General features: G+C 44.0%; 3 protein-coding genes and 1 long non-coding RNA gene across 6 annotated transcripts in view; 1 reads left to right on the plus strand and 3 right to left on the minus strand.

The window, feature by feature from the left end:
* Positions 1–16559: 16559 nt before the first annotated feature.
* On the minus strand, positions 16560–37063 carry RPIA (ribose 5-phosphate isomerase A). 2 transcript variants are annotated; one of them, XM_054065373.1, is made up of 9 exons: positions 36797–37063; positions 29748–29808; positions 27792–27847; positions 24644–24703; positions 23976–24040; positions 23566–23634; positions 22895–23036; positions 21568–21667; positions 16597–19026 (listed from the first exon to the last, which is right to left on the minus strand). In XM_054065373.1, the coding sequence occupies exons 1-9, from the start codon at positions 36956–36958 to the stop codon at positions 18929–18931; spliced, it is 813 nt and encodes a 270-aa protein (XP_053921348.1). In that variant the 5' UTR covers positions 36959–37063; the 3' UTR covers positions 16597–18928. The 2 variants fall into 2 exon arrangements, with proteins under 2 accessions (XP_053921349.1, XP_053921348.1); XM_054065374.1 differs by lacking the exons at positions 29748–29808; positions 36797–37063 and adding an exon at positions 27954–28101 and having other exon boundaries at positions 16560–19026; positions 21568–21763.
* Positions 37064–48025: 10962 nt separating this feature from the next.
* On the plus strand, positions 48026–96617 carry EIF2AK3 (eukaryotic translation initiation factor 2 alpha kinase 3). The gene is made up of 17 exons (XM_054065525.1): positions 48026–48401; positions 57326–57455; positions 72361–72555; positions 74062–74192; positions 75750–75984; positions 76236–76398; positions 77674–77811; positions 78318–78440; positions 79006–79226; positions 79581–79693; positions 80728–80850; positions 82018–82167; positions 83062–83830; positions 88535–88702; positions 89249–89350; positions 91662–91724; positions 92821–96617. Exons 1-17 carry the CDS (start codon positions 48136–48138, stop codon positions 92995–92997), a joined length of 3267 nt encoding a protein of 1088 aa, XP_053921500.1. The 5' UTR covers positions 48026–48135; the 3' UTR covers positions 92998–96617.
* A 409-nt stretch (positions 96618–97026) lies between these two features.
* Positions 97027–112758, minus strand: LOC104054940 (probable G-protein coupled receptor No9). Its single transcript, XM_054065350.1, has 6 exons — positions 112607–112758; positions 111488–111683; positions 106531–106652; positions 106119–106407; positions 99724–99900; positions 97027–98245 (listed from the first exon to the last, which is right to left on the minus strand). The coding sequence occupies exons 3-6, from the start codon at positions 106550–106552 to the stop codon at positions 97570–97572; spliced, it is 1164 nt and encodes a 387-aa protein (XP_053921325.1). The 5' UTR covers positions 106553–106652; positions 111488–111683; positions 112607–112758; the 3' UTR covers positions 97027–97569.
* Positions 112759–142385: 29627 nt separating this feature from the next.
* Positions 142386–143549, minus strand: part of LOC128852161 (uncharacterized) — a 3286-nt gene continuing 2122 nt past the window's right edge. Inside the window, exons 3-4 of one of the 2 annotated variants that reach the window (XR_008449830.1) lie at positions 143079–143238; positions 142386–142572 (exon numbers count right to left, since the gene is read on the minus strand). This is a non-coding gene — a long non-coding RNA (uncharacterized LOC128852161). Of the gene's footprint in view, positions 142605–143078; positions 143239–143549 lie in introns of both variants that reach the window. The other variant, XR_008449831.1, reaches the window with a different exon arrangement.

The raw sequence follows: 143549 nt of genomic DNA on the forward strand, positions 1-143549 counted from the left end.
CTCATCTCAGTTAACCCACAGGGAAGGGTCCTCAGTGCTATGGACTGCACAGAGCAAAGGTTCAATGCACGTGAAGCACCAAATCCCAAGGTGCTGCTGCCTATAGCAACTCACACACCTTAACTAATGGAAACCCATGTACCATCCAGCGTCGGTATCTAACTCTGATAGAGAAATAGTTTAATCCCTCATTAAGTAGTAGAATAGTTTGGGTTGGAAAGAACCTTGAAGATCATCCAGTTCCCACCCCTCTGCCATGGGCAGGGACACCTCCCACTGGATCGGATTGCTCAAAGCCTCATCCGACCTGGCTTTGATGCCCCAGGGATGGGGCAGCCACAACTTCTCTGGACAACATGTGCGAGGGCCTCACCACCCTCACAGGAAAAAAAATTCTTCTTAATCGCTAATCTAAATCTCTCCTCTTTTAGCTTAAAACTGTTCCTCATCCTATCCCTGCACTCTCTGATAAAAAGCCCCTCCCCAGCTTCCCTGTTGGTTCCCCTTAAGTACTAGAAGGCTGACATAACCTCTCCCCAGAATCTTCTCCAGGCTGAACAACCCCAACTCTCAGGCTGTCCTCACATGGGAGATATTCCAGTCCTCTGATCATCTTCATGGCCTCATCTGGACTCATTCTAACAGATCTATGTCTTTCCTGTGTTGAGGACTCCAGAACTGGACACGACACTGCAGCTGAGTGACGGGTGCGTGCCCGTTAAAAGCCACTATGGTACATCCCTAAGTGGTCAATGAAGGGGAAGAGAAGCATTTCCAAACAAGCCAAAGGGATCTGTGGTCAGGACAGCTTCATGCCAAAAGAGTCACATTTTTCAGTGAAAGGTGGTGTTTTCTAATTGAACAATTGGTATAGAAACCCACATATAAATTAATTGGTTGATCAAATGAAATGCATAAACTATGTCTACAAACCTGACCCCATTTATTACTGATTTGTGTGAAATGCTGTAGAAAGAGAGCAAAACCCTGGTCCTGGTCATAGCAAGCAAGCACTAAGGAAATGTTGCAAGACACGAGGAGGACACAGGTCACTCAGCTGTAATGGTCAGCCTAGCAAGCGGCAGTCCTGAGCAGCCAATCATTTATTGGGTTTAAATGGTTTGAGATTAAAGCATGTTAAAAAATGGAAGAGTATGGACAGTCCTCTTTCTTATTCGCCATGGACAGTTTACTCACCTGGCTGATACTGGGGCAGGACAAAGAGTGTATTTAAATGGATCAAACAACGCAGTTCTTAAGCAATAATTAGTGGTTTCATTCCTCCCAACAGAGATTCTTAACGGCAGCTTTTTTTTCCACTGCATTTCAGGGGGAATTTGTTCCGGAAGAGAAAATGGTTAATGAACCACAAGAACAGCTCAGCTCCTGTTTTTTGACAAGGCAGTTTGTGCAAACATTCACAAGAAGAACACGTGTCAGGCATAGTGATTACAGGAGAGACGGGTCCAGAGTAAACAGGGGATATGTCTGTACCTGGGACTTGAAGAAAATTTAGAAACATGAGGGAAAGCTGTGAAGTCAGCTTTTATTTATTAAAGAACGTGCAATTCTTGCAGCCACAAATAAATTGACCTTAGATTGGTGTCACAAGAGACCACTGTACTCTACATTGAGGCTTTCCACAAAGGGTTTTAAAGCGCTTTAACTTATGCAAGTGAGCTTCAGACAGAGGTGAGTTCATCCCCTGCATCATCTGCTGCCTTCAGAAAAAACAGGACATTTTTTTGTGTACCTTTGGACAGAGATGGAGCTGGGAGAGCCCTGTGGAGTGGGGCAAGAAGAGAAAAAGCTTTCCTTCAGGACAAAAATAAGCATGCAAAGTCATACTCTGATTTCATCCTGATTATTTCATTCCCTTCATGTCCATAAAACCGAGGCCAGAATGAGGCCATAATAAATAAATGAGGCATCCAAATGTTCAGCTTCTTATGAGGTATGCACAGTCCCCTTTGGAGGACACACACACTGATTTTATAAGGAACCCACTCGCTACTGAAAGATTTATACCTGGATCCATTCTCAAATCAATTTTTCCTTGACTTGAGGCTTTCACTACGACTCTTGGGGGGATTATAGAGTTTGAGTTAGATGTATGCAGGAAGATTTTGCTTTTAGCAGTTTCTCAACAAAACTTTATTTTCAGGAGGGGGAGAGAGAGAAGCTGATCTGGTAAATAACGCGCAATAGAAATGAGTGAGACTGGGTAGTGGAAGACCAAAGGAAACAATAAGAACCACCACTGTTTCTAAATGCTGACCCTCCACTTTGTTCATAGGCACAATCACTTCCCTCCTCCTGCTGGCCACATCATTTCTGATACAAGCCAAGATGCTGGTGGCCTTCTTGGCCACCTTGGCACACTGCTGGCTCTTGTTCAGCTGGCTGTCAACCAACACCTCCAGGCTGTTATCACCCTAACAGCACAAAGTTTCAGGGTACAGAGGCCACCTGTATAATGTATAATTGGCCAGACATATGTGGAACTGAGAAAAAATAAACCCATTTTCATTTGTTTTAACTCAGTCGTTTTGTTCCTGTCAGAGAACACTCTAACCCACCGTTATTTTAGCTGATTTAATAATCAGAAAAGAAACCATTAATTCCAGGGAGAAACAGTACAGCAGTTAGCAATGCTCGGGTATCAATGACAGGGGCTGCCTTGCAAACTCCAGGACAGACTCAGTGCTGGTTCAGACTGGGGTAGCCAAAGGATTAAGAAAGATTTTGGGATTTAATGTTAGAACAACACTTTTCAACCACTGCAGAAAGCCCGAAGGTCAAATAAGGAATGGAGTCTCTACCTAATACATTTTTAAGTAAGAAGCTTCATCTTAGGAGCAACACAGATCCTGGAGCTGAAAATCACAAACCCAGGGACAAACTGAAATCTAATTAAAACATTTTTCTTGCTTTCTTACTCACAGCTGAACTTTACTCCTGTTTGAAAGCAGATATTTAAACACGGGACTTTCTGCTTAATATCCCTTTGTAGAAGGCTTGACCTTCTGCTGGTAAAAAGCTCGAAGGAATATCATGTTAATTTTTACCTACCCCAGGAATTCCAGCTCTAGCTGAGAACAAAAACACACTGTCTGCTAACATTTTCCCCCTTGTAGATCTTTAGGTGAAAGGGAGATTTGCTGCATGCACAAAATGCAACTTCTCTTTGTACTTCCTTAAAATTGACTGCAAAACATTTCTTCTTTTCCATACTGGATGGGCAGTTGAGAGACTCCGGTGTGGTGCTTAGCCAGGTGCATGCTTCCTTTGGGTCATCACTGAAATCAATCAATCTCTTCCAGCCTTGGTTTCCTCTCTTTATAAGAGAAGTCATCACAAATGCTTTGTTTACTTGCATCGTCAGCCAAAACTATGCAGTGCAAAGAAATCACCGACTCCTTAGATGTCTGGATTTATTAGCACAAAGAGCAGCAAAACATCTTCAGACATTCAGGTTTTTCAGGGTGTCCTGATACACTCCAGAGTCAAGCTTTGATGTTATACCACAGAATAAACTTACTGTGCCTTAGGCACTGGCACTTAGAATGCCAAAATATAGTTGTCCCCTGCACCATGCCCCCATGCCTCTCTTCTCCACAAAGCCTTGAGGGATACAGCAAGTGCCTGCCAGCCTCAGTCTTCTTCATTCCCATAAGTAACTCACTCCTTAACTTACACAGCATCCTCTTTACCCTATGCACATTCCTATGTATGAATCCATGTGTCTCCACTTTTGGGTTTCGTATTGACCTTGGTCTCGCTGCAGGTAACACAGGAGACGTGTTTGAACGGCAACTCCATTCACATGCTTGTAGACTGGCACCTTGTGCAGCCTGAGCCACCCTGCAGCACCCTGTCCTGCTTCCTTCTGCCTTTCTAGGAAAACTCAGGTTTCCCATAAGTGCTGTACCCCGTTAGCCAGTCTTCCACAGAGGTCTTGGATACTCTAGGGCACCCCATGTGGCACAAGACACCTATATTTAGACACCTAATAGGAGTCTTTGCTGTCTGAACAGAATGCAGCTAAGGCTGAAAATTCAGGTCTGGATTCAAGCACCCGAAGGTGTCTTCATCTACATGTATGCTGTCCCAGTTCTCCTTGTGCCAATGGAATCCTAGTCCATGCGGTCCGCAGAGACAAGAAAGCAGCTCCAGTGCTGTCTAGAGGTGCTACTACAAGGAGAGGGCTGAATTGCTCTCCTGCTGTGGTGGTACTAGATGTTTCCACTGGTTGCAACAAGAGCTTAGAAACCCACCCATATCATAGAATCACCAGGTTGGAAAGGACCCACTGGATCATCGATTCCAACCGTTCCTAACACTCCCTTAAACCATGTCCCTAAGAACATGGAAGAATATGGAAGCAGCACACGGTGTGTACGTCAGCAGGAAGTGTTTGAAGCTGGGACTGACTCCCACTCAGAAGTATTTTGAAGCCAGAGAAACGTGTTGCTAAATAAGAGAAGCAGGGTGGCTGGGGAAGCAAGTCTGTCTCTGTCACGTATCGGGGGCTTATAGGAACTTTTTCATTTCATTCAGTAGATTTTGCCACAAATGCTTCAGCAACTCCAGGTCCTAAAGAAGAGCTTGACATTTGATGGGCTTCTGCAGCGGTCACCTGGGCTGCAGCTGGAGCAGCTGTACATGTCCTATTGCCTTTCTCCTTTCTGGAGACAAAGCAGCCAAGCACAACAATCCAGTTTATTAAAAGCACAGATGTCAGACCTGGGGCTGTGCCACGGTGCTGGGAAATGTTCACATCTTGGAGACCTGCTCTTCCAGATGATTAGGCTGCCCTGCTGGTCATGAGGAATGGAACAGATCTGAAGATGGGAGAAGTTCACAACAGCAATTTCAGGCAAATTCTGCTCTGAATGACCCTGCAGGGGGTTCTCGTGGTGCTGGAGTGGGGTACAGGATTCTGTGGACCCTCCACCATCCAGGAAGAAGCAGGAGTGAAATGGGATGTAGGTTCCTTGGAATGTGTACACCAGAAATGCATCTCATCATGGCTTCTCCACCTGTCGTAAGGAGTTTCATTTGGCTATTAATTCTTTGCCCTGAAAGAGACTTCCACTGAATAGCAGCGAGTCCCTGTGTGATAAATAAAGTCATCTCCCCTTCCCTGGAGGCCACACTGCTTTTTAAGGCTTCAGATTTGTGGGGTGCAGCTCAGCATGAGCAAAGCTAAAAGCTGATGCAACCCTGATGAATAAGGGCCAGACCTGCTCTGGTGGAAATCAGCACTTCCAGTTTGACACCAGCAGCCCTGAAATGGTTTGATTCTTCTGTCTCTGTGGAATTAGGCATGAAGCAATTTTATTTTCTTATCCCTATGGGGTTTAAGAAAGCTATACTTCTGAAAATCAGCATCAGAAAACAAGAGAGTGGTAAGGAAGGGGAACAACCTCCCTCTGTACACCCAAACCCATGTTGTAGAAGGTGCTCTGAACCCAGTTAAATCTAGCACAGCCTGTATCAGGACTGTTCCTGTATCTTCAGAGGTCACAAGACATGGAACAAGTTCCTTCACAGTGCAAAGCAGCAGATCCAGCTACTTCTATCTTGTCTGGTTCTCCCATCATTTTTATCATCTGTTATGTCATGGGGAAATCACTAGGTCAACTTCAGGGTGACCACTTGGTTGGGATGGGCTGTGTGGTCCTACAGCAGGAACTGGTGGCTTTATTAGCCCCAGTTGATGAACTTCTCCCACTAGCAGTCTCATGGGGATATTCCCTTAATTTCAGTGATGTTCACCTACTTCCCCTGGAGGCACACAACTGAAGACACAAAGCAAACCTCAGTTGGAACTCTTATTTAATTTGAATATATGCTGAAGCCTTAAGAAGGGCTGACCTGACAAGTTACACCTTTTTACTACCTTATATTGGATGCCGTCAGATCATTTGCAGTAGTCAGACAGGTCTGGAAACTCCAATCTTGGCTACAGCAGCTTCAGAAATGCATCTGTTTACCTATTTTGTACAAAAATTGCTTTTGTTCCCATGCATTGTGGAACTGATGAAGAGTAGAAGTTCTGTCCACTCTTTCTCTGAAGCCTTAACAAGCCCAGAAAAAAATATGAATATATATTTATGCCATAGCAGGATTTGTTTTGGACCTGAAGAAAAGAGTGTTTTGTTCAAATTGGAGGGTTTTTTTGTGCTGAAGTTCCTTTTTTCCTTGCAGAAATATGACAACATAAAAACTACCCAGCTTTTTTGTAAAGTGAAGATTTTTCTTTAAAGTTTTTTTTTCTCTTGCTGAAATCTTGCTGGCTTAGTGATCTCACTTTGCAAAGCTCTGCAGGACTAAGTTAATGTTCTACTGAACGTTTTTGCTTCAGGATTAGTTCTTAGAATTGAACATCTACAAAACGTAGATCCGTGTTTAATCTAAATACACAGGGTCTAATCCTCATTTCACATACTTGCTGTTAAATTTGGAGCACCAGCAGTGAAATCACTCCGATCACAGCTCCTGAGACCTTGTGGGCTCTGTGAGATCCCTCTGGCTATGTCTCCTTAAAAGCTGCAGACACATCTTCAGCTATTATAGAATCATAGAATCATAGAAAAGTTTGGGTTGGAAGGGACCTTAAAGATCAACCAATTCCACCCGCTTGCCATGGGCAGGGACATCCCACTGGATCAGGCTGCCCAAGGCCCCATCCAACCTGGCCTTGAACACCTCCAGATATGGGGCAGCCACAATTTCTCTGGGGAACCTGTGCCAGTGCCTCACACTCTCATGGTGAAGAAATTCCTCCTTACGTCTAGAATTCCTCCTAATTATATATTACGTTACGTTACGTTACGTTACGTTACGTTATGTTACATTATATTATATTAATTCCAGTACTTGAAGGGGCTACAAGAAAGCTGGGGAGAGACTAGACTTGTAGTGATAGGACGAGGGGCAATAGGTATAAACAGGAGAGGAGCATATTTAGACTACACATTAGGAAGAATTCCTACACCATGAGAGTGGTGAGACACAGGTAGAGGTTGCCCAAAGAAGTTGTGGCTGCCCCATCCCTGGGGATGTTCAAGGCCAAATTGGATGGGGCCTCGGGCAGCCTGATCCAGTGGGATGTCCCTGCCCGTGGCAGGGGGTTGGAACTGGATGATCTTTAAGGGTCCCTTCCAACCCAAACTATGTTATGTTGTGTTGTGTTGTGTTACGTTACGTTACGTTATGTTATATCATAGTATAGTATAGTATAGTATAGTATAGTATAGTATAGTATAGTATAGTACACATACAGACATACAGAGACTCACAGAATCAGCGTTCACTAAATATACTTACTCTTACATTTTTAATGTTGTTTAACATATTTTTCTATTTGTCTCTAAAGTTGCCTGAGCACTGGTGGAAATCTACAAAAATAATGACATTCAAATCTCTCCTTTAAAGCAATTTCTTCTTATATGCTTGGAAGCCTTTCAAACTCAATTGCAGTGGAGAAAAGTGATGGATAGCTGACTATCCCTACTCCTCCATGGGAAGTATAGTCACCATATGACTAAAATTTTCCTCCTGCAGCCTCATCGTAGAGGAAGAGTGCAGGATGGTCATGAAAGCTTCTCCTTTCGGCCATAGGTTGATCTCATATATATATATATGATCGTATTTATAGCATGTATTTTTCTCTGTTCTGAAATTACCAGAAGTACCACTAGATGTCACAACTGCTTCACTGTTTGACTTCTCTCCCAGAGCTGTTTTACAAAACAGCCTTGGCCGGAGAAGGAACTTTGCAGGTTCGGCTGAAGAGTGAAAACCAAGGACCACGAATTAAGCAAAACCGGGATTTTGTCCTCAAAAAGTGCCCGACGCTTTAGGACAGACATTTCTTGAGCAAAGAACTACTGCATTTCCGAAATCATCTGGTTACTGTCAGACCCACAGGACCTCAGTGGCCATATCAAGCCTCAACAAAAAATCGAGAGGAAACATGGAATAGGGCCACAAAAAACTTCGCTGAAACAGGACAGCACAGAGACAACAAGAATACACTTTTCTCTTTTATTCTGATTATTTTGATGTTGGAAGTAGCAAAAGTGATCACCGGAACAAGCTGCGCATTACAAAACGCTGTAGACATGTTGGGTGGGGATGTTCTCACTGTGCTGAGCTTGTACAATATACACCAGCCTTGCACAGCCTCTATGTTCTGTCGTGACCACAGACAGAACACAGGCATCACATCTGCCTTCTTGACGAATGCCAATCAGAGCCTCGCACCCCTGCCCAGCGCCACTGCACATGTCGATTCACAGCAGTGACCGGCTGCTTCTTATTGAGTCCATTTCAGACAGCCTTGTGCTGAGCGATGTTAATTCTCTTTGCTGTTTCCACACAAGAGGGAAACTCTAATGTATCCACTGGGATAACTTGCAGGCATCTCTTTTCCAGCCTGTTGCTGATGAATTTTCATGCAAACCAGACATGCTCAGCTCACTCCCGTGCAGTATCCCACTGCCACCCATATGGACCAGCTAAGAGATTTCCGTGCTGCTTCTAACACAGCCTATCAGAATCCAGCCTAGTGAATGCACCAGGATGGTCCTTCAAGCTTGACTTATCTGGCTGCTCCTACTCTGCATCCGAGGCAAGGATTAAACCAAGGAAAAGAGTGGTTTCATGGAATCATAGAATCACCAGGTTGGAAAAGACCGCTGAGATCATCGAGTCCAACCATACCTATCTGCTACTAAACCATATCCTTAAGCACCTCGTCTACCCATCTTTGAAATACCTCTAGGGATGGTGACTCAAACACTCCCTTGGGCAGCCTCTGCCAGTGCTTGATGTCCCTTTCAGTGAAAAATTTTTTCCTGATGTCCAATCTGAACCTTCCCTGGTGGAGCTTCAGGCCATTCCCCCTTGTCCTGTCCCCTGTCACTTGGGAGAAGAGGCCAGCTCCCTCCTCTCCACAACCTCCTTCCAGGCAGTCGTACAGTGATAAGGTCTCCCCTCAGCCTCCTCTTCTCAAGGTTAAACAACCCCAGCTCTCTCAACCACTCCTCCTAAGCCTTGTTCTCCAGCCCCTTCACCAGGTTTGTTTCTCTTCTCTGAACGCACTCCAGAACCTCAACATCCTTCTTGTAGTGAGTTTAACTTCATTGTTAAAATGGAGATGAAATGGAAAATGCCATGAGCTCTGTGTCCGACCACTTGTATTCTTCACCTAAATTCATTCGTATCCTGCGTGTTCTTCTCTAAAAGCCAAGTGCATTTAATGGGAAAAGAGTTAAAAATCCCACAAAAACAAATGGCATTTTTACCTTGAGTGAACTTTGAATCAGACCTCCAGTGGGTAACAGGAAACACACTGGATCGTCTCCCACCTGCAGCTCTCATACCTCTGTGGGAGATGTCCCACCACAGGGCACTCGAAGCACGCAGACGCAGAGTGCTTTTCCGGAGCAAGGAGCATTTTTTGACTTACGGGGGGTTTCCACTTGATTACACCACTTCAGTGAGTACCAGAGAGGATTATTAGCTGTCTGCTCTCACACTCCACTGAAACACACTGAGACATTTACCATAAACCAGAAATATTTACAATCCCAAATTCAGTTGAAAATCACTGGGATTATTCACAGGCTTAGAATTACAAGAGCTCAAGTGCCAGAGAAGTCTGCAGTGAAACACTGCTCACCACACATCTTCAGGTGATAAAATATAATTTTGATTGAATATGATTGGATGTACTTCGCGCAGTAATGTGAAAATCACACCTTCTGTGATGATACACACAAAGACATTCAGAAGATTAGTTTTTAAATGGCCAGTTTCTCCGTTATTTACATTATGACCAAATAAATTCAGGGAATGTTGTATAACGGAGAGCTAGGGTTGTAATTTGTATCTTAAAAGTCTTAATTAGTCAAAGATGCTAAGTAAATTATTAGATGTGAAAAGGCACAAATGTAGCCACAGGGGAAGACCTTGGATGCCTCATCTGACCATGCAGGGGGACAAAGCCAGCAAGAGTCCTAGATGTAGGGACAGAGATCATAGGATCATAGAATAGCACGGACCAACCTCTCCAAGCATTGCTTATATTTGTCTGGAGAGTCCTTGCCCATTTCCAGAAAAACAGGATGGTTTCAAACCATCTGTTTATCAGCAGGGGTGTCAATTAGTATTGCCAGGTGAAAACTGAGAACCATCTTCTCTTTGGTCTTTTTGGAACTGTATCACAAAAAACCCAACCCCACGGCTGGTCATGCTTGGTCACAAACCAGTAATGCTCTTTAGCAACCAGTCTGTTGGAATCAGTGCATTAAATCAGCCCTTCGCAGGTGGTGAAGGCAATGGCAGGACTGATGCAGGGGAATGGCAAGCACTGGATGCAGGGTGTGACTGGCTGCCTGGCAAGCAGCCTCATCCCCAACACAACCACATTTCAACATCCATCTGATGAGAAAGTAAACAAAATTAATTGGAGTGTGTTGCCTTTCATCTTACTCTCCAAAATTCGGCTGTGACATTTCTGCTGTGTCCTGCCTAGTTCCCAGAAAGCATCCCTAGTTCCCACCCAGGTTTCACGGGACTTTTCAGTTCATGAATCTCCATATTCTCCCCCTGACCACACTCCAGGGTGGAACAAACCCCGTAAACGTGTCACAGCAGGGATTTTTCTGTGAACCATCTAGATTTTTAAAACACGTCTCATTCAAACTTTCAAAACACCTTCCCTCTCCATCTTTGGATCCACCTGCACCTAACACTGATCACTTCTTAATTGGCTTCACAAGTCTCACTGAAGTTGTTCCTGTTTTGCATAAAGGGGAGGAACTGTGGGTCATCACCCTGTCAGTATAAGCTTTTTACTAGATCACACTTCCATAGTGACTAAGCAACAGATTGGACTGGCCTGAAGCGCTCTGTGTATTTTCTGTAGTAGATCTGAAAAATCTCTCTGCATCTTCCATTGGATATTCTGAATTTGGGAAATTTTTTTATCCATCATTTTCAATTTGACCCAATTACATTTTCTGCTTTAAGTAATGTGATACTTTGTTAAAGTGTTATTATGGTTCTCTGATGTTGAGAGACTGGGACTCAGGAGGGGACATGGGCTGCATTTATCCAGGGTCAGCGCTCCCGGGAGGTGACGATTCCTGCCTAACACAGATTGAGTGAATCCATTTGGCTCTTTTCATAAAGCTCCACATCTGCTCAAGCTGACTGCTCACATAGCTTCTGAGTGGGAAGTTATATGAGACAAATCCTATTACAGATGTGGTAAGACTAGGAATAAGTTGCTCCTAGTGCTGCTATAGCTGCCTGTTTGATCAGCAGAACAGGCACAGAGATAGATCAATAGATGGATAAAAGTATTATAGCAGACAATATTTGTCGGTGCTTGGCCAGCCGTCTGGCTAAATAGCAATATTGATCCTGTAAATAATGACATCCCTAAAATACCTAACTTACTCCTCAAGCAGTAAATACATGCCTTAGGGCATGAATTTCTCCACTGAATTTTTCTTGAGAAAGGCAGTTGTCCACCACAGAGTAACTGCATAACGTGGACTCCCTCTCACGCTGATTGGATCTTATATATTTCTCTTAAATTAGTCTAATGAAGACTAGGAAGGTATTGGGTTTCTTTACATTCTCATTTACTGAATATTCAGTTTGGAACTTGGAGTATTATTTAACCCAGAAATGTTCAAGATTTTGAAGTGGTCATTGACTAAATGAAGTGTATTGGTTCCTTTGTTACTAGAATGTTCCCAATCTGTTTGGTTGAAATAAGCTAGAAGCACTCGCATTAAGCATTTAGTGAGTGCACCACTTCTAAGAAACTGAGTGTAAGAGCTGTGATAAAACACAGAACGCATCTAGAAATGGCATATGATCCCGTATGCGAAATGCTGCCTGTTTGGGAGCTTAAAAATATGTCCATCTGACTTCCAAAAAAGAAACACCATATCTTTTCTATCTTTTTTACAGGGCTCAAAACTAATTTAATTGAGAAACAGCAAAGGGAAGAAATTTCCCAGGCAGGATAAATGAAAAATACCAAACCTGTGAATAGCATTTTGATGTGATTTTGATTAACAAGTGGCAAAATATTGCTGGCACCTCCAGCTGTACAATCCTGTGAGCAGGAAAGAATATTCTCATGATTCTTCTACAACTAATGGTGCTCAATCTGCTAAAAGCTTTGTGCTGCCTTGCTTTAAAAGCTATAAAAAGTACTCAGTGCTGGCAAGAGACAGCCTTTGGCCAGCGCAGCTGCTGCCGAGGCAATGGTGTTGAGCAGAGCATGCAAAGAACTGCAAGTGAAGCCTGTGAGCATCAAAGGTACATGGGATTTTGGGCTTACTCTCTCTACAACTACCTGAAAGGAGGTTGTGGAGAGGAGGGAGCTGGCCTCTTCTCCCAAGGGACAGAGGACAGGACAAGGGGGGATGGCCTGAAGCTCCGCCAGGGGAGGTTCAGGCTGGGTATCAGAAAAAAATTCTTCACGGAAGGAGTCATCGGGCACTGGAACAGACTGCCCAGGGAGGGGGTTGAGTCACCTTCCCTGGAGGTGTTTAAGGAATGGGTTGACGAAGTGCTTAGGGACATGGTTTAAGGGAATGTTAGGAACGGTTGGACTCGATGGTCCAGTGGGTCCTTTCCAACCTGGTTATTCTATGATACTCCGATTTATTGGTGCCAACAGCAGGGAGACAGCAAGGCCAGAAAAGGCTTACTTTGAAGAGCAGATGAGGAAGATCACGGTCTACAAATTGGTGGCATTTGGGGTGATATGGAAGTTTCACAGCCAGATGCTGCTGCGGTAATATCGGAGAAGACCACCTCACCAGTCTCGTATCTTTGTACGAAACTCCCCATCTGGAGTGGTGTATGAGCCGCTGGGTCCTGCTGGTGACGACACCGCAGACTTTGCTGTGGGCCAGTTGGCACCCAATAACTGACTTAGTCTCACCTCGCTAAGAATCACCAAGAGTATAAGCCTGGCATTTAGAATCCTCTGCTTTGAGGATGGGAACTCCAACTATGAGATGGGTCAACAAGGCCTGAAGCCATTGCTCTTCAGTTATGCAAATTTTTTGTACATTAGTTGCAAGCTGTTGGATTTGGCTCCTCACTGGAGGTCCGGTCCACCCCTCACTAAATTATATACAAAAAGTGAGGAAGAAAATGACAGTCTCCCCATTGAAAAATGAGTCATCTAAGGATTAAAGGAAGGCAAGACTGTCTTTCTTTCAGCAAGGAATTAAGATAGGAACGGATCACATTGTACCATCTAGATTTACGGGGGGGGGCGTTGTTCAATTTAATTTGTCTTTGCCACATACATTATGTTGGGACTAAACTGTACAGGTTATTAAATACTGATTACAAGAAGAAAGCACGCTGTGGCAGGCAAATAACTTACAAGTTACTGAAATTAATGCTTTAAAAATGTTTTAAGGGAATTAATGTTTAATTAATGATTTTGATCTATAAGGCATTCCAGTAATAGCTTCAGAAAGAGATTACACAAACCTGTGAGACATTGGTAAGTAGAAAGGATACTTGATGTTAGCATTTTTTTTTAATTAATGCTGTGTTGGAAGAGTACCACAAGGGAATTTAGAGTTTAGTGCACAATAAAAGGACCGTTCCAGTTAGCAGGCACTTTAGCTTCTGTGATTTCTTTTGTGTGATCAGATTTATGTACATGTATTTTTAACAATACAGCATGAGAAGAACTTTGAATTTAGCATGATTAAAATCATTCCTAATTCAACACTTCAAGTGAACTTCATGTGTAGGGAGATTTACAGATACGAGATATTTGCTTAACAGTCACTTTTTTTTCTTCCACTGAATTTCATCTGCTACTGACTTCCAGAAACATAAATTGACAGAGCATTGAAATTTCCAATATGATCGATGATTTATGTTAGAAAACTTATCTCAAACTAAGACATTCTTGTACAGTTTTTTCTTTTTACTAAAAAAAGTAGTTTATGTCATTTCTTATAGTCAAACCCAAGTCATTGATCCTTTGCTGTTTTGCTCGCTACATTTACCTCGATCTGACATTATTTTCACAAGGCTATAAGGGTAATTAAGGAAATTTAAAAGATTCTGTGTCAATAGCTGTAAAAATGCAAGCAGAAAAATCTATGAAACTGAAAACAATAAATATCTGGTATTGGTTTTCCTACAGAGGTGATATTACAATGACTCTTCTACAGAAAACTTTTCATTAGGGAATTTCACGGTATTTTATAATGCCCTGTCAGGAGATAAATTCTACACGAGGTTCAAGATACTGAAATAGTGGATATATAGTTCTGTAATTATATTTTTAACTCTTCTGATCCTGATGGGTTGTAGTGATATGGGGATGATACAACTTCTATTAAAGTTACTGGAAGGGAAAATGAATTAACTTTAGAAGTTCTAGGTACAAAACATGGCTGTTTATAGGTCTTCAAACTGAAATGCATCACCTTTTTGATTACATACTGAGTAAAATAAAAGTGCAAAGACGTTTTGGAGGATTCACAAGGTTTGATAAATTTGAAAAATCACTTTGAAAATGAGGACTTCTTTCCTTGCCCTCCTTCTTTCCTGGTGCAGCCAATGTCACTACACGACTTTTGCTTAAACCCATCTAGTTACAAAAGGGATCTGGCTTTATGTTTAAAAGATATTAATACTCATTACAGCTTACCAATGTTCATTACAGCTAATTTTTATCACTGGTTATAATATGCGTACTTTTTCATTATCACTTTGGCCATAATCATTTGGTTTAATACACAAAGCACTCATAATCTATGCTGCCCGTTTGATTATTTTCATCTCTTTTTATGTCACATTTCTCAGAACAATAATCATGTCCAATCATAAATCTCATCCTACAGCGACAACAATAAAAACTTGACAGACAGTAATAGTTGCTTTATAACATGGAAAAGGTGATTCACTTTAACTAAACACTTAATTTCTTTCTACATATTTTAATTAATCCAGCTTAATTATTTAACCTATTAAGTAAAGGTTAATTAAATTGAATCTGAAGCACTCTCTTACTACATTTATATTGCTTTATTTTTTTTTTTTTGGAATGGTGTTTCATTACCTCTCTTGCTCGTTAATTTTAGCGCTGCTGTTGCTCTTTCTTGAAACGTTTGTTTTCTCCAGGGCCAAGTTAATCCATAATTCACAGCTAATGGTAGATCAGTTGTGCATTAATCGCTGTGCACGGTCCAAAAGGTGACGCCAGGGTTTATGTGCAGGGATAGAACTGCATCGTCTCACCATAGTCAGTATCGGGTAACAGGACCCACTGCGAGAACATATTCTAAATAAGCACAGCCATCCTGCCTTGGGCTTTAAAAGGACACCTCGTGCCGGTCTCTCCTCGCAAGTGACAGGTGATAGGATGAGGGGGAACGGCCTCAAGGTGTGCCAGGAGAGATTCAGATTGGGCATTAGGAACAAATTTCTCACCTAAAGGGTCATCAGGCACTGGCAGAGGCTGCGCAGGGAGGTGGTTGAGTCACCATCGCTAGAGGTATTTCAAAGACAGGTAGATGAGGATATGGTTTAGTGGCAGACACAAATGGTGGGACTCAATGATCTCAGAGGTCTTTTCCAAACTGGTGATTCTATGATTCCCTCCACCTGCTTTCGATATTTATTTTTCCAATGCCATCTTCTGAAAACATGTCCCTGCTCTTCTTCCCACACTGCAAGGAAGCAGGGTGGAATAGAGGTGGTAGCCCCATCTCTAAAGGCTTATTAAGGCTTTTTTGAAGAGTCCCTTGAAAAATCAAAGTCCAAAGCATATGCCACAGTGCAAACCAGCCAAGGTGTTAAAAACAAATTCAACAAACTCAAGCTCAGGAGTTGTTGGGAGCAGCCCACTGGTATGGCCACAGCTGAACTGCCCCTACCCAGGGAAGTCATAGATACCTGCAGTGCCTGTTTTTATGTGAAGGTCTACCATGCCATGCTCACCTATAAACCATTCTCTCTCCAAAAAAACATATATAAGAGTACTGGTGATAGTATAGAAAAAGAAGGACCAGGGACTAGAAATACCTCTGTTGCCTGCCCCTTCAGTTTTCACCAAACATGCTCACGGCTAGGCAGCGAGGCATCAGCATAAGCAGGCTATGTCAGCCACAGAGCGCCAAAGCCACAGCAGGAGAGCACGGACTCCCTTCACTCTGTATGTGCCCCACAGATGCTGGCAGACAAAGATCTGTATGGTCATAGGATAGAATCATAGAATCATTTAGGTTGGAAAAGATCTTTAAGGTGATAATTAAGTCCTACCGTAAAACTAACACTGCCAAATTCACCACTAAACCATGTCGCCAAGCACCAAATCTATTCATCTTCTAAATACCTCCAGGAATGGTGACTCAACCACTTCCCTGGGCAGCCTGTTCCAATGCTTGACAACCCTTTTGGGGAAGTCATATTTCCTAATATCCAGTCTAAGCCTCCTCTGATGCAACTTGAAGCCATTTCCTCTTGTCCTATCACTTGTTACTTGTGAGATTGACATCCACCTCACCATGATCTCCTTTCAGGGAGCTGTGGAGAGCAAGAAGGTCTCCCCTCAGACTGCTTTTTTCCAGACTAAACAACCCTAGTTTCCTCAGCTTCTCCTCCTAAGGCTTGTGCTCCAGACCCTTCACCAGTCCTTCTTTTCACACACTCCAACACCTCCTGGAGGTTGAGAAGCCTGGTAGCCTTCAAAGGAAAGGACCAGACCTTTCTTAAGAGCCCCTTAACTCCAAAATCCATCCACTCACTCTGCAAATCTGAGCTGTGGCAGTTTGCACAAAAGAAATCTGCACAAATCCTCCAAAACTGGTTCAGAAACCAAGTTTTCTCCAAAACTGCAGGGATTTTAATTCCACCTCTGTACTACAGTGAACTCTGTATCCATAACCCACAGCCCATGACCTGCTTAAAATCCTAGTCCAGCAGTGGCATCTGTTGCAAAAGCACCTACCAGTGCTACCTGCATCCCAAGCACCCAGAGAAGCTCAAAGAGCTGGACCCGACACCTTCAGGTGATTTAACAAGCCCCTGCCAAGCACAAAGCTGAATGAGATCACAGCTGGTGCAGGGCCAGAAAGTAATGGTGCAGTAATGGTTTTATTGGCTTTTTGAGAAGGAGCTGTTTGATTTCAGAGAGAGAGAGAAGAGAGTCAACAGCAACATTTGCTCCTGCTAATCTCATTTGCAGAAGCATGCTGAGCAAGAAGGCACTTGGGCACAAAGCTTTGCTTGATTGCTTTCTGTTTATCTAGGATTACATTAGGAGCCCAAGTTGCATCTGAAAACAGCCCATGGCAAGAACCAGGGTTTTACATACGGCTTCTGCAGCATCAGGTTTGTTGGAAGAGTACTCTAGTGTTTCCAGCAAGTTGTTGGCTGGATGGCAGCCTATTTGTGCTTCAGAATTAACAGAATAGATGTGCAGAAAATGGAAAATTTAGAGATGTAAAAATAGCACTTTTTTGTAAAAAGAAGCTAGATGTGCAGGGTTTAGACATGCAAATTTAAGACATGCAAATTTAAATCAGTCTTGAGGCAAGTACCAGCCAACAAGTACTGATTAAGTAATCTGGTTCATGTATTTATCTTAAGCAAAAAGAAACGAAAGGCAGAAGGGTGAATTTGGCCTGGGTGAAGGGCCCTTGTAAGAGGCAAACTACAGCATAAGTCAGCCTGACTTTGATCTGTCCCTTTGATCTGTCCCATTGTCCACAAAATAGTTAATTTAAAAACCAAATTACCACCAGCTCCGGTATAACAGCTCTTTATTTCAGTGTCTACAACACAAAGAGAGGGCTTGCGTTTTGACACCAGAACCATGCAAAGCACCTATACACCGAGAATAAGATATTGAACAAGTGTCTCTCTCCTGCTACATGTGGAAAATTTAGGCAGGAAGACTCAGTTTTTCCTGTGCGTTCTGCTCTATCCTTCCACAAATCAATGAGTGGCAAGGGGCGATAATTAATCTTCACTCCAAATCAAATAATTTGCCTTAAATAATTTAACAGTATTCCACGCTGCCCTAAGCTACTCAAATATGTTTCTGTAAACTTCATCAAGGACTCAGTTCTGCTCTCAGTTTGCAAGGACAAAGTCCCAAACATCTCCAGCTACAGGAACAAACTTTAATCAGAGGTACTGAATTAATGGAGAGCAGAATTTGGCTCAAAGGATGAATATCTCCTCCATACAGAGGCCCAGAAAAGGCCCTTATTAGTGTCCCAGACAGAGGGATGTAGAGACCACCATTGGCTCAGAGAATTGTCATGTGCACAGAGGACAAGTACACATCCCGAAGTATTAAAAAACAGTGGTATAGAAAAATAAAAGGCTTAAAATACCGAACCAAAAAGGTTCCAAATAAGGCATCATCAGGTCCCAACTGGATGCACTCCCATTATGAGCATCACTCTCCCAGCCAGGGTGGTTGGGAACAATGCATTAGGATTGTGTTTCTGACCTCAGTCACTAAACGCTATGAGCAACCAGAAGGGTTCAAGTTCTGTTTGAATAAAGAAAAAAAAAAAAAAACCAAAACACAAAACGAGGAGTATTCTTTTTGGTAAGTATTTCTTAGAAAATAAAATAAAAACATTAAAGCAATTTGTTTAAATGATTATTTAAAAAAAGACAACATTCCTGTAAAGTAAAAATATATATATATAGAAATAGAGTATCATTTTTGTTGTTTTTTTAAAAAAAGACATTCAGTATCATGTCAGCGGATTCTGATCAACTTCCCATTCATCTTCTGCAATAACCGCTGCTCGTTAAGGCAAGGTTGGCATCATTACAACAGCTGAATCAAACTGGCTGAAGGCAAAGCAGAGCCAGCAGCATGTTGGCATCAGCGAGGCTCCTTCTTCCGCACGCTGACTGAGCCATCCTCCATGCCAAAATACACCACCTCTGCCATGTTGATGAAGAGTCCAGTCTCCACCACACCTGCAGAACAAGAGTTCACATGCTGGTTAGCACCAGAGCCACCTCATTGCTCAAATCCTCTGCTATGACCATGTTTCTATTCATTAAAAGGCACTAATGCCTCCACCAGAGGTTTGGAGAGAGGTGACCAACCTGGGTGATGTTGCATCAGCTTTCCAGGAAGCATCCAGAAAGTCTTCTCCACACAGGCACTCCCAGAGGGAGCTGTCTCCAGAGTGAGAAACAACTCCCAAAGTGCCCCACACACAACGTTCACACCACCCCAGCCACCACCATTACAACAACACAATCACAAGTGTGGCATTTTCAGCCATCTGACGACTCACGAGCAAAAGGAAGCTACGTGCAGCTACAGGCTTACTCACTTTGCCTTTAAACACATTAGAAAAACTATCCTGTTACAGAACACCTCAATAACGATTCTTCAGATCTTCAGAAACAGCAGATCTGATGCTGTCTCTGCTACCTGTAGCCCATTTGCAAATGTACCTTTGCAATGTACCTAACTTCACAGTGATCACTGAGACGACATCCAGAAGCTACAAAGGTAGAAACAAACAAGACAACAAGGGCTGCCACAAGCACAAGGTGGCCAGAGCCCTGCTATCACCCCTGTACTCAGGCTTTTACAGTTCTGACTATCCACTTTTGGGTAGTGAAGATGCTATTCTCCGCTTAGCAAACCCATTTCGGAGCAGCAAATGGCGTAGAGACTAACTCCACATCACCACGATGGAGCAGGTACCACCATTCACCCCTTCTTCTCTTGAGCAAAAGTGATAAAGTCCTTGCAGAGAGGAATAAGTCCTTGCAGAGAGGCTGTTTTGTTTGTGAACACTGTAACTGGCCACTGTTTCTTTCTTGCACAGAAAAAGTTCTAAGGATACAAAAACTTGTACAGCCATGGGCAGCAACAACATTAGGATATGAAATGATGCACCAGAGATAGCCCAGACCAGCTGTGGTCACTAGTTCATTTAGACAGGTCACTAGCTGATTTAGATCTGCTCCTGCCACAGTTCCAAATGTGCCATCTACTGCTGGCTATAAGCAAGTGCTAGAAAATAATTCAGGTCACAAACACACTGAGGTAGCATCCTAGCAGTTTGCTCCTAAAGCAGGAAAATGAAAATGGGTATATTTTCAGTAAATCAGCCTTATAAGCATCATTGAAGGAAGTAAAGCCACCAAAAAGACACAACTAGAAGTTACTGGTGACTCCTCACGCACCCTACATAGAATCATAGAATAGTTTGGGTTGGAAGGGACTCTTACAGATCATCTAGTTCCAACCCCCCTGCCATGGGCAGGGACACCTCCCACTGGATCAGACTGCCCAAGGCCCCATCCAACCTGGCCTTGAACACCTCCAGGGATGGGGCAGCCACAACTTCCCTTGGCAACCTGTTCCAGTGCCTCACCACTCTCATGGTGGTCTAGTCTAAATCTGCCCCTCTCCAGATTATACCCGTTCCCCCTCGTCCTGTCACCACAAGTCTTTATGAATAGTCCCTCTCCAGCTTTCTTGTATCCCCTTCCAGGTACTGGGAGGTCACTACAAGATCTCCCCTGAATCTTCTCCAGGCTGAACAAGCCCAACTCTCTCAGTCTGTCTGCTTATGGAAGGTGCTCCAGCCCGCTGACAAGACATCCTGCTCTTGTATTTTAATGGTGCCAGAAGAATATATTGTTGCTTTGTGGGGACACCAAGTTGTTGGCAACAGGATCCCACCTTGTTCCTGCATGCTCTGACAATGCACAGTGAGTGAAGGCAATTGTATTATGGACTTCAGAGGCAGGCAGGGATCTGGGATCAATTCAAAGATAAAAGATACAACAATACGTATTCAAAAGCTGATCAGATTTGAGAGCAGCCTTTACCAAGATAACCAGAAATATATCCAGGTGTGGTTGTGCCAGACTTCCAGTCCAGTCAGTGCCACAGCTCTGAGCAGACCAGAAGCATCCAGAAGCAGCTCCAGCCTGCACAGCTGGTCTCATGCAACGCAGGAGTGCATGCAGAGAGCGTGTTTGGTTTGCAGTGTGATTGGCCACTGCTTCTCTCTTGCACAGCAACAGATACAGCAACAGCTGAGATATGCTGTGCTCTCAAAGCAAGGTGAGCCCGTAGGGCCACACAACGGTAATGGGATACAGAGCTATAAGCAGCTTCTGGAAAATACTTGTAACCAAGTATAAGCCGTCCCTCCAGAGTCCACCATTGTTTCCCATTAAAAGCCCCTCTCTAAATGGGTATAAGGAGAGGAAGAAAGAAAAGGACTGGCATGCCTAATGGAAAACAGTATCATAAGTCACCCAGTTTTGTCCCAAGTTCTCACCACCACATGGGAATACGCAGGAGTACAGTTGTACGAATTCAACTGACGTATCTCTCAAGCAGAAACAAAAAGTATGGACCCATAAGAGGGCAGTAAACACACATACGTTTCCTCCTAACCAGGAGAGAGCTCCCACAGTCAGTCTCGCACAAACCAAGCCTCAAGCTAGCTTTTGTCTTTTTAAAAATATCACAGACGTTACCTGGTATCATTTTTATAGCAGTGTTCACTTCACTCCACTCATGAACCTTGTCAAACTTCCAGTCTAGGATGAAGTTCCCATTGTCTGTCACCACGGGGCCCTGGGAATCAAACCCATTTGTCAGCACTGTGAGATCCTTGTCTAGTGAGTACAGCCAGGGACTGTCACAGCTTCTCACCGGGAGCAGCCGTCCCTGCTGCAACGGTTTAGAGAGAGTCATCATTCAAGTAAATAAAGGCAGTCCACAATAAGCCTGTAAATAAAAGCATCGCCTAAGGCAACTGCTTGCTCTTCATTCTCCTACACAGAGAGAGTCATGGAGAAGCTGGAAAAAACAATGCAATTTCATCACTGAAACAGGGGAGCCTTTTCACAAGAGTAAAACTCCATCGATGTCCTAAAAAGACTATTACAGGCAACGGAAGCCAAAATAAGTCCCCTCTACCCCAGTGATAAGTGTGTTGCTGGATGCCATGGGGAGGTTTTGGAGTTGAAAAACTGCTGGACGTCAGCACACCCGACGTGCCCAGCACTCTCTCAAGACCAACAGAAGGAGCAATTGGGTCCTTTCAACAGAGCAAGAGACAGCTGGGGCTGTGGAGAAGGCATTTCAGCAGCACTGAGCAAGGTTTGCAACCACATGTGCTAGGAGGGACCAGCATACTCCAAGGACACAGCTCATGCTGGAGTAGCATCAATGTGCATTCCTCGAGCAAAACTGGTCTTGGGTTCACAGAGAATGACTGGTTTGCTCTTCTCAGGTTCTCAAATGCAGTCCCTACTTCCTCTTGGGATCACCCACATGAATACAAGTATTCAACCTTCAGGCAATAACTCCAGCCCTTACTGCAGACAGCTCTTCTCTTCCCTTGCCATGTGACATGGGCTGAAGCCCTGCTGCCCAAGTCAGGAGACAAGAGTGGCAGTGGAGACAAAGCAGCTTCAGTTTTAACTTAGTCTGGCTCTGTGTGGTACAGAAGAGCCTGGGACAGCGTGAGCTGTCCCCCCAGCTCAAGACCCTCTTCAACAGCGCAGACTGCTCTCCAGCTCCTCAGCATCTCTGCAGAGCAGCAGGTCAAACCTGGGCTGGCAATCCCTCCTCTCCCTGCTCAGGGATGCACGCTTTAGGAGACATAGCCAGAGAGACTTCCCATGAGCAGCCTAAACACACAGTTCATTGAAGTGTAATTACGAGGAATTACACAAAATGTCACTCGCAGGAGTGAAAGTCCAGATTTCATTAGATGAAAGGCCAGACCTCTGCTCCTCCGTTCACCCACGTTCAGGTGGCTGCTCTGGGGAAGCAGGGCTGCTCAGGGACACATACCGCTTTGCTAACAGCCATCCGCAACTCCACAGCACCTCCAAAGTTTTTGGTCAGGGCTCTGGTGACGGGGACATAAGCCATGGGGATGACTTCGATGGGAATCCCCTTCTTCCACTGCTCCCCAAGGCTCTTTGATTTTTTCCTAAGAACATTTAGAGGTGGGATTAGTGTCAGACATTGCATTGCTAACACCATTAACAAAATGCATTTATCACATCACCTCTTGCAAACCCCTCAGGCAAAAGGCCCTGGAGGGCACAGCAATCCATCCACATATGAACATGTGTAGGAAGAACCCGTTTAATGCATGATGTTCTATTCACTCATAAGCTTTGTTTTGACATGTTTTGGATAAGCAGAACACAAGTTATTTTTCTCTACAGCCCCACAGCTGTATGTACAGCAGGGAAATTTTATTCTACTGCTGACTATCAGTGAGCTGAAAGAGCAGAACAGCCACTTCCCCACAAGCTCCCCTGACTCCTAACCAGACTTGCCAAGGCAAAAATTAAGAAAAAAAGCTAAATTGAATTGCTGAAGCACTGGAAGTCAGGCTGTTTTCCACCTATTCCTGCTCCCCTGGCCCACTGGAAGGACAATAACGGACTCATATAGGACCATATGAATCCTCCCGTGGGACTGATAGGTATAATGAATAGTAATATTTTTACCTATAATCGGCAATAACGATGAAGCATTTTGCATATCCTGCAACTATCTTCTCCTGGGTCAAGCAACCACTGCAAAGGGGAAATAAAAGTTTTTAAAATAAGAAGAGGGACTGTTCCTCAGTGTGACCAACAGTATTAAAGTCCAGTGCCCTCGATTGTGTTCTTGCTGGTTTTGGTGCTGCTATTGTCCCACATCAGGGCCCTTGACCTTGTCCCCTGCTTTATCCTCCTTGTCCCTTGCACACACTCTCAGTCTGGAGCCATCTCTCATTGCAAGTGCATGCACGGTCCTGCATGGGATCCCATCAGCCTCTCCAACCCACCCCAGAGCCATCCGCAGCCAGAAAAGGACACTCAGAGGGCCACCCACCACCAGCACCGTGCACAGATAGACGGACAGCAAGGCTCACCCGCCACCTTTGATAAGGTTGAGGTCAGAGTCCACTTCATCTGCTCCATCAATGGCAACGTCAAGCTGTAGGAAGAGGAGAAACGGTGTGGAAACTTCTCCCACGCAGCATGCAGGTGCTAATCTCGGCGCAGCTCAGGTCCCAACCACCAGCCAGAAATGTCACTAGAGCTGGGACCACCTTGATGCCAGCCTGACCAGAGACGAGCATCTCATCAGCTGCCCAAGGACACCAGCCCCAGGTAAGCCATACGCATGCAAGCAGAAAACGCAAAACAACTGCTGGACTCCAAAGCACATTTCAAGCTCTGCTGTTGTCAGCTGAGCGGCAAGAGGCTCCAAGGGAAAACCTTGGTCACAACACTTCAGCAATGCCATATCCCCATTTCAGGCCAGCAAGCCTGAAAGAGGGGGCTTCTTCAGCCTGGAAGAAGTGCCAAACACCTGGAGGAAACACATCTTGGCAGCGTACTTGCCAGCTAAAGGGACAAGCACTAAGCCAAGAGTAAGGCTTGGGGAAAATAATAAACTAAGGTAGTTCTCGCTCATGTTCAGCAGCATGGCTGCCTAGACTCTCTTCTTTAGGCAGGGACAAAACAACCTAGTCGTTTATGAAGAACCAGGTTAAAGGCAGGTCAGCTGAGGTCTCACCTCCGCACTTCCACTTACCTCTGGATGTCGGTCCAAGTCACTTAGCGTTAAGCCATTCTGCAGGATCAGCTGACGGGCCTGTGTATCAAGAAGACAGTAAACACCGTTTACTGGCAGCAGGAAAGGAAAACAGACTCGTGGTGTCATTCCCTCAGCTGTAGCTGGGATGGAGTCTTCCTGGGAGAGCTGGTTAAGAAGCTGCAGCCAGCAGCGGGAATGCGTGGTGAGGAGAAAATGATGCTTCCAGAACAGATTATTTTAATAAAAAGAAAACCCTGCTGCTGATTTGAACTAAAATGCTCACATGGTGCCACAGAACTCCTGAGTCCAGGTATCTCTGTATTAAAATGTGGGAAGCCACACCAATGTGGTGGGAATCACTTCTATGTAAGCATCAGAGCAGTTACGTGATTTTTTGAGAGTTATGTTGTTTCAGTTTGGACATCATTCTCCCTTGCACCCATCCAGCCCCTCTGGTTTCCTTTGGCTGAATAATGGGAGCAAGAAAATGAAATATTTACACCTAGTACAGGACTAACAATGAAAATATTTTTCATATTGGAAAGAATCAAAATAAAAGCAAAAAAGAAAAGCACAACTCATGGAAAAAATGTGGAAAGCCTCCTGGAACAGCTGTTGAGTGGCTCCGATCTTCTTTTACTAAACTAGCTGTGTATTTCCCTCTAGTGGCAATACAACTCAGAGCAGCCAGAATTACCCTCCACTTGGACTGAAGTTACCCTCCACTTGGTCAGTCAGCTTAAATGGAAGTTCAAGATTACAGAATCTTGAATTGGTTTAATTTCCTGTATATACAAATCATCACCTGAGTAAGACTTCCTCCTTGCACAGACTCTGCTTGAGTCTGAACTTCCTACAATGCTGTAGCTATTCCAAGAAACTCCAGTGTGATAGCCTGGATCAACCCATTCCCATGAATTTTACCCGCCAACACTGACAAAGTGTATCAGTCACAGGTATTGGCACCCCAGAAACCTTAAGAACTAGCAGGTAGTACTCCTGGCAATGAGGTATGACTTGAATCCTTTATTGTGGCATTACATAACATGCCATTTTAACACCCATGGGCTGTGGGATCTTGATCTGTGCACTAGGATTCCCTAAAGACTCACAAAATTAAAAGAATAAAAATCAGTAGGTTTACATTCATTACACAGTTTCCTTGTAAAGAATTATTGAGGAACTGAAAGCACTGGAAACCACTGTGCTGTACATGCAGGCCAGATCCTGAACACACTTAAGCAGTGTGGAAACGAGGTGGCTCTCTTCAGGCTCTTTGCTTGCCAGGCGATGCGAGCAGACCAGCACCAATCAAAAGCAGAGCTCCCACAACTAGGGGAAAAGCGTTGGTAACTGTGCAGCACTTGCCGAGAACGGTCTCACTCTGTGCTCTCAGCACACATCTGGGTGAAAAGTAGGAACACCACAAAAGCCAAGGGAGATACTTACCCCAGCTCTAGCTTTAGTGATGGTGATGGAAACACCCAACCTGACAACAGGGAAGGGAGGAGAATAAAAGCCCACTGAAACCAATTCTTCCTTGCCAGTGACCTCAGGCAGCCATTTACACCTGTACATAGTGAAAATAAGACGCTGTTTTGCTGACCTGGGAATGCTTCACTCTGAAATGGTTGAGGTCTAAGAGACTGCAGGAGATATGAGGCAGCCCCGCATCCAGGGGATTTTGGCTTGTGCATATGTACAGCCTATCTCTTCCCTTTACCACCACCTTTCTTCTTTACTAGTAAGAAACTCTGTAGTGTTACAGGAACTATAACAACACTTTAAGGCCGGACAGGCTCCAGCCCACACTCCCTATGAAAGCTTTGTCAATGTTTTCTGTAAGACCTAATGACTAAACACGGAGCACTTTTCCTAGATTAAAATGGACATGGGATCTCAGGATGGGGATCATTTTAGACAGGTGAAAGACTGACTCTCACCACACATCATATATGCAACAGAAGTACTGATACAGGTTAAAAAAGAGAAAAAAAATTTTTTTTCCACTTTTTGCCCTGTGCAGCAGTTTGTATTATCCCTCACTCGGCCACTGGCTGTTTGCAAGAGCTGAGAAGAGAGTACCATCACCCCACACTCACACTTACAGACCACCTGCCAGGTAGGAGGATGTTAAGTTTTCATAAGATATTAGGGTAATTCAGGTTGGTCTCTATCCAACCTCCAGCTCAAAGCAGGGTCAGTCACCAGGTTGCTCAGAACTTTACTACCTCAGGTCTTGAAAAGGATGGACTCTGCACAGCCTGCTTCACTGCTTGATTGTCCTCACAGTGAAAAAGTGGTGATAAAAGTACAATCCTAAGGACCATGGGAAGGGCACACGCACAATTCCTAGACCAGGGCACTGTCATCCAACCTTGAAAACCTCACAGGTCACCATGTCACCTCTCCCTGCCCGAAGGGGACAAGGTGACAGCTGCTCCTCTGCAGCACATTCCCACCCTAGAGAACAGCGGCAGAGACCAAAGCCAGATCCTACAAGGCATGGAAGCAGTTCAGAAGCTTCCCCAGCATCTCTGACTTTCACCACCAAGCCACATTCTCCCTGTAAACCTCTCAACAGCTGGCTTGGTACAAACCAATCCCTGCAAAAGCTGCACAGCAGAGGAAAGATTCAGCTGATTTCTCTTCTGCAGTTTCTTACAAAAGCCAGTTGATGCACTGCAAGTTCCTCCTGAAAAAAACATGAGCTTGCTATTATAGTTTGCACTGTGACTTTTTACAGCTTTCAGGGCTTGATACAGAAACAAAGAAGACTCGGTGTCTCCAATGAGTTTGCATTATGAGTCCAGTTCACCACTTTGAACAGCATTTTTCTGTAAGTGGAATCCAGAGTAAGTCACGCAGCCAACACTGACATAACCAGAGGTACTGCACACATTCAAAACACGCCTCCTAGCACAACAGCATCCCAGTAGCTCAGGTCAAGGTAACACAGCACGATTACCACCACTTCATGAGGCCCATCTGCAGGCTGCATCATGGCTGCTTTCACCAGTGTTTCAGTTAAATCACATGGCAGTTATCCAGTCCAGAGAGCGGCATGGGTGCCTCCCACGGCCAAAGGGAAGATCCCCTGTGTGAGTGTTAGAACTAGCAGCAAGCAAAGGAGGAAAGCACTTACCTGAAAAGACGTAGGGATGCAGACAATTGTCAAGTTCTCCTGTTTAACCCGCTCAGCTGTGGGAGAAAAAGCAGAAGCCTCAGTTTGTTCACAAGGAAAAAACACACCAATTTCACTTTAAGAAATCAGTCCAGAACAGTGCCTTTGAATCACTGCACTTACTTGCTTGGCTTGCTAATAACTCAATCATGCTCAAAATGCAAACAGGTGCCACCCTGCATAGGCTAAGGCTCAGTTTCTACAGTCAAAAATGTTTAAACGTACACCCTAGCTCAGCCCAAGATACCATGAGCCACTAACTTCAGCAGCTGAAGAGCCTCGTCAGCAAATCAGCACCTGGGAAATCAGCCCTGCTCCCCTCTCTCACTCCATTAGACAGGTTTTTGCTGCACTCCTTGTAAACAGAGAGCTCCAGCAGCTGTCTGAAAGGCTTTCTGGCTTGTTGCCTTGGGGACATCACATTCATTTATTATAGAACATTTAAATATATGGCAGGGAAGGGACTAATAAAATACAGTATTCCATTAAATGGAAGGAAATATTTCCTCCCCTCAGGTTAACCTCAAATGACTAAAATCTATTACTAAGATATCATTATGGACAAAATGTTATTTTAGCAATTACAATACTTAGACATGAGCCACAAGTCTGACAGTCAGCAACAGCTCTCGTAGCAGAGCAAGCATGCGGGCTTCAAGGTAATGCTGCTGCTGGAAAGACTGAAGATGCAACAAATGGGGCTCTATTTTGTTACAACTCGCATCCCAGTGCTAATGCACTCAGTAGACATTAAAACTCAAGACTTTGCAGCCTGGAACAGGCAATGCACTTTAAAAACTACACCTATTTATTTAGGGGTTGATTCTGTTTTAGAGTGTCTGCAATACTGAGCCAAACCCAGAAAGCTGAACCGCTGCTCTCAAACCAGCTCCCAGAAAAATAAGTGTATAGGACACACAGCATGGGGTGAGGTCAGTGCCAAGGAACAGGCACAGAATGATCTCTGCTGTTTCCTTGGGAAGCAAAGGACTGTGCTGTGCTCAGACCTCCTCCCTGCTCGCCTGTGGTGGGCTGGGGATGGCTTTGCTCAAGGAAGCTGGAGGTCACAAGGGGACTTTGCAGCCACACAGAGCCACCCAGGTGGGACACACGGAACTCTGCTTCCAAACAAGAGCCCCTCTCTGTGTCCAAGCAAACCATCCATGAACAACAGGGCTGATGCTGTACTCCAGATCCATCGCGCATGGCTGATCTGGTTTGCATCCAAGGTACGGCACCTCCTCTGGGCAGATCTACCTCAGGGCTGAGAGTGTCCTGGGAAGGAAACTTTAAACCACTGCACCCTCTGTAATGAGGCCTTGGCATAATTACCCTCACATTCAGTTTGCAAAATCGCATTTGTCTCACTTGGATATTTTGCTGAAATTTTCTGAATCACATCCTATGTAAACCTGCACCTCAGGCAAGTGGATAAACCTAGCTTCAGGGTATAAAAGAAGTGTAGCAGGATTTCATTCCTCATTTCCATCACACCTCAGCGGGACCCTGAATATGAATAATGTGGATGAGAGCAAGCAGTATCTGCTGCATACGAATGGGTTAACGGAAGCAGAGCAGCTGCATGGCCCAAAGCCACAAAGCAAGTTAGGACAAAGCAGAGCTGGAAGGAAACAGGGGGGTTTAGCTCCAGTTTGTGGTGGGTGCCAAAAAAGTGCTTTGCCTGGCTGTAGGGGGAGAACACATGGCAAATCATTACCTCCTCAGGACTCTATGCAATAAATTTGGAGCACAAGACCCAGTTTTAACCTTCAGCTTTAAGAAGGACACAGCAGTGGGTGAATAGACCCAGCACACCAACTCTAAGTCTGTATCCAGAGGATTTAGCATGTTTTTCAAGTTGTTAGGGCAGCTGGACAAGGGAACTTTCTGCAGGGGACACGAAGGGGAGCATCCTACCTAATCGATGCACTGCATGCACAATCGTAGAACCACTTCCAATCCCGAGAACTTGATTGTTCTGCAAATCAAAGAGAAGCAGAGGAGAGCTGTTACTGAGGACTCGGCACAAAGGCTCTTCTGCTTATGCTGCTAGAATCAACGTTATAAACACATGCAAGAGGAACCTTGTACAGAGATGTACACTGTCTTAGCTCGCTGCAGGCAAGGAAGGGAACACGCTGTGCCAGCAAGGGCATGACCACTGCTAAGGGGTTTCAAGCAACTTGCCCTCTCATTGACAGACATGTGCTTGCTAAGTACCCCCATGGTCTGAATCCCACGATGCTTTAATGCACACAACTGCTGGCTGATGGCACTCCATGCACCCTCTCCTGCAGAAAAGCTGGGAGTTTCAGACAATATCACAGAGGAAGAGTCTGAAACAACGTCAAGATAACATCTCCCAAGGAAGCCGCACAGTAAAAGCATGGGTTTGCTGCCAACGGTATTGTTAGTAAACACTATGGATGCACCAGCAGCCAAAGCAAAGAGCACAGCAGCAGTTCCTAGAGTATAACAAAGACCGGCCTCCGGAACAGAGTATACAACCGCCTATATGAACAGAGTCCAGAAACACACTTGGAATATGGGTGAGGCTGTCATCATATGCCCTGGACAAAGCTCAGCCCTGGACTTTCTCTGCTTGTGGTGTTGTTTAAGAAGGATCGATACTATCTCATCCAAAACACAGACACACTTATAAAAGGTGCTGCAGGCTGAGGCCGGATGGGTGCAATTGTTTTACCTCTGCAAGAAGATGCTCTGCGATGTAAGTATCTGTTTATTATCAGCTCAGTCACCCATCCACTGAGAACTACCTGCAGCCCCTTGCACACTTCCAATTTTCAACGTAATTCCCCTTCTTTGGATGGAATCTAAAGCTTAAATTAACTTAAGGAAGCCCAATATCGCTACAGAGACTTCAGATGAGAAAGACTTTGAGTCAGCCAGAGATGCAGGCGCAGAGCTGTTGTATGTTATCTCTTGGACATTAGGCAGGTCTGAAGCTCTTTCTCCATGTGCAGCAAATCCTGAGGTCAGGAGCTGTGGAAAAAGCCACACCTGCAGCATTGCAACCAGCTAAAATCTTACTGGCAGCAAGCTTGTCTGGAGAGGTGGAACTCAAGGCAGGTCACATTCTCCTAGAATTAACGATTTCCCTTGCTTCTGCAGGTTAAAAGCTTAAACACCCAGAAGTTCTCCAATACTCAACACACAACCAGAGACTAGGCTTATATCCTAGGCCTCACTAATCACCGTGACTCTGCAGAAGACAAGGAACGCAACAGATTGCAGCTGCACACCAGCAACGTTGCCAGCAGAAACCCAATAGCTCCTGAGGTTTTTTGAAGGGCACGGCCAGCCAAGGAAGGGGCAAGCAATGCTGCACGGAGGCTGGCATGACAAGGGTAGTACCAGTATTTCCAAGAGACTTGTTGCGACCTGGGAAGAGGCAGTTTCTTCTCTCTGCCCTCATTTCTATAGAGTGGGACAGGTTCTTGGAGCATCTGAAGGCCTAAAGGCATAGGGAAAGCATCAGCCACTCCATTGTGATAAAGCAGGAAGAGCTTACAAGGGTGCCAGCCTATTCCTGGCAATAAACATAAGGCATTATACCAATGAAGAGGTGTGAAGCACACCCCCTCAGGCATTGGCAAGACCTTAGGCCAACTGAGTTTCCAAAAAAAACTAGTTTAAACCAGACTAAACTGCTGTTGTCACAACCCCTGCCTTACCATGCTCCAACCTCTACCTCCTCAGCTCCAATTCGAGCACAGCATGGGCAAAACCAGCCCAAGCCCAACCACTTTTAAAAGCAAAGGCAAAGCGAATGCTGGTGACAAGCAGAGCGCAAGGTAGGCGTGCAAGGGACAGGTCCAGCTATGAGTGCCAAGGAGCAGCACTCCAACCAAAAACAATTGACATTTCAGGTCATTTACTAAAACTCCAGCAAATAAAACCAAGGCACTGAGCCACAGCACTGCTGAGGACTCATACGCAGATTCCACAAGCAGAGTCAGCAATGACCAGAACATTGTCCCTACTAAGCCAGAGGCTGAGGGATGATGCCCACCATTGGAGATGCCAACAAGGCAACACACAGCAAGCAGTTGTCGGCAGCACCATACGGGCTGGCTGGTGCGACATAAGTTTCCAAGACTAGGATCAACGTGGGCAAAGAGCAGGAGGTAAACACAGTTCAAAGCCCAAAGTTTCCCGTTATTAATCCTCAGCCCTTTGGGGCAGCAGGACCTACAGCTCTCACCCACCTTTTCATTTCTAATGGAGACACTAACAGGGCCTGCCTTTGGAGTTGTATAAACGCAAAGCCAGCTCTCCTCAAGCAGCTTACGGCTCTAAAGCCCCAAGCCCCGTGCAAGCCTCGCTCCTCCAAGCCATGATGGCACCAGAGCCCACAGTTTCTGAGGCTGGTCACATCTCCCACATATTCCCATCATGTAAGGAAGGGAATCTGCAGCTTTGCTTTTGGAGATTACACTGCTCCCTCCGTTAACAGCAATAGCTCTAACAGCCAAACACCCAACTATCTGTTACAAACAGCAGCTGCACCCTCCCAGTGCAAACCGAAGGGGAGATGGGTTTTCTCTGACAGCTGAGACCATCTAACTCCATGGTGACCCTGACCTTCTTCTCCACCATTGCTTCAAGCCAACTTGCACAACAGGCATTGCAGTGTTAGCCTGGACACTGCCTGTTTTAGTTAATAAGTATCACTAGCCAAGCACTGAACTTTAACCAGCTGGGACACAGCCAGAAACATTATCCTAAGTTTGCTTGACCGTAAAACAATGCAAAGGCCAGCTTTTTCAGGAGGAAATGGCACATTTTAGCGCAAATCAAAGGCGCACTCGGCTAAAATAACCCACAGCAGCAGTCATGGCTCAGTTCCATCTTGCAACACACAAATCCTCCCTTCTGCAAGCCCTTACATGCAACTTTGGGGATTGCTTTGGGTAAGAAATGGGGGGTTTATGCAACTGTGGGTCCCTCCCCACCCCCAAACAGCTTTTAAGCACATTGGCCAGGTACAGACAGCTGAGAGGAAGGAGAGGCTGCAAAACAAGGGAAGCATTTATGGGACACTAAGGGAAGCCACCAGCAACTGAGCCTTAAAATACCAATCCAGTGGAGGGGAGCAGGAAGGAAGAGGGAATTTTTTTCCTTCCTGAGCACTAACATCTAGGTCTTTGGCAGTGACTCTACACTGTTTCATCACTGCTGTTGCAAAAGGATTTGCACAGCAAACAGCGCGATAAACCACTGCATGACTTTTAACCGTTGATCTTCCAAGCATTCATAATCAGCCAGTGCCAAAACTCAAACAGCTCCAGCCCTATTTCAAACCTCAAGGGCTCATTAAAATCCACTCCCTACAATGGACAGGACACAACCCAAGCCCTTGGTTAGGGGCTGTTGCTCCCTCCTCGGGTTCTTGGAAACAGGATGCAGTAGCTGATCACTCTGGACTTGGAGACGGGATCGGGATCCAGCATTAGGCTTATCTCCCACAGCAGCCCAGCTTGCAGGAGGGTGCATGGTGAAAGTTTAGAGGTGCAAGACACTAGCCCAAACTCCAGGTGCACTGTGCTAAACTGAGCAAGGAACAGAGCTGCTGCCTGGAAGACAGATGCTGGGCAAGCTCAGATACCATCGGGGGAAAAGTAGTTTTCACTCTTCCCTCCAAGCTAAAGGAGCACAAGTCTATGGAAGGAGGAAGAGGCTTGGTGGGGTCCGTCCATGCAGCCTAGAGTCCTCCTTGCACTCTGGGACCGTCTGTGCTTTGGGGTGAGTGAGGAGCCTGTGCACCCCACAACCTATTCGGGCATCCTGGAGCTGCTCCATGCACAGGAGGGATCCATGCAACTGGGAAACTCCATCTATCCCATAGCTGCTCCATGCATTGGGAGGTTCATGCACTCCAAAGCCTCTATATGCATTGCTGCGGGGGAGGTGGGGCAATTCCTGCACCCTGGGGGCCACTCCATGTACTTGGGAACACTTTGCATCCCAGGGCTGCTCCGTGCACTGGAGGAGTCCATGCAACCTAAAGCCCATTCATGCACTCAGAAGCTCCATGCACTCCATGGCCCGTTCCTGCACCCTGGGGCCACTCTGTGCACTCTGTGGTCCATTCCTGCACCCTACAGCCACTCCGGAGCTCCTCCATGCACTGTTGAGGACCGTGCACCCTGGAGCCCATCCATGCACTGTAAGACTCCATGCACCCCACAGCCACGCCACGCACTGGGTTTCCCTGCATCCCAACGCCACTCTGTGCATTGAGGCTGTCCCTGCACTGCACGGCCAACTCTGTGCATTGAGTGTTCCTGCACCCCAGAGCCCATTCCTGCACCCTGGTGCCACTCCATGCATCGGGGGTCCCTTCCCTGCACCCCAGCGCCACTCTGTGTACGAGGGGCACCACTCCATGCACTGGGGGTCTCTACAACCTGGAGCCCACTCCTGCACCCCAGTGCCACTCAGTGCACTGAGAGTCCCTGCACTCTGTACATTCCATGTACTGGAAGGGGTGTTGAGGTTGGGCGGGTGTGTCTCTGCTCCCCAAAGCCCATTCCTGCACCCTAGGATGGCCCCATATACAGACAGTCCCTGTACCCTGAACCTATTCCTCCACCCCAGTGCCACTCCATGTACTGGGAGCCCCTGTACACCGGAGCCACTCGGTGCACAGGGAGTTCGGGCACTCTGGTGCCACTTGGTGCACTGGGAGTACCACTCTGTGCGTGCCACTAGCTGTAGTAGGGGTGCCATTCCAGTCATTTGGGGGTCCCTGCACCCCAGTACCACTCCAAGCACTAGGGGTGCTGCTCCAGAAACTGGAGGGTCCTGGCACCCCAGTGCCACTCAGTGCAGTGAAGGTGCCACTCCATGCACTGGGGGTTCCCCCACCCCAGTGCTACCGCATGCAGTGGGATCCTCACACTTTGGTGACCCCGGAGTCCCTGCACCTCGGTGCCACTCTGCACACTGGGGGTCCCACTCTGTGCACTGGGGGTCCCTGACAACCGGTACTACTCCATGCACTGGGGGTCCCCGTATCTCAGTACCATTCGGTGCACTAGGGGTGCCACACCAGGAACTGGGGTGTCCCTGCTGCCCGCTGCCACTCCATGCACTGGGGATCCCTTCTCCCGGGTGCCACTCTGTGCACTGGGGGTCCCTGACACCTGGTGCCACTCGGTGCACTGAGAGTCCCTGTCCCTGCACTGGGATCCCTGCACCCCAGTACCACTCTGAGCTCTGAGGGTACCACTCGGTACACTAGGGGCCCCTGATCCCCACTGCCGCTCCGTGCCCTGGGGGTTCCTGTGCCCCGCTGCCAGCCCATGTACTGGGGGTGCTACTCGGTGCATTGGGGATTCCTGAACCTCAGTACCACTCCATGCACCGGGGTCCCTGCATCCCACTGCCTTCCTGTGCACTGGGGTCCCTGACACCCGGTGCCACTCCGTGCATCAGGGGTCCTTGATCCCAGGTCCTACTCGGTGCACTGGAGCCCCCACACCTCAGTGCCACTCTGTGCACTGGGGGTACCGCTCTGTGCACTGGGAGTCTCTGACACCCAGTACCGCTTGGTGCACTGGGGATCTCCAATCCCCACTGCCACTCCATGTCCTGGGGGTCCCCGCATCCCGGTATTACTCAGTGCACCGGGGATTCCTGACCACCGCTGCCGCTCCATGCCCTGGGGGTCTCTGCCCCTCAGTGCCCCACCGTGCACCCACCTGCACCCTGCTGCCTGTGCACTGGGGGTTCTCCATCCCCGCTGCTCCTCCGTGCACTCGGGGTGCCACTCCGTGCATTGGGGGGTCCCCACAGCCCGGTACCTCTCCATGCACTGGAGGTCCCTGCCCCCCCCCCCCCCGGTGCCACTCGGTGTAGTGGGAGTACCACTTTGTGCACTGGAGGTGCCGGCACCCCAGTGCCCCTCAGTGCACTGGATTCCTTGCATACTGGTGCCACTCTGTGCACTGGTGTCCCCAATTCCCGGTGCCACTCCATGCACTGGGGGTCCCAGCACCCCGGTCCCTCTCGATGCACTGGGGATTCCAGTACCTCAGTACCACTCAGTGCACTGGAGTCCCCGCACCCCGGTGCCACTCTGTGCACTAGGAGTCCCACCAGTACCTCCTGGTGAACTAGGAGTCCCTGCACCCCAGTACCACTCTGGGCACTGGGGGTGCCACTCCAGAAACTAGGGGGTCCCTGCACCCCAGTGCCACTTGGTGCAGTGGGAGTCCCAGTATGTGCACTGGGGTCCCTGCACCCCGGTGCCACTCCATGGACTGGGAGTCCCAGTCTGTGTACTGGGGTCTGCGATCACCAGTGCCACTCCGTGCACTGGGAGTCCCAGTCTGTGTACTGGGGGTCCCTGCATCCCGGTGCCCCTCAGTGCACAGGAGTCATTGCACCCCAGTACCACTCGGTGCACTGGGAGTCCCACTCTGTGTACTGGGGATCCCAGCACCTCAGTACCATTGAGTACACTCGTTGCCCCAGTCCGTGTACTGAGAGTCCCACTCCATGTATTGGGGATCCAGGCACCTCAGTACCACTCGGTGCACTGGGAGTCCCACTCCATGTACTGGGGATCCCACCCGATGTACTGGGGATCCCGGCACCTCAGTACCACTCAGTGCACTGGGGATCCCACTCCGTGTAATGCGAGTCACAGCACCTCAGTACCATTCAGTGCACTGGGGGTCCCAGTCCGTGTACTGAGAGTCCCAACCTGTGTACTGGGGATCCCAGCACCTCAGTACCACTCAATACACTGGGGGTCCCACTCCATGTACTGGGGATCCCAGCACCTCAGTACCACTCGGTGCACTGGGACTCCCAACCCGTGTACTGGGAGTCCCACCCCGGGTTACTGGGGATCCCGGCACCTCAGTACCGCTCAGTGCCCTGGGGTCCCTGTCCCCCCGGTCCCCCCGGTCCCCCCGCGCCCCGCTCCGCCCCACCTGGACGTGCTTGTCGACGGCGGCGCAGGCTGCGAGCCGCTTGGCCTGCTCGGCCATGGTGCCTCCGTGCCGGCCGCGGGCCGCGCCGCGCCTCCCCGCTGCCAGCGCCGCTCGGAGCCTGCCGGGCGGCCGCAGCAGGGAGAGCCGGCGGGGGAGCCGCATGCCGCCGCGGCCCGCCCCCGGGGGGCAATCCCGAGCCGGCTGCAGCCTGGGGCGAGCCGCTGCCTTCCCCTCCTTCTCCTCCTCCTCCTCCCCCTCCTTCTGCGGGAGGATGGGATTTGTAGTGCTGCGAGCCGCGAACTACAGCTCCCACCGTGCACGGCAGGGACCCCGCTGCGCCCGCCCGGGTCCCGCGCGACTCGGGATCAGGAGCTCTGGGATAGAAAAGATCTCGGAGATCGAGCCCAGCCGAGCGTGTCCGCCACTAAATCGTTTCCCTAATCACCTTATTTACCCATCTGTTAAACACCTCCAGGGATGGGGACTCCACCACCCCCCCCTGTGCAGCCTCTGCCAATGCCGGAGAACCCTTTCAGTGAAGAAATTTTTCCTAATGTCCAGTCTGAATATCCCCTGGCAAAACTTGAGGCCATTCCTTCTTGTCCTATCAGTTGGGAGAAGAGAGCAACACCCACCTCACTACAGCCTCCATCTAGACTTGTTTAATCAATGTGTATATAGAATCATAGAGTGGTTTAGGTTGGAAGGGACCTCAACACCCATCCAGTTCCAACCCCCTGGCCATGGGCAGGGACACCTCCCACTGGATCAGGCTGCCCAAGGCCCCATCCAACCTGGCCTTGAACACCTCCAGGGACGGAGCAGCCACAACTTCTCTGGGTAACCTGTGCCAGTGCCTCACCACTCTCATCATGAAGAAATTCCTCCTTATGTCTAGTCTATGTCTGTGTCTTATGTCTGCCCCTCTCCAGTTTATACTCATTGTCCCTCGTCATATCACCACAAGCCTTTGTGAAAAGTCCCTCCCCAGCTTTCTTGTAGCCCCTTCAGGTACTGGAAGGTTGTGGTGAGGTCTCCTGAGAGCCTTCCCTTCTCCAGGCTGAACAACCCCAACTCTCACTCTGTCCTCGTATGGGAGGTGCTCCAGCCTTCTGATGATCCTTGTAGCCTCCTCTGGACCCGTTCCAACAGCTCCCTATCCTTCTAATGCTGAGGATTCCAGAACTGGACACTATTCCGTATGAGGTCTCACAAGAAAGGGATAGAGGGGCAAAATCCCTTCTCTCGCCCTGCTGGCTACGCTTCTTTTGATGCAGCCCAGGATACGGTTGGCCTTTCAGTGAAGAAATTTTTCCTAATGTCCAATCTGAACCTCCCCTGATAAAAGATGCGTGCTTTCTAAAACTCCAAAACCAGTGTTAGAGAGTTTATTTGCTGGCATTTTCAGCATCAGAGAGATGGAGGCTTTCCCATAAAGTGAGAGATGTTCCACTGTGAAGTGCTAGAGTAGGAGAGAGGGTGGCAGAGGGAGCCCCTGCCTGGTGCCAGGCAATGCCATCAGCTCAGAGGGCTACTTGGACTCTGCCTAGGCTTCCAGAGGTGTTAAGGAAGAATCTTTAGTGGACTTTGACTCAAACTTAGTAGCACAATCTTGCTGGACAGTTTGTATGGTGGGCAGTTAAGGACTGGTGAGTCAGGGCCTGTGCTAGCCAGAAGTGATGCTGTGCCATGGGACTCACAAGTAGGAACATGGGCATGACAAAAGGCAGTGGTTCTCCAACCATGTGGTTATCAGCACTCACCAGTCCTTATCCCACCCTGCAGCAAGGTTGGGATAAAACCTAATGGAGGTCATCTCAATGAGCACAGAGCCTTCATTTAGCCATATATTTTCCCCTCTGTCCTGGGCTGGCATCTGCTGAAACTGTTTGTGAAAGATATTAGAGGCAGCTGAACCTTCAAATACCCCTGCACCAGCGTTTTCAGTCCTGGGAGCCACATTAAGACCATGCACAGGCTTCTCCGTGTCTCTCCAGGCTTCAGTCCCACCAAGATGAATAAGAATTGCAGGTGCTTCCTCCTTACTACTCACTCCAAGGTCAGACCACAATGCGTAGGGAATAATTTTATTTGCACAAGAGAAGCACTGCTGTTGCCTTCTTTTTTCAAGTCTGTGCATGATTGGCTTGTTTTGTGGCCAACCTCTGTGGTTCTGCTGTGATTTTTAAGGGGTAGAAATGTTTCCTTTTGTTTTCCCTGGGTTGGCACACCACTCTTTGAACAATGGGCTGGTATTTCAACAAAGGCTCTTTTATCATTACCCAGACTTATCGTGGTGAGGTAAGACCATACTTTTCTGTACAGAGCAGGTGACTTGCTATTTACAGCATCACATGATTGCTATACAGTTGTTTTCTGCTAAATGTTTGCTGCCTGAAAGGAAGAACTGTCACAGGGCTTTTACACTGATTCAGGAAGCCTGTCCTTACATTTGGAGTGTTAGTCCAGAAGTTACACATGGGGCGATAAACCTGTTAGCATAGTCACAGCAATCACACAGAATCACCACCACCAGGTTGGAAAGGACCCACTGGATCATCGAGTCCAACCATTCCTAACACTCCCTAAACCATGTCCCTAAGCACTTCATCCACCCTTTCCTTAAACACCTCAGGGAAGGCGACTTGACCACCTCCCTGGGCAGCCTGTTCCAGTGCCCATTGACTCTTTCTGTGAAGAATTTTTTTCTGATATCCAACCTGAGGACTTTGGTTTGAAACCATTCTTGCAGTGGATGTGCCCAGAGGAAGGCAAACACTTCCACTTACTGATGATAAGCTTGCTGTTAGCAACTGCCAGTGAGATGTTTCATTTATGGTGTGCTGAGCCTTGCCTATACACAAAAAGGCTATTTTTTAAATGGATTTTCTTTACATTTCAGTGACAACCAGCTCTGCAAACATCTCAAAGTCCTTTTGTACAAGCCTGTGATTGCCCTGTGTCAAAGCCTCTCTGGGAGTCAACTCCCATCCTCTCTGCTTCAGTATAGAGGGAGGTGTTTGCCCCTGCTTTGTTTGGACGGATATTTTGCTTGTTTAACAGGGTGGTAACTGCCAGGTTTTAAACCTAGTGAAATCCCACACTGATGAACAGAGTAGCTTGGTCCGTCAGGCTGGTGAGGGTAGCTGCATGATTCTGGGCACTGAATTCTGCATCACAGGCTGAAATTACATGTTGGGAAATTATACAGTGGCCAAGATAACAGCTTGCTGTTGACAAAATGGGAAGATCCTGCTCTTTACTCCCTTCACCCAGCATCCACTCACAGCCTGGGTACAGAGTTTATCCTCCTCTAGCATTTCTCTGCCCTGTGCTGATTCACCATACTACACAGGCAAAAAACCCATTTTTTTTCTTGCCAGGTGAGTGAGATTGAATTGGCTCACTCAAACTTAAAATGTTTCTCTGAAGGGCTTAAGCTGCTCTGGTCTAATCCAGCACTGTCCCCCAAAAACGAGCATTTCCACCCTCTGGTCTATCGCTTGCCAAGTTTTCTTGTTGCTTCCATGTGTTGGCAGAGAGCTGTTTTTTTTCTGAACGGTAAAGCAACCAACAAAATCAAGATCAGTTTTCTTTGACCTTTACTGAAGAAGGCAGCAAGATCAACCGGCTGGGAGTGGGAAGGCTGTAGGACCATCTTCTGCGGGAGACTTAGCTCAGCTTAAAGTGAAGGCACAGCAATTTCTGGGTGTAAAGTGTGTTTATCCAAATAATGGTCTGTCTCTCATTTGATAAAGCATGAAACAGCTAAAAATCAACACGACCTATGAAGGTAAAAGTTCACCAACATATTGGAGAAACTAAGTGGAAGAGTGTTTCTAATTCATCGTGCCAGGTAAACTCCCTGTCTGGTTTACAGTGGCTCTCCAAGCCAGCCATGCCCCAGCAATTACATTCTTGCTACTTAATTTTTCATTCTGCAAATTCCGGTTCAGTGACATTTCTTCTGAATAACACCTACTTCACTGCTTGTCTCTGGCTTGATTGCTTGGATGAAGAATTGCTTGGGTTTATTCTGCTGGTGAAAAGCCATCAGCAGGGGTGCTGGTTTACTAATTACAACATATACAGCTTTTTGATGGTCTGAATTCTCCTGGAGGGAATGGAAGGCTATAAATGATCATTTTGCAGAGGACTGCAAATGGCCCTCGGTACAGGGCAGCCACGAGGTGGCATTCTGGGCTGTCACTGCTTTGCCTCCAAGAGCAAGTTATTCAAGAAAAGCAGGCAGTTATGTAAAACACCATTAACATCCATCCATTCTGCAACAACAGGCTTTAATTTCCGCATAGAGGGCCGGTCAGATTTAAAGTGATTGTCATATGATTGAAATAGATCTCTTATGTCAGTTAGTCAAAACAGAATGGGAAATGTGAGTCATGCTTTGCAAAAAGCAGGAAGTTTGGGTTTGTCGTCACAAAATTTTAATACAGGGAGAAAATTAGAAGGCTGTGTTGCTGTTTTGGTCTTGGGGATTTGTGAATAACATCATCCATGCCTCAGAGAAGTGTTTCCAAAAGGAAAAAGAGCTTTTAGATTACAATTGTTATTTCTTATGCTTCGGTGGTAAGGAATCTAGGAGGAGTCTGCAAGAAAACATGGACTTTCCTGAGAAGTGTGAGAGCCTCCCTAAATTAAAAGGCTGCAATGGGAAGACTGCGGAGCTAGGACAGGGAGGTGGGAGGAAATACAAGAAAATGAGGTAATGCTTATGGGTGTTGCAGGGACATTTGCACAAGGCTGTAATTGTTTTGCCTTAAGCATAATAAACCTTCATGAACCAGCACAAAGGCAAAAGGGCAAGCCTACTTGTGAAGTATTCCAATATTCTGACACTTGCGAGGGTCCGTGGTTGCTGCATATCCATCTCTAAGCCCTCCAGATAACTATTGGGACAAGAAATGAGTTACTGTAAAAACCATGGCACGGAAAGAGTTTTTCTGCACAGTCTATAAATATAACGGAGTTTAAAATTTAAATATATTAGAGATACCCTTCAACTGACTGTTTCAAACATCACTATGCAAGAAAGATTAATTTATATGTGAAGAGGTGCAGGGGAGGGCTAGTGAGATGAACAGGGGAACAGAGAGCCAAAAGGGTAAGGGAAGAATAAAAGCCTTTGGCTTGGTTTGCCTGGTAAAACAGAAGGATTTGATTACTCTTTATAAACATATGAATGGGTAGACACTCAAGAGAGAGGAGTTATCTAAATAAAGAAAATATTAGCACAAGACCATAAGGGTATAACAATAAAATGTCATTTAGGTTACTAAAAATGACAAGAGCTGTCTGGCATGGGGCACAAGGTGAACTCTATCGGGCTCTGTTATGATGAAATAAGTGAAAGAACACCCTGAAAACCTCTGGATTACAATTCAGTGGTTGTCAGGGGAGCACTGTTCATGATCTGATTTTGCTTACATCTGTTCGTTTAAAAAAGCTGTATTTCCAACTTATCAGAAAATAAGACTGTAACCAGGAAGAAAAACATAGGCAGAAGCCTAAAAATGACAATTACAAGCACTTAAAAAGAGTTCACAGAGCGATCAAAGAGCCCCAATTTCGAAATCAAGAGGGAAAATCCATGGACAATTCCTGTTTTATTAGTGGACCACAGGGAGTGATTAAAAATGAAAAATAAACAGCCAAAATGGGTAAAGCAGGAAATAAGATGTTGGTATATATAAGAGGTTATGAGAAGCAGAGTAGTTATTGGAAGTGAAGCACATCAAAGGAAATCCATAGTTGGCAAGGCCATATCCCAGAAAACTCTAGTAATAGTCCAGCCCATTACTAGATGGACAAGATTAAAATGTCAATAATGATGCCAAAGCATTCATTGAACTTTTATGATCTATGTTTGTAAAGAAGCAGGAAAATACATGGGTGGACTGCTTAACAGTGATGTGATAAATTTCAGTCCATTAGTAATCAACGAAGCTTTTGTCTTCCAGGCATAACTGTGGCCCAGTCACTCCAAAAGATCTTGGCTGCGGAGGCCACTTGGCTGTCAACGTTCATCTTTGGTAAATCTTGGCATAGTAGGGAAAATCTAGAAAGCAAAAAAACTGCCCAGTTGGTATTTGTTTTCAGAAAAGACAGTTGTAGGATATGTAGTAAACATAAGAACGATTCCTGATTAAACACCAAAACAAGTCGCTACATGACTCAGATTAAAGAATTAGTAACGCCACTCAGAGGCCTAATAGAAATCTCATTTTGTGCTTCAAGAAGATAACAAATAATTCAATACTCTCTGGAAGGTGTAATAAACCTTGTAAAGGATTTTTACTTAGAACTGCGCAATACTTCAGTTAACAAAAAACAGGGTAATAAAGCATCAGTTAAATGTGTATTAAAAACTGTCCACATAGACTTTTTTTTTTTACAACTGCTTATAAATCAGCACAGGAAGGAAATGGAGTTGTTTAAAGTGAGTCCAGAGGAGGCCACGAAGATGATCAGAGGGCTGGAGCACCTCTCATACAAGGACAGGCTTAGAGAGTTAGGGTTGTTCAGCCTGGAGAAGAGAAGGCTCTGGGGAGACCTTATAGCAGCCTTCCAGGACTGAAAGGGGGCTACAGGAAAGCTGGGGAGGGGCTTTTTATCAGGGAGTGCAGGGATAGGACAAGGGAGAACGGTTTTAAGATGAAAGAGAGGAGATTTAGATTAGAGATTAGGAAGAATTTTTTTCCTGTAAGGGTTGTGAGACACTGGCACAAGTTGTCCAAAGAAGTCATGGATGCTCCATCCCTGATGTTTAAGGCCAGGTTGGATGAGGCTTTCAGCAAGCTGATCTAGTGGAAGGTGTCCCTGCCCATGGCAGGGGAGCTGGAACTGGGTGATCTTTAAGGTCCCTTCCAACCCAAACCACTGTATAATTCTGTGATTATAAATCGTGACTGAATAAGGCTACTTTGAATGGGATCATGTATGCTATACTACACATATACACAATCGATATTTTTATTAGTCATTTGGAAGCAAACACAAAATCACTTCTAATACAATTTGCAGATGACATTCTCGTCAGCAGGGTGGTAAAATCAGGATGACAAGGGCTGTTGTTCAAAACATGTTAGAGTTGATGAGGATAAAGGTCCTGCCTGTGTTTCTCAGGTATGCAGATGTACACAAAGAAAGTAAAGCATCGTTCTGTGTTCTCTAATGGCCTACAGTCAGCCTTTGACCCTATGCCAGAGGGAGGCACACCAAGGAACACACAACAGCATTTTCTACCCCTGTATACAGATGAACACAATGCCCTGATCTCCATATTCTGAAGTGAAATGCTGAAAAAATGGAAAAGGAGAGGAACAGAAAACTGTAATTTAAGGGCTGCAGGAGATGTCTTACAAGGAGAATTAAAGAGTTTGTAACTAATTTGGTTTGTTACAAAGAATCATAAAATCATAGAATGGTTTGGGTTGAAAAGGACCTTAAACATCATTGAATTCCAACGCCCCTGCCATGGGCAGGGACACCTTCCACTGGATCAGGTAGCTCAGAGCATCATCCTTGAACACCTCCAGGGATGGAGCATCCACAAATTCTCTGGGTGACCGTTACAATGCCTCACCACTCTGACAGAAAAAAAATCTCTTCCTAATATTTCTTCCTCATCTAAATCTCTCCTCTTTCAGCTTAAAACTATAACCCCTTATCCTATCACTTCAGTCCCTGATAAAGATCCCCTACCCAACTTTCCTGTAGGGCCCCTTTCAGTACGGGAAGGCTGCTAGAAGGTCTCCCTTCTGTTCTGCAGGCTGAGCAACCCAAATTCTGTCAGCCTGTCTTCATATATGAGGTGCTCCAGCATTTGGATCATCTTCGTGTCCTCCTCTGGACTGGCTTATACATGTCCTTCCTGTGCTAAGAGCTCCAGAACTGAACGCAGGACTGCAGGTGAGGTCTTATAAGAGCAGAGTAGATGGGGAGAATCACGTCCCTCGACCTGCTGCTCACAAACTACATACCTACCTCTACAGGGATGAAAACTTACCCAGAAAAGAATGATGGTACCACCACAAGTCGTGGCATGATCCCTTGCAGGCCATTGGCTGACAGTTGGTGTGGGCAATGGCGAGCCTCAGTGATGGAACTGGAGGAGCAGCTTCTCCTGCTTCTAGAGCAAAGGGGAGAACAGTAATGGTTGGAAGGGGAAAAATGACCCTGAGGTATGCAGAGGTGTTTCCTGCCTGATAAGGTGTCACGACCCAGCCTAGACAGTTTAGCGGTTGCTGGGGTGAGACCCTGGGTCTCCCCGTAAAATTTATGGATTCGGTACCTACTGGACTACATGAAGACAAAATGATGCCAAACGATTGGTCCAAAAAGGCATTTTTTTGTACAGGCATTCTTAGGGATAAGACTGGCTTTGGCTTGCTAAATCTGTGTTAAGGGAAAAGAAAGAAAGAGAGAAAGGGAGGCAGGGGAGAGACAAAAGTGCAAGGACTCTGCCTGGGCTCTGGTCTTCTGTCACCAAGGATGACAGGCTCACTGCTAAACCTGGTTTTGGTGGGCCTGTGCAGTGTTTGTTCTAGGAAATACCTAGAACTGAGTCTGGGGGTGGTCTGGGGTCCCAGGTGAGTCCCAGGCATTGTTTTGCCCCTGCTCTCCCTACCGGCAAGACTGCAGCATGACCTCGCTGCTTGTGAGAGTGAGATTAGGTTGAAGGACATTGCCTTTGCCGCAGTCGAAAACAAGTGTTTGAGTCACCATCCCTGATGTTTAAGCGATGGGTAGATGGAGTGCTCAGGGATATAGTTTAGCAGTGGACAGGTATGGTTGGACTCAATGAACTCAAAGGTCTTTTCCAACCAAGCAATTCTATGATTCTATGAAAAGAAATGGTTTAAGGAAGGAGAAGAAGTGGTTTAAAGCAGCCAAAAAGAACCAGTTTCTTTATTCTGAGTGCATGGAGGAAACGGGAGTTGAATGAACCACAGATGGCCACTGTGACACATGGCCAACACACTGGGGCAGCCGTTCTGGGGTCTACAGGTCACCATGTTGTCACACGTGTACCAGCTCAGCCCAGCTCTTCTAATGGAAGCTAGGGGAGCCCTTAACCAGGCAATGAGCTCCTGAGGAGAGCAGCTGATCCTGCCACACCCTTTCCTGAAGAAGGCACTAGCATCGGGATGGGCATGGACGCTATGGGCAAAGCCTGTACATGCTGGTGTGGGTACAGACTTACAAGTGCCTATCCTCGCACCTGATCCTTCAGCCTGTGACCACATGGCAGACCCTGGGCCAGGCACCCACCACCGCTCCCAGGATACAAGAAGTAGTTCCTATTACAAAAAGTGGAATGCTAGAATCAAAGAATGTCCTGAGTTGTGAGGCACTCACAAGGATCATCGAGTCCAACACTTGTCCCTGCATAGGACAACCCCAACATTCACACAGTGTGTCTAAGGACGTTGTCCAAATGCTTCTGGAATATTGTCAGGCTTGGCACCATGACGGCTTCCCTGGGGAGCTGCTCGTGTGCTCCACCACTCTCTGGGTGAAGAACCTTTTCCTAAAACCCAGCCTAACCTGGCACATCTTGCTGCCATTCCCTTGGGTCCTATCATCAGGGACCAAAGAGGAGAGACCAGCGCTAGCTCCTCCTCCTCCCCTTGTGAAGAAGCTGTCTGCTTGGTCCATCCTCAAACACCCTGGAACCAGACAGCTGCTGAGGATCTAGTCCAACCCACCAAACTCAACAAGACTCACGTTGTTTCACTGAGGGGTTTGTATTTGTAGGATTGCTACATGTTTTTAATTAAGCTAAAATAGAGTTAAGTTCATCTAAGTAACAGTATTTCTGAAAGTTAGACAGGATGTCCCTCTGATAGCACGTTTTCTTTCAAATGGCATTTTTCCACACACTGTTCATTCATTGGAGATGATAACATCTTGTGTGAAGGATGATCTGTGCTGAACAGATGTGTCTTCTTCTGTAATCACCTCTGTTTGCATCCTTTCCCTATGTCAAATGCAAGGTCAGGCAGAGACCTGGAGCCAGATCTGAATTAGCAAGAATTCGAATGTTGTGAAGTTCATAATAGCATTAAAACTAGTCCTTGGAAAGTAATGGAACATGCATAAGATTTCTGGGAAAATTTATACGTATGCCTGTAAGTGGGAAATATAGAATCATAGAGAACATGAATCATGGAGAACAAGTCTTACGAGGAGCAGCTGAGGGAACTGGGGTTGTTTAGCCTTGAGAAGAGGAGGCTGAGGGGAGACCTTATTGCTCTTTACAACTACCTGTACAGGGGTTGTGGAGAGGAGGGAGCTGGGCTCTTCTCCCAAGTGACTGAGGACAGGACAAGGGGGAATGGCCTGAAGCTGCGCCAGGGGAGGTTCAGACTGGACATCAGGGAAAAAAAAAAATCACTGAAAGGGTCATCGGGCACTGGAACTGCCCAGGGATTGAGTCGCCATCCCTGGACTCGATGATCCAAAAGGTCTTTTCCAACCTCGTGATTCTATGATTGTGTTTAAAAGTAGATGAGGTGCTCAGGGACGTGGTTTAGTGGTTGATAGGAATGGTTGGACTCAATGATCTAAGAGGTCTTTTCCAACCTAATGATTCTATGATTCTCTAGAAGGGTTTGGGTCGGAAGGGACCTTAAAGATCGTCCAATTCTACCCCCTTGCCATGGGCAGGGACACCTCCCACTGGATCAGAAACTGTAACCAGCTCTGTTCTCGCTGCACGATGGATGGAGATCCCTCCCTCGCGTTGCCCAAGGCTGATAAAGGATGCTCGTTTTCTCAGACTCCAAACCGAGTCTCAGATCACCCGCCCGACGAGTCCATTCCGCTCCCCGAGTGGGGTGTCCCCCACCCCCCGGCGGGTGGTACGCGCCGCTGTCCCCGCCCAGCTGACACGGAGGAACAGCCACGTCTCCAGCGGGAAGGGGCGGGACCAGCCCGCAGCACGTGTGGCGCGCCGGCTCCGCCAATCGCGGAGCAGCTCGGTGAATCATGCGCTTGCGATTGGTTGCCGTGGCGGAGGGGGGAGAGGAGAGAGCCGCGTGGCTCCCATTGGCCGGCGGCTCTGTTGACAAACACCGCTCCTTGGCGCGGCGACCAATCAAGAGCCAGCGGCGCGCGGAGTGACGTAGCGCGCAGCCAATGGGCTCTCTCCTCGCCGCCGGGGGCGGGGCCAGGGGCGGTGGCGCGCCGGGCGCCGGTACGTGGCGGGCGGGGCGCGGCTGCGCCTGTTTGGCGGCGGCAGCGGCGGCGGCGCGGGGAGCGGCGGCGGCGCTCAATGTCTTAGCGAGCGGCGGCAGCGGGCGAGGCGGGGCCCCTCCATGCGGGGGCCGCGGGGCCGCAGCGCTCTGGCCGCCTTCACGGTGTTGGTGCTGTTCGGCGGGGTGGCGGCGGGCGGCCCGGAGCCGCTGCCGGGCGATGCCGCGGCTGGGGAGGCCGCTTTTGGATTGGGGGCGGCCGCCGCGCCCGCCGCTTTGACGGCCGGTTCCGCAGACGTGACAGTGGAGGACGATGAGGCCGGAGTGGCTCCCACGGCGCCCGGCGAGCAGGAGCCCGAGGGGAGCGGAGAGGCCCGAACCGGCGGCAGGTGAGAGCCTGGGCTGGGGGTTCAGTCTCTGGGTTAGGGTGGGAGCCTGGGCTGTGGGGTTCGGTGCCGCGGGTATGGGGTGGAAGTCTGTTTTGGGGGTTCGGTGCCCAGGTTGGGTGCCCCGAGGAGTGCCCTGGGGTATAGAGTGAGTGCCCGGGGAGTGGGTTCAGTGCCCTGGGCTTGAGGGGTTCTGTGCCCTGGGTTTATAGCTCGGGAGCCTGGGCTGAGGGGTTCAGTGGTTTGCTGCCCTGGGTGTAGGGTGGGAGCCTAGATTGGGGATTGGGTGCCCAGGTTGGGTGACCCGAGGTGTGGGGTGGGTGCCCTGGGGTGGAGAGTGGGTGCCCTCGTTGGGTGCCCCGGGTGTGTGGTCGATGCCCTGTGCTTGAGGGGTTCTGTGCCCTGCGTTTGTAGCTTGGGAGCCTGGGCTGAGCGGTTCAGTGGCTTGGTGCCCTAGGGTGTCGGGTGGGAGCCTGGGTTGGGGGTTCGGTGCCTGGGACTGAGGGGTTTAGTGCCCCGGGTATAGGGTGGGAGCCTGGGTTGGGGGTTTGGTGCCCAGGCTGGGTGCCCTGGGTTATAGGGTGGATGCCCCAGGGCTGTGGGATTCTGTGCCCGCAGCCTGAAGGGTTCCATGCCCTGGGTTATAGGGTGGATGCACCAGGTACGGGATAGGAGCCTGGGCTGGGGGTTTGGTGCCCAGGGGCTTGAGGGGTTTGGTGCTCTAGGTTATAGGGTGGGAGTCTGGGTTGGGGATTTAGTGCTTAGTGCTTTAGTCTGGGACTTGAGGGGTTCGATGCCTGGGGTGCGGGCGGGAGTGTAGGTTGGGGGTTTGATGCTCGGGTTCATTGCCCTGGGCTGTGGGGTTCAGTGCCCCGGGTGCGGGGTGGGAGCCTGGGTTGAGGATTTGGTGCCCAGGTTGGGTGCCCTGGGCTATAGGAAGGCTGTCCTGGGACTGTGGGATTCTTAGTCTGGGGCTTGAGGAGTTTGGTGCCCTGGGTTATAGTATGGGTGCCTGAAGTGTGGGGTGAGAGTCTGGGTCAGGGGTTTGATGTCCAGGTTGGGTGCTACGGGGTGTGTGGGGTGTGGCCTGGGTTATAGCATGGGAGCCGGTGTTGGGGGGTCGGTGCCTGGGTCTCGTGCCCGGGGCTGTGGGGTTCAGTGTCCCGGATTATAGCATGGGAGCCTAGTTTGGGGATTTGGTGCCTGGGTTGGGTGTCCAGGGCTTGATGGGTTCAGTGCTCAGGGTATGGGGTGGGAGACAAGGTTGGGGATTCCATGCCCAGGTTCGGTACCCCGGGTTGTAGAGTGGAAGCCTGAATTGGGCGTTTGGTGCCCAGGGGCTTGAGGGGTTCAGTGCTCAGAATGTGGGGTGGAAGCATGGGTTTGGGGTTTGATGCCCCCGTTGGATGCCCCAGGGTGTGGGGTGGCTGTAAGGTGGATGCCTGGGCTGTCGAGTCAGTTCCCGTGTTGATGGTTCGGTGCTTGGGGGTGTGGAGTGGGTACTTGGATTGGGGATTGGTGCCCCGGGGTGTGTGGTGCCTGATTTGGGTGCCCTGTGAGTGTGGGGTGGGTGCCCTGGTTGGGGGGTTCGGTATACTGGGTTGGAGGTTTGGTGCAAGGCTGTAGGGTAGGTGCCTAGGTTGGGTGTTCAGTGCCTCAGAGGTGTGTGGGGTGGGTGCCCTTGCACTGAGGGTTCGGTGCCTGGGTTGAGTACCCTGTTTTTGGGGTGGGTGCCTGACTTGGGTGCCCCAGGGTGGGGGGATGTCAATGCCTGAGGTTGCTGAGGGTTGATGGTCATGCGGGAGGGGGTCAGTGCCTGGGGCTGCTGAGAAGAGGGTCTCATTGTGCAGGTGAGCAATCACTGCCTGAGATGCTGCGGCGGAGGAGTGTGTCTGGCTGTGCGGGCTGGGGGATCATTGCTTGAAATGCTGGGGGGTGGTCCGGCTCTGCGGGCTGGGGGATTAGTGCTTGAGATGCTGGGGAGGGGGGGCCTGGCTGTGCTGGCCAGGGATCAGTGTCTGGAAATGCTAGGGAGGGGGGTAGCACCTGATTTGGGGGTGCTTGGTGGGGCCCAGTACCTGGGGCAGGGGTCAATGCCTCACAGGGAAGAAGCAGGCAGTGTTCAGGGTGAGTGACTGGGGATGCTGGGGAGGTGGTTGTATCCAGGCTAGGAATCTGCAGCTGGAGGAGTGATGGGCAGAGCGGAATTGAGTGGGAAAGGAGAGGCATGGTCCCAGAGGTCGTGCAGGAGTGGGGATGGAGGGGTATGCTGCAGGAGTATTGCACTTGGAAAGTTCAGGAAGAGTGGAGAGGGCATAGGTGGTCATTGAAGGGAGTGGTGAGTTGGTAGAGTGGTGTGTGGAGAGACAAGGGTGCCTGCCATAAGGTAATGAGTGGGGTTGGACCACAGGGGGACACAGGAAAGTGTCTGAAGGTGAGAGGAGAGGCACGGGGGAAGGAGGAGGAAGGGATGAGTCCCGGGATGGGGCTGGGAGTAGAGCTGCAGTGATAAACAGGCTGGACCAAGGGGTAAGGGAGAAGTTGAGGTAGTAAGGACCTGACCATCACCACGGGTATTTCAGGACCTGACCATCACTAAGGTGCTTGTTCTTTTCTGTGGTTGCTAGTAAGGAGAAATGGTGCCTTAGTTCTTAGCATAACATCTGGCAGCTTATTTGTCTGTGATGTCTGGCCAGCCTGCTCATCCTGGTAATACAAAGTCTCGATCTCCTCCTTGACTTGGTACTAGCGTAGCAGTGCTGTGCCTGTGGGAAGGAGACCCAAAAGCACAGCATCTGTAGTCTAAACTCTGTTCAACACCTACAACTCACAGTTATGCAGAGCATCGTATCCCTTTCTGTCATCATCTGTTTCTCTTTTAAAGAAAATGCAATTCTCCTGTTTACTCAGTTGTCTGTTAAACACAGGCACTGCTGTATGTGCTTGAAGGGAAGCAAAATGTGCAAGACAGATTGCCAAACAAGTTTCAGAATATAACTAGGGGAAATAAAACATTTAATAACCACATGTGGCAAGAAGCTCTGGCAAAAGGAAGGTTTTAATGAATGACTCAAGTGCAGAAATGTTACTGGGCTGTTCAAAGCCTGTTTTGGAATTGGCTGAGAAAGATGAGGTGATAAGCCACAGCCGGAGTTTAGAGGAAGAAGAGCATGACTAAATGCCTACTATATTTGAGAACCTGTTCTAAAAGTGAAAAACCCACAGTGATTCATTAGAGTCTCCAAGCATTCGCTTAAAGCAAGAAACTGACTGATAACTTTGTGTCCTGTTTTCTGTGAGGAAAATCTATTACCTGTTAGCAACAGATCATTCTTTTGTTTCAGGTCATCAAAACTCCACCTAGTTTTATTACAGTTCTGCTGTATTCAATTTTTAATAAGACCTTAATTTCTTTAGCTCTGAATATATTTAAAAATGATTTTTTTCTAGTTTGACTACTAGAGCTAAGTAAAATACACCAAAGATGTTCAGTTTAGAAATTTAAGCCTGTGATTAAATGTAGCTGTTCTCTAATTGGTTAGTGCATTGGAATAGATTTGCTGTCATCAAATAAAAATAGGATGGCTGCCTGGCAATGGTATTTGCCTGTATTTCTTTATTTTTTTAATCTGTGAGATCTCTACTCACCTCAGCTAATTGTTCTTTAGCAATAAAATGTCCAAGTAATGTAACAAGTCAGTATAATCTGAAAAACCTCAACAGAACCAAAACCCCCAAACCAAACCCCAACTTGCTTTAGGCAAATGGATGTAATCATCTTGGATTTGAGTGTTTGGGGTTTTTTTTTAATTTTCTAGAAGAAAATATGGGGGTTAGTGAACTACCATGCTTTTTACATACAGACATGCAGGTTTTGAAATGGGAATAGCTGATTAGAGTTCAAGTTTGACAAACAGCCGTATTTGCAATGTCCTGAGTGGCAGTTGAGCGTATTAGGGTTGCGATTTTTTAAAACTGAAATAGAAATAGTGGCAAATATTGTACCAAAACAATGATAAATTGTGCTTTGTTTTTCTAAGAAAAACAACTTGTTTGAATAGACACAATTTTTTTTGATAGTGAAAGGGTAAAGATGAGCTAAATAAGTGTTCCTTATAGGTCCCATTTACATCTTCCCTTGCAATCTTAACCCTTTTCTTCTGTTTATAGGTAAATCAGATACTTTCACTCCTGTAATATAGAGTGGAGCTGTGTTAGGCCACCTAATCTCAAAATGTGTTATGTTCATGATGGGATATAAACAACCATTTTAAGGCCCAGAACTGGCCTTTTGTCAGCATCTGTGGGCGTTTATAGTATTTTGCATTTTCAAGGGGGAACTTTATAATTGCACTTCAATAACAAGCTCATGTCTGTGAGTTAAATAGGATGGAAAATGGTAAGAAAACACTTTTATTTAACTGTAGAGGCTGCTTGTGGGTGATCAGGGTGAGGGAAGTATATCCAGATGTGTTTTCATACTGACAAAGTGCAAATAAAATCTGACTGCACAGTATTGGCTTAGGCTCTGCCAGCTGCTGTGATTACAGTGTGATGTTGTACTGGCCCCTTGCTTTAGTCCTTCTGCTGGCCATCTATAAGGGCCCAGAAGGGATTTTCTTCTCCTCCGTCTCTTGGTTCATGATACGTTTTGGAGCAGCAGCCAGAGGCAAGGTGTCTTCATCATTTTACTGATGTTCGTTTTTCATGTGCAAGGTTGATAGATCCTGGGATTTAAGTAACTGCCTAATGTGGAATGATTCCTTTCCATATTTTTTTTTCTGGTCTAGGCTTGTGGAGGCTATTGCAATTCTGATTTTTGTGATGGTGGGGTTTTCTTCCTTCTCTAGTATGTGTGTAATGTGATTCTAAGAGTTGGATTCATGATCCTTGCGGGTTCCTTCCAACTCGAGACATTTTATGATTCATTCCCTAGTGTGGTCTCTGATTTACTTTAAACAAATGTCCTGCCCTTTCAGGAACTGACAGTCTCACTGCTGTTTGTCTCTGTTGTCCTCTCTTCCTTGGAATGATAGTTATGACTTCACTTTTTTACCTTTGACCTTAAGTTGGGGTTTGTGTGGGATGGTATGTAGAATTGAGGTCTAGTTTGGTAGTGCTTTTAGAGAACTTGTATATTATTGGAAAGTGGCTTCTTTCGTCAAGGTATTCCTGAAGCTTTACCCAGTCAGGAGATGGTGCTAATACACCCAGTGTATCATTTTGCAGAGTATAACAGTTTGTCAGTTTTATTCAGAATAGAAGCTAAAGCAGGAATTGCTTTTCCTTGCAGCTTGTCAGTTAGGTATCCCAAAAATGCATTCAGAACATTGCTGTTTTTGTGTAATGTAATGGCATTGCAGGTACAGTCTGAAGCTCTTCGGTTGGCAAAGGCTTGTAAAGAGATGGCTAGTAAGGATGGCTCTTTATTCTTCTATCATGGCTGTGTTCTACTGGTGTTTGTAAGAATTTCTTGTAAGAACTGGGCATAACACACTACAGTAAACCTATAATAGCACTATAGAGTGACAAAAAGCAAGTTGCCTGCCTATTTTTAAGCTCTGAAATAATTTCTTAAAGCACTTGCCTAAATTGTTTTTATTTGATTAGACTACCTGAAAGGTGGGAAGATCTGGAGTCCTCAGCACAGAAAGACATGGATCTGTTAGAGCAAGTCCAGAGGTGGGCACAAAGATGATCAGAGAACTGGAGCACTTCCCATATGAGGACAGGCTGAGAGAGTTGGGCTTGCTTAGCCTGGAGATGAGAAGGCTCTGGGAAGACCTTATAGCAACATTCCAGTACTTAAAGGGGGCCTTCAGGAAATCTGGGAAAGGGGCTCTTTGTCAGGGGTGATGGTTTTAAGCTGCAAGAGGGGAGATTTAGATTAGGAAGAAATTTTTTACTGTGACAGTGTTGAGGTACTGGCCCAGGATGCCCAGAGAACTTGTGGCTGCCCCGTCCTGGAGGTGTTCAAGGCCAGGCTGGATGAGGCTTTGAGCAACCTGATTGAGTGGGAGGTGTCCCCGCCCATGGCAGGTGGGTTGGAACTGGATGATCTTTAATGTCCCTTCCAACCCAAACCATTCTATGATTCTATTATTTCGTATCTCGGTAAGCAAATCTGCAAGTGGTAGAATCTCCCAGAGAAAGGGGGGAAACTTGAAAAAAGGGAAACCTGATAGTGAGGAACTGTAACAGTAGCATGGGTCTAGGGCACATGTAGACAAATCGCAGATTTTACACCAACTAGAGTTCAAGTGACAGTTTAACTCACTGGAGTCGGCGATAGGGAGAACAGGTATTAAGATTTTACTTTATAGAAAAATAAGTAACAAAAGACTTTATTATAAGAGTAAGGATTTTTAGCAGGTTTTCTTTCTGAGAGTCAGGATTGTTTGTGAAGAGCAAGATGAAGGTAGGACCAGAAACACAACTATTTAGTTCAAAACAAATGACTCATTTTAAAAAGGAGAGAGATAGGAATGCTTTTATTGCACCTAGTTCCAGTTCCATTTTCCACGTGCAAGACTGAGATGTAGCCAAGCTGGTCCTGTTCTGTGTCTGACTGAGGTGTTTTCTCAGTAGGTGGAACATGTTGTGAAACAAAATCCAGAGCTGGTGGTCAAGGGGACTAATCAACATAAGTCAGGATTTTTAGGGTATGCAAAGGCGGCTGGTTGAACCACTTTGTCAAAGTGTGTGCTATTGGTACAAAGGTTCCCTCTGAAGGCATTATTCGCATCCCCCCCGTCCTTTCTTAATCAGACAAACTTAAAACCTAAGTGCAGTTACACTGCATTGTGCATGACTGGAGGCCGTGATGCAGCTACAATTCCAAAACTGCCGTTATGGGTGGTGATGGTGAGGCTTAATTAATGAGAACTCTTGGGGAAGGCTGAGGTTTGCATCTGGTGGGGAAAGATATTTTGGGAATGTAAGATACAAAGGCATAAAACGTTTGTCACTTCAGGGAGAAGTCGAGCGGGAAGAGTTAGATGAAGGAAAACAATAGAGTAGATGGGAAGGAAACATTTCACAGTGCAGTGTTAGGATTTTTCTTCTTTACAGTGTTACTGCCAAAATTCTGTCCATTCTAGCTACGCTTCTACCTTTTCTTATACCGTAGTTGTCAGCTGGATCAACATAAACTTTAAGTAGACCCACTTGGAATAGTATTTTTTATGCAGTGCTAGAGGACTTCAGAGAAATTGTCTTAACTGTAAAGCAAACAGATTGTTAAATGTGTGTCCGAGGCCTTTCATCTGTGAGCACTTGTTTACGCTGCTTGAGAATAGATAATCTCTTGCAGTCCAGTTTATTATTAACCCGGTCTTGGTTTCTGTACGGTTGGAATAATGATATGTACTCAGCTTATAAAAACTGATGTAGTCTACTGTTCAAATATTTGCACATTTGCTACTTTTCTAACAGTTTTTTCAACTAAGCTTTTGGAGGAATGTCATACTTGGTTATTTTTGGTATAAGTTAAAGAAGTATTTAATTTTCTGTTTATTAGCAACACAGTGCTATAGTACAGGATAAAGTCCTTAAAAACATATGGGTTGCTTTTACATGTAAAACTGCAATGTTTTACATGACCTTTGTAATAGGTGATGTGATAAGCCACTGTCCTTGAACATGTTTTTAAGATCATGACTTTAGTTTTTCCACTCCTCAAAAGAAAAATTAGAGCCCCCATAATTTCCTCTCTAAACATGCAGCTTACTACATCGGTAACTTTGGACAAGTAAATATATCTGGCTTCAGTTCAATGCAGTGATTTAGTGTCCCTTGTTGTTAAAGTAATGATTCATGCACACGTCTGTGTGTTACCTCCTCACCACCCTTTGCCCCCTGCCTGACAACAGTTAATTGACTGTCGAATTTATTTGCACAGTTCCTTGTTCTCATTGAAACCGATGTCTATAAAGGTCCTTCTGGGTCACTGGGTCCAGCCCCCCTCAGTGCAAGCAGTCTGTAAAGTGATCAAGCTCTACTTCTACAGCCTTTGAAGATTGGTGAGCCTGCAGCAAGCCAAAACTGCCAACACATCCCAGCTTTTTCAGGTCGGCGTGAAATAATCTTCAAGGAAAAAAGGCCCTTCACAAAGGGCTTGTCAGTGTTTTGTCTCTGTGTTGTTTAGCTTTCTGGGTTTTTTTTGGGCTTGTTTGTTTATTTTAGTGCTTGAATTTTAGCCCAATGAGAAATGTTTATTATAATTGCACAGTGCTGCGTTAGAAACAAGATTTACTAAAATTGATGAGCTTCAGGCGCTGTAGAAATCAAGAGCCAGCCTGCCATTATCATATGCACCCAGACAGATAGGCTCTTTAAAACCTCGGATGCATAAGGCAGTTGTCTTCCTTTGTTGTGTGCTGACATTGGAGGTTTTCTAGTGTCCCGTGTATGCCTTGGGTTACTGTAAGACTTGTCAAATCTCCAGGATTTCAGTGTTTCAGCCAGAGGTATTGGAAACTTAGCTGTGAGCTAATTTTTATTATGTACTGATTTTCTGAATTAATTGTTTCAAGTTTGGGTTGTTTTGAAAGGACATATTAAAGGTCAACGTGAGTGCTGTTGTAAAATACAGGATCTATACTGTTCATATAAATATTTGAAAAGAAGATGATCTCATTCAGCGTTGTGGTCACCTGCATGTGGGAGCAAAAAGTCAACTCTCTTCCCCCAAAACTGAACTCTGAAAATGTCTTATAGCATTTAAATTAGTTTATGACATCCAGACAAAGACTTAACTTTTTTTACTCTTCTCTCATTGGTTTAGGTAGAGTTGCAAAGGTAAATGGCTGGTTTGCAGGAATATATAGGGTTAACTTTAAACTCTGCACTCTGTTAAACAAGGAAGACACGTCATGAATAAACTCTATACTGCTGTAGTTTTGACTGTGAATGCTTCCAACTTGCAGATCTCTAATAATTATCAGCACTTTGGATGGACGAATTGCTGCACTGGATCCAGAAAACAGTGGAAGGAAACAGTGGGATCTGGATGTAGGATCAGGTTCTCTTGTGTCATCCAGTCTCAGTAAACCAGAGGTAAGTCTTAATCTCTTTAGTGAGTAAATCTTTAAACCAGCATTTTCTTTAACAAAAATGAATGGAACTTCTCCCATATTCAATAGATGCTAAATAATGCAAATTTAGTATGGATAAAGTTTGATAGCTGTTCACAAACTTTTTTTTTGGAGCGCTGACGTCATGTTGCCATTTCAAACTGGAGTGTGTCAGCATTCTAGCCTTGCAGTTGATGTATGTGATAACTATCAAACTAGATGATGTAACTGAATTTAGTAATTGTATGCAATTGCTGATTGAAAACAAGTTACTTGTAATTTGAAGCAAACTAAAGGATCATCTGCTTTGTATTACTGGAGTATGTTTTGGCAAGTACTGGCATTTTTTTTTTCCCCTGAAAGAAAAAGAAAAGTCCTTGCGACTTAACAAATGAACAAAGGATTGGGTTTTTTTTTCATGTTAGATAAGCAGGCTGCCTATGAAATAGAATGTATTAGCACTGAAATAGAGTGCTGAGGGTCACCCTGAAGTACTGAATGGTAAAGAGTTGCATCACTTCTTGCTGATAAACTGTGAGAAGGTAATCTAAGGAGTTAAATTTCTTGTTTAATGCTATTTCCACCATTGGTTTGAATAAACTTGGGCTAGACATTCAAAGGAAGTTTTTTACCTTTTTTTCCCCGACACTGAAGGAGTGAAATCCGTGAATCATTCTGTCCTAGAATTAGGAGGAATAAATATACCAGTTAAGGGGTAGTTTGTGGTGAAAAAAAAGTGCACTGTCCTTCGCTGTCATGGGTGGTTGGATTTGATGGCCAGTCCTATATTGTGCTTACGTGGTGAGTATCAGAGGATGAAAGTCAAATTCAAGGGTAGTCCGACTGTATGAGCTTGTTGCTTATCACTCTCTTGTTGCTGTCTAGTTTACTTGACCTCTGTGTTAATATAGAGAAGTTTTATAATAGATTTGTCTGTTGCTGTGATGGTGTAACCGTGCAAGCTAGGGATAAGCATCTCAGACTGTAGAAGTAATGTGAATGTTAACTCATGTTCCTTTGTTTCTGAGAGAGAATTTTATTTACAGATGCAACTTCTTAAGTCTTCTTCAGGTATATTTTTCTGTTTAAGAAAAAACAGTGTGGGAAGAAGAATCATAGAATAATTTGGGTTGGAAGGGAATTAAAACTCATCCAGTTCCAATCCCCTGCCATGGGCAGGGACACTTTCCATTGGGCCAGGCTGCTTGCTCAAGGCCCCATCCAGCCTGGGCTGGAACGCTTCCAGGGAGGGGGCATCCAGAGGAAGCTTGGGCAACGTGTTCCAGTGCCTCACGACACCCATCGTGAAGAATTTCTTCCTAATGTCTAATCTAAATCTTCCCCCTTCCAATTTAAAGCCATTTCCCCTCATCCTATCACTACATACCCTTGCAAGAAGTCCCTCCCCAGCTTTCTTGTAGCCCCTTCAGATACTGGAAGGCCACTGTAATGTCTCCCTAAAGCCTTCTCCAGGCTGAACAATCCCAACTCTCTCAGCCTGTCCTCATGGCAGAGATGCTTCAGCCCTCTGATCATGTTCGTAGCACTCTTCTGGACCAAACTTTCTTAAAAAAGATGAACTGTCTTAAAAACATGTTCTAGAACAAAATTTAAGAGTATGAAGACTGTAGAGACAACTGTAAAGAGCTCTGTAAAGAGGAAGGTGTCAGTTATAAGCTGTAGTTTTTCACACGTTTTCAAAATATTAAAATATTCTTCCATTATCTGTCGCTGGGAATCGTTTCTGACTAGAATAACCAGTTATGAAACACATATTTGAAATATGTGCAAATATAAACTTTGTTTTTCTGTACCAATTAAGAAATTAGCCCGGGTTTTTAAATATCTCAAGAATGCAAACATTTAATACTGTAGAAGTGGTTTGGTTGCTCAACTGGTCTGTCCAGAGTTGTCATCTTTTCCCAATGTGATGTGACTGTAGGACCTAAAGGTTGGTTTAATTCCCTTTTGTGGCTACAAGTTACTATGTTGTGGGAATCATAAAAATGCACTTTTAAAGAGTTTGTTATACATATAGGAAGTTTTCAGATGGGCTTTCAAATTGTTGTTTTTCTACAAGTGTGGCCAAAGACACTGATGGATTTTGGCAGTTAAGATGCAGAGCCTACGAGAGAGCTAATTTTGGAAGTAAAACTTCATTCTGGCCTTTTAGAAGCCGTTAAACATTATGAATATGGGTCTTTTTAGACTTAGTGTCATGTAAACAAGTGCTGTTAAGATAAGACAGAATTTAACAAGAAACAAAAGTGATGAATGCTCCAAATAAGCTACACTTCAACATTTAAATATTTAAATGTTTAAAATGCCGTCAGTGTTGGCTGAAAGACTTCATGCAGTGAATCTAGACACTACTTAAGTGAGTAATTTGCCTCATTGAAGTTTTTGGGACAATTGTTTTTAATGAATTTAAAATTTTGACTCAAGTCTCAGGGTCTGTCTCCCCACTTTACAGTTTTTCCTCTCTGATTTGGGCATGTGATGTTTAAAATTTTATTCTCTCAATCTAACTATTGAGGCTTTTTTTCCGCTTCCAACATTTTTGAGGTAAAAAAGTTCTCTGTGCTTGCAACCACAGTATTAATCTTCATCGTAAACCAGTATTGTTATTTAACTGTTAACCTACATCTTCTTGAAAGAAATGGCAGATGAGAAACTTTTTGTGTTACACTTGCAGTGTGTTCTGCTGTGTCTTAATTGTTTTGATGGGTTTTCTTAACTCTCTTGAGTGAGAGTGCAATGAACTGTGGTTCCGGGTCGTGGTGTAAAAGCATCAATTTAATTTTCTTTTAAGAAAAGACATTAGATCTTCAAACTTTCAGTGCTTAACAGAACAGTAGTTACTTCCTTTGCCTAACTGTAATATGTCAACTTGGCTGTCTGGAGCTCATGTGTTAATTAGGAAAGTGAGGTAGTAAAATTTCAAATGTTCCAGCAGCTCTGTCAAACACTTCAGATCTTGAAACTACTGCTTAAGACACTGACAAGTGAGATGTTCATCATTTGTCATGTGAACAGATCAATTAGGAAGGAAAGGCTGCTGAACTACTAATTGTGTGTCTGGGTAACTAAAATGGTAAAATTCGTTCTTTTGCTCTAAGCTCCAGCATAAACAGTCATGGTCAGAGTGCCAGCGCTGAAAAGTTACGACTCTCCGTTTCAGTCTTGAGCATAAGAGTTTAAAAACTTTGGTTCCCTATCCATTGTTTTAAAATGAAAAGCCTTTCTCTATAAAACCTGTCTGCTTACCTCTCTAAGATTTCTTGTTACTTGTACATAAAGATTGCTTGTTGAACTTCAGAGTAAAGTCACCAAATCTCAACTCTTCAAAAAGTGAGCTTACTTTTAATGAAGACACTTTGATTTACTCTTTTAAATTTAGCGTTGTAATTGAATATGTTGCCTGTGCTTGAACAGAACAATGCTTTTGGAAGAATCAGACTGTTAAAATGATGCCTAATCACAGTGAAAATTGAGAACTGTCAAGCAGTGGCAATGGTTCATAGCACATCATTGAGACTGTTTACTAACAAGGGTGACACATCCTCTTACCTGCATAAGTTTGTACTAAATTATTTAATGGATTTTTGCCTTATTCTTTTATGGGGATCTATTATGTGAGAGAGATAAAAGCGTGAACTTGTCTCTATAGGAAAATGACTGGCCAGTAGCAGCTAGCATGACTGATGGGACAGGGGGAGGCTGGAGAAGAGAGAGAGACAGAGAAGTCTGCTGTGGGATAGGTAAATGGTGAAGCTACTACTATGAAAAAGCTGGTAGCTGATGTTTGATGAGAAAAGGGCAAGTAGGTGGGACATTTGGTGGTGATGATGCGAGAGTGAGTACTTGCTAGTACATTCATGACTCACGTAATTTTTCTTTGCGCTGTCTGGATTGGTGCAGGAAGTTTTCAGCCTGGTGGTACAGTGCCAGCCGTAGTAGTTTCAGTGCTCTGAGCAGAGACTGCACAGGGATGTACTGGGGAAAAGTAACTGCATTGGCTCATAATTTGGCTATTATAGACTAATCCCTAAGTAAGCATCTTATTTCCTTATTTGAGAAGTTGAGGATCGTGGAACAAAATGAGTTGCAGGTCACAAGGCTGGCAGTTATAGTAGTCACAGTAAACATACCACTGTACCCTGGAAAAATTAAATGGGTTATGTTCTGTCACAAAAATCAGTCAGCATCCTTCTCCCTCTACAAACTCTTAAGAATCTTTGAATTGCATTCTGTATGTAGTAAATTCTTGCCATCTTTTTTTCATGTAATAGCCACATAAAATGAGACTTTCTACAACTGGCACCTGTGTGATCTTTTTTGGATGTAAAAGTGATGTATTTTTTGGAATAGCGCAGTATTATTTTTTTTTTTTCCTTCAGAGAAATGTGGGCATGCAGAGAAGTTCTAAACTCAGGTCAGCTGAAGACTAACTGCATTGTAGGCAAAGTGAACCCATAAGATACTTTTAGCAAATTGTTCTTTTTTTTTTTCACTAGATCAGTGAGCTGGGAAAGGATTTTGAAATCTTCAAAGCTCCTCTGGTGACAGGATTTAATGTACAGTATGAATGTATCTTTTTTTCTTTTTCTTCCTTTTATCATCATCATAAACATTTCCAGATTTTCAGTGCTTTGATTCCCCGAAAGAAATACTTCTGCTGTCAAGTGTCCAAGCACCTAGGAATCACTTTAAGGTGACTTAAGTACTCCTGTACTTTCCTGCTCACTGGATAAGACAAACTCTATACCCAGTCAAACCAGAGCAGAGCCAAAAGCGGCTGTCCTGGGTTGCATTGGGAACACAAAGACATTCACTAACCCTCATCTGTGGGCCTCTTGCACTTTGGTGCAGAAAGAATTGCAAAACCCACATGGCAGTGAGTCAGGGCAAGACGAGGACAGAATACCCTCTGAGGAGCTCGAATTGTGATTTCTGGATTCCTTGTGTGTCCTCCCAGATGTTAGGGGAGGGTAAATAACCATCTCTTTGAAAGAGAAATCTTGTGACATCAGGTTTGGGAAGGTCACATCCACCACTTGGGCATCCCTGCAGCACTATTTTGTTAGCCAAAATAAAAAAAAAGAGGCTTTTGTTTGGTCCATGGCTTTGTACTTCAGTTATTTTTCAGTTAAATCACTCCCTGTGAATATCATCCAAGGAAAAGCTGAAGCCTGTTTGTTTTGAGCTTAGGTGGGGAATGCTAAAGGTTGTCAAACTGACTTGCTTGTGTACTTTCAGTTAAAAGATTGAATACATTGCTGAATATTATGAAATTCTGTATAAATCTGTCCTGACTCTGCTGACAGTCACTGAACAAAAGAAAAAAAGGAAGTTTGTTTCAAACTACAAAAACATTGAGGAAGTAGCGTTCTCTCTGGATTCAGCTTAAAAATGAGTGGGTCTGTCTAGCTCACTAGTGTTAATCTTAACTTTTAATGTATTTGTGCATCTTAAATCATAAGGCATGGAACGCATTGCAACAGAAGCTGTCTTTCTCTCTTAGGACTTGGAAGAGTCTTTTTGATTCATACGGACTGCTCGTGGGAGCAGATGCTGTGCAGTTGGGTCAGGTTTCCATACACAGAAAATAGCAAGTTTGTTCTCTTAAGCCTTTGAGTGTGTACAAAACTTTCTAATAAAAGTTTTACTCAAGGAAGTGAATAAAAGTTCAAAAATTTCTGTTAACCACTGTAAAATTACTTTCTGGCTGTAATATGTTGTGACCAGGTGTAAAGTCCAGATTGACACTTAACATGGGCAGAGTGTAAATCAGTGGACTTATATTTGAGGTGACAAATCTGGGGAAAGCCTGTTTCCCTGCAGATAAGGTAGAATGATTTTAGTTGTCTGGAAGAGTATACTGGGAGAATTCCTTGTGTCCTGTAGCTCATCCTTATTTTTGTGGGCTACTGAGATACAGAGGTAGGACTGCCAGATGCTCTGATAGCCGATGCATCATTCCTGTAGAGGGAGGCTGGGGTATCATCCAGTTCTCAATCATATAGGTTTTCTATAATAGAAATGAAATTAAACTGTACTAAATGAAATACAAGATGTGGGGATTGATAACAATTTTGTTGAAGGCTGGAAGCGATCAATTTTAAACAGAGAATACTGTGTGCCAAGAGATCCTGTGATGGGTTATCCGCTGCCATTTCAATGCCTCTACAGGCGAAGGAAATGTGATCCTGTGCTGCCTGCGGGTAGAGAGAGAGAGAGACAGAGATATTGGTGTGTAAATAGTCCTGGAAAAGCTCATAATGAATAAGAAGTGAGTGTCCAAAATTGCACTTCAAAGGAAGATAAATTGTAATTGCAGTTGAGGCAGAAAAGTCTTATTAGGGCTGTCAAGGGGAGTGGAGCCAGTGTTTTGCAAGAGGAGAATAAATGTGACTGCTCTTTAACTACATGGATGTATTATGATTCCTGATGGCACAAGTGGTTCTTTCATTTCTGTTGCTGGAAATATGCACAGTGTGCATGGCACAAAGAGGCAACGCGCTTGGGAAACTTGTTGGAGTGCTGTGGGTTTCTGAGTGCAGATCTTTGTTGCTTCCTTGGTGAAAGAAGAAACTATGATTCTCTTGAAAATAAACTTCTAATTATGTTTAGTGCACAAAAAATAACAGGCAAAATACTGATTGTTTTAAAATACCTGAATAGCTAGAAGTTCTGCTTTTCTAGGAAATGCAGCCAAACTTTTTAACATGAAGTGGTAAACCTGCAGAGAAGGGGAATTGCTGATGGACGCCTGAGCTGAGTTAGTGGTTAGTATGATGCAGCATCATGATTTTTGTTGGGGTGACAAGTGGGGCTGTTGCTTAGACAAGCGATCTTATGTATTTATCGAAATTTCACACCTTCCGAGACATTCGTCTTAGCTCAATGTCTTTTTAAATTAAAAAAAAACCCAAAAGACTTCCTCTAACTGCAACTTGGTGGCTTTCTTGCTGACTTGACTGACACTTGATGTAGTTAGCACCGATAAAACTCTCAAGTGCTGGCATGTGTCCTCTAATTCATCCTGTAAGGATGTTTAGAGGGATGTGAACTTCCATTGAGAGACATGTGGGAAGCTACCGAATGAGGTCTTGTGGCTTGTATGATGTCAGAGTTCTTAACCCCAATCCTCACAAGTCATTCTCTGCCTTGAACAAAGCCAGGAAGGCTTCTCGGAGTCAGCCTGGGCTAATGTTTGTCATCGACTCTACTCATGCTCACAGACGCAGTCAAAATGCATTGCTATGAATCTCAGAAAGGATGTTTACCATCAGCTCACTGTCTCTAGGCTCTCTGTTGTTTAGTTGTCTCTATAGTAGCTTGTAATTTATTTTCATATGGTATGTTACATGTTTTGTATTCCCTTTGTTTACAGATATTAAAATGGATCAACTCTAGTAATGCCTAGATAAATACCTGTTTCAGCAAAGGGTAACTTAGATACTTGAAAATCAGCTGCCCAAAACACAACAAAGTGATTTATTGTACCCTAAAACCTTTTTGAACTTTCAACCTATATCTTTACCTGTAAAATAAAGTGCCTGTTACACGCACTAAGCGTTTTAGACAGTTTAGCAAATCATTCCTCTAGCAGCACAGCCACTGACATCTCATTTCTGAATTTCTTCTGGACTTTGACTTCCATGCGCAGGTATCAGTCTTTCTGTCAGAGTCACTGCATTTTTCATGCTCTCTGCTTTTTTTGCATCCTTGAAAGAGGAGACTATGCATTTACCATGTCTATTCTCCTGTATTGGGCTCTGTTTTCCCATGGGAGTTGCTCTGTGGCTTAATTTTTCAAGATACACGGCCTCTCTTTCCTTGTCTAAAAAGACACCCTGTCCAGGCAGGGCCAAGGGAAGGAGCATACAAGGTCTAGCAGGGATCAGCTTTAATCCTGGACCCACAAAGTGACATGTGCTTCTGCTATTACCTGTTGTCCCTGTCGCTGAAGAGACGCATCTTGCTTAGCTCCTTGGTGGTGCTGTAGGAGCCCAGGAGGTCTGCAAGAGAGCTTTTGATGGGGAGTGGTGGTGGAATTAAAATGTCATCTTAAAATACCCCAATACTAGAGCAGTACAGATTTTGACATGGTGGCTAATAAGCTTATATGTATAGTCTGTTTCTGTGCAGGCAAGGTTTGGCTAATTTACTTTTCACTAATCTTCTCCCGTATGTGCTATTAATTTTAAGGAGTTCAGGGTTGGGCTCCGTAGCAGCAGCTCCAGTTTGTCTCAGAAAGGACTGTTTTTAAGTTTCAGAAGACTGTTGCAGCCTTGTCTTATTAATAAAACTTACTGTGTTAAAGAGGGGGATGGAATAATGTCAAAATAAAGTCTTAAAGCACCATGCCTGTTTTTTTATTATTATTATTAAGGAGAACAGTTTTTAAAAGTCTGTTACCATGGTAGCAGAGCAGGCTGGCATCTCTGTAGTCAAAACTCCAAATCTTGTTTGACTATGATTAAAGTAACAGTGGTATTTTAGTTTGCTTGTCCTCAGAAGAAGAATCTATTTGATTGCACAGTAAACAGTACTTGAAGACCTGATCTCGTGAAGCTGGAGCAGTCTGATTAACTCACTGTGGTTCCTCCGTTTCCCTGCATGGCTGCTCAAGGGAGGGCAGAGGACAGAGTAGGGCTAACTATTTCAGCAGCAAACTCAAGACCAGCAGGAGACTGTGCCCCTGCTGCTGGAAAGGAGAGTATAATTCTCAGACTACTGTCCTGTTGTCATCCGTTGCATTTTGCACCATTTATGTTTTGTCAGGACCCTCATGGCTTTCACCTGATCAGATTATAAGTTCTGACGTTGCATGTGTTGCTTTGAGGAGAGAAAGAGAAAAGTGAGTTTGAGTTCCCTGGTGCCCATCCAGGCATGGGATTACAGCATCACTTTATGTGCTCGTCATACACAAAATACAGGGCCACAAAAGTTACGTTTATGACTTGGCCCAGTCTTCTCTAATAAATGGCAACTACCAGTTCATGGAGCCTGGGGTATGGTGGAAGAAGAGAAGCCATGATAGGTATGAACTTGTCATATGAATTTTCATGTGGGCAGGAGTAGGGGACCATGTTTGGTTGCTGGACAAATCCTGTGAACTCCTGTTCTTGGGTGAGCCATACTGCCTGATGGTAAAAATCACCCTGAGGTTTGAGAAACATATACACTCGGTATGGCCGTGCAGAGCTGGTTTGCCGTTTCAGTGTGTTGCACCCCAGCTGAGATGAAACGTATTTCCATGGCTTCTCTGATGTGCCGCTCTGGCTCAGGCTGGCTCTTAACTCTTCAGAGGAGGGAGGCCACATGCATAATCCTGCCTCCATAAACTATGCCATAAAATACTGATTCATTAGGTGTCAAAGTGCAGCTTTTCTCACGGACCTGGTCTTGAGAACAGTCTGGGCACATACGCTGGCTAACAGAAACAGGAAGTGGTCAAGAACAGGTATGCACTTTGTAATCAAGTCTAGTGCTGAGATCAAAAGTAGTAGCGTTCACAAGATGGAAAGTTTTTTCTAGACAAAACAGCCACCTGTCTGTGGGTATTTCCTGCTTCAGCTTCCTCATTGCCCTTGAAGAGGTCTCAGAAGGACGTTTTGCTGATGTAAATCATGGACTCCCCTTTGCAGTCAATTTTCTTCTTCCTTGGCTGGCTAAACAGCACTGTATGCTCTGAAGAATACTTTTTTTTTTTACTAGTGCTTTCAGCAGTGGAATAGCTTAACTTGATAACCTTTGTTTAGCGAAAGATTGTGCCTGAGTCTTTGTTCTCTTCTTGAGGAAGCAGTGAAATGGGGAGCCTTGCAGGAAGTTTGAGGAAAAATATCTGCTTAGACTAACTGGCACCACCTTCATCCTAGTGTGCCCCTCTTGGTTAGGGTTTGCCTGTTAGTACGCTCTCATGCTTGTAGTACCCTGTGCATCAGGATGTCTGCAGGTAGCTAAAGGGAAAACAGGTGAATCAACATCCTGAAATCCAAGCCGAAGAGGAGAGAGAACCTTTCACATTGGAAGGAAGTCATAAAGCAGTGTATCTGTGCAGATACCTCCCTGCATGCATACTGAAAAAGAGCAGACAATGAATCTATTCCAGACCAACCAGAACTAAGGACATCTCAAGACCTTGACCCGTGTGTGCGTGCACATGTATTTCTCCTGAAAAATGTGTGAACTTTTGTGACAGGGATACCTGTTTTTCTAAAAGATGTGGAATATACAATGATTGCGTTCTCTTTCCTAGATTTGTTTGTGCAGACTCTTGTTTCTACCCTTTAGAGGGAAGCTACCATATGTGGCTTTTAATATATTGGCTAGATTAATTTCAAAGGGGCTTAGAAGACAGTTCTTGCTGAGAAGTAGTTTTCTTAAGAGCATGCCTGATGTTGGCTTTGATCCTGTTTGCTACAGTGATCCTATTGTAGAGATAACGATAGCGGAAAAATTTGGTAATGTTATCACTGAAGATCACATAGGTTAGTCTTAGTTAATTAGTAACTGGAACAAAGCTTTCACAGTTTTATCATAAGAGAAAGGTTTGAAAACCACAAGCTGAAGTGCTAGAAAAGCATAAAGAATATAACACTTGCTAGTCTAGTGAAAAGCTTTTACTTGTGCTTAGTGACTTCTTTGGATTTATTGGTAAGTCCAACCCATTCGAAAATGATAATATTGACTGTTTTGGTACCAGACTGGCCTCGGATGTGCCTGCATGTGAGCAGGCTTGATTTTTGCTTCATATGTTAAAGTATTAGGCATGGAAACTGAACGTCACGCTTTAAACAGCTCATGGAAGCTTTAGCTTGTTTTGATCTCTGTTTACATGATTTTTTCCCCCTTTTTTTTAATTTTTTTTTCCCTACACTGCTATAAATCAGCAGCTTTGTTCTCGTACCGACCAACCTGCCGTGTAACCTAGCGTGCAGTGCCCTCCTTTCCAGCAAAAAGTCTAGACAGCAAATTCCCTGGTAGCGCATGCCATTTCGGATCATTATGCCTTTTTGCTTTTTTGTGAAGGCTTTTTAGAAACTGCATTACCTCACCCGTCGGCCTGGAGATTGAGCAGCCAGCGTCGCTGATAGGGCTGCGGCACCCTGCGCCGAACCAATGGAGAACTTCAGCTTCAAACTCTTAATGAGCAAAAGAGCAGCGTCTCATTTAGGGCTCAGAGAGTTAATGTGGGGGGATTTTTTTAAGTGTTACTTCTGAAAGACAAGCCACTTAACAATTATGTGCCATATTGCTGACCAGTGAAGCTGAACAAATAGCTATTTACATTGACAGATCAGAGGAATGTGTAAGTGCATCCTGGTAACCTACATTTTCTGTGCCAAGAGATTTGCAGCTGACTGCCTGGGTGACTCACTCCTTGGATTAGGAGATGAGGTAATGCTTTTGAGATACAGGGTGATGTCATTCCTTTACCTGAGCTGCATGCCGATACGAGTTGCTAGTACTTTCAAGGAAAGTCCCTTTGCTGCTTCTGTTATGCTAGAGAATGAGCTGCATAACCCGGACAGGAGTAGTTGTTATTTCTGTCTTTCTAAAGACAATGGTTAAACTGCACTTTGAAACGATGTCAGCACAAGTGCCCACAGCTGCCATCCGTGTTTCTGTGTGCACCTGCCAAGTGTGCACATTTGCATACCTGCCCTGTCCTTCAAATAAAGCTGTTTTAGTAAAACTGGACCTTTGGAGTAATTGCAGTGCCTTGACAGCACTGTGTCATGTAACCCCATTTATAGATAGATCCATCTTAAAAGAAGACGATTGTTGATTTTGGGTTTTTTTGCCCTCTGTTCTGTTTCTGTTGTGAAACAGAGGATGGGGGGGGGACTAGTAACCAAAATATCTAGCTTGCACTTACGGTCAGTTTAACTCCTTCTGTCTCCTCCTACTCTGGCATTGTCCTTCACAGCAATAGCCCTTTTGCCTCTGCTCCCTTCCCTGCTGTGTCCAGCAGTTGTGCCTTTTCTCAACCTTTCTTTCCCAATGTCGCGCAGGAGGTGCTGCTCCCATAGGTGCCCTCAAGCATGGGAGCACAGGCAGGTGGTCAGCGGAGCTGACCAAAATGATCTCATCTGCCCTCTGCAGCTTATTGGGACTGAAGTTTTAACAAATGAGCAGGCAGTGCTCTGTTGCTGGGGAATTTTTGAAGGCATACAAGCAATGACCTGATTTGACCTATATCTTGAGATTATACAAGTACGTGTTGCCAAGTGAGCTTCATGTGTGTTGGGAATTTGAGTATGTGATTCCTAAAGATGGCCAACTTTTTGCCCGTTGTTTGCTACTGGAAAATTTTCTACTCGGGCTCTAGAGCAAAAGCTTCAGGACAAAGAAAATGCTTATGGTGACATGTATCACACTCCTCAGAGCTTGCAGTTACCCACCGAGAGTCCCCCTCACTGAGTTTTCACTGATGCCCGCTCTCTTCCCAAACTGATGGGATGGTGTGCAACCCTTGGAGTGTGCCGTATTACAAACGCATTGCAGTTGTGGCTTCCAGCAAGCCTATTGGGAAGTCTGAACTTGCAGGTGGCTGTGTAGCTGCCACTGGCACACGTCTAGTTTGACCATGCTATATGAATTTAGCCAATTGATGGCCAGCAGAACTTCTTCAGGATCTGACTTAAATTCAGTGGCTGGGTTTTCCGGGCTTGGGTTTTCCAGCCTTGGGGTACGTGTGCTGAATCAGTGGGACAGGAGCTGATTTGACTTTCATGTATTTGCAAAGCTACTTATAAAAACACCCTTTGCTGTTCATTCTTATTTATATATGGAATATCTCATATTGCTGGAAGTGAGTATGGGCCTCCAAACTGCTTGCAGGTGTCTCGACCATGTGAAGGAAGAAACCTTACAGAGGATTTATTAATGCCAAGTTTCAGCTGCACAGGCTAGAAGTTGTCACCAAAATCGCTATACATTTCTGAAAGAAAATCTTTTTATGATCTTGCTCTTCTGTGTTGAATGTTTTAAAAAGATATTTACACATATACAGTACAGTTGCAACTTTGCTGCTGGCATCTTTAGTTTTTGAAAAGGTATTTTCCAAAATCTGCGTGGCTTTTTTTCCTTAAGACCTCACTCAAGGCTGCTCTCGAATATGAATGTTTATGTAAACCTTATTTGTTGGCTTTGTTTTTCCACTGTTGAGGTGATTTCTACAAATTACTTCTACCTGCAGGAGATTTTGCTTTTTTGTTGGTTTCAGTAAGTGTATGGTTGGACATAGCAAAACATTTCTTGTGCATCACAGATCTCATGCAGTGCCTCTTTCAGGATGTTTGGCCTTTTTTGCCATAAGGGAGATATCTGGAAGGGAATGAACATACCTCATTCTGCTTTGTAAAGAACTTCGCAGTTACTCTTAGGGGCTTAGTTTTATTATCTCTTAAATTACATATAGTGCTCCTGAGAGGAGTTTTTAGTTTCTCAGTCATTGTCATGCCAGAAAACATTGGTGTCGGATCCTTTAGGGAATCGTAGATACAGTCACCGGCATTGTCGGGTAATTCTTCTAAATTTTTTCTTTGAGTGAAGTGTGTCAGACAGTGTAAGAAGAGATGTTAGTCATGACGTGCACAGATTTACAAGATCTGTCTTTCTCCCTGTTTAGGTGAATCCTAACTTTGCTTAATGCTGTTTGCTTGGCTGTGACCCAGTTAGAGGAATAAAATGTCTCATATTAGAGAGAATTTTAATCATGCAGAAGATGTGGTTTCAGATCATCACAATGGTTCCAGAAATAATAAACAGAAGCCTTCTGGATCTTTTGTATGGCTTCGGAATACACATCTGTGTCTTGGAGTCTAGGCAGGAGTATTTTCTTTGAAGTAACTAATATACATATACCAGAAGCAGTCTTTAAATCCTAATGTGTAAAGTATCTGAATTTAATGTAATTATGTTGTAGAATACTGCCCAAATGGACAGAGGTTCTGAAAAAGTAATAAAATCTTCCATGTTAATCCGTATCCTCAAAAGCTAAGATTACGTGGATTACAGTTTTTCACTGTTGTTGATGGGCACAGCCACTGTGGCTCCACAGTATTAGTTATGGTCTATCATGCTGCTAATGAGTTTCTTAATAAGTCCCTTAGTACTCATTGACAATGACTCATACTTCCGAACCTAGGATCTGCTTGAAAATCTCAGTTTAATGGATGAAAAGCCGTATCCTAGTGAAGATTTTTTTTTTTTTTTTTTGACTTGTATGTTTGAGTAAAAGCCAGGCAAGTTTTAAAGAAATGGTATACTTTAACTGTCTGGAAAGGCAAAGGTGAAATGTGAACTCTGATCTCAGTAATAACGCGCTCTCTACTTTACAGAAAAATAGAGGTTGTGGAGCAGTCGTTATTTGTAAAGGAGTTCACATACAGCCTCAGCTTTTCTTTTAAAACTGAATTCAGTTGATTCTGATCTAGTGAGAATGATTGATTCTGTGTTCAGCAGTAAACTAACTCTGGAAAGAAACAACAATGAAGTAGCACTTTACCTACAATGCCACTGTTATGAAACTATAACAAATCATCTGCAAAACTTGCTGTTTATCCAGTGACTGTCCCTTCACAAATGCTTTCCTCGTATCGTGTTTTCTGCAGTTTGGATGAGCTCTAAAATGTTTTGCGTAAAGTGAAAGAAATGTCACACACTGAAGTGTGTTTTAACTAAGAACAGTGAAATATGGATTTGATATGAATGCCCAAAAGTCTTCTGTCTTCGCTATAAGTTTGAAAAAGAAGACTCTGGGATTTATTGCACTGTGCTTGCCTGTACAGCATTTCTGTTTTCAGTTGTGAACTTAATGCTTTGATAAAATTGTGGTTAAACGGTAGCTAATCTTCATTCAACTATTTTAGGTATTTGGAAATAAGATGATAATCCCTTCCCTGGATGGGGACCTTTTCCAATGGGATCGGGATCGAGAGAGCATGGAAGCAGTTCCTTTCACAGTTGAATCTCTTCTTGAGTCATCCTACAAATTTGGTGAGGACGTTGTTTTAGTTGGGGGAAAGTCTTTGACGACCTATGGGCTGAGCTCATACTCAGGGAAGGTAAGAACCCGAAAAGCTGCCTTTTGTATATGTGTTTCAAGCACTGTCCTGCAAATAGGTTGCTCTTGAGATTTAAACTGTGGTACAGTTCAATATATAAGTGCATGGTGCAAAAGAGCAGAATCTGAGCTTCCTGGGCAACGGATGGCAGTGGGAAAGAGTAAGGCTGAGAACTAGTGCAGTTAAATGGTATGGCTGAGCCCCTCACTGCAATCTCTTCCTGCCTCAGAGCTCCTCCTGTATCCCCTCTGATTGCTCTAACACTTGTCTTGCCCTTTGCTAAGCTGATTCAACTTACTAACCCAACAGAAAACTGTTCACTTTTTATTGGATTAGTTTTGTGCTGGGTTAGCTTTAGCCAGCTCAGCAAGGTGTTGGGGAGTGCCAAAGTCATCGAATTCACATCCCCCTGCTCCTCCTTGATGTCAGATGTCTTTAAAAAATGTTTTTAGGTACTTTGTATACTGAATAAAAGACATTTGCTAAATCAAAAACCTTGGTGCATTTTAAAACCAGTTAAGAAAATAGATTCAGCATAAAAATATTAAGCTTCCAATATTTGTTTTCCACAATATCAGGGGTTTTTTTCTTTTCGACCACACATTTTACTGTGAAATACTGCTATGGCATGGTGTAGAGTGATCAGTAGTGATAAAAAGCGTAGACCCGAAACAAGGGTTTATGAAATCAGTTTGATTTCCACACTGATAATGGTGGGCACTGTGCGCCAACAGACTGCTCCTCCCCAGTGTTCAGGAAGTGGAAATTTCAGTTTCTGCTTTGATTCCTGGCGTATGCTCACAGTAGCAAAAGTGCCTCATACAGGAAATAGTACCTGACTCTTCCTCGTTCAGAATCTGGGCAGTCTGATGTCTTTGGCAGTTTGATGTTGATTCAGGCTTCCCAAAAGTGTGTTCAGTTCCCTTTTCAAAACACAGTCACCCATATAATCAGAATTCCGTTTGAAATTGGGACTGTTGCAAAGTCTGTGTGACTGTGAGTTAAATAAGGTGTTCTTTCCTCTTTAATAGCTGACAAGGCAAAGGAGGAAGGCTCTGCAATATTTTATAGAAATCAGTAGTACTTTGTTTGAAGCTAATAGAGTTATGCTGAGACAAATAGAGTACAAAAGCAGAATTATTCTGTGGGTCTTGCAGGAATGTTCTTTTGATGTCCATAGAAATGTTGGGAAAAGAGAGAGCTAAGATTTCTTTGTTAGAAGTAGAAATATTTGCAAAATATAGTCAAAAGGTAGTCAAAATAGTCCAAACTGTAGACTTTCTGGAGTCTTCTGAAAAGTCTAGTTCTGAAAAGCCCTTGACTCTTAAACTATGCTTTTCAATAACGCTCAACTGAGCATCTAAATCATGAAGCTTCAAATTGCCTGTGAGCCGAATATGTGTTACAAGAATTGTTAGCTTTGCATATTGCTGTTGGTTACATTTGTTTATCTTGAAGTTCTTCAGAACTTTGGATTATGTGTGAGTCTCTTGCCTTGTCCCTTAGGTGAGGTACATCTGCTCAGCCATGGGCTGTCGCCGGTGGGATGATGATGAAACAGAACAGGAAGAGACACTCCTACTACACCGAACCCAGAAGACAGTTCGTGCAGTGGGACCACGCAGTGGCAATGAAAAGTAAGTGTAAGAATTGTTCAGCAAGAATCCAATAGAGAAGTTTCCAATCTGTAATGCATTAAGGATTTGACCTTCTTTTTACTCGCATTAGAGTGGGAATTGCACAAGGGAGTTTAAATTGTTAACCAAAGGAATGCACCGGACTGTTGGCTAGGATCTAACCCTTTTGCTTTTCAGTGCTTTTGAAAGATGTCTTGAACTTCAGGTTTATAGGCAATTAGGCAGAAAAAGATATGTGCAGGTATTTATTCCCTCTGAATCAAATGAAAATTGCTTTCCTTTTCCTTGCATACCTCGAAAGACTTCGTCACTGCATTGCTGTACCGGGCAAATGCCACCAATGTTTGTTCCAGCTGTTAACTTTTGTATGAAAGAAGACAGTTTAAAAGTCTTCTTGTGACCTACTGATTCACTTCTAAGTTCTTTACCTACTCACTGTAACTATCACACGTTGAAAAGGCTGATTGGCATACATAGATGCAGAAACTGCCCCACAGTTTAGTGGAGGGACTAGTCATTCCTTGTTCCCCTACTCCCTCTTCTGTTCACAGCAGGATTTGACAGATTGTGCATCTTGGAAGCTAGAAACAGGTGCTTTTGTGGTGACACAGTATGGCTGCTGTGGAGTTTACAAGATAGATCTGGGGGTTTAATTCTGAGAAAGAAAAGTTTTTAATAAATCAGCTGAATATGTAAAATATACCAAACTTCTATCATATGGGTGTAAATACTTTAAGGAGCCAGTGTGGGCTCTTGGTGGTAGCCAGACTGGCCGTAAGAAACTCTGGGTACCTGAACATACTGTTCAAGAAATATATTCCCCCTTCTTGCTGTTCAAGACACAGGTTTGCTGTCCTTTGCTGTCTCTGTCTTCTGTTCAGCACTGGGCTGTATGGAAAAAAGAACATAATTATTCTTTCTTTTTCTGAAAATTTTCAGTTTCTGCAAGGATTTGTTTACAAAGATTTAAGAGCTTTTGGGTGTGCAAGACAACTACTGTGTTCTGTATACAGTTTTCTTATGGGATGTGAGCAGTCCTGGTTTCATGAAGTATATGTCAAAGAGATCCCATGTTAGGCTGTGTGGGCCATAAAAACAATAAATAAGCATTGTCCCTCCTACAGCTTGAAAATTCAAATTTGATACACTTTATTAATCAAGATAAATGTCTTGTGTAGAATGCTGCTTCCTAAATACTTTATAGTTATTGCCTTCAGTAGCTGCATAATGTTTTCCTACTAAACAGACCCAGCTGAACTACTTGATGATTTTAATTGCCCTCTCCATACACTAAACTTTTAATGCTGTTGGCCCTACTTCACCAGCTGTTTTCTTATCTCACCCATCATGTTGGACAAGATTTCTCAACTTGTGTGGTTTGTATTTTGGATTAGCACTCCCCCTCCTGGTACAGTTGTATTATTCTGACAATCGGAGTTTACTGTGAAAATATGGGCCACGTATAGGTAATTGAGTTTGAGTCTTTTGGATGGAGGATTTGGAACTTCCTTGGAATATATAAGTTGTTTATACAAAGGTTTTCTCTTTTTCTTTAAGGTGGAATTTCAGCGTTGGTCACTTTGAGCTGCGCTATGTCCCAGATATTGAAACTAGAGCAGGATATATTGAGAGCAATTTTAAATCAAATATGAACAAAGAAGAAACAAAAATAATTTCAGATGTCGATGAGCAGGAAGCTATGATGAAAGATACAGTGATAAAGGTCTCAGTAGCTGACTGGAAAGTGATGGCTTTTAACAAACGAGGAGGACATCTGGAATGGGAATACCAGGTAGGGGAAAAGAGAGAGTATTAAATATTAACAAAAGTAGTTTTGCAGCATCACAGATGATGACTTTCACCTTGGGTTTCAGGTGCTTTTCAGAAGCAAACATTTGCTTGTAATTTGCTTTAACTGAAGTTCTGATTCAGCCACATCTGTTACAAAAACTAAACCAAGGAATTTAAGTACATCTAAACTATTCTTATATAATATCTAGTTAATAAAACATTAATTTTTCCAACTACTTCTCTTTTCTTCAGTTTTGCACTCCAATTGCTTCTGCGTGGCTTGTTAAGGATGGCAAAGTAATTCCAATCAGTCTGTTTGATGACACAAGCTACACTGCGAGCAATGAAGTACTGGAAGATGAAGAAGATCTTGTGGAAGCTGCAAGAGGAGCCACGGAATCAAGTGTCTATTTGGGTGAGACACTGACTGCAACATTTTTGGTAGCAAACATTACTCTGTTCTCCGAGGATGTAGTAAAGCAGATCTTTCTGTGCTGGTAGATTACAGTTACAGGGAACTATAACATGTCGAGTCCGATATTCTCCATAATGAAGGCTGTTGGATGTAACCCACGTAGCTTTATAAATTGCAAAACCTGAGGCTTCGCTAACCTACATATGTCGCAGAAAGGCACCTTAGCTTGATTTAGACTTTCAGGAGGCAGAGGTGTGTTCTGATCTCTTCCTAGCCTGCTCTGGTCATCTTTGATTTTGTCATTCAAAGCCAGAATTCTGTGTATCTATCTTAGGAATTCTGACAATCACAGAAGGTACAGTATACATTTCACTATGGCAGAAGTAATATCTATGACCGTTTACCCTAAACATTGATAGTTTGATGTTTTGTGTGTGTGTGTGTTTTTATTTTCTTTTTTCAAAACCGAAATATTTCAAACCCATAAATATTTTCCATTTTTATTCTGAAATGTTCACTGCTTTGTAGTTTCAGTACATTTGACATTATTGAAAAGCCTTGAAACTTTTAGAGATGGGTTTATAGCTAAGAAGGCAACCTTATTTCTCAGTAAGCAATAAGCAACAGCTCCCCTCAGCCCGCTAATTGTCACGTTCATTTTTTCCTCTACTTGCAGTAACTTCCCATAAAGAAATTTCAGTTAAAATTTTATGTGGCTAAGTTTTCACCCAGCCATTAGAATTAATTTGATGTGGTTTGTGACAACAGAGTGGTGCCATGTCTTCCTTCTCAGCTGTCTGTCTCTGGGAAGCAAAACCACTTTCATTTTCTAAGACTTTGTTTGCCTTAGCCTTTTTCTGTATGTCTTTACACCTGCTAGCTTTCCTGCTAAGTGGTTACACAGATAAAGAATAACAATAAGAAGAAATCAGATTGTTCCAGCCTTCCTGGTAATGGCTGTTAAGGACTAACAATTGCTGTTAAGCAGCCCAAGCTGCATTATAGCTCTTAAAAAAAAATTGCTGGCATTTTTCTGTAGCACCAGCTCTCCAACTGTGAGAATGAGATGTCTTGATTGCTTGCTTTTCTAGAACAGAGGGAACATACTACTTGAATTCATAGTATTCTGTAGCAATCGGAGTATCTGAGATTCTCATAATATAAAGAAATATGTTCAAAAATGTTTTTAACCCTCTATTTTAACTGGGCAATTTTATTTTGAAGATGATGAGAACTAAATCTTAAGACTAGTGTGCTCTCTGGTTTACTATTTAGGTATGTACAGAGGCCAGCTGTATCTTCAGTCATCAGTCAGAATTTCTGAGAAATTCCCAACAAATCCAAAAGCTCTGGAATCCAGAAACGATAATTCAATTATTCCTCTTCCCAAAATTAAATGGAAACCTTTAATCCGTAAGTAGCAATTCAGTTTAATTTACTGTCTTAGCTCTGAAAAGACAGGACATCTTTCTGGTGTCCCATGTGTTTCAAACCACTCTGTTTCCAGCTGTAAACTAGTTCAGGAGCTATCTCTGTGCTTTATTAATTTGGGTTATTTTTTCCTAATTGAGTATTTAATGTCTGCTTTCTTTTACTATGGATTTGACAGGGTCTTTATTTCAATAATGAAGTCAAGTTTTCCAATGAGAAATGGAAATGATGTGAATACAGCTGAATTTCAATGATGTGAATACAACTGAATTGACTTGTCCAAAACTAGCATTTCGGCAAGGGGGAGAGGTGTTAAGTAACTATTACCTTAAAATACACTTCTTAATTCTTCCTTGCATTAATTTTCATTCGCACGATCTGATCTGAGAGACATTTTCTAAGATTATGTAACTGGAGTTCTCTTTAAAGTAATACAAGAAAAGAATTTTTATAACAATTCAGCTCAGAAAATTCTCTTCTGTGCTTAGATTCTCCTTCCAGGACTCCAGTGTTGGTTGGGTCTGATGAGTTTGATAAGTGTCTCAGCAATGACAAGTATTCTCATGAAGAGTACAGTAATGGAGCACTTTCAGTCCTGCAGTATCCGTATGGTAAGTAGAAGTTGCAAATTCTAAAGTGTTTTAAATTGCCGGGTTTACCCATTTGTTATCTGTGAAATTCAATAAGTGGCCATATATTTGATCTTTAAATATGCGTATTATTTAAAATATTTAATGAACTAAGAAATTATTGCCCAAACCTGGGTTTCCAAATTGTGAAATATGTACCACTAGTACCACGTGAAGCACTTCACCGAGCCAAAAATTGCTACTGCAGAGGCGTTGTATGTGCTGCCATTGCCACTGATAGCTGGTGTGAGTGGAAAAAAGCTTGTGAATTATTTTTTTCAGAATTTGCTAACAGTGCTAGAGGCACAGTCTGGTTTTCCATATAGAAGGTATTCTGGTTTAAAGCTGGTAGTGGTCAGGCCTCCTGAAGTGGTAAACTTTGGGAGACGTGGAGTCTATAACCTTGATTGACTGGATTTGCCTATGTGCTATTTAAAATCATGGAGCATGCCAACAAAAGTTGAGGAAACCTATTAATATGAAGACAAAATTGTTTTGTAGTTACCTACAAGTAAATATATATCCTGTTTATGCTTTTTATACTTAGATAATGGTTATTACTTACCCTACTATAAGAGAGAGAGAAATAAGCGTAGCACCCAGATCACTGTTAGATTTTTTGATGATACGAATTACAAGAACATTCGCAAAAAAGATCCTGTTCTTCTGCTTCACTGGTGGAAAGAAATTGTTGGCACCATTGTATTTTGCATCGTGGCCACAACTTTTATCGTGCGGAAGCTTTTCCATCCCCATCCTTACAGCAGAGTAAGTATTTCTTTCTGAATCCTAAATGCAGAATGTATCATTCTAGCCTTTTCTTTTGGTTTTGAGTCTGCAATGAGTAGTATTAAGAAGTTAATAACTAATGAGAAAACAAAATCAAAAGTCTAAGTTTATAGTTTAATCTGTCTGTGCAGGCTGTTAGCTGCCATGTACAATTTGCTTACCTGCTTCAGCAAGCAGATAAGACTGCATCAACAGTGTTTGATGTCTTTGGAGATGGTTACATTGAAATTTTTCGATCCCATATCTAGGGGTACAAACTGTTTTCAAGTATTTAAGGAGTTGAATTTGTTTTTTCCTCTTGTTTTTTGCTCTTGTTTTGGGAACACTTGTTAGCTGCGGAAGGAATCTGAAACACAGTGTCAGACTGATAATAAATATGAGCCCACTTGTGGAGATGTTAAAGATACCAGCTGGAGCGACGTCAAGAACTCTGGATATGTGTCAAGGTGAGCTCAGCTCAATGCAAGAGGGACAGAGTCCTTCATGTGTCAGCTAATACCTACCTGGAGGAAAGAGTAGGTGTTTGCTTGTCCTTACCTACGCTGGTCCTGGTCCTCCAGCTTCACAAGATAGTCAGCAACTGACACGAAGAACCCTGTCACCCTATTACCAATGGGATATTGCGATTATGATTAGTCTAAGCAACCCTGGAGGGAGCCTACAGGATACCTGTGGTCAGGAATGTTGCTCTCGTATTTCCTACTGATACGTAAAATGAAAGATTGATTCTTGAAGGTCTTCATCAGTGTTTACTCTCTGTGTTTCTGTGTTTATGGATTAAAGCAGAGAAAGGCAATTGCAGATGGAAAAAGCTGATATTTTATATGCTCTGCAGAATAAGTGGACTGCATTTGGAAGAAATCTTTGTTGCTCTTATGAAGGACTTGGTTAAAACAGCAGGGTGTATAAAGGCATGTCATGATACTCTGGAGAACATTTGTCACTCACTGAAAGCATATGAGTATTTAAAATAAGGAAGGTAAAGAAAGGTAGTGAGATTTAAGAACAGCGATGCTTCAGAAGAGATGCTTAGAAGGACTAGTTGCAAAAATAGTCACTTGAGGTGGAGTATAAGGCAAACCATGATTTAGAAAATACCTAGCTGTCACTACTTAGTTTGGAAATAGAAACTTAGGCTACATGTGTATGGTCTGTGATCCAGTAAGCGTGCAATCTGATGATCTGAAAACCTTCAGTTTGTCATGTGCATGCAGAATGGATCTTGCTGGGTTGTGATAGACTGAATAAATGCATAGTCAGCACTGCCGATTTCATAAAGAGGTAATTATCTGACTGCCTTAGTGGGTGAGAAGGGAGAAAAGATAAGAAATGCTTCAAGTCATTCAGTGTGTTTTGCCTGTAGAGAAATATTTCATTCTTAGTCATAAATTACTTTATTTTTTCTCTATATAGTAATGCATTTTTCTACACTGTCCTCCCTTCGTTTTTCTGTCCCTTCCTCACACCCTTCTCCTACCAGATATCTAACAGATTTTGAACCAATTCAGTGTCTGGGTCGTGGAGGTTTTGGAGTAGTTTTTGAAGCCAGAAATAAAGTGGACGACTGCAACTATGCTATCAAAAGGATCCGTTTACCTAACAGGTAATGAATGAACAGTGAGATCCCATCCTATGCTGAATCATCTGTTCCTGAACTGATTTCTCAGATGCAACGTTAGGATGAATGACAGTTTTTAATGGGGGGCCTGACTTAGCTTTGGCATCGAGAATTTGGCATATGTAATCACAGCCAGAAGGGTAACCTGCTTGGCCAAAATACTTCCATAGCTGGACCCTTGTGAGGATACTGCGGCTACATGGGACTCTTTATTTCCTTGAATAGAGTCTTTGATAACAGGACCGGTTATTTGTTGTAGCATTGTTAATTTGCTTCTCTCCTTCCTCTCCTTACCTTTCCTGCTTTACCTTCTCTTTATTTTTTTTTCTCCCTCACCGTCTTTTCTGACTCCATTTGCCCACGTGTTTCATTTCTCTGGTCCCACAACCCCTGCCTTTTTTTTCAGTCATAGGTGGTCAAGCCATGCTGCTGAATTACCCTACACAGAGCTTGCAGCAGTTCCTTTTAGTGGGAGATGGGAGACACTGCTTCTGGAAATCTCAAGTTAGAACAGCAACAGGCAGGCCAGTAGAGGGAGGGGGTAAAGCTATGAAATCTAGTGTTCCTATTTTTTTGAATGTGTTAAATAAGCGTGACTATTAAAGATTAAGGTAGCCTAAATTCTTCTTTTCCAAACATATCCAAACTCATTAAATAAAATCATCTGACTTCATTTGATCCAGTTATGGTCTTATGAAGAGAAATTGTTTACTTCAGTAAGATGGCAGGCTACCTGCTTTCCTGTCCGTAGAACAGACATAGTCTTAAAGCAGACTCCTTATTTGGTGGCAATTAAAAAAATTTGCTAAGGTATTACTTTCTCTCTTCTTTTGTGTCAGTGTCTTCTACATCCCTGTAGAATATTGCTATTTATTAGTCTTTTTTTCTAACCTTGTAAACAATCAAGAGCAAGATAAGCCTTTATTTCTCAGTTTTGCTGTCTGTAATTATGTGAAAAGGGATGACTACTTTAAGTCTTTAAGCTAAAAGAATTACTTTAGGGAATGTAAGACATACCTGTCTTTTGGAGTGAAGAGTATGGTGGCCTGGTTTATACTGGGCTGGCATTGACTAAGTCCTTTGCAGAAAATTCAGTACTATGCTGTTGCTTTAAGTGACCATGTCTCTGTTTTCCTCACCCCCAAATCATAGGGAGCTGGCTCGTGAAAAGGTGATGCGAGAAGTCAAGGCTTTGGCTAAACTTGAACATCCAGGTATTGTTCGATATTTCAATGCATGGCTGGAAGCTCCACCTGAAAGATGGCAGGAAAAGATGGATGAACAGTGGTTAAAAGATATCAGGTAACTCATGGGGGGGGGGTTAACAATTGAATTTGAGATCAACAAAACTGGAGAACCAGTAGATGATCCAGGAAGATCAAGACTGTGTAGGAAGGAGATATGTCCCTCTTTCAACTTAGGACACACTTGTAGTTCTTAATTTAACTTGTATAATTGAATCTTTGGGTGATGGGAAGGTTTGAGAATTTCTACTGTGATTTGGTTTTAAACTTTGGCATCTGTCCTCTTTGTTCCTTTCCACTACCTTCCTCCTCTTTGTTATCTTGGTTTAGATGGATCCGATTCAGTGTTCCAATGTTTCAATGAAATTTTTCAGCAGAAATGTGTGAGGGATAATCAGAGTGATGATTTATAATGCTTGGTAGGTTAAAATTGGAAAATCAGATAAAGGAGTTGGAGAGTGTTAGGAGAAAGGAAAAGTGGGTGTCTGTTAGCATTCAAAGAATGAGGCGTAATAAAAGACTATTTAGTGGTTTCATAATAACATCTTAACAATTTTAGAATATAGCGACCTTTATATTCCAAGCATCAAATTAACATCTCACAGCTGTAATTCTTCTAAGGCACTTTAAATACTTTTTGCATTGCATGTTCTAAAGGAATAGATTTTTTCAAGCTGAAGACGAGCCTAATTGCACATTGGGAATCCAGGCATTAGAACTCACTAGGTTTTTATTTATTGACACTCTTGTCTTAATGAGAAAACATTATACTTGCCAAGAAAAACTGATGCTAAATCCTGGTTATTAGTGATTCCTATGCTTGGGCAGTAATTTACTGTTATGGTATGACATGGTTCTTGGAGGTAGCAGTTGTTAAAACTTGGGCTTCTGAAAATGCGTTTCTAGTGGAATTAAGTTACATAGTATTCATCTCTCAATTTTGTTCTTCTAGCACTGACTGGCCACTCAGTTCTCCCAGTCCAATGGATGTCCCGTCATTTAAGATCAGAACAGAGCCGTTTTCTACAAAGGAGCACATTGAAGTTATTGCTACTTCGTCGGAGGGAGTAAGGTCTGTGGGAATACGCTGTGGTCAGTCCGAATCATCTGGAAGCCAGTTTTCTCCTCTGGAATTTTCTGCCACGGACAACAGGGACTTACACCAGTCAGAAGATCCACTGTTAAACCTTCAGGACAGCGTTCTTACGGGCTGTGATGTAGAAGACGCTACAGTCAGCAAATACAAGCTGGGTCACTCCTTGGAAATTTGTTCTTCAGCTGTTCCTGTTGTACATCTGAGGGAGGGGACCTCCTCTTCTATTGTGTTTGAGGATTCCGGTTGTGGAAATGCTTCTAGTAAGGAAGATAAAATTGATGTTTCACATGATGAAAGTCTTTCTGAGAATAAGGCAAAAAGTACAAAGGAATCCAATAACCAGAAATCTGCTTCAGGAAGTCCCCTCTCTGTTTCTCCGCCAAGGCCGACAAGTTTAAGCCTGGACCTTTCTAAAAATGTTACAGAAAAAGTCAAGCCCACCTCTCCAAAGGTATATCTTTACATCCAGATGCAGCTCTGCCGGAAAGAGAACCTTAAAGACTGGATGAGCAGAAGATGCATGATAGAGGAGAGGGAAAGGACAGAGTGCCTGCAGATATTTCTGCAGATAGCTGAAGCGGTTGACTTTCTGCATAGCAAAGGATTAATGCACAGGGATCTCAAGGTTTGTATTCATAGATTACTGTAGGAAATGTGTTGAGTGTTTTTTTTAATATATTTATTGGCATAATCTTCACCAAATGCCTGAATTTTAACTGATTATCTCACTGGCTTCATCCTATAGGCAAACATTTTCTGGATTAGTACTGTGCGATTATCTTAGGAGCTATCATAACTTGAATTATGTTTTACCATACAAAAGTGTCTGGTACTGTGAAATTTATGAAACGTATGGACTGACTCAAACGGCATCACAGGGTAGCTGTCTCTCCATTACATTACAGACGTGAGCATCAGCAATTCCAAATTTGACTGCTCCTAACACAGCAGCGCAGGCTGTTTAGCTCAGTGTCAAGTTCTGCTTTAAACTGACAGATCATGAGTGTATGGATTCAGGTAAAATTTTTTTGTGTGTGTGGGAGTAATATGGCATTGGAGAAAGATCCCACTAAAACATTTGTCTTATCAGTGACCTCAGCATGGGTGTTTAAAACCTGACTTAACATCTGTGCAATAATCTGGAGGTGTAGTGCTCCAGGAAAGAAATGTTAATCATTCGTTATTGCAGTTAAAGTCTTTCTCACAGCACAGACTTCTTGTACCTGGCACAGATCAGCTGCATTTGTTTTATGGCATTTTTAATTCAGATTCTTTATGCAGGGTTGCTCATTGCTGAGTCGTGTGGCAAAGAAAAGTATCCTGGATCCTCCTCTGCCATTTCAAGTGAAGCAGATAGTTGGCAGTGTTAGGTTTACAGTTGGACTTGATGATCTTAAAGGTCTTTTCGAACCTAAATGATTCTGATTCTGGTATTTTCCTCCTTCTTTCTATAGCAATATTGCCTGAGAGCAGCAGTGTTAATCCTGGATAGAGAAAGTAAAAATTAAGTATTGCTGCTTTAGTGTTGAAATGTAAACTGCTCTGATGTTGAATTCAGAATGCCAACTATCATATTACAGCTTTGTCAAGGATTCATCATCTTTTAGTGTCTGATAACATGCAGATGGTTAAGACTGGGAAAGGTGTTTTTTACCTCTGGCATTCAGTGTAACTGAAGTCAGGAGTAACTTGTTGTACCTCTTCTTTCATTTTCCTTCTGTTCCTTCCTTTCTTAGTGCCTAAGCTGACTGGAACTTTTAGCACTTAAGTGTCAGTATGTGTTACCAAACATCAGAATTTAATTAAGGAGCCCAGTCTTGTTATTACACGCTCTGACACATGGGACTGTTTTTGCCCAGACAGTGGAGAAGCAATTCGTGTTTCTCTTTACTTATTTGAGGAGGCATTAATACTTCTCTCAGTGGAGTAATGATTATAACTAATGTTGGGGATTCTCAGATGTTAATCATTTGGTATTAGTAGAAACAAAAGAACAAAAATTGCCATGTCAGATGTGACAGTAAAAGGGGATTTGAATTCAGTAATAGTCAAAGGATACGTTGGAGTTAGAAAAACTCATGAGCCCTTCCAAGTATTCTCATTCCCCATCAGCGTTAAGCAATTACCTGGGACCAGTTATCTGAAAAATCTTTAGTGCTTGAGAAACTGACGAGAAAAGTAATTAAATCCCTATACTAATATGCTGCTAGACATGTTAATTAATAACCTTTCTTAACAGTGCTGTCAGCTGTAACTCTCTGCAGTGACCTCTACTGAGATCACTATTCTCTAAAGCTTATGTAGGTCTTCACTTAAACCTGTGTTGGTCTTAATCAGTGGTTATGTAGCATTTTGTTGGAACATCTTGGAGGTTCAATGTTGGCAGCAATTTGAACAACAGATTTTATTTTGTTTACTTGGTATAAACAACTTGGACAGGCTCCTCCTGAACAGCTTACTGCTTCAGAAGATTTGGCATGGATGTATAGATGTTATTCTTGGAAGCTTGTGTTAGGTGTTCATTTGGTCAAAGCAACAGCCAATATATTGAATTTTTTCCTATAGTTTTCATAAGCTCCTAGGAGCGTATTGCACCGAATTTCATAATTGGTCCAACAGATTGGTTCTGTGCCCCTCAGTTTGTGCCAGCACTAGTAAGCAAATAACCTGCAAAGCTGTTTTTTCTTTACTGGAGGCAGGGCTAGCTGATACCAGAGGCCAATTCTTGCTCGTATTGACACCAACAAGACTTCACTGACCTTTGTGAAAATCAGTTTGTATGTATGCATACTGAAAGATTCAGGAAGATCTTTTAAATATTTAAATTACCAGTACACATTGAGATACATCAATTAGGCTCCTACTAATCATAGAATAGTTAGTGTGAAGGGACCTTAAAAGATCATCCAGTCCCAACTCCCCTGCCATGGGCAGGGCCATCCCAGTAGATCAGGCTGCCTGAGGCCCCATCCAACCTGGCCTTGAACACCTCCAGGGATGGGGCAGCCACAGCTTCTGTGGGCATCCTGTGCCAGTGCCTCACTGCTCTCATAGTGAAGAAATTCTTCCTAACGTCCAGTCTAAATCTGCCCCTCTCCAGTTTATACTCTCCAGTTTATACTGGAGATACCATAATGACAAGATGGCAGGAATTTACATAACTGGATAGGTCACAGTTCAAATTCCTTTGGAGAAAATGAAGTGCTGAAACAGAAGTCTGTCTGTCACTTGAGTTTACTGTTATTCCCAGGATAAGCTGTTGGTCATGCTTGACAGCTCGAAGGAAATTAGGAGTTTCATAGAACTGCAGAAACAGTCTTAGATAGGTTTTGCAGCATTAATTAAATTAAACTGTAGTCTTCCAGATGTGAGTAGCTTATTTGTGGAATAAGTAGCTTATCTGGGGGAAAAAATGAGAATTCTTATTCTGATTGAAGAGTCTGGAGAGAAATTTCTTTGTGCAAGTGACAAGATAACTAAACTAGAGGGTGGTTGTATTCTTCTGATTTAAATATAAATTGTGTTTATCTGCTTGGACGATGTCTTTCTGAATATGGTCTTGATGGCTTACTTTTGCTGGCAATTTTCAATAGCAGAGACTCCATTCTCCATAATTGGAGAATGTGGAAACTATACGCCAGTCCACTCAGAGGCAGGCTGTTTTCAGCCAGAGAAGTACAAGAAATAAAACTCCATTAAGAAGAGTTTTGCTCTGCGAAAGCAAGACTGATCTTCCTGACCTCTTGTGTGTTTATTGGAGGAGGAATCATAGAATAGAACTACAGAATGTTCTGAGTTGGAAGGGACCCACAGGGATCATCGAGTCCAACTCCTATCCCTGCATAGGACGCCTCGCTATTCACACCATGTGTCTGAGGGCATTGTACAAATGCTTCTTGAATATTGTCAGGCTTGGCTTCGTGACTGCTTCCCTGAAGAGCCTGTCCCAGTGCTCCATCACCCTCTGAGTGAAGAAGCTTTTCCTAATATCCAACCTAAATGGAGTTCAAGGCAGTGGGATGCAAATCTCTAATAAAGACTTCGTGTCTTGAGCATAAAAATTCTGATAGAAAGATTTACAACATGAATGCTGTATAAATGCTCCAGAGAGCCTGGAGACACTGTGGGTTTACAGAATAGTAGCTTTTGAGCACTGAGCAAGTTGAGACTCAGAAGGCATGGTGTTCATTACAGGATGGTACAGCAGGATGTAAGACCTGGCTCAGAACCACTTTTAGAGGCAGGGTGTGGGCACTCCAGAACTAATATATCTAACTCGTTCTGTAGCGCTTATCTCAATGCTGTCCGTTGCTTAAAAAAACCAAGAAGCCTTTTTTCTGTCCTGTTCCGCTCTTGCACAGAGTGGATTTAACTTGTCTTTAACTGAGGATGTTGCATGAACTTTGAAATAGGTCAGCTTTGCAGTCCTTTAATCTTGTGGAAAAATATTGCCTTCTATCTGTCTGCCTCCTCCTGTTCCAGGGTTATATCAACAAAGCATGGACTATGTTCTCCCAGGCTGAGAGCACCACCTGCCTCTTTGCTACACCTCAGCCCTTTCCCTGTACAAAATCCTCCTGCTGCTTCCTTTTGGCAGTATCAGTATGTTCTTCCCCCAAAATTGCGTTTCTGTCTTTATTTGTAACTGAGATGGAGCAGTCATGTTTCAAAGAACTAATCATTCATTTGGTGTTTGCTATTCTATCAGCCAGAATGCAAATCTCTTGAAAAGCCATCTGAGATAGGTTCCATCTCTTTCATCAGAGTTTGTGAACTGCAAAGTTCTTAAGCTTCTATCTAAACCAAACTGTTAATTGTGTTATGGAAAGAATATAACACAGCTAAACTGCACAGCACTACTGAAAAGCAGTCCTTGTTCCCAGACGTCCAATGTAATTTTAACATTAATATGTCATGCTGTATGCTGGTAAGTAATATGGCAAACAAGTTTAGCATTCAGATTAAAAAAAAGAGGCTAGGAGCCAGAGCTCCAGTATCTGGTGTGAATTTACCACGTGATGAAGCGTTGGATAACTTCTCTGTGCCGTTCCCAACAGCAGTTGACTTTTGTGTGTTACTGAGCAGACTGAGGTAGTGCTGATAAACCTCTGCTGGAGAAGAAGAAATGAGCAGTCTGAGTTTCAGGAGTAATTCCTTTTTCCTGAGCAGCTAAGATTCTTCTCTGATTCTGCTAACCTGGTGTGTAATGCATTTTTTTTAGCCTTGACGGTGTGGCTTATCTGAATTAGATTGAAGTGTTGTATCTACTGAAACACAGACTTGTTCATTACTTACTTTTTTTTTTCTTTTTACCTGTTTGTTTTCTTAGCCTTCCAATATATTTTTCACAATGGATGACGTAGTAAAAGTTGGGGATTTTGGACTGGTAACTGCTATGGACCAAGATGAAGAGGAGGAATCGGTACTTACCCCAATGCCAGCTTATGCCAGGCACACAGGACAAGTAGGAACCAAACTCTACATGAGCCCAGAACAGGTTTGTGCTCTCTGTTCTAAAGCTGTACCTGGTAGAGCTTGGAAGACACTTGAATTTCCTAGGATCTTGAAGATCAGTCATTCCTTCTAGTAAATTGTTGCAATCAAGTTCCTTAAATTCTTTCTCATCAGAGTAGAGTTTTAAGCTAAATTGAATTCCAAAGTTAATATTTATATATATATATATATTTATTACAGCAAAGAGGTAGCTAATGATTCATACTTAGATGCATTTATTTATCTTGCTTTTAATCTAGTAGGAAAATAATTGTACAATATTCAAGTTAATTGAGCAAGGACATGCTATTGTGCATGAGATTTAAGTAAGTTGAAACACTTTACAGTTGGTTTTGCGAAGAGGGACTGATGATCAGGACCTTGCTCAGCCGTGGTCATTTGATGACATTTCTCAGTGTGCCTGTGCTGTAGTTTTCAGCTCTGCTCAGAGCCAATCTCTTCTGTATGTAGGAAAGGATGTTGTTTACATTGCACGTAGTTACATACAGTGAGTCGCTCGATTGACCTAACCCTAATTTTGAATTTTCAGATCTGTGGGAACACGTACTCACACAAAGTGGATATTTTTTCTTTGGGACTGATTCTGTTTGAGCTGCTTTACCCTTTCAGCACACAGATGGAGAGAGTCAGGGTATGTACGGTATCGGATTATCATCAGTTTGATCATTTGCTTAACATAGGTGTTCACTTGGTGAAACTCTTGCAAGAGGTTCTTCTCAGTTTTGAAAAAGCCTTGCAATTAGAAGCACAACTTCTTTATCAGCCTTGTACAGACCCTCTGAATCACTGGAAATAAATTGCTGTGTTCCTAATGTGTGCAGTTGAATTGAGGCCTTAATTTCTTTACAAAGCTCCTCTGTTGTCAAGCCAAGTAAGAGAAACTATTGAAGTAGGATATCCAAGAACTCAAGCAACAAATATAGCTTGTGACTTTAAGCCTAGCAGCTTGTTTTTCACTCAAGAATTGGAACCGTGCTGTGCATTTTTACCATTTTTCTTTCGTTTGCATCTGCAGTGCTTTTTCATCCAAAGCACTTAGTGAAAAATTGCCATTCCTTTTCCCGTAGTAAGTCTTAGCTGTGAGTCTCACTCAACTTCAACCCCAATCCTCTCAGGAATTGATGATTTTCCTTGCATCAGTTGTGAATTTGGGAGGTTTGATGGTTTATAATAACTTCCTTCCTGTTCAAATGCATGTAAGATCCATCTTGCTTAGGAACAAGTCTACAGAGAACAAGAGCTACAGCAAGAAAAGCTTCTTCTCTTGTATATGGTGACCTATACAGAACAGAAAGAGTCATTATAGTCTTTATATGTGCTTGGGTGTTTTTATTCTCATGTGAAGTTGGATTGATCTTGCAGAAATTAAGAAGTGACTTCAACCACACCATGAATGCACCTGACAGAATGATTCAACTATGCTGGCACTGCATTCTTTTGCTTAAAATTCTCTGGGTTTCCATGGTACAAAAGAGCGTGATCAAGAGGAGGAATTGCTATGCTTAACTTGAACCTCTTGCACTGCAACCAATTTCAGTTTCCCTAAATAAAATCAGTGTTACCAAGTCAGATACTCAATAAGGAGCTGCCCTGGATTTTCAAGATCTCCTGCAGCAGTGACCACGAGTTTGCCCATGCAGTTTCTCTCCTGAGTATAGAAGCAAAACAAGTTATAGGAGGGAATCCTAGTTGCATCTAACCCTGGTTTACTTTGTAAGAGGGTAAAAGGGTGCCTGAACTTGCTAGGATTTTCACTGCCATTCCACTCTTTTTGATAAAATATAAAAGAAACCCCCACCCCTTAATTTTCAAGTTCTGGAGTTTGGCTACTTTAGTAGTTGTTTTCAAGCTGTTACACTGAAGTTTTTGTTGGCATCAACCAGGCATTAGCACAGCTTGCCGAAGCAAAACATGTTCTGCCTGGCCAGGTAGTCCAGCATATTCTAGGAATCGGTGACAAGGGGCTGGAAAAATCCCTGAGGGAGAAGCATGAGACCTGCCTCTGTCTCCAGCTGTCAGCAGTTAGTTGTGGCAGTGCAATTTATTTCCACGTGAGATGTTTCAAAACAGATCACTAAATGCAGACTGTATTAATAGAGAAGGAGAACAATTTTTTGAAGCATTTTATTATTATAAAATTCAGTTCTCTTGAATGGTAGTTTGACTGTTGCCCATCGCTATTAACTGGTCATTTCATACTTTCAGTGGAGTATTAGTGAATTGAATTTTGTTTTAACCTTAGAATTCTCCTATTTTATGTTTGAAGTTTTGCAAAAGACATTAGTTCCTGGAAGAAATTAAGTGCTAAATATTGCCCTCCTGCAGTAAAAGCATCCTGAAGTGGGTCATGGCTCACTGGAAATTACAAAAATTAAGGTGGCTTGCTACAAATAACTGTGGGGCTGGACATGGAAAATGCTGTCACTAGATGGAGCCTATGGGCTTGTTATGGAAGAAAGAAGGAGACCAGAAGCCAAATATGCAATGTGAACTGCTTTCAAAACTGCTGATTAACTTGTTCATTAGTCCATAACCGTTAAAGACAAGTTCTTACGTTGTTGAGACGGAGCCAGTCATTACAGCCAAGATCAGTAGGTGATTTGGGTATTATGGGTGGTGCTTAGATACGTTGATTTTGTTGAGCCAAAGTGAGAAGTTATAAGTTTGTGTATCTGGCTCATTCAAAACTGCAGAGATTGGAATTCTTGCAGAGTAATTCCTAATGCAGGATGTATATCTAGGGAAGCAGCAACTTGCCCATTTAAGTGTGTTGTGATTTTTTTTAGCCATTAAAGCAAGATTTTAAAACATATCTTTTTTCCATCAGACTGATTTTTTTTTTTTTGTGTAACATTTGCATGTATTTTTTTTAAGAATAGTAGAGTAATAGTATTGAAGAATGCTATTATGGAAAGTTATTTTTTCTCTTCATCTTTTTGCAGACCTTAAGCGATGTTAGAAATTTGAAGTTTCCACCATTGTTCACTCAGAAATATGCACAAGAGGTAAGTGTATCTGATGCTATTAATTGTACCTTTCTCTTTAATAATTGTAGCTATTTTCTTTGCTTTCCAGTTGCTTTGCAGGTAAAAATGAAAATAAAAACCAACAACCAGCAAAACTGAATGTGTTAAGACACATTTCTCTACCCGTGTACTTTTTACAACATTTCAAAGCTTTAATGTTACAGTAACGTAGACGGTGATGTTTTTGTCACACAGTTTCTATCCAGCAACTATACAATATTACCTAGCTTCCCTTTGTCACTTTATCTTTCGTTTCACATGTGTCCTACTTGGTTTCTTGCAACAAATCCATAATCACAAAGAAAAAGTGCAGAGTGCTAGGCAGGTAAAGGGGAAACAGTAGGGAGCACCATGGCTGTGTGGGATCTCGCTCCAGGAACTGAATCTCTCAGGTGTGAAGCCATATGAGCAACTTGTGCGATGTTCTTATTAGTCAGATCTTCAAAGTGATATGGTTGTAGGTAAGAGGAAGTGATGTACAAAACCTCTCCAATAAAAAGGTGAGATGCTTTCAGGTTTTCATGGTAGCTTCAGAGCAGCAGCTAAATGAGATGAAGCTTTCTCTTTACAGCTGCAGACTGCAGCGGGGGTAATGCGGTGTGCTGTGTTCAGTAGGAGCAAGACACTGTAATTCTGATGAAATTTGAGAGGAGTATTCAAACTACTTGTGTATTTAGAGGAAAAGCTCTAATTCACTGTGAAAAATTACTGCGTGGCTTAAGACGTGGTAACTTAAATGCGAAGCTAAGAATTACTTAAAATATATTTCATATGTTTTTAAATTCTTTTGATTGCAAATTAATGTAAAGGGTTTGTAACCCCATTGAATCTTGGGTGAGATTTGATTTGCCAAATTGATTGTAGTCTTGAACAGTGAAAACAGTTTAACGGATGCACAGTGATACATTTTTCAAACATTTAATGCATTTCTAACTCCTGTGCCAAACCACTAATGACTCAGAAAGCAACTAGGGACGTTTTCCACTTGTTCATACAGCCGCAATTGAAGTTATAACATTAAATAATAAAGAATTTATGAATTGGTTCCTATAGCACATGTCATGTTTTGTTTCAGTACACCATGGTCAAGGACATGCTCTCTCCAAGTCCCACTGAAAGACCAGAGGCTGCAGCAATCATAGAAAATCCTGTATTTGAAGACTTGGAACTCCCACCAAAACCAGTGCTTAGGCAGAGGTCACGGACAATGAGTTTATCAGGAAATAAGCATTCAAGACAACCAAGCAAATAATTATCCTCAGGATCACTTCTTCCACTCGGCAGGTTTTTACAGGGATTGTTCAGCAGAAGGATCCTATGATGCAGAATGTCTATCTTGGAAATAGTTTACTTAAACTTTTTTTTTGCCATCTTTAATGTATAAGGTGTGTTGGACAGATTCTTGTTTACTTTTACAGCAAATGAAAGCCAGTAACCACTTTTCACATTCCATTTTTCTTACCTTGACTCTCCTAGGCGGATGAGTCCAGCTACTGTGCTTACCAATGTTGTGCTCCATTATCGTTTTTTTTGGGTTGTTTGGGGTTTTTTGAAGCTTGTAAATGTCAGCTTGCTGGGTAAGTGAGAGATCTGTAACATGTAAATAGAATTAAAGTACTGTATTTTTATAGAGCAAATTACAGTCTCTAAGCCTAGTGAGTATCTATCTGAATCACTTGCTCTTTGGTGAAATGAAGATGATTTTGAAATGAACTATGACTCCATTTTTGTCCCTGGTGGGTAAACTGGGAATCTGCACTATTTTTAAAGCAAAAAATTACCACAGTTGTATATACCGTCACTCTCCATAGCCAGTCATTAGAGGAAACCATTTCATACTTCTGCACTATAGTAGGTCTTAGGGAATGCATTTTATACAGATAAACCTGTAGAGAAGGAAAAGGAGCTTTTTGCCATTAAAAAAGGGCGTTTTATAGGCAGTGGTTGGAAGAGCCATAGTAAAAATTATGTACTAAAATGTTGTGATTCTGAAAATTTAAGCCTAATTAAGTCATACGTGTCGTATGTAATCTTGTAGATTTGTACTTTTTAAAAGATCGACCGGTAGGCATTTGTGTAATCTGCTAATTTAACTGCCTAATGCCATGCTTTTATTTCTCATTGTAAATATGTTAATTTTTATTTATAAAATACAGAATCAATCCATTTGGGTTGGTGGTGTACAGAATGCACTTTCTGTAATTGCTGAGTGCGTTAATTATTGTGACTTCTTTCAAGTCTAAATGATTTAATAAACTTTTTTTATTTATAAAAAAACAATATTAGTTGCTTCTCTTCAAAGTCTGCCTCGGTGGATGCTGATGGGAGCCTTGTGCAGGTGGAACAGGAGGATGGGCGCTGCGTTTTGCTTCGCTTTCCTGCCTCGTACTTGCCACCATACATGTGGTGATGCAAAGCTGCATATGCTGCTTGGAAGCGAGATAATGGCTGAAGAAAGAGGGGAACTGAGCTCTTAAACTGAGTGGAGGCAATCTCTGAACTGTTAACAGAGAGGGAAGTCTGGAAGAGATATTTCTAACATTGATTTCTTAAGCTCATTTCCACTCTAAATCCATATTCCTGTTCTACAGGCTTAAATTTTTGAAGTTGTAGGCTCTGAAAGCAGTTTCTTAAAAAGGCGATCGATTCAAATCCTTCTGGGTATTGCTGTACTGTGGTGGGACACTACGACTGGCAATTGAACCAGCTGACACTCTGCAGCCTTATGGTAGAGCAAGAGCGGGTTACGAAGGTTGTCTTTCTTGTGTCCTTGGATAACTGTTTGTCCAGTTGAAGCCAGAATGCTGCAGTGAGTAGTTGGTCAGAAACAGAACTTCATTGTGTTAAGCTGGGTTAAAACAAGATACAAAACAAGTGTGTCCTCTTCCCTTGGATTTCCCTGTTCATGTCAGCTATAAATGCATAGTTCAGTGACCGCGTTTGAGGCTTCTCTGGCTTCCCTGCCAGTCGGTGATTACAGCTGGAGCACAGGAAATGCAGGATAAAGAATCTTTATCTTGCTTTCTGTCTGTGCTGGATATAAGTAGCCGCCTGGTCCAAGGGCCCTGCGGCATTTCAGTACTAAAAATGGTCTACACGTTCACACTATGTGTGTCTACAAATTCTGGGATGTTGCACTTCTCAAAGGTATGTCCAAATCCTACCCTGTGTGGTGCATGCTCAGCCACAAAAGCACCTGGTGCCACTTAGCCTGGAACTACCTGTGCCAGTGTCCTTTTCCTTTGCTTCCCACTGGATGCTGCAGTGTGTCATCCTTGTCTTTGCTCCTTCTTTGGCTTCAGGCTTTGACTAAGAAAACCTTTTCCATAATGAGAGTATTTCTGTGAACTCAGGTCTTGGCTGCAAGCACTCATTTCCCTGCCTCCGGCAGCTCCACTTGCTCTGCCCTACCACTGGGGGAAAAGGGTGCTTCCCTGTGCTATGAAATAGCTCCTGGGCTTCAACACCACGATCCGACCGGCTCTTCAGCACCAGGCTACCCCGACGGATGCACCCCTCATGTTGTTCTTTTTTTAAGTCGGGTTTGAATTATACTGCACTTCCCTGTTATGCCCCTGTCCTTCTGCTGGATGATATACAAACGAATGGTCAACCGTGACTAAAAGCCTGAAGGTCTTTGATCTAAGGTGCCTTTGGTCTATGCTCACATCCTGAAAGGGACACCAGCAAAGGAGGGCTTTTCTCACGTCTGTACAGAGGACAGCAGGAGCTTTCCACCTGCGCTGTGAGATCCCAGTCTTTACACAACAGTTCTGGTGGCAAAAACATCTGGTGGCTCACAGACAATTTTATCTTAACTTCTTTCAGTTATCTAGAAAACAACTTTCTGACTGTCTCAGGTCTTCTAGTGGCCATGGAAATTGGTGCGTACCTTCCTGCTGGCTTTTTTTTTGCAGAGGGACACCTGAATATGGAGGCTAAAACAGCTGCCAGCTTACAGCCCTGCAACAGGGGAGCTCTGGTCTTGAGCTCTGTGGTCCTGGCCTGCTCTTGCCTGTCCCTCAGCTTCATTCCTCTCATAGTTCTTGGTGCTGAAACACAATTCCTTGTTCTATTTTATCAAAGCAAACTGAGTGGCAGAAGCAAGAATCTTGCCCCCATCCACCTTTATGGCCACTGGAACTAGATGCTTCCCCCCAGAACAAGGGCAGGGTTGTGTAGTTATTCTCCTTTCTGCTTCCATGGTGTTGTTGGACTTGTAGCAGCTGGGAGGCCTGATCCACTCCCTGAAGAGTCATTTGACAGAAGTACCAGTGTTGCAACGCCAAGTCAGCGCTGTTTCTTCTACCAGGCTCCTAAGAGAGAACTTCTGACCCCCGTACCAATGTCTTCAGCAGCTGAGCTGCTCCAGGCAGTAGCTGCTTGCTTTTTGCTACACCTCTGAAGAGAGTCCTCTGCTGCCTTTGAGCTGAAAGAGCTAAAGGACTTGAGACTTTTACTAACTCCCTCTTTTTTTTTATTTTTTTATTTACTAACAAATAGACATTCTTCACCCATCTGAGTGCCTCCATCCAGCAGTTTTAGCATTAAACGTTAACTTGGATATCTTTCTTCTGTTTGCTCTCCTTCCAGGCTACAGAAGCCTTGGCTATCTCAAGTAGGTGATTGAGCACTCAGAAAAAGCTATTTTAGAAACCACCTTCAAAGTGTTTCATGTCCACAAAAGATCAGTCTAAGAGCAGACTCTGAGTGTGGTGACTCCCCCATGTAAACCAGCATGAGGCCCCACCAGAACCATGATGGGGGAAGGGATGGCTGTTGTCGGAGCGGTCACTAGTCCTGCCATGACCCTGCTACAGAAAAGCTGTGGTCCTGAAGACTCAGCTCCTGCTTTTACTCCTCTAGAATGCTGCGGAGATGTTCAGGAGCAGTCCTGCCTTTTCATAGTAATCCTTCGATGAGGTATTCATGGCCCTCCTGTGGTGAGCCACTGCTTTTTGATGCTGTTTGAAGTCCAGACAAGCAGTTGGGAGTGATAAAAATAATAATTTGTCTTCAGCATCGTATTTTTATGGCTGTATGGCCCAGCAATACTCTTTAGCTACACTCACAGCATCAAGGTATAGACGTCACAGTGCAAAACACGCCAGTAAGTAATTCCTGTTCACATTTCTTCTTTGGCTGGTTCTGATCACCCTTCGGACACTGTGGGCACTTGGTGCTTTTGGTGTTAGAGCATGTCTTGCTCACCTGGAATCAGCAACAGAGGATATTCCCTTCCAGAATCAATAAGGAAATGCTCCAATAATTCACTGAAAGCTCTGAACCTCTCGATATTTCAGAAGTGAGTTGAACCCTGAGCAACAACCCAGGCTGCGGAGTGGTGCATTTCTAAAGAATTGACTTCTGCTCTTTGACCACGTCCCTCCTAACTCCCAGACACAAACTTGACACACATGGAGCTATTAAAACTGGTCAAATTTGTAATGTAAGCTGCAAGATGAGAGCTACAGTGGATTGATAGGAAATAAATACTCTCCCACTTCACATGGTAGAGCACCAGGATGTACACAAAGACAAGTTCACATTCTTATACTGATTTTTTCCCCACCATGAAGACTGAATTTATCTTAGGAAATACTCATTAAAAAATAATTACCCAGGAAGGAATTAGTTCCATTAGTTACACAAAATTACTGGTAAAATATCAAAGTTCCTTGTTCATAAAACTGTGGAAGATGAAAAAATGCGTCTTTTTTTTATGCCCCCGCTGTAATATTCCAGCCCCTCCTTCCCTCATTATTTTTCCATTAGACTGTGCTCTGGCGCTTTCTGTACCACCACCTCCAGCAGCGAATTGCTCTTACTTGGGTTTGCCCTTCAGGGCACCATTGGGCACTGGCACTGCAACGCTATATTCTAGGTCTGGCGCAGTCTTGGAAAATGTGGCTATGGAAACCATGTCTTCTCCAATGTCCACCTGAGACCTGCGCCTACAAATGAGCAGCTTCTTCAGGGCTCGTTGGAAGTCCCGGTTCAGGAAAGCATAAAGCATTGGGTTGATGGTGGAGTTGCAATACCCTAACCAAGTGATAATCTTGAAGGTGTCAACCAAGACTGCACTGGTGGAGTCCGTGCCTCTGGCAGCGAGCCACACATTCAGGACAAAGTACGGCAGCCAGCAGAGCACAAAGACTGAAATGATAATGCTAATGGTCCGCGTGGCCTTGTTCTCCAGCTGCAGATGGTTCTGCCGCTTGCTGTTGGGGTGGTAGTGAATCTCCAGGGTCTGAGACATGATACGAGTGGCCTTGAGCCGTGAAGCTCGGTAGATGAAGAAATACATGCTGCACATGACCATGAAGGGAACGAAAAATGCCAGAGCAGAAGCCACAATGGCAAAAATCCAGTTGGTGACAAAGATGCATTCTCTGCCTGCATCAAAATCCACCCCAGGGATCTCGTTCCAGCCTTGCATGACAGGAAGGAAGGAAATGAGGGAGGAGTATACCCACACCATGCAGGTCATCACAATGCATCTGCGGAAAGAAAGAGATGGGGAGGGGAGAGAGGGTCTGAGTTATTTTGAGTTGAGAACATCCAGTACGATTCAATCCCCATGGTAACCCGTGTGGGATATCACTGCTCAGCAGTCCCACAGGGCTTGGAGAAGAGAAACAGCTGGGGTACAACAAGTCCATACATGAATATCTCTAACGACTGGTAATTGTGTCTGTGGTTTACAGAACTGGGGTCACTGTAAGGCATGCTCAGAGATGGCTGAAAAAAAAAGATAAGGGAAAATTTTACAGAAGATTTTTGTTAATATTTAAAACAACAGCTTGTAGACTTTTCTCTTTGGTTTCAGCTTTAACTTCTGCCATTACTTTATCCTCTGAGAGCAACAAGAGTGGAGCTGATGGATACTAGATCCTCAATACCACCACAGCACTTGCTCTGACGCAGCGTGCTGTGCAGCCCCCTCCTTGTTTTGGCAATTGACTGCCCTCCACAAATCCAAACATTCCCCACAGAGCCCGAACTTACTTTGAAAAGCACCCTGCAAACACAGCATCTTCTCCGCCCATCCTCAGACCAGTTTAACAACCCTGCAGTCCTCAGTTCGACATTTCTCATGAAACCTTGAAACGAGCTTAGAAACTCCTCCTGTTTTCTATGCCTTTCCCCCATGAATATAGCTTCAGAAAATATTGTAAGTTTAAGACAGGGAAGACTACTACTACATGAATTATGCTGGGTGTCGTTTCCCTTAGTCCTTGGGGAAATTCCCATGAAATTCCTGCAAAGGGCAGAAGTTGTAGGTACAAGTCAGACCACACCACTGGTTCCTACCTCATTTTGCAACCTATCCTTAACTCCAGACAGGCTGAGACAGTTGGGGTTGTTCAGCCAAGAACAGAGGAGGCTCTGGGGAGACCTTCTAGCAGCCTTCCAGTACCCAAAAGGAGCCAAGAGGAAAGCAGGGGAGGGGCTCTTTATCAGGGAGTGCAGGGATAGGATGATGGGTAGTGGTTTTAAGCTGAATGAGGAGAGATTTAGATTAGAGTTTAGGAAGAAGTGTTTTCCTGTGAAGGTGGTGAGGCCCTAGCACAGGTTGCCCAGAGAAGTCACAGATGTTCCACCCCCAGAGGTGTTCAAGGCCAGGTTGAATGGGGCCTTGGGCAGCCTGATCCACTGGGAGGTGTCCCTGCCCATGGCAGTGGAGGTAGAACTGGATGATCTTTAAGGTCGATTCCAACCCAAACCATTCTATGAGTCTATGAACTCAAAAAGTGCTTTCGCAGGAGCACCACCAAACCAGCTCAGCTGCTTTCTCCTTTTCTCCTGCACTGCATTTTTTTTTTTCTGCAAAGTTTTAAATGGTGTAAAGATCCTTTTGCCCCATCGCCCTTCTTCTGGGCAGCAGCTGTCACTAGCTTATTTGATCCCTAGGCAATAAAGGCCACGGCCAAAACACAATTTGGAAGGGCCCAAAATGGAGAGGAACTCCACTCACCTGCCATGGGACATCCTTTTTGAATAGTGGTATGGGGTTACCACGGAACAATATCTGTCCAGGCTAATAAAGCACAATGTGACAATAGATGCAGTGCAGAACATGACGTCAAAGGAGATCCAGACTTTGCAGAACAGCTTCCCGAACAACCACGTCCCTGTCACCTCGTAAACGATACTGCAAGAGAAAATTGGTAAAAAACAAAGCGAGAAGGATCGATTTCATTCATTTCTTCAAGCCTCAACTGAGGTAACATCATATTGTAACATGGAGGTACTAAAGAAAGGTGTGCAGTGTAGAGACACTCATTTACACAAAGGGATTTGTCCTTTAAAGCGTAACCCAAGGCAATAAGCCACAGGTGGGGTACGGCTGAAGAAGATCAGTCCTATGGTCCTTGCCTGCCCTCTGTTGTAAGCATCTGTCCAGAGAAGTGCCTGGACCCCCAAAGCTCCCCAAATTTCCATCTGCACAGCTTCGTTTATCACAGCTTTTTCCAGCACCCTATTCAACACAGACTTTTATGAATTCCTGAGGCACAGAAGATGCTTCCTCCTCCAAGAAACTCACTTTTCATCTGGTCTCATGCTTCAAAACCGAGGGATTTAGACTCTTGGTTATAAAAAACATAAATCCTAAGAGGAAGCCTATGCAGCTTGTACCTTACGTAGCTGACAAACACCCCAGTCAGGTAAACACACCAGCAAAAAGCAGACATTATGCTACAATTATTCCTGACAAAATCAAGAGGGTCCTGTAACAAGTGAGCAGTGACGGAAGGAACATACGGCAGCCGTGGGAAGGCTGATGCATGTTTCTATAGTGCTCAATTAGATGCCATTCACCTCCCTTTTCTTTCACCAGCTTTCTGCAGCTCCTGGGGTGCTGCTGAAATAACCATTGTGTGTGAATTTGATGTGAAAGGCTGAGTAACTACCCAGTCCTGCAAAGCTTTAATTATCCTGTAACTTCACAGCTTGCTGGTCTATTCCAGTGGAAGCAGTGCTGCTGTGCTGCAGTGCACTCACGTGGGCTCTGCTGTCCGGTGAGGGCAGAAAGAGCCAACTCGATGTCAGAGGAGTTGAAAACCAACCCCAGTTCTGGGTCTGATAAGCAGTAGGTCATTAAAATGGCTTTATGAGGGTTCTTTCAGAAAACAACTAGTGGAAGTGGTTACAGTGGTGGCTGAAGGGCCCCAGCCCTCGCAGCCTGTTATGCAGGACGCTACATGAAAATTCAAGCAAATGTTAAATCTGCAGCAGAATCTGTCCCTGCACCATGATGGCCTTCACATGGGTGGCATGGAAGTCCCACTGTACACATAAGCTTAACGGCTCTTCTTTAGATGGGGAAATGAGACATATAGAAGTTGAAGCATGGGTTCAGAGTGTCTTGCTGGCACTCCTGAGAAGTTCTCCTTATCTCCAGAGATGCTGGAAAGCCTGTGGTGTAAGCACCATGGCTTTCCAGAAGTAGACCGTGCTGCTGTCACGAACATCCCTGCACACAGATCCCAGCTGAGCAAGTACCTGGTTCTCATCAGCAAACGTCAAGCAGGACGAGCCTGACCCAGCAGATGTTCTCTGCCCTGCAGAAAGGACTTGGGGGTGTTGGTCAATGAGAAGCTCAGCAATGTGCACTCACAGCCCAGAAGGCCAACCGTGTCCTGGGCTGCACCAAAAGCAGCGTGGCCAGCAGAGCGAGGGAGGGGATTCTGCCTCTCTATTCCTCTCTTGTGAGACCTCATCTGGAATACTGTGATCAGTTCTGGAATCGTCAACATAAGAAGGATATGGAGCTGTTGGAACAGGTCCAGAGAAGGCTACAAAGATGATCAGAGGGCTGAAGCACCTCCCATATGAGGACAGGCTGAGAGAGTTGAGCTTGTTCAGCCTGGAGAAAAGAAGACAACAAGGAGATCTTAGGGTGACCTTCCAGTACCTGGAGGTGGCTACAGGAAAGCTGGAGAGGGGCTATTCATAAAGGCTTTTGGGGACAGGACCAGGGGGAACGGGTATAAACTGGAGAGGGGCAGATTTAGACTGGACATTAGGAAAAATTCTTCACCATAAGAGTGGTGAGACACTGGCACAGGTTGCCCAGGGAGGGTGTGGCTGCCCCATCCCTGGAGGTGTTCAAGGCCAGGTTGGATGGGGCCTTGGGCAGCCTGAGCCAGTGGGAGGTGTCCCTGCCCATGGCAGGGGGGTTGGAACTGGATGATCTGTAAGGCCCCTTCCAACCCAAACCATTCTATGATTCTATGTTTACACAGCACAGGGTAGTGGATACCTGTTCCCTCTTCTCTGACGTTAAAAGTCTTTGCAGCCTGGAAATTATGCTGGTTAAAAAACCAAATAATAAAAGGCCAACAAAATGCACAGTATGAGCAGGCATACTCACACTCACAACAGAAGAAGGAAAGAATAACTGAAAATATTCAGCCTGGAGATAGCTGGGCTGGCTGGAGGACCCAGATGACAAGCTAAGCAGAGTCAAACCTCTCCTGCAAACAAGCCAAACCACGAACAAAACAAAAATCTTACTCTTGCAAAATTAAGGCACCAGGAGGCAACTTTATTTTTCCCTTTCTATCACAAAACCTCTTTTTCCTGAGCCTAACTGCCTCCTAAGGTCGTTTCTTTTCCTTCTCTTTGGCATGTGCTAACATACCCACCAAGGAGCAAACTGCAATTCAGAAGAGCAATATATAGACATGAAACTGAGACAGCAGGGAAGATGTGGACCAACAGCCACCCCATCAGCAGGACTGAATAACGCCAATGAAGCTGGCAGGGTCCGTTCCTCACCACGTGGCCCAAGGAGAGCCAACAAGACTTCACACCAGATGACACCACGTCATTCAGAAGGGGTAAAAAGCATCAATCATGCTCTGCTCTTTGCTCTCCTTTGTAACTTTTTGTTTTCTTAAATAAGACATACCTCTCCTAGGTAGGCTGTTTGCTCTCTGGCTGCATAGGGAAGCCACTGGTTTTCACGGAAATCCTTCCCGCTTTGTAATGTCTGCTACCATTCTTTGATAAAATAATGAGTAGTGTTAAACGAGGGTAGATCCAGGCTGGATATAAGGAAAAAATTCTTTACAATGAGGGTGGGGAAACACTGGAACAGATTTCCCAGAGAGGTGGTAGATGCCCCATCCATGGATGGTCAGGTTGGATGGGTCTCTGATGCAGTTGAAGATGTCCCTGTTCATTGCAGGAGGGGGTGGATTAGACGGCTTTTCCCTTCGAACCCAAACTGTTCTATGATTCTATGATCTTTTCCCTTCCCTCATATTCCTCACAGCTGTGGTCTGCTACTCATCCCTTCTCCTTTCTTGTCAGTCATGAGAGGTCACAGACAGATTTCCCAATGAAACACATTTTCAACTACTTCTTCTCATTCCTTCCATGCTTTCCTGAGAGCCAAGAATTAGGAATTGTCCAGTTTCCTTCTCCTTTGCTTTCCTGACTGAGTAAAAGCTAGTGCCAAGTTTCCTTTTTCTCTTTGCCAAGGAAGAGGTCTCCCTCCAGTTATGGGAGATGCCACCAGTCTATAAGGGGAAAATTACAGCTGCGAGACCCCTGACTGTCTCCCTATTTGCTACTGTTCCTTCCCATCACCCTAACCAAATTGTAAATATCGTGTCACTAGGTGCAAGGCAGAAGTAACAAAGATACTGAGTAACTGGGAATGCCCAAACTCTGTTCATAAGAAAGAGAAAATTGAGGACACGTATTCTCAAGCTTGAGTTGAAGTGGAGACCTCAGAGGACTCATCAAGTGGACAATAGGCAAATTTGAAGAGGAATCAGTGATAACAATTACCAGCTGGAACCCACACCAAAGCAGCTGTTCAGCTTTTGTCTTCTTTAAGTAAAGAAGGTGCTGCTCTTCCTGGGTAGGAATAAATATTCCTAATGGATATTTAACACTTCTTTTTTCCAACGGCTTTTAACACTCATCCATACTTTAAACATTATAATTTCATCTTGGTACTCATAACATTGCTTTCTGACAACTCTAATAAATATTTGTTCAATAACTTCCTGTTCAAATCATGTCCTTCCTTCAAATCTCTACCGTACTTTCCTCCTCATTACCATATTAGACCAGAGCTGGGTAAGATGAGGGCAATGGAGAAGGTGATCTCCTGGAGGGATGGTTGGAGTCAGTGGTAGAGCAGTTGATGCTGTGCAGTCCTCCCAGAGAGGAGCCCTTGAGAGACCTGAGCTGGAGTAGGATTGAAAACCCTTATTTCTGGACTTAAGAAGAACACAGAAAGAACAAAAGAACAGCCCAGGGAAATGCCAGGTAGCAGAAAATTTTTGCTTTAGTTAACCTTTGGTGGATAACACAGTGTTTTTCTCTTTCTAGGAGGCTGAAATGGTCTGCCGCATTTTATCGCGGTGACCTTATCCATGCAGTGGGAAACATCAGAGCTTCTCTTGGGAAAATAATAGCTTGTGCTAGTGTTGATGCCTCACATGGATAGATTCTGCATTCTCATCCAGGCAGGGCAGGGGGAACCATGCTGTTCTGCAGGCAAGTCCAGCTCAGACCCTGTAGACTCGATCAATCACAGTTGCAGCTGAACTCCAGCCCAATTTAGCCTGATAGCTGGAAATGGGGAAGGTGGTGGATAGACAGACTTCTGCAGCCAGGTCCTCACCACAGCCACACAGAACAACTGGAGATCTCGGGAAACAAGATCAGAGAACCTGGAGACCCTTCCCACCCTCATCTGGCAAAGAGCCTCTCCCACAATCCCATCTTTCTCCAACATGGAGCAAAACCGTCCCTATAAGCAGCAGTTAAGTTACCTGGTTAAGTCACTACTCTGATTCCCACTGACTTTAATAGGGTAGGAGAGGTCAGATCATCCTCAAATAAGCTTCAATCCAAACCCCTTGGGCAGATATTTGTAGCATCAGGTGGAGGGGAGAGACAGGTGAATGCAGATGGATGATTTCAAATCTTGAACTTAAAAATTCACCAAGCTTAGAATTGAAATTGGGGGAAATACTCTTTAAAAAGCATCATTAACTGTTTTTTTCTTTTTCATCTGACACAATAAACTTATAACTCAGCTTGTAATTGCTTATTGGAAAAATATCTTTCAGTGCCAAACTCAAAAGTGTGGGCAGCTCTGTGAGAACTAAAGCACAGAAGGTGAAAAGAGTTCAGCTTGTTCCTATTGCTCCAAGAACGCTAAAGAGGGTGCAACCCCTTGCTTTACACAAACCTATTGCCATTTTTCATCACGAGACAGCCAGAACATACAAGTAAATTGGTTTCTGGATTTGTTTTGCTATGTTTTAGCCAGTCAAGTACTAAAGATCCTGTAAATATAAACCGCAAGCAGGGAGAACTGCCCTTCTTCCTTTAAATATAGGAGCCTAATTTACCCTATTTACACTAAAATAAAATCCTTGCATTTACACAGAGAGAGGGAAGATCGTCTCTTTCCCCATGTCAACACTGCCAGCTATTGATGTGCAATGCAGTCAGGCAACGGGGGCAAAAGAATTCTCCCCAGTGCAGCGAATTCCATTTGTTATCCTGCTGCAGACTGCAATTCTTCTGTTTATGCACACAAGAGATTTATTTTGCAAGGTCGCCAGCCTTCTCCATGACCTCCACTAGTACATTGTCTGAACCAAGAAGAACAATCAAATTTCTGTCTTTCGCCAAGAATATGAAGAATAACATCTCTGCAACAACCTTTCAAGTTCAGTAATATGGAATCATTCGTTTTCTTACATTAGTGAGGACCTTTTTTAGCTCTCCCTCCCACTACCAGAGAACAAAAGATAAGATTTAAGAAGTGTAAAATTTAAAAGCACAGAATTGAACTGCACTGATCTCAATAGTCATTCCTGACTAAGAAAAATAGGGGTGAAAATATACTCTGTGATTTCTCTACCTTTGTAAAGTCAGCAGGATCAACGCAGTCATTACATTTTATGCCGACACACTTCAGGCAGCCCTCATCTCACATTTCCCAATCACTCAGAGCGTGCAAAATCATCTAGCAAGCACTTTGGGCTGGCATGCAATGCAGACCTAGTCTTGGAAGAAGCGATTCATCGCACTGGAGCCACGTGGAAAGCTGGATATTCAGTTCATATCTGCAGCCAGGGTCCCTCTAGAGCCCACAAGCTCACTTTTCCACATTTGGAAAAGTCTCCTCCATTCATTATAAGGGGACCCATTATGAAGGATAGGGAAACTGAGGCACAGAAGCACGTAGAATTGCCAACCCACAGTTACGTTCAGCCCAAAGCATGACATGTGAGCTTCTAGACACCCCTGCTCAAACAGCGGCCGCTGAGCTGGGAGAAATGGTATTGCACACACACCACCATCTGATCTTACCTTATAAGCATTTCTTACCTAAAGGGCATGACCAGACAAGCTACAAGGAAATCTGCCATGGCTAAGGACATGATAAACATATAGGTGACAGTGCGCAGCCTCTTTTCCACCACTGGGCAGATGAAGACTATTGTATTTCCCAGGAGAGTGATCAAGTCAATGAGGGTTAGTATCAGCCCAATGAGCACCTCCTGGAGGCCGATCCCTGCCCGGGTGCCACCTTCTTTCACAAAGGAGGAGGCAGCAGAAGAGAAATTAGAGAACCATGACTCATTTTTATCCACCAGCATCTTCCCACTGTTAAAATCTGAAAGAGAGGAAAGGGAATAAAAAATAAATAAGGACTTTAATGCACATGACTTGTAGGTCTATGAAAGGAAGTACAGAAATAATGGTTGTGCTTCAATTACTTCAAGAAAAATCCACGCACCCTGCTGTGCCTGTGCCATCATTGTGCCGTGGTTATCAGACCGTTAGAAGTGTCTGAAATCCTGAGGGTGAGGATCAATATGCAGCACTGGCTGAAGTCCTTCATGCCAATTAAAAGCCTTCCTGTGAACAAAAATGCATCACCAGGTGAAGCATGATAAAAAAAAAAAAAAAGACAAGGAAAAGCACTGACAGCAGAGAGAGGACAAGCAAGCAACTGAGATCCAGAATTAAAGCAGCTCTGCTAAATCTCACTGAACAGCATGCAATGTCCACAAAATATGCAGGTTGGAACTAGAGGACTCTAAAGGTCTCTTCCAACCCAAACATTGCATTCTATATTCTCATGACCATCTTTGCCACCCACAGACCAGAGGAGACTGCTTGCCCAGGCTGGCTGCTTTCGGACTCCCACCGTTCAGCACATGTTCTGCCCTGTGTTGTCCTGGTACTTTTTTAGATTCTGAAGTAAAGAGCTTTTTACTGCCATGGTGGGCAGCTCCATCCTACGGTCTGAATGGCCATGCAGAGCTGCCAGTAACCACACAGACAGCTTAATGCATGTAAGCGAGTAATTGAGGCATTCCTGGTAGAACGGTGACCTCAGAGCAATGTCCTGTTCTATGCCCAGCAGGGAGAGCATGCTCCTAGCTCTGTAATGGGGGGCTTTTAATTAGAGGAAATACACGTGCTTGTGTCCATAGGTCACTTCCCAGAGTTTGACCAAGTGCTGTCACAGGTACGTGGGAAGGTGGGACCAACGCGCTGCAAAAATTCCAGCAGTTCAGAATTCCCTGGTGTGGTTAATGGGAACCTAAAGGCAAAACTCACGGGGAAAAGAAGATAATACAAGTATTCCCAGACATCAAATTGTTACATTTGAACACCACCGCTTTTTTGGCTGGGCTGTGCTTCCACGGTACCCTCAGGTCGACCCCACATCCCCAGGGCATCACTGCTAAGCACAGTGTGATAATGGGTCAGGATGGATGTCCATGTAATCCAAGATGCCTTATCTCACAGTGGCCAAGCTTCGTCTTATGACGATTATAAGAACAAGGCAGCATGCAGCAAAATTTCCCCAATATTTGTTTTTCCTTCCAGCAGTCTATGATCCAGAACTACCTCTAAAGATGGTTTCAAGGACTTTGAAGTCATGAAGCTGCTCTGCCTCCCTTTTGGTTTATGCAAACTTTTAGCATTCATGACCTCCTATAGCAACAACTTCCACAGCTCAGCTATGTACCACGCGAAGAAACACATCTTTTTGTTTGTTTTGAGCCCAGCAGCAAATATCTTCACTTGATGCCCTCTGGTCCTTGTAGTGGAAGATACATCACACAGGCAATCTCCATCCACTCTGTCAATGTTACTCTTATCCCCCAGACCCCTTGTCATCTCTTGTTAAGGCTGAGAGCCTTCACTAACATGCTCATTCATTATACAGAAGTGATTGTGTTCTCCTGACCTTCCTTTTCAGCCTCTGAGATAAACTAAAACTGCAAAAAATTTCCAAGTGGTAAATGCACTGTGGATTTATATAATGGCATAACAATGTACTGTTTCATTCTGCTTCCCCTTCATATCAATCCCTAACATGGTTTGCTGCTTTCGATTGGCACTTAGCACCAAGCCGACCTTTCCACAGAACCACCTGTCACCATCCAAAGATCTCATTCCTGAGCAGCAACAGTCAGCTCAGAGCCCACTACTTTAGACAGGACAAAATGAATAAAATGGGTTCTCTCCATCTTCCCCAAACCCCATCACTTCACAGCTGATTTTTTCCCTTCTATTTTAGTGCTCACTGAGCCTGATAAAAGCTTTTCTGCAATTCTTTAAGTCAAGCCTTATCCTTCATGCCCTGATTAAGTTTTGTCTCATCTGCAAATATCACCACTTTACAATTTTTCCAGTTAGAGATTTATTAAACTTCGCATATCCCAGTCTCTGTCCCTACAAAGGGCATTGCTGAGCTCTCTTCCACTCACCATGCACTTTTCCCATGCATTTCCCCTTCTATGTAAGTATTAATTCAGAGAAGGAACTTCCTTCTCAACTCAGGACTATTGAGTTTCCTTAAAAGCCCCTGCCATGAGGGATGATGTGGAAAACCTTTCAGAAATCCAAACAGACCACGCCAATCTGATGTTCCTCAGCCACATTTCTTCTTCCAGGCACTCCCATACAATCATGAGGCTGGGCTACCTTCTGTGAAAGGAATACTGACTTTTTTTTCTTGTATGTAATCATGTACTACATGCACCTACTCATCCTTCAAAGTCCCAACTCCCACCCCTGATGTCTGTTTCCTTGCTGGATTTAGTAGTTTCCTTTCTTGTCAGTTGAAAAAAAAAGAAATAAGAAATAAATAAAGCTGTCTAAAAAAAAAAAAAATAAGGAAAGCCCCTCCTCTGCCCCTCCTCACTACTGCTGGGGTTTTATGGCTGAGACTGGAAGCTATCCTTCTCCAGCATTGACAACAAGCAGGTTTGCTGGACATTAAGCTTTATGGCAGGCCCTTGAGCAAGTGCTGCTACAAGTCTACAGGGTGTCCTAAGTATCTCAGTCTTAATGAAAATGTTCCTTGGACAACATTTCACATCCTCATGAACACTCCATAAAACTCCAATTAAAAAAACCCTTGTCTCCAGCTTTCACATTGTTGGCAGGAAAGACGATAATCTACACCATTCTTTCTAACAAGCCCACTGAGGATGTCATCAGACTGGATGAGCTCCTGTGGAACAGTTTGTTTCCAATGCAACCACGCTTTCTGGCAAAAAAAACCCTGTTCAGCCCATTCTCCTTCCCCTGTGGTCTGCACAGATGGCACAGTGACTGTCACATGGTGACAACGCGTGGCCGCACAGCCAGCCAAGCTGCAGGACCTGCCACCGCAAGGTCCATTAGATGGTCCACGTCCATCTTCGAGCTCATCTAGTCTCCTGCCATCTCCCACAGCTGCTGGGAGATGCTGGTGTTCTCACATCTCTTGGGGTCTCTGCAAATTCTGGAAACAGTCCTCCGATTTCCACCTTAATTTGACCCCTAGTTTAAGCATATGAACATCACCTGGCTGGCCTTATGTTCTCCTAGAAGGGCACACAGCATTAAGATAGGGTTCCAAAACGTGAACAGCAAAAATGAGGTTTGCTTGGTGTCATTTTTTTTTCCTCTTTTTTTTCCCTTTGGCCTCAAAGATGAGAATATTGGATTCATTATCTGGTTTTTTAAATATCACACTGAAGCAAGAAGCTTTAGCTCCCTTCTCTTGCAAACAATGACTGTGTTCGCACTGTTAAGTATGTATCAGTGTTAGTACAGCCCTAATTAAAGCAGATCATTACTTAACGTTGGTCTACTATTGAAGCATTAACACACACTGCACTCAAACTTTAAGTAGAAGTAGGACACGGCTATTAGCATTTGTCTTTGCTAGCTCTCTCTGCTACTCAAGTATCACTTTAGCCACCTGCCTGCGTTAAAGGTGTTTTCAAGTGGAAAACCAACAGCAGGTTGCTTAATGCAGGGTGCGTATAGGAGCATGACACGAGGTACAGGTAGAGGAAACGAAGGTGTCCACACATGACATTAGAAAAACTCTTGCATCACGCTGTATTTTGGTCAACACGAGGACACACTGTGGGGCTGGAAGTGAGGTTCTCCTCATTCTACCTCCACAATTTCTCCAGCAACAAAAAGAAGGGATGATGGATGCTTGAAACTTCAGGTTTGGATTCAGAGTACAGACAACCGCCTGCTGCTCCAGGCTCCTTTTCAAGAATCCCCAGGCAGAGTCCCTGAAAGCTCATCCACAGCCTGTGTCACAGCCAAGAACCCAAGCTTGATGCCTCTCACTGGTTTTGCTTCTGACTGGGCAGCCGGCAACTCATCCCTTGTTAAGATGTGCTACTTCTGAACCACCTGGAGAATTATTAATACAGGAAAGTGGGGGATAATACAATCTTAACATCTTAGTGGAAGTCTTTGGGACAAAGCAGGATGTTCCATCATTCCTGGGATGCAGTCCCACAACTTAAATATTAGAGCTTATGAATTTTTTGCAGCTCCGAGCTGCAGCAGCTCATGTGGTTACTCTGCTGATACAGCACAGGCTCTTTCTTCGATACCAATCTTTCAGCCTTTCCTGTAAAAAGCCCTTTTAAGTCAATGGGATAATGCCCAGTTGTACCATGATGTGAAAACATTCAGGCTTTCTGGGGATCTCGGATGCCATAGGGTTTGCATTGATTTCGTGTGGACACCACAGCTTTGTTTCCCTCCAGAAAATGATGGGCTAAATTCTGCTCTCAGTCTCCCGAGTGAAGCAACTCCATCATTTCAGCAGTTCCCCTTTAACATACAGAAAGTTTGACCTAATTTATTCAGCAGATAAATCCCAAGTAAAAGGTTAATTTCATCACTAAATGGTATCTTTGGATGACAGGGGATTTAAAAAAAAAAAAAAAAGCTCTGCAATCTCAAGGCTGACTGCACATTAAAGTCTTAGAGGAACTGTGAAAATTGGAAATATATTTGCTAATAGACTCTGCTCCTCTGCTAAACCCGTATGAATCAGTGTATGGCAGCATGCAACCGTACCTGCCCCAGGACTTCAAAACACATTTCCCCCCTTCCCTTCTGCAGCAGCTTGGTAATTTGTCAAACATTGCACTGCTCTGCAAGACTGCTATGCAGTGATAAAGGAGGAGGGTCATCCCTGGGGATGCTTCCACCTGTAAAGGAAGGCCACACAGCAAGACAGCCTTTGCACTGACTTTCCTTTTCTCTCTCTTCCTCTATCCAACTTTCCCCTTTGAAGGGCAGCATTTCTCAGGGCACAAATGTTTTCTCCCCCCTCCCCCAACTCAGTGCAGAACAATTCCTACAGTCTCTCTGACAGCTAATCAGCCCTGGCTCTGGAAACCCAGCTGCAGCAAACATGAAATCCTTACCTTCCAACCAGACCATTGAAGGCAGGCAGCCAGCTTGAAGCAGCTCAGCAGCACCGCTGGGCAGAGTGTGTTGTGCTTTTTCCAGCAGCAAAGTACAAGGGACTGATGGCAGCTCACAGGGTTCCAGTGGAGCTGCTCCCAGTCTGACTGAGCAGAGATGAAGGTTTCTGCCCCTCAAAGGATGTCGAACTCACACCTACGAGACAGCACATAAGTCTATTCTTGGAGATCTGCCCCCTAAAGAAGTGCCTGGTCTTCTACAGCAAAAGCAAGTTTATTGCAACTGCGTCTCCGAAGAGTGAGGAGAGACTAAAGTGCGATCGCAGCGGTAAAACTCAAGGCAAAGCTAAACAATTCAGGGGTGCCTGCTGGCACCGGGGGAGCAGCTACTGCCCAATCCTAACCCCTAGGGGGAATAAAATCTCAGCTCCTGGAACACAAAACCTGCCCATCCCCAGGGTGCAAAACCATAGCCTTGGGGTGCAAAATCCCACCCACTCAGGATCAAAAACCAGTCCCTGGGGGTCAAAACCCCAATCCGCGGGAATCAAATCCCCCAGTCCCCCAGGGGAAGGGGGGAAATTGAGTCCATGGGGAGGGGGGGAATAATCCTCAGGGAGCAAAACTCCCACCTCCCGGGGATGCTTAAAGCCCATCTCCCAGAGGGCAAACCCCTAAGGATGCTGGAGGGCACATGCCCCCCTGTTGCAGCCTGGGGCACAGGGAATCTGCCCAGGGAAGGGGCTGAGAGCTCCTGCCCAGGGCGGGGGGCTGCCTTGGAGGGGAGGAAGGAGCAGAGGGGGAAGGAAGGAGCAGAGAGGGGAGGGAGGCAGTGTTTGAGGGGCAAAGGGGTGTCCTTCGGGAGAAGGGTGCAGGAACTACCTGAGAGGAGCCCGGGGAGGGGAGAGGAGGGACAGTGGTACCCTTGGGGAGCCCTGCCCGGAGAGGGGATCGTAGGAGGTGGTTGGGGATGGGGATGAGGATGGAGATGCAGATGGGGTCGAGGATGGGGATGGGGATGAGGTTGGGGATGGGGTCGAGGATGGGGATGGGGTAGAGGATGGGGATGGGTTTAGGGATGGGGATAAGGATGGGGAGAGGGCTGCCGTCGGCACTCACCGGCACTGCAGCGGGTGCGGGGGAGGCACGGTGGGAGCCGCCCCTCTCCGCCCGCTCCCAGCCGGCTCATCCCTCCGGGAGTCGCGGCTCTCCGTGGAAATGCTGCTCTTTTTTTTTTTTTTTTTCTTTTTTTCCTTTTTTTCTGCGCTGAACCAGTCCTTCCCGACTACGCGGCAACTGCACCGCGACCGCACAGCTGGGTGAAAGCAACAGCGAAAAAGAGCATCGTAGAATCAGAGAATGTCCTGAGTTGGAAGAGACCCGCAAGGATCATCGAGTCCAGCTCCTGTCCCTGCATAGGACACCCCAACATTCACACCCTGTGTCTGAGAGCGTTGTACAAATGCTTCTTGAATATTGTCAGGCTTGGCACCGTGACAGCTTCGCTGAGGAACTGTTTGAGCTCTCCACCACCCTCTGAATGAAGAACCTTTCCCTGGTACCCAAACTAAACCTCCCCTGCACATCTTCCTGCCATTCCCCCAGGTCCTATCATTGGTCACTGGAGAGATCAGTTCCCACTCCTCTTCCTTCCCTTATGAGGAAGCTGTAGACTGTGATGAGGTCTCCTCCAGGCTGAGTAGACCAAGTGACTTCAGCTGGTCCTCATAAGTCTTCCCCTCTAAACCCTTCACCACTTTTGTAGCCCTCCTCTGAATGCTCTCCAGTTGCTTGATATCCTTTTTATACTGTGGGGCCCAGGGCTGAAGGTGGGGCCACACCTGCGCAGTCAAACTGGCTTCCCTGTTGATAAAAGCTTTGTTCATAAACTAAACCAAAATGCTGAAAAAAAATCCCAGACTTTGAGAGGAACTCATTAACGCTGGTGAGATGTTACATGCCCAGCCCCTCTTTGCCTTGCCGGGAAGGCTGAGGCACATTCGGAGCAATGGGATGGTAGACAATGGGTTTCGGAGCAGAGCTGGCCAGGCTGGAAGTGAGGCACGGGATTGTTTAGGCATGTCCCTGGGGAAAACCTAGCTAATTGGCTGCTTGGAAAGGAGAGGTCCTCCTTCCAGCTGCAGGTCTGGGCTGGAAGGAGTCACTGGCACCGAGAGCGGATTCAGCTCAAAGGTCTGGCAGAAAATGAACTCCAACAGAAAAGGTACAAAAATCTGATGCTTTGGGAGTCTCGGTGAGTATCATACACAAAACTAGGAGTGTGTAAAAACTCATCCATAGTTCCTGTCAGAAAACAACCTCCCCAAACCACACCCAAATGCATCAACTCTTCTCTTCCTCTTGCTCTCACCAAAAAATTCCACTCCTTTCCAACTTCAGTTGCTAATGTTTTGGATTGTGGCTTCATCTGTCACCAAAAATGCCCTTGGAGAATTTCCTCGGTGAGTCTGGAGAGTAAGCCTCTTCAGCAGGGTTGCTGGGAAATATAGAAAACCAAATTTACTGTCCTGTCCCTAAAATAGTTCATCTCTTGGCTGGCCATTGGTCTTCCAGGTTTCAAACTGGTGTTTGACATTAACAATCAGTGATGGATGAATGTGTCTGGGACACTTTGTGTCTTATTCATTGCTTCAGAAATAGCAGATTACCCTTTGAAAAATAATAAAATCCACTTTAAATGATGCTTTTCCACTCAAGGAAGGAAGGGAAGAAGGAGAGGGGAAATAATTTGTATCACATTCAAACATAATCACATCTCTATACTATATTTTAGTAAAGATCAAATATTCTCTATAAACTTGAAGAAATAACTCACGCATGGATCCAAGTGTCCTGTCAATCTGGATTGATTTAATTGCTTTAGTCAACATAAACTTCTGTGTTTTTCTTAAAAAAGTCAGTTTTGACAGCTTCTGTGTGAAATGCTTTAACATTATTGATTTAAAGTTATCTTCTAATTTACATTCCCTTTAAAAAACGAAGTGCTTCTCTAAAACTTGAAATCTGATCAAAACACTTTATTTATAAAAAAGAACAATTTTCAAACCTGAAGAAAACCTTTCTTGTACTGTTCTCCAACCCTCTTTGCAGGCTGAGCTCCTGTAGACACTTTCTGTCCTCTGTCCAAAAGCTGTTAGTGTCACTGAGCCAAGCAGGAACACCTGACCAGGGAAGAAAAGTAAAGGGGAAAAACTTATAATAAAAATAATTTTTGGGTTAAGGGTTTCATTAAAAAGCTTGTACTTTGTTATTTCTCTAGTGCTGACAATCAAATATCAACAAATCAAATGAAATTGTATATAAAAATATGTTAACATTACATATTATATTTTTATGTTATTGTAACAATGTTTAAAGTATGTAATAAAAAATAGTAGGGAAAAAAAAGATATTAAACAGCACCGGTCCCAGTGTGGACCCTTGAGGGACACCACTTGTCATGGATCTCCATCTGAACTTTGAGCCATTGATGACTACTCTTTGAATATGACCATCCAAGCATGTTTCTTATCCACCTTACTGTCCACCTATCAAATCCATATCTCTCCAATTTAGAGAGAAGGATGTTGTGGGGGAGTGTGTCAAAGGCTTTACAGGAGTCTAGATAGATCACATCCATCGATTTACCCGTGTCCACTGCTGTGGTTACCCCATCATAGAAAGCCACTAAGTTGGTCAGACAGGACTTGCGTGTCATCGTGAAGCCATGCTGGCTGCCGTTAATCACCTCCCTGCCCTCCATGTGCTTTAGCACAGCTTCTAGGAGGATCTGTTCCATGATCTTCTCAGGCACAGAGGTGAGGCTGACAGGTCTGTGGTTCTCAGGGTCATCTTTTCTACCCTTTTTAAAAATGGGCACAGTGTTACCCTTCTTCCACTCATCAGAGACTTCTCCTGACTGCCATGACTTTTTAAATATCATGGAGAGTGGCTTGGCAACCACATCTGCCAATTGTCTCAGGACTCTGGGATGCATCTCATCAGGTCCCATGGACATATATATGTTTGGGTTCCTCAGGTGTTCATGAACCTACCTGATCCTCCTCTACTGTGGGAGGGGGTCTACCCCCCTGCTCACCATCTTGCTGTCCCATGACCCAGGAGCAGTGATGACAGCAGTTATCGGTGAAGACTGAGGCAAAAAGTTGTTGAGTACCTCAGCCTTCTTCTCATCTGTTGACACGTGATCCCCATTTCCAGCCATCAGTGGGGGTATGTTCTCTTTGACCTTCCTCTTTGGATTGATGTACCTGTAAAAGCCCTTCTTGTTGGTCTTTACTTCCCTTGCCAAGTTCAGCTCCAGCTGTGTCTTGGCCTTCCTGACTTCATGCTTTTTTTTTATTTATTTATAGGAGGAAATGTCCAAATTAACGTGTGCCCACTTGAAATGGAAATGAATAGTAATGGACAGGCTCAGGGACACCACCAAATGCTTGTTAGTGGATGTATTCACAGAAATACATCCTGTGAATTACTTTATGCCAGAAGCTATTTTATGTCAATATTTGCAGTGTAACTATACTTCATTGTTATCTGTGACATAGAGGAAGTATGTGACATATTTCTCTGCATTTTCAAATTGGTGAGTCATTTCCAAATTGTATGAGAGACCCATTCCTTAGTGCTTTTTGGCTAGGGCCAAACTAGTCATGAGGGAGATTTTGTCCTTTTCTATTAAGGAAATAAATAAGGATCTATTTATTTTTATTCCCAGGCCTTGGCAAACATAGTAAATAATTGTGTCTATCTACATTTAATAACAGGTATTGCAGTAGTACTTCATGAGTGAAAAAGAACTGGCAAGAAAAAGCAAAATGCTCCTTATAATATTTTGAGAGAGAGCCAAAAGTTCTAAACACAAGTGACTACTCTATATTTTTTTGTTATAGAGCCTTCCTAAAGCACGCTTTTTCATAGAATCATAGAATAGTTTGTGTTGGAAGGCAACTTTAAAGGTCATCCAGTTCAACCTCCCCTGCAACAAGCAGGGACATCTTCAGCTACATCAGGCTGCTCAGAGCCCCGTTCAACCTGACCTTGAATGTTTCCAGGGATGGGGCCTCCACTACTTCCCTGAGCAACCTGTGCCAGTGTTTCACCACCCTCATTGTAAAAAATTTCTTCCTTTCTTCAGATGGTAGTCTGAATCTACCATCTTTTCATTTAAAACCATTATCCCTTGTCTTATCACAAGAGGCCTGGCTAAAAACTCTGTCCCCGTCTTTATCACAAGCACCCTTTGAGTACTGAAACGCTGCTATAAATTGTCCCAAGAGCCTTCTCTTCTCCAGCCTGAACAAGCCCAACTATCTCAACCTTTCTTCGCAGGAGAGGTATTCCAATCCTCTGATTATTTTTGTAGCCTCCTCTGGATGTGCTTCAATGGGTCCATGTCTTTTCTGTTCTGAAGACTCCAAAGCTGGATGCAGTATTTCAGGTGAAGTCTCACCAGAGTAAAGCAGAGAAGCAAAATCACCTCCCTTGACCTGCTGGCAATGCTTCTTTTGAGGCAGCCCAGGTTATGGTTGCCTTTCTGAGATGTAGGCACACATTACCTGCTCATGTCCAGCTTTTCATCCACCAATATCCCCAAGTCCTTCTGGGCAGGGCTGCTCTCAAACTCTTTATCCCCCAGCCTGTGACGACAGCTGAGATTGCTCTAAGACAGGTGCAAGACATTGAACTTAGCCTTGTTGGCAGGGAGGCTGGAACTGGATGATCTCTAAGGTCCCTTCCAACCCCAACTATACTATGATACTATGGTACTATGATACTATGGTACTATGATACTATGATACGAGACAACACTTTCCTCAATGGGTTTTAGACATCAAGGTTTCAGCAGCATGGATGCTGTCATGGCATATGATAACGCTGTCACACAGGGAGATCTGCTAAAGGCATGGAGAATAACAAATGAGAAATGGCACAGCACTGGGTAAAGAGGTACTGGGTAAATAGGAGTGGTTTATTTTTGTGTTTCCTCTTTCCTTGTCTTTTTAGGGGCAGCTTGTCCTGATGGTACTGCCCCTCATTAAACATATTCTTAGGGCAGCTGCATGAAAGCTAGAAAAGGAGAAGAAGAAGAAGAAAGAAATCAGCATTTGCTTTCCTGTCTGCGTTGATTTAGTCGGGTGTGAAACTGTACAAAGAGTTGTCTCTACTATTAAATGACTCTTTAATAACTCTGCTGATTGATAGGGTGTCTGAACAGAAGCCACTGATGACATTTGCTAACCAGAGCTTTTCTAGGAGCACTATGGATCAGAGACAGCTGCTTCTGAGATGTGCTTTCTGTCAGGCTGCATTGGCATGTTATGCTTGATTTCTGTACAAAGGGTGTTAGTCATCAGCTCAAGAAATGAAGTTCCTTCGACACATGATACCTGCTGTGCTCCTTGATTGTGCTTTTAGAATACTCTATGCACTGTTGTGTCTGAGACATTTCTTGAACTTGATGAATTCTGTCTGACAATTTCCCTCTCAATTTCTCCTCATCAGACGCCATATATTTATATTTTCTCTTCCAGACAGATTTCATAATCTTTCTGCCTTGTCGTATTCACTCCTAAAATGAATGCCGAGGGATTATTTCAATGGCCTGTTGCAGGCATTCCGCTCAACTGTTCTATGCTGCTTCCACTTGCCCCTCTGACCCCAGAAGTGGTCCCACTCTTCTTGAATGACTGTATAGGGGACAGACGCTCTTAATTTTCCCTGTGTCAGTTGTATCTGATTTATATTCTGTAAGTAAATAGTATAGATGTTCCCATTGACCTTCCACATTTGGCCTCCAGTAACAGTTCTGTTGATACACAACTAACCCTGTACATATAATGCCTCCTTATTTTTGTTCATGCCCCTAGCTGAACTGCAGCTTGTGTCATTCTGCTGAAAAATCAGGATCCTCCTTGTTTTCAAGGAAACGAGAAAACCCCAAAGCATTCCTAATGAAATCCGTGAGAACTACTGGAGCCTGAGATAGAGTTTAGCTGACATTTATTATAAAAGCACTCAGTGAAGGCAGGAAGAGGGGGATAGATATGGATTTATAGAAAGAATAAAAGCAATTCTCAAAATCTGAACTGGCTCAGCGAAGCAAGTGTTTATAAGTATTAGGAGGTTTTTATGGAAATACTCAATTATTCCATTCCCATCAACTACAAAACAAAGAGCAACAAAGCTGGTGACGGGGCTGGAGAACAACTCTTAGGAGGACCGGCTGAGGGAACTGGGGTTGTTTAGCCTTGAGAAGAGGGGGCTGAGGGGAGACCTTATTACTCTCTACAACTACCTGGAAGGAGGTTGTGGAGAGGAGGGAGCTGGGCTCTTCTCCCGAGTGACAGGGGACAGGACAAGGGGGAATGGCCTCAAGCTCTGCCAGGGGAGGTTCAGGCTGGACATCAGAAAAAAATTCTTCACAGAAGGAGTAATGGGGCACTGGAACTGCCCAGGGAGGTGGTCGAATCACCTTCCCTGGAGGTGTTTAAGGAACGGGTTGATGAAGTGCTTAGGGACATGGTTTAAGGGAGTGTTAGGACTGGTTGGGCTCGATGATCCAGTGGGTCCATTCCAACCTGGTGATTCTATGATTCTATGATTCTTATTGTTCTCTACAACTACCTGAAAGGAGGTTGTAGAGAGGAGGGTGCTGGCCTCTTCTCTGAAGTGACAGGGACAGGACAAGAGGGAATGGCCTCAAGCTGCGCCAGGGGAGGTTCAGACCAGATATCAGGAAAAAATTTTTCACAGAGTGGGTCATTGGGCATTGGAACAGGCTGCCCATGGAGGGGGTTCTGTCCCCATCCCTGGAGGCATTTAAAAGACGGGTAAATGAGGTGCTCAGGGACATGGTTTAGTGGTTGATAGGAATGGTTGGACTCGATGATCCCAGAGGTCTTTTCCAACCTGGTGATTCTATGATTCTATATTTTTGGTCTTATGGGGTAATTTGGGCTCATTGGATCAATCCCACTTGGAGAGCAGGAAGAGAAATTGTCATTTAAAATTTCAAAACCAAAAATATAAAATGCTGTAGGAGTCTTCCATTCAAGTGCTAATCCAACCCAGTCTTTCTTGCTGTTGAGGATGAAAATCTAATCTCTGACAAAGATGAGGATTGGACAGCTACAACAGAGACCAGGGCAAAGAAGAAGGTGGTTTTGCAGGGGATCTCTTGAGGTATAATCTCTGTGACTCCTGTTTAGATGACTATGTATCTTTGATAGCTACTTGTTCATGAAAGGAGCTTCAAAATTCTTATTCTGTTATTCTACATGAGTTTCTCATTAGTACTAATAAGCAAAATGTAGTTACCAGAAGGAGCTCTGGTCGCTCTTCCCATACCTCTGCTGACAAGTCATCAGCTGCAGGGCTGTAGGTGCTGAAGGAAATTACCTAATACATGGAATTATGTGTCCAAATTCTCCTCTATTACCAATTCTCCCTAGAGCTACAGAAAAGTTTGAGGCTTGTAAGCTGCAAAAGCATGTTCGGAAACAGAAATGGTGTAGCACTGCCCATGACTTGCAACGGTGACCGTTCTTGAATGCTCTCCTACTTTAACATTTGACATGTTTGTTGTGGCTTAATTTCAGGTCAGCCATACACAGACTTCCCTCCACAAGGAGTGAGTAGCTCCAGCGGAATCTTCATCACGCCTTGAGGACACCTTGGGCATTTTATCCCATAGAGAAATAATAGTTCCAATGCTGCCAGATCACAGTCCTTTGACACTGACTGATAATCCAACAGCCATAGTTGAGCCTGAGATATTCCATAATTCAAACAGACCTATCTAAAGCTGGTAGGAAAATACACCTGGGTTTACATGAAAGTAACTGTGATTTCTAAAGTAGGACCAATTGATACCTATCAGGAGACTTCCTGGGAACTTTGGTCAGCTTGTGTTGAAGCATCTGCTGTATATTCTAAGGAAATTGCTTGCTCTCCTCTCTGAAGTGGCTCATTTAGCTCTTCGTAGTTACTGGACAGATGCCTCATCTTTGTGGGCGAGATTTCTCCAGAAATGTCATGGTACTTCTAAGCATAATGGTTTTGCCTGTAAAAGGGCATGTCCTAGTTATCAGATGGTCAGGTTTTCAACATGAACACACTCCTTTCCCTCATTTGCACCGCTGCACTATCACCTGAGGTTCACTGTGTTTTGCAAACAAAAGCCCATTTTCAAGAAGAAGCCTCAGTATTTTTACCCTTCTGTTAACGAGGAATAAACCAAAACCTGGTGATTAAGACCGACGTTCCTCAAAGTGCTCTTTAATTATGAGAACCTCCATTCCTAAGTATCCAGACTGGGATACCTTGGCTGGGTTTGCGGCAGAGTTGTGTAACTTAGTCCTGTATGTGCTTTGGGTTCTCACAGACCTTTAGGAAATTCAAGCCCAAAAGGTATGAAGATGCTTAGACTGAGTCATCAAAAATGAGTGGACATCTTTGTAAGCCGCCATCGCTTGACAAAACCTGCATAATTACTCAATGTCATGGTCTGAAATAAAAACCCTGAGTTCTGTGTATTAACTATTAAACTATGCCTGATGTAAGAGAGGGGAAAAAAATATAAATCTAGACAGAAATCCTGCTGAGTAAACACCAGACATCTGTTGCAAAGACCACAAAGGGGAATTGCAAAGGCTTTCATTGACCTTAGAATCAAAGACCTCCAGTGGGCACAGTGATAAACAAAACACTATCCTGAGATGGAGGAGAGCACTGAAAGCTCATAGAAAAAATGTCTGAAGGAAAAAAGACAGTGTGTCCTGCACACTGTATCAGGATGTGGTATCTATTCGAATAGCTGCTGTATTTTCACTTGTTTCCAACAAATCTGTTTCATGGCTCTATTGTGTATTTCTAGCAACAGCACAGAAATTATTTTATAACTCTTTGGGGAAAAAAGCCATCTAAGAAACTTGTCATCAAAATCACTCTTCAGGCTGAAAAAAGTTGCCAAAGAAAGTTTTCTTTTCCCTTTTTATTGTCTTCCTGACAAGCTGGACAGGGGTTGTTTTCTCTTCTGCCACGAAATCTAATTATACATGTACATAAAAAAATAGACAGCACTAACCATTTGTCTTGCATGACTCACCACTGTCTTTCCAAATGTCATAAATGCTGGCAAGTAAACTGCAACCACGAAACACATTAGTGTCTCACAAGGCTGCTCGGCTTGATTACAGGTTGGCAAAGGTTAGGCTGAGTAATTGGGAGAAGATGGAAGGAAGATTTCACTGGACATCTGGGATTATTGTGCGCTGGAAACGCTGCAGAAGATAAACCACTAAAAGACAACCTAGTGCCTTCAACGATACCCCTAGCAGGATGTTATGGTCTATACAGTGTGGAAGACATGAAGAACCAGAGCACTGTCCAAGTGGAAGAGGAGAAACACACACTTGGCAGCACCTAAGAACAATGTATTGAACACAACACTTCTCGGGAATGGCTTTCTTCTCATGCCTCCTGTTACTGCAGAAGCCACAGAAACCAAACCCCAGACCAGCTCTTACTGAGCCACTATCATAACGTGAACTTCTTGCCCCCTTTAGACCTCAGAAAGCACATTGAACAGGAATGCAAACTGCACTTGGACCAGAAACACGAGCTGAGTGCTTCTCCAGGGCTGCCCTTAATCAGGCTATGCCGTTTTAACCCATCTGAAACACCTTGCATCTAAAATAAAGGGCTGTGAAACCATAACGTGGGCCTCTTGCTTCAAAACACAAAGTGGACCCCTCTCTGGATTACATCTTCATGCCACCTCCTGTGCAGGAATGAAGCTGAGACTTGAAAGCCTGTTTTTTCAAGCCACCAAGGTGGTGGGGAGTACATTGGTACGTCATGGTGAGACCCAGGACATCCTCACTGAGGTAGACCTTCTTTCATTGCTGCAGACAGGGCTGCACAGTAAATTCATTTTACCTTCTTGTAGACCTCATTGGAAATCAGAGTCCTGCTGGGAAATATGGCACAGCTGCTCCTCTGCCCTGGGACTATGCACAGAACCAAGAATAAATCCACTGGGCCGAGTAGAATATGGGTCCAAAAGAGTAAGCCTCGGGCCTAGAGTGTCGAACCCAATGAATCTTCTACACAGAAACTTCTTAAAAAAAAAAAAAAATCAAAATTACTTCCGAAATCCCTGGAGAACTTTGAAGAAAATTATCGCTTCATAGCGAAGTGAGCAGACTGTTTCTGCAACACAGTGTTTCTCCTTCCTCAGCTTTCATGTCACTGATTTACAGGCACAGATCCTGGTGCAAGGATCTGTCTGTTCCAGCAAAAGCCATTGCTGCTTCAATTTTACAATCCTGTTCGAAAAATCATCTCCTTCCGCTTTAATTTCCCATCCCTGTGGCGCAGCACTCGCTCTCATTCACGTGCACAGCATTTCCCAGGGCGGTTGGAGCCAAGGCTGGTTGCTGAGCTGTGAAATGTGTGTGCTTCCACTCCGCCGGCTCCTTCCGACATGCCTGGAGCACAGACTTTGTCTCGCTGGATGATGTCAGGATGGTAGTGCCTGATTTTCGGAGAAGTTTCACGGTAGAATATTACAAACCAGGAGGAAACAGGTAGACAGGGAAATTATGGGAAGTAAAAGAGCAAGGCGTGACATTTCTTTGGCACTGGACTGTTTAAATCTCAGATCATCCTATGATGAATTGAGATATTGTCCTCTCCTCTACAAACTGCTGCATCACATTTTTGTCACTTGGTAAACATAACTGTGGTTTATTTTTAGCTTTAAAAAGCTGTCTCCTTTCAAATCTTATCACCGCCCACCCACATCGAGTGGAATGGACATAAATACAAACATAAAGTAGGCTACCTTAGCTGAAGAGCACAGCAACAGCAAATTAATAATCTTTTTTTTCCAAGGCATTTCATCTCAAATCCAGGAGAGAATTGTTTACTGACATGATTCATAGCTGAAGAATAAAAGTGTTGTCTGGCAAGGCTGGTATTTCACATTTTAATATGGATTTTCACCTGAGGACCTTGAAATGTTTACAAACCTTAAAGCCTGATCTACACATAACTTTTTTGCAGCAAATAGCCTTTTTTTAATTAAGAACATTATTTTTCTCCCACAGTACCTCTCAATAAAGTCACAATTACAGTTAAAAATACTTCAGAGCTGTACAATTTAATTCCGTTGCCAATATGGAAAACTTTTGTACTAACTTCAGTAACTTGGTGATACTGAAACCATAAAGCATTCATATATAAAAAACATAACATCACTTGTCTTTTCAAGCTTAACTAATGCTGGGATATGCCTTGCAGTTCCGTGGCTGAAAAGTTGATCAGAGCAGTCAAAGTCTTGCTGTTCCACCGGAAATTATGGGATGATGGCCCAGGGTTGTGCTGGGAATACACACCTGATCTGAATATTTATGGAGGTGTTTGTAGAAATGAGGATGTGTTTAAACTAGCAGGAGGAGAAAAACTCTGTTTTACTGTGATGGGAAATCAAACTCTGGCAATGATATTTTTCTCCAAAGGTAAGTAAGCCTTAGGGAGATTAAAGGAGCATGTGCTGGAAATTAGGTGTTATGCTCCAAGGATTTTTTATTATAAAGTGTGTAAATCTTACTAGATCATAAAATCTGGATGGCAAAAGAAGGAATATAAATGCAAGGTCATTGAAGGGAGATGAAAAATTAAACTGTTTGGGAGCCAGCAAGAATCATTATGTGTGTTGGTAGGTTAAGAGTATACGTGTGGTGTGGCAGCAGCTCCTGGTACCTCTGCTGGGGACGCACATCTGTGCCCATCTGTGCCCTCTGCCACTGTGTAATTACATCTGCTGGGTCTCAGAAGGAGAAGGAGAGAGGGAAACTTCGTCTGATAGGTTATGATATAAAATCATGGAATCATTCAAGTTGGAAAAGATCCTCCTGTCACTTGTTACTTGGGAGAAGAGACTAATGCCCGCCTCATTGCGGCCTCCTTTCAGGTAGTTATAAATTAAGATGCTAAATAGAGGATAAGACATCCCAGCTGCTAAGAAGGTGAACTACCGCGAGCTGAAATACGTGGCTCTTTTGGAACGTAAAAAAATCCATCTCGTCAAAACCCTACTCTATCCAGGAACAACTGTAAAGACAGGTAGGAAGGGAATCAAAAACTTACACTGCCATTGCTGGGAACAACGGAAATTGTGGTGGGACATTGACCTCCCAGAGGGGCAGCAGACATCTGTATTGGCTTCTTGCTTTCTTGTATTTGCTTTCTTTTTTTTGTTTCCCCCGATCTTCCAGCTTGGTAATTCCGTCCTAGGCATTCACATAAAGTGGTGCACCAGGTGCTGTCTGTGTGGGATCTATAAAACAAGTTACTTTATCTAGCCAGTAACTTATGAACAAAGTCGAAAAATGAATTCTGTTAATACTGTGTCACTGAGTCCTACAAACTCCCAAAGGCACTTTTCACAATAATAGTCTATCTGCTTTCTGCTGCCTGATCTGGAATACAAAAACACAGATTTACCTATTATTTGTTACTCTGTTTTTCATGACTGGTTCTGACTCTGGCAATCTGACCTTCGTAGAGTTCGGAAACCTTAAATTCTGCTGGATGCTTTTATCATCTCACTGGAAGAACATCCACTTTTCTCCCATTTCCATTTTATGTGTTTTTGGTGTTTGAGCTTCTGTCACTGATGTATCAAAGAGAGAGTATATGAAGATGTGATATATGCCTTTAGGTGTGTATTTAGGGAAGGTCTTTTATATTTTTCAATCAAAGGACTGCTTTTAGGGCAAATTGGGACTCAACATTACAATTTCTGTAACAAAAGGAAAAATACTCCTCTTCTGCTTTCTTCCTTGACTGTTATTCCCATCCTTCGGAAACCAGAGTTCTGGAGTAAAATTATGCATGGTTTAGCGCTTGCATGGGCTCTGTGGTTGTGTTACACTCAAATGCTGTTGCCTGTGCAAACAGAAAACTTCCTGCCTTCTTGGCTGCAAGGGCACATTGCTGGTTCACCTTCAACTTCTTGTCACCAGGACCTCTAGATCCTTTTCTGCCAAGCTGCTTTCCTACTGGGTGGCATCCAGTGTATATCGGGGTTGTTCTTCTCCAGACGAACCACTTTGCAATTCTCCTTGACTGAATGAATTATTGTTATTATTCTCCCAAAGTCAGCTATTCCCTCCTCACTGTGCATCCTAGACACATCATGTGTGATTTTGACAGGTATTCACTGCAGATTTGCCTTATTTATGAATTTCCAGGCATTTTCAGTCTAGAGATAAGTAGCTAGGTGTTTACCCAAAGCCATGACATGGGCTTCTCTAGAGAAACATAGGATTTTACATTTCCAAGCAAGTTATCTTGGTAGAAATTCCCTGGGACAGGTGTCTGTGACATCTCAGGTCTACAGCCCTATTTATCTTCTGGCTGCTTGTTTTAATACTTGGTCTGTTGTACTTAAATGCATAAATTCTTCCAAAGCTGCATTTTAAATCTTTGTAAATGGATCTGCTGCACGTCCAGTGAAGCTGATAGATCAGGTTCTGAATTAAGTCTCTTTTGCTGTCCAAATGAGGTATATTCCTGAAGGCTTTGCCTATATTCACAACAGTAGCACTCAGGATGTTGTGCCTGTGCTGAGTTGTACAAGATCAATGCCCCGTATTCCTGTTCTCTTGGTTTTCTTTGCCAGAGGACTGCCTGTGTGCACACATTAATATCTATCTTAGTCAAAATCAGCTGCTATATACTTATAAGCTATATCTAAACTGACTTGGGTAATTTTGACCGAAATGCCTAGAAAGCTCTCACAAATACCTCAGATGGAGAGGAGGGAAAAGCAGACATTGGCAGATGAGGGGTCCTGAGTAACCCTCTTCTGTCTCTGAAGGTGATTACATAGATAAATCCTTTTAATCCAATCAGACACAGGGGCACTATTCCTTCATGCAAGCTTGGCTCTGTTGATTTATTTGGCACTGACTTATGCTGGATAAATATGAATAATGCCAGATAGATATAGGTTGGATGCAAAGAATTAGTATCCAGACTATTTATGTTAGCAGTTTTACTGAATCAGTCTGAATAAAGTTAGATAATGAAATCTGAATACAGCAAAGGAACCAGATATAAACAAGAACAAAGGTTATAAGATGTTCTAACATATTTTGTTTTCTTTGCAAAACTACCTTTTTCTACTTAGTATGATCCAACCCTTAAATCTAAGGTGACACCATTCATGGCCACAAAGCCAGCATTTCCCAGATCAGTCACATCCACAAAAGCATATTAAGGACGGAGCAAGTTTCAGGCTCACCAGGACATTGGTGGGAGGCACTGTCATGTTTTAATCTAACTGCTAACACTGCCTGAAGCAAAGCTTTACTCTCTGCATCAGATTGCAACTCTTGCATGGGCAGGAGAGCCAATCCAAAGAAATCACAGTTATGCCCTTTCCTTCTCTCACTGGGCTGAACACCAGCTTGCTTGAACCTCAGCAAGTCTGGTTTAAGCAAAGCTTAGTTTGGAAGAAGACGTAGGGGGTTGATTGATCTCGGCTTCCTCAAGCTCCTTAAAAAGTCTCTTTAGCTGAAAAAGGATCTTACATCATGCCGTTTGCCTGAGTTCCTGGTACTTCTGAAGCTGTGGGCTGCCCAGCTCAGTCTCTGTAGTGTAGGGTTTGATCTTGTACATTTGCATTGCACATCTCCATCCTCTTGCAGAGGATCAGGGAGGTGCCTCTGCCATCACCACAGCAAACCCAGAAGCAGGGTGCAGCGCAGGCGACTTCAGGAAGACTTTCTCAGCTCTCTTCTGTTTCAAAGGTTTCTCTAATTAGAGCAATTCAAGCGCTTGTCAGTGATCTCTTGGGAAATGCTACTCCATTAAAAAGAGGAAAACAATTACAGAAATATAGACCCCCTCAAAAAAATACAACGTAGAAAAAATCGTTGGGGAACGGAAAACAAAATAGGGTTTCTGACAAAAGAAAAAAACCCGGCAATAATCCAAGATCCCACCACCACTGCCTCATTCAGACCCGGTTGTCCTGCCCGCTGCCCTTTTGACTCTTTGACAGATCTTGGTATTACATCGTCTCCTGTTAGAGACTTCACTTTCGTAAAACACAATCCTATTTTTCTGGCTAGTGCTTGTTACAATGGCCTCAAGGGAGCTTTAATTGCTCATTTACTTTACCAGAGTTCAGAAATACTTATCTCAAGCCAATAAAATTTTTAATTAGGCACGCATTAGGAGGAGGATCTTGCATATGAAATTTCTCCATACTTTTTTAAGAGACACAGCAATCAGTAAAGCTGGCAGCCCCTGTATTACAACAAGTTAAAGCCCAAGAACATTTTTAACTTCCACTTATGAATTGCATGACTCACAAAATTGAAGATCTCGGAGGAGAACCCTGCAACTCTTATTTCTTTTTCTCAATGTCTTGATTTCTGTATTGACCATATACCCCAGGTTCCTCTGAAAGGCTGTCCTTCAAAAAATAAATAGCATTTCATTTGTGGGCACTGTGCTTCTGTGGATTGCAAAATCAATATATGCAATTCTGCTAAAGCAAGAGCGTGTTCAGTAATTGATCGGCACCAGCGTCCTCCCCTACTTGAATGATAATACATGCTTTAAACAGGTTGGTCTAAAAAACTAGAATGACCCCGGCAAAAAAAATGCCTGAAAACATCAAAAGAAGATAGATATGATAAAAAAAAGTGTTACAAACTTGGCTGTATGCGATGTCTTCAGAGGGTATTCAGACATTTTGTGTCCAGAAGAGGTGACTGATGATGTTGAATCAAAGAAAGTCTTCAGTTTACCTATTGCTTTGTGCTTAGCCAAAACACACAAAATCCCGTACTAATGGGACAGCAGGTTACAGAAAGCTTTTCTGTTGGCAGGGTGTGTCTGAAGCTCAGTCTTTCATGCTTGAGAGTGAGGAAAGACAAATTTATTGCTGAATATACATAAATTTGATTGCACATAGGTTGCTTATGCTTTTAGGTGGAAAATGAAAAGAAACCACCAAAATGCAAAAATCTTTTTAGTTTGGTTGAAAAATAAACCATTTAGGGTAAAAAATAGCTATCTCTAAAGTAAAGACAGGATATGTTGATCTCAGGTGACATTGCTTTTCTGCAAGACCGAACCTGTACGAAAGCAATGAAGGGATGGTCTAGGACACCTCACTGTAGCCAACAGTCCATGGAACAACACTCGAGAGGGATAACTTTCCACAAGTCTATACTGGGAACACCTCCAACCCTAACACTGACCGTAAGCCTCACCCTAACTCTAAAAGCTCCCCATGAACGGTTGTCCCCATGGACAGTTGTCTCCATGGAGAGTTGTCCCCATAGAGAGTCGTCCCATGGAGAATTGACTGCAAAGAGTTGTTCTTCCTCAAAAAAGTGAAAATCCAGTGCTTACATCTTTTAAAAGAAGAAAAATCCACAAATATGAACATTTCCTAATTTCTAGCAGCACGTCTTCACTGGCATGAGGTATAACATAAAATAATGAAAATATGTTACTGCAGCAATGTGAAAATTCATTGTAGAGGCAGAAGTGCGTCATCATAGGCAAGGATTTAATAGTGCTCACCCAAAACATGCTGCTGAGGTACCTGTGAAGTTCCATCAGTGCAAACTAGAAAATGTATTGATTGGCTTTGAGCATAAAAGTAGGCAACTAGCAATTCTCGATGTATAATCTGTAGGTCACTGGTGGCAACATCACGCTTGGCTATTCCTTCTGAAGTGGTATCCTTCTCCTATGATTCCCCCTCATCCCTATCAAGGATAAAAATAGTATAAAAAAAATGATACTGGAGTTAAACTAGATTTTTCATTTCAAACTTTGACGCATGAAAATTAGCCTGTTTTGACTTAAGTGCTTGGATTTAAAATTTCCCCTTCCACTTCTATGTTTAAGAAAGAAATACTCCTTTTATAGAATGGTAGGATCATAGAATAGTCTGGGTTGGAAGGGACCTCAAAGATCATACAGTTGCAACCTGCCCTGCCATGGGCAGGGACACCTCCCACTGGATCAGGTTGCTCAAAGCCTCTTCCAACCATCCAACCTGGCCTTGAACATCTCCATGAATGGGGCATCCACGACTTCTCTGGGCAACCTCTTCCTATGCCTCAACACTCTTATAGTATAAAATTTCTTCCTAATATCTCATGTAAATCTCCTCTCTTTTAGCTTAAAACCATTACCCTTTATGCTATCCCTGCACTCCCTAATAAAGAGCCCCTCCCCAGCTTTCCTGTTGGCCCCCATGAAGTACAGGAAGTTTGCTCTAAAGTGTCCCTGGACCTTCTCTTCTCTAGGCTAAACAAAGCCAACCCTCTCAGCCTATCTTCAAATGGGAGATGGTCCTGCACTTGGATCATCTTTGTGGCCTCCTCTGGGCTTGCTCTAACAGATCCATGTCCTTCTGTGTTGAGGACTCTAGACCTGAACGCAGTACTCCAGGTGAGGTGTCAGGACAGCAGAGTAGAGGGGCAGAATCTCCTCCCTCTGTTTCTTCTTTAAAGTTTTTGTTTCCCAATATTCACCATTCTTTATCTCTTTGCACAGGGCCCTTCAATACCTTTAAGTCAGTGAAAACACTGGAAAAGGGAAAACAAAGAATTTTTATTTCTAAACTGAGAAATAAATGTTTTCTTTTCTTATCTGATAGTACGTAGAAACTAATTTTGGAGAACAAATGAACAGAATAAACTTTTCGTATGTTCTTCCTCAGCTATCCAAGTGTTCTCTTCCACAGCCCTCACCACTGCATCCCTGCATAAGGAGACAGCCCTGGCTGAGCTGCATGGAAAAGTCCATGACCTGCAGGAGAAATTTCTTTTTCCCTATCCGAAGTGGAGAATGTTGCCTGATTTTATAGAGAAGGGCTAGGCTCAGCATCTGCTGATGGGCATGTTCAGCAGCTTCCCCTTCCCACTGTTTCTGGATTGCATTCCCACATGCCCAGTTCTCACCTTCCATTGCGATGGGATTGAAGGCACCAAACTTAGACAAAAAGCTGCTTAAAAAGAGGATAACAGTGCCATGAAATGAATGGTTTCAGCATTTCTGGTCCAGTTTGATGCAATACTTAGCAATTTTTCGGTGCTTTGCAAAGGCCTGGACTCGCGGGTCCCTGTCAGCCTTGAAACATGGTGGGAACTCGGCGTGAAGAAGAACTACACCAAAGCAGCAGGGCTTGGACAGCATCCCCCATCTGGCCTGGTTCCCAGACTCTATCTTCTCAATGGCTCTTCAAGATCAGGTCCTGTTTGAAAGGTTTGTTTTCAGCAGCATTCCCAAATCAGAAAAGCGAGTTAATACTCTGAATTATAGATGGGCTTAGACATCACAGTGGCATAAATCACAGTGTGTATATAGTGAGTATCATCAGCCTTACAAGCAATGGCCAAGGCGCTCACCACAGCTTGGAAATAGCTGGAGGAAAACAAGACTTGACTCTGAAGAGGCATGTGTGAAAGACTTGAACCCGTTTACAGTGTTCTTGCTTGTCCGGAAGATGTTCTTGAGATTCCTGCTATAAGCCAAATGCCTCAGTGAGATCTGTAGGCATACTGGTTTTCAACCCATGCCCTGTGAGACTCCAGCTGGTGATCTGCTGCTTCCTTGCCAAATTGTAGCACAGCTATGGTATGGTCTTTTGAATTCAAAACCCCCATAACAGTGAAACACATCTGTGTTGGTAGTCAACAGTGGTTTGCAAGTGGGAGTTAGTCTTTCTGCAGTAAAAAAAAAAAGAATCCAAGGCTGAAGGTCAGAAACAGGTTGGGGAAATGTTATCTGAACCATGCTGAAGTTCCCAGCTCAGTGTTAAACCAAACCAGCTCTTTGGTTATCCATTGTCACATGGCAACCTCACAAAACAAATCAAAACCCCATGAGTTTAATATTTCATTCACAACATGAAATGCTGAGGCTTCATCTTGCCCTTGGCACAAGAGACTGACTGAAGCAAAAGTCTACCCTGCTTTATAACAGCGTGATGCCCACTGACCTGTAACAGGCTTCAGCAGCACATGGATGCTGTATTCATGGTCACAGGACAAGAGACAAAATGCAGATTTCCTGCGTTGCCGGTGGAGAATTATATTCAGTTGGTTAATATCTCTGAGCTTTCTTCACAAGAAAAGTTATTTTAGTTGTCACTGCATGTCATGCTGTGTGAACAAGCCTGGAGATGCAATTAGTGCTAACCTGGAGGTGAAAGGCATGCAGGGACCACCACAATGCTTCTGGCAATGCCTATCACCACTTGCCGTTTGTGAGCTGGCAATTAAATACGCTTCCTTCCCATGCCGTGCCAGGTATGTAACCATCCATTTTCATGGATTTTCATTTTCATATCTCTGCAATCTGCCAGGAAAACTAAATGATGATAGTGTTTGACGCAGCCGGAAGAGATGAATGTTTATCATTGGTGCATATCTCTTAAAAGATATCTATAGAAAGTATCACAAGATGAGCAAAGGTTGGCCCAAAATAAGTGGTACCGTTTGAAGAAAGGTGTGCAGGCAGAAAAAAATCCAGGTATGGCATTAAAATCTTGAATCAAACTCCCAAAGCTGATAATTACTGGAGCTTGCCTGGGTGCTTAGCGAGCAGATAAAAGACTTGCACTGATGAACAGTTTGTGACAGACAAATGACAGATGGTAACTAGATGAAGGAGGTACAGCATGATACACAAGGGACTGATTAAGAGGAGTTGTAACTTGGACGCCTTGGATGCCAGACATTTGGAGTAACGGGTGCACATGCTACTTTTTCTGCAAATACATTATTGTGCCTATAATTGGTTTGAGGGACACATACACCCGCATACACACACACACACATAAATATATATATATATGTGTGTGTATATATATATATATATATATACATGCGCACCGCTAAACAAGAAATGGTCCAGAAAAATCTCTGGCCACAGGGTTGAGCAGCCAGACCTGACTTTCATCTATACTAATTAAATCTAATCGTCTATAGCAGATTTGCCTTAGAAAACTACGTAGGCCACCAATTCAATTATGTGGACCACAGTGCACCGGTGCTTCAGCTGATTTTCCTCGCCCTCTCATTTAGCAGCATAGACATGCCTTCAGGATTCCTTTTAACCCAAATGTCCATGGTTTGTTTAAATGTGGAAACAACAGAAAAAAACCCCAGTTTTTAATGCTATCCACCAGATAAGACTATTAATTTTTCTCACTGTCCAAAGTTTTGAGTGAACAACAGGCAGGGGAATGGTTTCCTGCCATCTCCAAGGGGGAAAAAAAATCACAGTCCTTGAATAGGAAAACATCTATTACAGGATGTGCAGTTACTGTGGAAAACGTCAATCCAGGAACATTTTTATGAGGGGATGACTCAGACATTGGTCATCTCAAAAGAGTGGTCAAAACAGTAGGGAAAATAGTGATGGGAAGGCACTTGCATTGCAGAGCTGAGGTGACTCAACAGGAGATTTTCATCTTCAGCCTCTGAGATTTCTGTCCTGTTATGCAAGCCTCATGCCTAGGAACATTCCAAATCCATCCAGTCCTTCCTTCTCCAGCAGCTGCAGGCCTGGGATTGTGGGGCTCACACTTGGGTACTTCTCCCCTCCACCTCAGGGATTGAATGTGGAAGAAGGAAAGGTTCCCTTCAATTCAATGTTCATTCTGTTCATTCAATGTTCATTCAAACACTTTTGGTTGCAAAACCATTTATAAATTCAGATGGGCTTCATCACACCCCACACGCTATCCTGGTTAGGCCTATGCTGACTGTAAGGACAGCTGACTCTGCCCTGGGAAAGGTGACTGATCAGATTAGGCCACAATTAATAGAAAAATAGCAATTATTCTCTTTTCTTAAGTTCCACTGCTTTCCTGCCCTCTTCCTTAAAAACTAGAGATGAAACACTGTTGGGATTAGTGGTGACCTTCAGAGATTTGACACGAACTTGGACCGGGAGGACAGAACAAGCTGGGGCAAAGAAGCAGGTTTGGAGACAGGGTGTCTGCGTGCCATCTGAAAAGCAATAAATCACGGCAGAGTTGGAGGCACGTGATCAGCGGGCTTCACCCTATCGGGCGCACCATGGAGGCGCATAGTCGGGGGGCTTCACCCGATTGTTTTGAGGGATCAAAGGAGCCCAAAGAAGAAGGTGGCAGGCCGGAGACGCCTGGCCCAGCAAGGGCGCCAGTAGCCTTCCAAATAGACTTTAATCCCGCAGATCACTGGTTTTGAATACAGGAACAGGCAGTGGCAGAAGGGGAGCTTGAATCCATGATGGGAACTTTCCCAGTTTACTCCAGAATGGAGCTCCAAATGAGTGGCAACTCTTGAATTGGGAAATCATAAAACAGTTGAGGAAAACAGTAATGCAGCACAGCTTAACTGTGCCCTTTGCATGAAGCCTATTGCAAAATGTTATGCTGGGACAAATGTTGACCCCTTATGATTGTCGAGCAATAGCAGACTTTATCTTGACACTGACATAACGATTATTGTGGGAATCAGAATGGAAAGATCTCTGTGACCATGTGGCTCCAGCAAATTTGGACAGAGCAGCAGGGGACCCGTTATTGGGAGAAAATATCCAACAGTTAATGGCAATATACTTTTTAAACGACCCTCAATTGCAAGCGCATCCACCTGCCTAGAGACCTCCAAATTGTTCTCCATCCCACAAATCTACACCACCACCCTCTTCTAAGCCCTCCAGCCCTTTCTTAGCAACAGAGGAACTCCATAAGATCTTACTATAACCTCCTCCCGTTGTGTATTTCTCTCCTGTTTCAGTGCGACGTTCAGAGAATACCAGAGTTAGAGAATTTCCAACAATTGCAGAAATGCTGCTTTGATGTTTTTTCTGAGAACACAATATTGAGGTGAGAAAGAATTGTATGTAAAGCCAAAGCATCGGAGTTGGCATTTCTCAGGCTGGCTGCATGGCTCCATTTGGAATAAAATCCATTTACTTATTACTAAGCTAACAAGAAAGTGATGCAAGAAACATGACTGGTGAATACCTATCATTCCTTCTATGTGCACTGGCTGGGTTTCAATGCAGCACTGTACAGGCATGAATACACTGATGTAACTAACAATTTCATCACCAGCAACTGACTCAGGCGCACATACCACTCTACCAAATACTCCATCATCCTCTCTCACACCAAAAGGTCTTTGAAATATCAGGATCTCTGGGCTAAGCAGTGTGTTTGCCTCTCCAGGGACCCCACAAGGACCTTCATCCCATGTAATGAGCCCCTCATCCTCCTTCAGGCTCAAGGTCTTGCCCTTGTATAAGATGTCCAAGTCTCTATACAGCCCTCAGCCATCATCATCTGTCTCAGCTCCAAGTGCTGCCTGGATTCAGAGAGCATCTTATTCCCCAGGTGCATCAGCTGCTGCTGAACTATTTTCCTTTTATTTTCACCAATTTTTCATTTCTTTGCTAGGTTTGAAGCAGTTTCTCCTACTTCTCAAGGCTGTCCTTCTCCAACAGCTTCAGGGGGTTGTTTGTAGGTCCAGGATCTCTGTTTTCATCAAGAAAATTTTTAAGGGCTATTTTTAAGGGCTCTGCCATAATCCCAGCTTTAATACCCAATCATACTTGTTACCCAGCACCAGTACATGCAGCGTGATCATGTAAACATGCCTAACTCTCCACTGATATCTTTCAAAGCCAGTGTAAGGCATGGTTAACATAAAACCTGCAGGCTGTTATTTGTAGCAGCAATATTGATTTTACTGGTTTTATTGGAGTGAGCTGTGACCACCACAGGAACCAGGGCAGGGAAGACTGATGGGGAAAGCAAGCGCTTTCAGCCATGGCACTGCACAAGAGAAGCAGGGAACTTCTCTCACTTGTTTTTTTCAAGTACTCTAAGTCTGAGCCTCTCAAAATAAGTGGAAATCTTTCCAGGGAATTCAATAGTCTTCAGATGCAGCTTTCAGGGTATTTGAGAACACCTGTTCCTGCAAGAATGCACAAGGGTTGTCGTGTCACAGTGAGAAATGCAAGCTGATTTGGGGGAGATTCTCTGTCATCTATGGTGTAATGTGGCTGATCCGACCCTCCAGGTAAGCTCATTTTTGTCCAGAAGGTGTCACAGCTGAATTTAAGAGGGTGTAGCAAATTACACACAGTAGGAAATCTCAGCTTGTATCTGCCCTTCTATGTGACACTCAGGACAGCTTGATTGAAATAATACACTTACATGCTTGTTTTCATCTTTTGTATTTATTTAAAGTGAATGTATTTATTTACTATGTCTTTAATGTACACATTCCTTAGGTAAATACAGTGACATGTCATAGAGTGAACCAAGACTGAAAGCACAAGCAGTTGGCATAACCAGGCTGGAAGACTTTCATATGTTGATTAGAGCAGGAAATTTGTGACGTGACCATTTGCCCTGCTGGCCTATTTAATTAATTGTCTCATTATCAGCAACCCAGCCAGAAGCCATGTATCATCCATGGGAATACCTTCTCTGGATATGCAGCCTATAGAGAAATAAAATCTAATTCTCTTTCCTATAGCTTTGGTATCTCATTTTACTGTTGAGCAACACATACTGCTGTATGTTTCCAGTTGGCCACAGAAGGATGAGAATTTGCAAATATTATTGCACGTTTCAGCTTGACGATGCTAAAAAAGAAAATGCTTCTTACAGGCTTAGTTCAATGTAAGATTGGCTCCTCCTTAGGAGGGCAGGCTTGGCTGGATGGCACTACCGTTAGCCAGGAGCACAGCAATGCTTAGGTCTTACGAAGGCCAGTTGATCCCAAAATATCTGCGATGTGTCCTCTGTGCCAGGCATGACCTCCAAGATAAAGGAAAGGCTCAAACAACCCAGAGGAGGTCCAGTGACTGAGCAGCTAAAGAGGAAAATAAAACATTGGGTCAGCCCAGCCCTTTGTTGAAATATTTTGTTTTGAGCTCACCAAAGGAGAACTGAAAAACACAGACAAAATCAAAACATTAGTATTACAGAACATGTTATTTCTATTTTTTAAAAAAAATATATCAGTGGAAAATTCTAACAACTTTACCAATGCAGCTTCTATCTGGTGATAAATCCAGCAAGAAATATACAAGCTGATCATAAAGTGAGCAGAGGTGCCAAGCCCGATGGCAGATATACATGTTTTTCTTCAAAAAAAGGCAAAGAACTGAAGCAAAGCATTTGGTGCCTACCTCTAAACTGAGCACAGGTCAAGCAGTTGCATGTAGAGGAGTTCCCATCATCATATAGAGGTGTACACTTGTGGTGGCAGCAGGGAGGTCTATACTCACTCAGTAATATGCATACATTCTCTTTCATTTTCTCCTAGGTGATTCATTTAGTTTTTAACCAAACCAAAGAATCTCTTTTCTTTTAAGCAAGCTCAGCAAAGGCTGTGAAGACCACTGAAGGGCTTATGAATTTCTATGAAGGTAGTGTCCCACATTCAAGCCCACAAGAAGTGGTCCTGGATGCTAACAGAACGCAAGCTGCCACAGAGAGAAACAACATGGAAAGAGGTGTGGGACCAGTCAAGGCTGGTTGGGAAGCAAACGACTTACTTTTAGGAAAATTGGGAGGAATAGCTGACAGTTGCTTTTACTTTTAATTGCTAACCTACCAGTTATGTACTTTCTCACTTCTCCCCTTTCTTTCTCTCTGTTTCTTTTGAACTCTGTGATTGGCCCAAGAAATGTTCATGAAAACTGTACTACTCCCAAAGCGTTGCTTAACCATCATCCCTTGGCAAAAATCATAGTTTGGTGAAACATGTTAATTAAAAAGTTATTTCCCTTTGCTCAGGCTGGTGGCTGAGCAATGGTCAGGACTCATCGGAGGACGCCTGACCGCAGCAGACAACACTTTTCCACCATTACCTCTTGTACTTCAGCCTTCTCTGAACGAAGGCATCTCTCACCCTCTCTATGACCGCTACATTATAAAACGTTTCAGAAAGAGCTCATTCCAACAAAACTCTTAAATACGCACTAGCTTTAAGCACATGGTTAGTTGTATTGTGATTAAGAGAACAGAGATACTGCACTGGTGGAGTCCCCTTCAGGGAAGCATTTCTCCGCAGTAAACCATTGAAAATCTTTTCAGGCCATTAAAGCCATGCAATTACTCATGTGCTCGAAGTTATTTTACTCTATTCGTTGCCAAACAAGTTAGTAAGGCTGTTCACAAGGCTTAATTTTAAGTACACGCTGAAGGATTTATTATTTAATTGAAGACTGGGTGGTGTCCACAGGAAGAATTGTTTTTGAAACGGGATGAAAAGTTGATTGCTCCATGATGGGGGTGACATCAACCTTTGAATGTTCTTGCAGCCTTCCAGGAAATGGTGGCTTTCACTGAGCAATGCTGTTTCCAGAGCAGGCAGTGTAGGTGTCCAAGCAGTGTCCCTGCAAGCGCTTTTCTTTTATGAGTTTCACACTATACCAATGGGATCCTTATGTTTTGACTCTGGTGGGTTGCATTCAGCATCTAGTTATATTTGTACAAACACTTCTGAAAATGTATACCTGTTCTGTCACAAACCCCTAGATTTCCTAACCATGCTTTTCCAAGGAGACTGTTGCTGTGGGTTTTCTGCCAGTTCCCAAGCAAGCTTCAGACAGCATCAAACATATTTGAGGGTTCGTTCACTCCTTGGCAAAGTAGGTGTTCTGTAGTGGGGACCAGCATGGTCACAGACATATTTCAGTCTGCCTTTCAGCACTGTGCAATTCATTAAACTATTCAACAAGGAGGTTTTACGCCTCTAAAGTCCAATGAGATAATTTGTGGAGAGATCTAGGAAGTCTCAAAGTAGAGAACTAGTCATCATTGGATTAGTCTGTCATCATTTTCAGTGATTTCTCCCACAAAGGATGCACAAAGGAAGTTCAGCATCCAGTCTGTTCTTCTGTGCTGGGAAACATAAAAGACAAAGATGGAAAACAGTATTCATGGCGATGGCGAGGGATGAATTCAGAGCGTTGTTTTCCCTGAACAGACATCTCCATCATGTATCCTAAGGAAGACATTTATTTAGCAGTTTATCGGTGCGGTATCCCAATGCCACACTCACACCTCCAGTTGCTAAATGACTGAACCTGCACAGCCACTGCTATGTGAACCACACCTCGCACCTCCAAAATGAGAATGTCCCCTTCCACCCAGGATATGGCACTAAGGCACTCACACAAAGAGCATCACTTCAGCCTTAACAAAATCCTCTTTTCCTTGAAGTTTTGTGTCGGGGAGAAAACTTGTAAAATTTGCATTCACTGGGTTGTGCATCTTGTGATGGGACCAACTGAGCGTCCTAAGAAGAAACAAGTTTCTGATTTCTCTGTGGATGCTATCACCTGGATTTGAAGTTGATTGCTCTTCTCTTAGCTCTAGTGAGTTTCCCACCAGAGAACTGGTGGATCAGAGCAGCCTCCAGCCAGGGATGTTCCTCTGTTTCAGACAAAAAGCAGCACCACATGCTTTGAAGAGATATACCTAGGGTCAACTACGGCTTTAATGAGGCAACATGGTCCTGAAAAGCATCTCCTGACCTCTATGAGCCACAGTCTGACTCATGGCCAGCTTGATTCTTTGTGCTATTGTCTTTTTTTTCCATGGGACTTTGTTACTCGTATAAAACCTGATGTTCTCCATATAAATGTTGCATCCCATTTTGAATCCTGTTGAGCTCATGTTATCTGGTGCCACAAGCCTAGACTGTGCAGAAAACAGACTGAAAATGGATAGTGTTGAGGTAATGCCAGTATTAGCTAGAGTTTCTAACCTCTGTTTGACCCCAGCGCTCTTCGATTTTAAGCCTGTGGCACTCACATGAATAGGCTCCATCTTCCAGGTAATGGGAGCATCGCTAGGGACACTGGGGAGACAGGGAAGATGTCTCTGTGGCTGCTGCCTTCTATCATCCCTACATATTTGCATGTAGCCCAAGTATCCCCCATTATAACACAGTCGTGACTCCATGGTGCGGTGTGAGAGCTTGCCAAAGCCACACTTTTCACTGTGCTGCCCACTGCCCACTGTCCTGTGTGCTTGAACTGGTGTGGGACCGTCCCTGTATCCAGAGTAGGGAGTTGTGGGGCAAACAAGCATTAACAGTGATCACTGGCCAATGTCAGACAGACCAGTATCGGGGCGGAGCAATGAAGGCTGGAGAAACAAAGGTTTGAAAGAAAACAAATGTAATTCTGGGAAGAGAAATGGCAAGAGATGGGGATGCAACAGGCTGGATCCTGGGTGCAAGGGCTGAATTGTGCAAGCCCAAGTTTCAAAACCCCTCTTCTAAATCAGGTCTCCAGAGCTGGGAAGTGCCTAAACAAGCGTACTGCTAGAATATCCAGGAAGGACATTTATCTTCGATACCAGGAGCTTCTATCCTTCTCCTTGGCACAGTTAAGGACTGCATTATAAAATCCAGCATCTGTCTGCCTGATTAAATATCTTCATTACTGTGCATGACAGGGTGTATTACAACCATATATTCTGATTCAGCCATTTGTTTCCACCGTGGTTGCCCATTTTGATTAGCATTTAGAAACATACTCTTTCCTAGTGAAGATGACTTGAAATTACCTCGTATATGTGCCCTAAGCATTCGTCTAGACACAGCCTCTGTCATCGTAACAAACCATTGCAGCAGAGCAATGTTGAAATCAGCTTGAGGAGCCTGTCTCCCGCACAGGGGAGCAGGATAATGACAATTTTTCAGAAGAAAAACCTGTCTGTGAGGCCATAAGATCCATTTGAAGTGGTGCAAAAGTACATGTCCCATTAAGAACACGGGAGTTAAGCCCATTAAGTCCCATGGTAAAAGCAGTTTCATCATTTCTGCCATCCAAATTCTGCAGCCACCAGTCCGCTATACTTAGCTACAGTGGAAATACCGTATGCCACCCAAACGCTGCATGGGGTAACAATCCATGCCAGAGCAAGGAGAGGGGGCAGCTTCACAGAAATGTCTGAATCTCCGTGTATCATTGGCTCAGGGCTTGGCCTTGCCAGACATCATTTTGATAATCCCTCAGTGTTCTCCTGCAGGGAAACACAGCCATGAACGTGGCTTTCCTAAGGTCCTGCAGAAAGTGAATGGTAAAATTTGCTCATGGGTAAGTGGTGATAGGTCAAAACACTTGTGGGATTTAAGGAAGCAATACAGGTAATTAGAATCATAGAATCATGGAATCATATTGTCATAGTATCATAGTATAGGAAGGGTTGGAAGGGACCTTAAAGATCATCTAGTTCCAACTCCCCTGCCTTGGGCAGGGACATACCACTGGATCAGGCTGCCCAAGGCCCCATCCAACCTGGCCTTGAACACCTCCAGGGATGGGGCAGCCACAACTTCCCTGGGCAACCTGTGCCAGTGTCTCACCACTCTCATAGTGAACAAATTCTTCCTAATGTCCAGTCTAAATCTGTCCCTCTCCAGTTTATACCCATTCCCCCGGGTCCTATCCCCACAAGCCTTTATAAATAGCCCCTCTCCAGCTTTCCTGTAGCCCCTTCAGGTACTGGAAGGTTGCTATAGGGTCTCCTCTGAGCCTTCTCTTCTCCAGGCTGAACAAGCCCAACTCTCTCAGCCTGTCCTCGTAGGGAAGGTGCTCCAGCCCTCCGATCATCTTTATAGCCCTCCTCTGGACCCGTTCCAACAGCTCCATATCCTTCTTACACTGAGGATTCCAGAACTGGACACAGTATTCCAGAGGAGGTCTCACAAGAGTGGAATAGAGGGGCAGGATCATTTCCCTCGCCCTGCTGGCAACACTTCTTTTGAAGCAGCCCAGAATACGTTTGGCCTTCTGGGCTGCGAGTGCACATTGCGGCTCATGTTGAGGTTCTCATTGATCAGCACCCCTAAGTGCTTCTCTGCAGGGCTGCTCTCAATCACATCATAGAATAGTTTGGGTTGGAAGGGATCTTAAAGATCATCCAGTGCCAACCCCCCTGCCATGGGCAGGGGCATCCCACTACATCAGGCTTCCCAAGGCCTCATCCAGCCCTGCTTTGAACACCTCCAGAGATGGGGCTTCCACAACTTCCCTGGGCAACCTGTAATTGCCTTTGACAGTAAACTCCTTGGGGCAGGGACCAGTGTGCTGCTGTGTATAAATAACCCCTATAGTCCCTGTCACCATCAGATCTAGTTATGTTTGATAATACTGTAAAAGAAGTTATTCTTTGATATTATTATTATCTTTCAATATTTTGACACTATCCGTTCCCAATCTCTTCCCTGTCACTGATGGATGTCTCATTAAAAGCAACACATTCTAGGTGCTAGGGAGGGAGCTCTCAACACCACTTACTCCAGGCTGATTTTGGCATCAGTTCAGAAGACCCAGAATCAGCTCACTAAAGCCACAGGGCTCAGCAGAACTCTGCGATGGCCACAGTCCTGTCTGGGGACACCAGACCTTCCCAGATCTTGGGATCGGCAGCTCTGCATTGCCATCTTCAGGCTGCGAACAGCCTTGCTCCTTCCAGAAATCCTAGAACTCTCCCAAACAGACATGGCAAATTCAAGTCTGGCTTACCCAGCATTAGTCGGAATTGATGGCCATATCCTGGGAAAAAAATATTAAATATGAAGGAAGGGAAGAAGCTCTGCAAGGCTGGTACTCAGTTGCCCTTGATAATATGGATATTTCCCTCCCCATGCACAAAACTTTAAAGAGAGTTAATTAACACAAGCAATGGTATTAAACACATAATACTTCATTCTGTGAAACAAAGTTTATTAACAAGTTTAACTTAAAGTACATAAATTGAAATTGCCTAAGTGGCTTTATCTCTGTAGCCTGTACCTCTGTAGATGTTTTTCTGACAATGAAAAGGCTCAGGTTCTTGGAAGATTTCAATGATGTGTTTGAAAACACCAAACATTTCACAGGTATTTGATAAACACCGTGGAGGGGTTGGAAGAGAAGTTTTCAGGCTTCCAGGGTGATGGGACAGTTGTGATGACAATACCACGCAGGCAGCTTGGAGGGCCAAGGAGCTGTAATCACAGAACAACATAGGAAACACATCCTAAAATAAATCAGAAAATCACAAAGTAGTGTTGTTGTCCTGGACAAGCAGGGCCAGCTTAGATGAGGTGGCTCAAACCTTGTCTCGTCACCTCACGAACCTCCCTGCAATTCCCCCACCTCTCTGGTCTCCAGTCAGTGTTTGACTACCCCAGTGGTGAAAAATATTCTCCTAATAAGATCTAATCTGAAAATCACTTTCTATCAGTCAACAAAATCATAGAATCATAGAATTTTGGGATTGGAAGGGACCTTTGAAGCTTGTCTAGTCCAACACCCCTGCAATGAGCAGGGACAAATGCTGCTACTCAGAAGCCTATTCCAGCAGCAGAGCCCTTACTATTTTATTTTGGGTCCTGAGGTAGTTTGTATCAGGTCTCAGGACTGTTTATACTTTTTCCCACTGCCTCAGTCCCTGAAATCCCACTCATACTCCCAGTTCTTTACGCAAAAAATGTGTAATCCTGCTACTTACCACAGCCAACTTGCAGCACCACTCACTGGGCTGTGGCCATCAAAATCGCTTTCGCAAAGACAGCCCAGAGTATAGCCCTCCAGCAGGGATTTGAGATGACTGGTTCCTCTTCTGCAAGATAATGCTGTAGCAGTCCTCATACTCAGATACCCAGTCATTCCTGCAGAGAGCATGGAGAAGGGGATGAGAAGGGGATTTTCATTCTCTACTTGGTGCATCAGGACAGGGGACCCACCTCCCCTTCCGCAGTGGTTGACCACCCAGCTAGGAAACTGCATGGAGCAAACAGAAGTACATATGAGTGGCATGGGGGAGAGGGGGAACCGCCTGTCTCCATCAGGACCGGCGCAGATGCTGTGAAACCCATGGCTGTCATTGGGAGCAATCTCCCATCTAGATCAACCATTACACAGGCTCAGTCTCCGGCCCACACATAACTCCAGGACTGTAGATCAAAATCGAGACTTCAAC

The sequence above is a fragment of the Cuculus canorus genome, chromosome 4 (assembly GCF_017976375.1).
Source record: "Cuculus canorus isolate bCucCan1 chromosome 4, bCucCan1.pri, whole genome shotgun sequence".
NCBI classification, from domain to species: Eukaryota; Metazoa; Chordata; class Aves; order Cuculiformes; family Cuculidae; genus Cuculus; species Cuculus canorus.

Coding starts and splice junctions, on each gene's coding strand:
- RPIA (XM_054065373.1), bottom strand. CDS start 36,958: ATGCGGCTCCCCCGCCGGCTCTCCCTGCTGCGGCCGCCCGGCAGGCTC. Junction 29,809..36,796: donor CCGTCGACAAGCACGTCCAG/GTGGGGCGGAGC, acceptor TTTGATTTGCAG/AACAATCAAGTTCTCGGGAT. Junction 24,704..27,791: donor GCATCCCTACGTCTTTTCAG/GTAAGTGCTTTC, acceptor CTTGATACACAG/GCCCGTCAGCTGATCCTGCA.
- EIF2AK3 (XM_054065525.1), top strand. CDS start 48,136: ATGCGGGGGCCGCGGGGCCGCAGCGCTCTGGCCGCCTTCACGGTGTTG. Junction 79,227..79,580: donor ATCCCCATCCTTACAGCAGA/GTAAGTATTTCT, acceptor AACACTTGTTAG/CTGCGGAAGGAATCTGAAAC. Junction 82,168..83,061: donor CAGTGGTTAAAAGATATCAG/GTAACTCATGGG, acceptor TTGTTCTTCTAG/CACTGACTGGCCACTCAGTT.
- LOC104054940 (XM_054065350.1), bottom strand. CDS start 106,552: ATGATGGCACAGGCACAGCAGG. Junction 106,408..106,530: donor GATGGCACAGGCACAGCAGG/GTGCGTGGATTT, acceptor CCTCTCTTTCAG/ATTTTAACAGTGGGAAGATG. Junction 98,246..99,723: donor AAAAGGATGTCCCATGGCAG/GTGAGTGGAGTT, acceptor TTCTTTCCGCAG/ATGCATTGTGATGACCTGCA.